At 33.5% G+C, this 144,179-nt stretch overlaps 8 protein-coding genes across 17 annotated transcripts; 5 read left to right on the forward strand and 3 right to left on the reverse strand.

Annotated features, from left to right (window-relative positions):
- Positions 1–445: 445 nt before the first annotated feature.
- On the reverse strand, positions 446–7,818 carry LOC148598029 (uncharacterized). Its single transcript, XM_088560763.1, has 4 exons — positions 7,678–7,818; positions 3,675–3,725; positions 3,172–3,247; positions 446–1,060 (listed from the first exon to the last, which is right to left on the reverse strand). The coding sequence occupies exons 1-4, from the start codon at positions 7,742–7,744 to the stop codon at positions 907–909; spliced, it is 348 nt and encodes a 115-aa protein (XP_088416889.1). The 5' UTR covers positions 7,745–7,818; the 3' UTR covers positions 446–906.
- A 4,512-nt stretch (positions 7,819–12,330) lies between these two features.
- LOC148598030 (uncharacterized) lies at positions 12,331–20,023 on the reverse strand. The gene is made up of 4 exons (XM_088560826.1): positions 19,813–20,023; positions 19,243–19,290; positions 18,602–18,677; positions 12,331–15,437 (listed from the first exon to the last, which is right to left on the reverse strand). The coding sequence occupies exons 1-4, from the start codon at positions 19,877–19,879 to the stop codon at positions 15,257–15,259; spliced, it is 372 nt and encodes a 123-aa protein (XP_088416952.1). The 5' UTR covers positions 19,880–20,023; the 3' UTR covers positions 12,331–15,256.
- Positions 20,024–22,487: 2,464 nt separating this feature from the next.
- Positions 22,488–34,437, reverse strand: LOC148598031 (uncharacterized). 6 transcript variants are annotated; one of them, XM_088560820.1, is made up of 4 exons: positions 34,300–34,376; positions 28,652–28,825; positions 24,926–25,178; positions 22,488–23,767 (listed from the first exon to the last, which is right to left on the reverse strand). In XM_088560820.1, exons 3-4 carry the CDS (start codon positions 25,145–25,147, stop codon positions 22,760–22,762), a joined length of 1,230 nt encoding a protein of 409 aa, XP_088416946.1. In that variant the 5' UTR covers positions 25,148–25,178; positions 28,652–28,825; positions 34,300–34,376; the 3' UTR covers positions 22,488–22,759. The 6 variants fall into 6 exon arrangements, with proteins under 6 accessions (XP_088416946.1, XP_088416949.1, XP_088416950.1 ...); XM_088560823.1 differs by lacking the exon at positions 28,652–28,825 and having other exon boundaries at positions 34,300–34,437; XM_088560824.1 differs by lacking the exons at positions 28,652–28,825; positions 34,300–34,376 and adding an exon at positions 31,453–31,562.
- On the forward strand, positions 26,746–32,676 carry LOC148598032 (uncharacterized). The gene is made up of 3 exons (XM_088560825.1): positions 26,746–27,040; positions 28,934–29,119; positions 31,559–32,676. The coding sequence occupies exons 1-3, from the start codon at positions 26,879–26,881 to the stop codon at positions 31,757–31,759; spliced, it is 549 nt and encodes a 182-aa protein (XP_088416951.1). The 5' UTR covers positions 26,746–26,878; the 3' UTR covers positions 31,760–32,676.
- Positions 34,438–35,688: 1,251 nt separating the features above from the next.
- Positions 35,689–46,212, forward strand: LOC148598033 (uncharacterized). The gene is made up of 5 exons (XM_088561139.1): positions 35,689–35,843; positions 36,321–36,858; positions 39,267–40,631; positions 41,844–42,061; positions 45,394–46,212. Exons 2-5 carry the CDS (start codon positions 36,340–36,342, stop codon positions 45,467–45,469), a joined length of 2,178 nt encoding a protein of 725 aa, XP_088417265.1. The 5' UTR covers positions 35,689–35,843; positions 36,321–36,339; the 3' UTR covers positions 45,470–46,212.
- Positions 46,213–54,780: 8,568 nt separating this feature from the next.
- On the forward strand, positions 54,781–67,250 carry LOC148598034 (uncharacterized). 2 transcript variants are annotated; one of them, XR_015918572.1, is made up of 5 exons: positions 54,781–54,926; positions 55,622–56,073; positions 58,764–60,551; positions 61,742–62,048; positions 63,670–67,250. XR_015918572.1 is itself a non-coding variant. In XM_088561493.1 (5 exons), exons 2-5 carry the CDS (start codon positions 55,624–55,626, stop codon positions 63,743–63,745), a joined length of 2,532 nt encoding a protein of 843 aa, XP_088417619.1. In that variant the 5' UTR covers positions 54,781–54,926; positions 55,622–55,623; the 3' UTR covers positions 63,746–67,249. The 2 variants fall into 2 exon arrangements, 1 of the variants encoding a protein (XP_088417619.1); XM_088561493.1 differs by having other exon boundaries at positions 61,742–61,959; positions 63,670–67,249.
- A 1,648-nt stretch (positions 67,251–68,898) lies between these two features.
- LOC148598035 (uncharacterized) lies at positions 68,899–109,150 on the forward strand. 4 transcript variants are annotated; one of them, XM_088560067.1, is made up of 10 exons: positions 68,899–68,981; positions 75,031–75,187; positions 78,676–78,761; positions 83,823–83,982; positions 86,193–86,256; positions 91,467–91,558; positions 94,712–96,003; positions 99,732–99,922; positions 100,560–100,656; positions 100,976–109,150. In XM_088560067.1, exons 4-10 carry the CDS (start codon positions 83,867–83,869, stop codon positions 101,440–101,442), a joined length of 2,319 nt encoding a protein of 772 aa, XP_088416193.1. In that variant the 5' UTR covers positions 68,899–68,981; positions 75,031–75,187; positions 78,676–78,761; positions 83,823–83,866; the 3' UTR covers positions 101,443–109,150. The 4 variants fall into 4 exon arrangements, with proteins under 4 accessions (XP_088416193.1, XP_088416196.1, XP_088416194.1 ...); XM_088560070.1 differs by having other exon boundaries at positions 86,193–86,235; XM_088560068.1 differs by lacking the exons at positions 68,899–68,981; positions 75,031–75,187 and adding an exon at positions 78,000–78,121.
- Positions 109,151–119,182: 10,032 nt separating this feature from the next.
- On the forward strand, positions 119,183–141,079 carry LOC148598036 (platelet-activating factor acetylhydrolase-like). Its single transcript, XM_088560777.1, has 9 exons — positions 119,183–119,848; positions 132,144–132,258; positions 134,023–134,188; positions 135,311–135,482; positions 137,239–137,352; positions 137,547–137,638; positions 138,168–138,338; positions 138,949–139,097; positions 139,852–141,079. The coding sequence occupies exons 1-9, from the start codon at positions 119,567–119,569 to the stop codon at positions 139,944–139,946; spliced, it is 1,356 nt and encodes a 451-aa protein (XP_088416903.1). The 5' UTR covers positions 119,183–119,566; the 3' UTR covers positions 139,947–141,079.
- The last annotated feature ends 3,100 nt before the right edge of the window (positions 141,080–144,179 follow it).

Here is a 144,179-nt window from a genome sequence, read left to right on the forward strand (position 1 = left end):
TTTGTTTTCAAAGGGTTTCATCTATTAAAGATCACATCTCCCATTTACTAAAAACGAATGTTGATATATAATTTACTAAAGTGGTTATAATGAAATAAAGTGCATAGAAAGCACTACAAAATTGAAAGTCAAGGAAAAAAATCTTTGATTTGTGCATCATTAACCATAATACTCGAACAACAACAAAAATGGTGGGACAAAATTTAATCTGTGTTGTCCATTACATGTGATTCGCCTGATTTCTACACAAACAGTCTCAGAAATTAATAACGTATACCGTTTCCAAAGTAGTATCGAGTACTCGAACAACAACAAAAAATGGTGGGACAAAATTTAATCTGTGTTGTCCATTACATATGATTCGCCTGATTTCTACACAAACAGTCTCAGAAATTAATAACGTATCTCATTTCCAAAGTAGTATCGAGTTGTATATGACAAAATATAGTTATGACTATTGTTTATTATTTAGATATTACGTAAGTCACAATTTTGCAATAATGAAAACATTAACATTATTTCTGAATATACACTACATATGAAGAATAGTGTAAATACCGAAATAAAAACTTAGTTCATTCAAAGTATTATAATAGGTTAAATATTTAATCATAAACTCAGATCTTTAAAACCAAAATACAAATGTAATTTAAGGAGGTAAACCTAGGGTAAGGGGCATAACTCATGAAATCAGTGGTATATTGTATTATAATTTCACCAAGCCTCTAAAGCTTTCGTTTGAAGCATGACAAAATTAATCCAAGTAAGTAATTAGATGCTTACATAAGATTGATGTAAAATGCTGAATACAAACCTTCCAATGATGTTTAAGAGTTGTGTCCCTTACCCTAGGTCTACCTCCTTAAATGAAAACGACGTGTACGCAAACACATGAAACACATATTGTTACATCCTTATACTGACATATGCCTTGTTTTCGAATGTATGTAATTTATCATAAGGCAATTCAGTTTTTCCATTAACTTCCGCATTATATTGCTCGTATGTCGTTGATATTTTTGTGTTAGTGGATGTCTCTTCCTTCTTGCAAATTAAATGTCTGCAAAAAAAAATTAATGTTATATATCGTCAATGTACATGATGTTTTTATACAATAAAAAAAAAGCAGGTTTTGCGATTTCTTTTTTTTTCTTATTAAACAAACTGAAACCACCAAATGAGGGAAGCATGTAAGCGTCCCATTGCTATGTACTTTATATGCCACTTTTGATATAATATTAATTCCATATATGGGCATGTCATGGGAGGTCTACCTAGGACCTCAATAAACAATAAATTCCAAGATAATTATTTATGGAATTATAATTTTGGTAATAAAACAATCAAACTTGCTTGCAAAAGAACTAAGTAGTGGTAAAAACAAGTCACCAAAATTTAAAGTCTAAATCAGATATCGAAGAAGGCGATGTAATGGTAGTTGAGCAACGGACCTGGGTCATTTTCCCCAGGATTCTGACCACAAGTAGGGCTAATTTCAAAAAGTGTCATTGACGTCTTTAGAAAAAAAATATTCTTATTGTTCCGGAAAAAGGCAAACTATACTCGGCGTCACATAAATAAGATACTGTTAAACTTTGAATAAAATATTTTCTACGACTTTATTGACACCTACCGTCGTTTAAATTGTCTTAAATGACTTGCTCATTCGTTTAGCCAAACGGCTTCTCCCAAAACATTGAATCGTTAAATTCCGGTCATATTTTAATTCTCGGTGCCAATATTTACATTGTAAAAAGTCGGCCATGTTTACAGTGATCGGGTTGCTAGGAGATGTTGTTTACGTTTAAATGATTTGTCCAAAAACCGAAGAACCCAGAATGCATTTCGGCGTTATTTCGGATATCTCGGATTTATTTTACGCGAAAAACGTACAATACCGAGAAGTTGATCAAGCAGACGATTGTCACCGGAGTTCGACGGGAACTTACGAACTTCGTTTGTAAACAAATCGTCCCGTAGAAATCAACATGGCGGATATTAGTATGGGATTTTCCCGTAAGGATTTGTTACGCATGATTTCAGCTAATAAGCGACTCGTTGGTACTAACACGTCATGCATATATGCTAACTATCTTCAGATTAAATAAAAGAGAGACAACTCTAGCGGTAAGTCCCGACGGTTTAAAAAGTAGAGCTTCAATTCGAAAATGTGTTGTATGTGACGTCGAGTATAGTGAAAATTTGGATAGATGAAAAGTACAAAAATGTGAGACAAAAATCGTTGAAATTGCATTTACGACATTTTGGGTTTAAATAGAACACTCTGGGTCGGGTATTTCCATAGAAGCACGTCTGCAACCATCAAAATGTATGATTTTTTGCGTAATGTGATTTAAGAAAAAAAACATTTTCTATAAGCACAAGATGGTTGGTAATATGATTTTAGATGAAAAATTAACTTTTGCGCTAACTATATAGAATATTGAAACAGTAAACTTTATGTAGCTTATTACGACCATGATTATCATGTCGTGTTCGTAGCCCAAATGAATTAACAGTGGTACTCTGCATTAGTTTAAATGCGAAGGTTTTTGGTTCGAGTTTGACTCTTGAATAATTTTTAGTTTGGTAAAAATATTATTATTAAAGTGCCATTTTTTACTTCCGATAATCGATTAATAATATTTTATCGTAGGATAGTTCATATTATTACACCTAATTTTTTAGGTGTTTCTCAATCAACCAAACATATCATCGATTCTTGACGTATTTAAATGCTTAATTATACAATTTACTTGTTAATACGTTTCAATGAGCAAGATACAAGGAAAGTGACCCGCGTCCTTTCGGTAAAGTGAAATTAGCCAAAGAATCAGATATCTTATTGCAAAGATCTGATGCTTAAATGTACTTATTTCTGTTTATGTTTGATACATGTTATTATAAGGCTATTCCTTCTACTCATATCATAAATTTGCAAAGCAAGGATCAACATCTGTTTTAACCCACTTTAAATCACAAGACGACAGCGATACATTATGCACAGTGAAATCTGCATGTCTAAACCGATTCTCTACTGTATTTAAAACTTTTAATTTTAAGTACAGTATCAAAGGTCAATATACATTTAAATTAATATGAAAGGACTTTACTTGTATGGTTTATACAGGTTTTTATATTATACAGCGTTCTCTTTTTTTCTGTATGTACCTCTTTCTGGCTATATCTACAATCCATCCAGCCATAATGTAACATCCGCTGCAGATCAAAATTCCTATGAACACACCTACATGACAAGAAAAAAAACTATTTTAAATGAGGTTTCAATGGAATTAACAATGGAGATTCGTCATTAACACATTAAAGGGTTCAATATTTAAAAGCAAAATATCTTGTTGAGTAAAAATACTGATAAAAAATAACAAATATCTAGTTCTCCAATTTTGAGAAAAGCATAAAATCGAAGGTTTTGCATTATGATGCAGCGTTTTGATTTCCCAGAAGTAAACAATAAAATGTATTTCAATGCGTTCTACATAGAAAAATCCGGAAGGGAAACTCAAACAAGAACGAGACTTACAAACCCCATAGTAAGGTTATCTAGGTTAAAAATTTATTCAAAGCTTCTTCTTTGAGAAGAGTATGTATTTTTTTTATTTATTCACGGATCGGTTTAGACAGATTTCACTGTCTGTTGAAGACTTCACACTTACCTATTGCTAAGCTATGGTTGATGCCGTCATCTCCACTAGTCGTGGCTGCTTCTGTAAAATTATACTACTATATTACGGGCAAGTTTTTTTGTAAGAATCCGGCAAAATGGGAAGATCAGACTCATGCATGTCAAAACCAGACCGATCTGGCAAAATGATTTTACTCAAGGGTCTTTCTCTATTTGAAAAGACCATAATTTGATCTTTGCGTCTCTGGGTTTGCTGTGAAAATTTTAAAACAGGATGTTAGAAAAATCAGGTTTTTTACATCATTTTCAGTGCATTTCAATGAAGCTATAACACAATTTCCTAATAGGATATGGAAAATCTTGTCTTTTTCCCTTGATTCTAATGCAATGGTGCAATTAATGAAATTAAATTTTCAAAATGGTGTTTTTTTATACCATATTTCACCCACTGCCTGATTCTTCCTGAGACTAAAACATAAATGTGGAAATGATTCTCGAAAGGTCTATCCCCCTGCAATTATCAATTAACAGTAAAACATTCTATTATAGGCCATACATCCAAACAAAAGGGTTGCGCATTCCTATTTCTGTTATTAAGTTGCTTTTTGGGTCTACACGATGAAACATATTCGTTCCAACCTGTCAGGAGATAATCCACATTGGAAATCCAACATTTGAATGTCATTTACAGAGATATTAACCTTAATTATGAATTCTAAGAGGACGCTTACCCTACCGGTGCACCTGGTCCATGCTTCCATTTTTTCAGTGAGAGTTGCTCATTTGCTTTTGTTACTTTGTATGTATGATTTTAGTTTCTTTATGTTCTTTGTTGTGTATGTCTGTTTTCCATGTCTGGTCTTTGTCCCTGGATTACATTCTTTTGATTACCGCTATAATCTTGGTTCCCTTGATTAGTCTTACTGTGCATTCTATGAAATTTGTATCTCTTGAGAACAAAGGTAATATGAAAAGCCGCATGTTAATTTCTATTTACTATAATATTTTAAACAAAATGTTTACAGTAAAAAATATAGGCTGTCCAACCATGAATCACAATTTGTATTATTCTTATCTGAAGTTCTACTTAAGATAATGTATGAAAGAAGTAGACACCCTAAGGTTATATGTTATCGTTCTATAGCGAGACTCTCTAGTCTCGCACAAGGATAGCTGCAAACTGTGTATGACTTTTGTTTCTTGCTTTATATTTCTTTACAAATTTTCTATTATGAAGGGACCGTCATTAAGAGCTGATTGTAAAGCATCAATATGACCAATGATACGTCCCTAACAGCTGCGTAATGTAGGTCATAACAAAACAGGCACTCGTTAAACTAATTGACCGGTTCTTCTTCACGTATGGCACAATGTGAGCGAAGCATCTACGTGTGTTGAAAAAGCGATCGAAGCTTCCACGTCTTTTTTTTTAAGAAACAAGCAGATTTCTTAATTTTCCCCATTTTTAATCGAAAGACATACCTAAAAAGATGAACTGTCAACATAATGTGTGGTATACTAGTATTTGTGTGCTTAATGTGATGTTTATGATGGTAACAATTTACTTCAGGCAGTCATAAATAGATGTACAGTGTTTCTGATAATAACTTTGTTGCTGGAACTCGTGTAATTTTGTAATTAAGTTGTTTTATGGGTTTATATGACGAAATGCATAACTATTCATTCTAATCAGTCTTCTCTTTGGAGATAATCCACATGGAAAAATCAATGGTTTCTACTGTATTTGAGTGTTATTTACAGAGATTTATCCCTTAAATTTGAAATCAACAATGCATTTACATAATATTTATCTTCTAAGGACACGGGTTAATGTGAAACCGATTCTTAATCTCTGTTTACTATGGCAATTCAAACAAAATATAAAAAATAAAAATATATAGGCTTTTCAGCCATGAATCACATTTTGCATGACTCTTAGCTTGAGTACTACTAAAATATAATCGCTATAGTATCATGAGTATGTCGAATAGTACTGTTTGAGTCTGCTACATGATTACGATACGGCACTACTTGCATGGGTTAACCTTCCCATTGAATGAAGTATTAGGCAATGGAGAACGAGACGTAGGAAACGTGAATTGGAGAATCGATTTAAATTTGGCATACATTGATGATAAGTGATTATTTACAATAATTAACAATGTAAATTGTTGTACCAAATTAATATCAATACCACGAAAATCAAGTGTGTAACATTATTTTCATTAAAATTATATGCCTCTACCGGTTTATTATTTGGAATTTAATTTAGCTGGGTTTTAGTGTTATTATGTACAAGCAATGCTTTGTCCATATTTATGTTTTATATATGTTCTATGCATGAGCCGCAGTTTTTAAGTGGAGCCCCCTCACCTCCTAAAACGTCAAAAACTAATGTTATTATATTTTTTCGACTACATCATATTTGTTTTTTTTACAAAACGTTGGAAGTGAAATTGACGATATTATTTAGTATCAAGAGAGTAGCAAACACCCAAGTGTACAAAAATTTTCAAGTGTAAAAGAAGTGATTAGTAATGACGACGTGACTGAAAATTTAATTTTGTCATCATTTAAAATGAAAACTTTTGCATTACAGATTATTGTGAAATCGATCAAGAAAATACAAAATAAATTGAAGTAAGAACAATGGAAAAAATATTGAGTTGCCAGATCTCCCTTTATTTGTTTTATTTGTATAAAATGTTACATAACACTGATTACGTGTACTATTAACGTCCTCCTTATATGACCTTTAGTGAACAAGATACGTTTAGTCAATGTTGTAAATTTTTAAACACGTTAAGTACCAGTCCACATAAAATTCATACATTACCAATGGTTAAGTGATTCATGGTCAAGAAAAGTCCACCAAACAAATGATGCCTTTTTAGTCTAGGCATGTTATATTTTCATATAACAGCAACCTTTTCGGCATTCAGATTTGCACTTTTTAGAAAATCATACATTTATCTCCCACTAAAATCAACCAAACAAGCCAAATCAAGAACGATAACTCTTGCAAAGTGCAAATTTCATGTACAATCTACATAACTTCTATGTCAAAAGCGCAACATTTAATTGAAAAACTTAGACTGGTGACTTCATCAGTTACTGTTTCTAAGCAAGAAATAAAACTGAATTTGGTGGGTTTTTGACATGCTGATTTTTATAAAGACTGCTACTTAATATCTGGTGATTGTTTGGTTTGCTGTTTTGCTGTTTTGATATTTTAGAATTTTTTTTCTACAAGTGTCCAGTGTAATAGACGTGCTTTGCAGCAATCGATCGGAATTCCAATGGAAACAAATTGTGATTTATTAATCGTGGACTTCTCCGTCATTGTTATGCAACTCTAAAAAATCTGGGGCATGAGATACATTATTAAAAGCGTAAACGACAGACATTTACATATGACAACTTTAGCATCATAGAAAAGGCTTGTATCGGCTTTCGGTTAAACGGTAAATACAAACTGTACTGCCTGCATTTCTTAACTTGGTCCTACCAATCCCTTGGCATAAACAAATTGATTGAGACTACTTACTTTTGCAACATAAAACATTTTAAAAATCATGCAAAATGTAATTCATGGTTGGAAAGCCTACATATTTTTATTTTTGATGTTTTGTTAATGAATTCTCATAGTAAACAGAAATTAACATATTGCTCTTCGTAAAAACCTTGTTTTAGGAGATAAAATTATAAAGAATGCACTGATGAATTCAAAATTAAGAGAGAAAACTCTGTACATGGCACTGAAATACAAAGTATGTGGATATTTTAAAAGATCAGAGAAACTTATACTTTGAATGGGCCTATGATGTTAGTTAAAAGTCCTTAAAACTAGAACGTTGTTCTTTGTGTTCCAATGAAAAAACAGTCATATCTGTTTTTTCATGTTTTGTTTCTTCACTTCTGACTTCATTTTTAATAATTAAATTATAAGCATTGACAACAGTGATTTCATATGGTAATTGATTTTACATATACCTGTTACATTTTTGTAACCAACACTTAAATAGTGAACTTACCGACAATGTCATAAACTGCAGACAGGAAATAAAAACAGACAGCTTTGGAACCTTTACATATATCCATCTGAGATTAAAAAGCTACCGGGTAAACTGATCGGATTGGGAAATATGTAAGATATCTAAAGCTTTGATAACAAATAAATATTGATTTTATTCGTATTTACTTTACATGTAGTCATTCGAGTTTATGAGGGCATTCTTTACCTGTTGAGTGGATCCCAAACGTTGATAAGGATGTTTTATTGTTCGTGTTTATTTACTACTGTTAACGGATCTGAATCCTGCTCAACTTATTTTAGCGTGTGATTAACTTATTTCCGCATTTTTAGGGAAAATAAAATCGAAATAAAAATCGCCATGAATGGGCCATTTTATTATGGAACAGATGTCAGTTTAATTTGGCAAAACCATAGATGCATTTGGTGAAAATAAGCACTTTTTAAAGAAATTACATTGTTATCTTAAAACGAACTTGTTTTCGCGAGCAAGAATAAATCGCGTAAAAATGGCCGATAATATGTCTTTGTATTATGGAATACTGTAGATATTAAACAGAAAGTACAAGTAACTCGCGTCAACAAACAACGGGGTAGTTGAATTGATATCCTTAAACGCGAAAACAAGTATTCCCGAAAATTAGTTTACAGTCTCATTTCGTCTAAGTTGCTGAGATAGAATATCTACAAAAATATATACAGTGAAACCCGTCTAATCTAAATCTCTTTATCGACTTGAAAACTTGTTCGGTTCAGGCAGGTATCCGGTTTACCAAGGTTCAAAAATTTATATGATCCAACGGGACTTTTAAAAATCTCTTGCTTAGACAGGTTTCGTTGTGCAAAACGAACTGACGATGAAGCAAAAAAAGTTCAATTTTAAACACATTGTCCCCATGTAGGAGGGGTAGTTCTTTTGTTTTATTATTATTATTATTATTATTATTGTCGGTGAAGCCGGTATTATTTTGTCCTTTGTCTCTGCTTTGGCACTGTACAAGAATAGCACTGTGGCTGTACTTACAAGTTTTCTTCATTCACTTCATTTAAATCGATGACATTGTACACACTTTGCCTAAACAAATGATTTTTAATATCAAATATTCAATTAATTTCAAAACCTTATCTTAAAAAATTAATTATCTAAAACCAGTCCAAAAGCTAAGGAATATTATCTTTCAATAAATACGCTCATTTTTTTTAAATATTTCATTTCATTAATATGATATATACATATAAAAAAATATTGCAATGTTTAAAAAAAAGCGATGACATACGCACAATATGATTTGACTGGTTATTTTGCGTTATTCTGTTTCCAGTTTTAAGTGGAGCTATCTTTTTTTGAAAGATATGACTTGTTTACAATTTGTTACTTGTAAACAGTACAAAAACCTAGTTTCAATTGATGTATTCATATCATTGTTTGTCATATTAATACATATACACATATTTACAATTAAAAACGCATGTTGAAAACTGTGTAACGTACTTGTTTTTATCTAAGTTTAGAATAGATAGTAAAAATGTTATTTACCAAAAGTTTTCAGTTTCTGTTTATTTAGAATATTTTGACAGCATTGCATTTAATAGGGATGGGATTTGCTAGTTATCTGATTTAGCCATTAAACAAATATATGGGGTCCATTAGTACTGAAAGATACAAGTTGTTTGCGGAATTGAATGACATGAACATACAGATCGTTTCTATCACAGTCTTGAATACCCTTTTTGCGTCTCTCAGGACTGCTCCATTTTATGACTATTAGTAACTCTATTTAGTAGAGGTGAACGAACCGTGGTCTTGGGTGAACTACTATATTGATGCTTTGGTCTGAATGTATGGTCATAATTAATTTTGAAACTAATTCGACAGCAAACATGGCAAATTTGCATGCTTTGACACAGAAACACAGGATTCAACAGTGGTTTAACTAAAGATTCTTCCTCCATGTATGTTAAGGGAGAACTTGGAGCTGTATGAATATTTGCTTCAATTCTATGATAAGTATAAGCAAAAGCTATGTGGTGAAGTGATATTAAAAAACAAAAAAAAAACAAAAAAAAACATGGAAGAGTGTACTAACATGTATATTTTTAAATGGGCATCGTCAATCAACTCATGAAGCCATGGCTGCTCAGCTAATAAACGGTCTTTGAAAAAAAATAAGAATGGTAAAAAAAATATTACTTTCCCAGGTTTAAAATATTACAATTGTTTTTTATGAAATGTGATTATGCAGTAAGAAACAGAGCAAACTATGAAGGCTTCATTGACTCAGTACTTAAGTACTTTGATTTAAAATCGTAATTGTTTATGAAATGGTTTAAACAGGATATGAACTCTTCTTGAAGAAATGGAAGATTAGTTTTGACCGCCATTTTAAAAGTTGGTGGCCATCTTTAAAAATGCAAAATCGAGGTGGTTCACAATTTTATTTCAACAAGCATATAATAAGGTATTACTGAGCAAAATTTGGTGCTTGTATCATAATTTGAAATATTGTGGAGTAATTTGGAGGTTATCCGCTTGTAGAAGTATTTAATAACGATGTTTTGGATAAAGATCATTGAAAACATTCATAGCATCGTTTTATACCTACCTATTGCAAATGTGATGTTAAAAACAACAATGACGTCAAGTGCTGCATCTGCAATGAAAATTACGATATGTACAGTTTTGGAATATGTTCATCTATACAAATTAGAAAATCTAAAGCAAGGCCATTAACACTAGCAAATTGATACTGACTTCGGATGTTATCTGTGTTTAACTTGAAAGAGTGTTATTATTGCACTTTAATTTTTTTTTAGACATTAGATTTCTTCTGGTAACAACCCCTCATCATTGTGAATTACACAGACAACAGACCCAAAAAATGCTTTAAGAATAACCGCCGAATAACTTAGAATCTGTAAAGGAAATAAATATAAAGTCATGATAAAGTGGATAGCCGCACGACAACGCCGCTGCTGAAACCGCGCAACCATGCGATTCATTTTTAATTTCCGCTACTTCTTGTCTTAATTGAGAATTAATATCACCTTGTTGTTTTACAGCTCATAAAACATCTCGAAGAGAAACGTCTTCGCTAGTATCACCTTCCCTTTCTTTATCCATGGGTACGTGGCAAAGCGAGATTTAACCGAACCGTTCAGTAGGACGTCGTCGTGCTGAATGAATAATATAAACGAAAGCCCGCCAAAAATCCAAAATATATTGAGCGGGAAAATATATGAACGGGTAAAACCGTAACAACCACCCAATACAAATGATGCAAATACCCTGGAGAAATTAATTCAATACTTCAACCGAATGAAATTATAATCTTATTATAGAATAGCACTGTCCATTCGTTGTATTGTTATACATTGTAATACCATTTATCACACATCTTTATCCCATGGCCGAACTTTTAATTATCGCACCCCTAGACATAGTTCTCTGCCATATTCGTTTCGGACTCTTTATATTCTGTTATATTCTCCTATTTAATTCTATGATGTAGTGTATATTACATGACAAAATCACATACCGTATCACCCTCGATCAATATCAGCCCTCCTACCTGAGGGTCCTTGTGTTGAATAAGATATTTCGGGACTGTACAGCATATGATACAGATTTGCCATGCTTCATTCCCTTTTGAAATTGAGCATTATTGAAGCATATTAAGGACAACCAAACTTTTTTCAAAACTTCGACTTTTGAAATCTTGAAATTTGAAGTTCAAACTCGAAATTTTAACTGACCTCAAATTTTCAACTTTCTAAAGGTAAAAGTTTTTACTTACCAAGTCTTAAAATTTCGGCTCTTTGAATCTTGAAATTTGCACTTTTTTTCAAATCAAAAATTTGACTTGAGAAAAGTCGAAATTTCGAGAGTTTCAAACTTAAAATGCTAAGTTCTTTTTTATGTCGAAATTTTAATTTTGGAAAAAAGGTTTGGATATCGCGAATAATTGTGCTGTTTTAGAGCTTTGTTGCTGTGCGGTTGAAAAAAAAAGCATTTTTCAAATTCTATTAAATTTCTGCGCGACTTTCCCGCCATTTTACGCTTTCTGAGTTTACTACATATTTCATGGACGAAACAGCTACTCCATCAGCCTATTCTTGATTTACATAATTTCTCCACTTGTTTAAGCTCGCATGTTGAAAATGTTGGTTTCACCATCTTGAGTGGCAAAATAATTGAAACAACCGTACTTGAGAATAATCTAAATATATTCATTTGTATACTTTGTGAAACAACAAAATTTCTTACGACACAAAATAACAAGGAACATATTTACAAACAATTGTGTTTTTTCTGTAACCCCATTATATATGTTTTTTTTTCAAGAATCCAGATACGTCTGTGTTGTGTATAAGTTACAATTTTGTACAAGTTACAACATGCACAAAATTAAATTACATGTTGCAACTTGTATGACACGAAAATATAAATTTGCAAATCTGTTAATCATAAAATTGATTGCAAATTGCAGACATTTTTTTTCTAGACATTTGTCTATCAAAATATATCAAATACAGAGTGCAAAAATGTAAAATTTATTTAACTAACGAACATACATGAAATATAAATTGATAAAAACCACAAATATTCACAAAATATTAATAATTATTGTATACTTATTACTACAAGTTGAAGATACATGGCACTTGGAATTAAAAAGTGCTACTCTTATGGCATTTACATCCCCTGTATTATAAATGCACCTAGCTCTTACAATGAAATTAGAAAAAAACCCTTGCCCACAACTCACTGACATTTTAAAGCCTCTATCAAAGTACACTCAGCATTAAAAACCTCAACTGCATTCAATTTCACACCTGTAACTTCGATCAGCGATCTGCTCATGTACGCCTACTCTCTTTCCTATTTTGTTTCTTCAGTGTTCTTTCATATTCATTACAAGACCTCCATTGTTTCTCTGCATCTTATCACCAGAACTTAGCACACTTAACTTTTTTTAATTATTTGGGTTAGTAAATCAGCTTGCCCTTGTTTTCCTTACAAGGCACGCCTCCGCGCCCGCGCAATGTTTGGGTTACTGACACTTGATATGAATATGTTTGTGACATCAAGAATACTGCCTGAGTGAGCTCGTTGTTTTTGTGAATCAAGAATACTGCCTGAGAGAGCTCGTTTTTTTTTTGTGAATCAAGAATACTGCCTGAGAGAGCTCGATTTTTTTTGTGACATCAAAAATACTGCCTGAGAGAGGTCGTTTTTTTGTCAATCAAGAATACTGCCTGAGAGAGCTCGTTTTTTTGTGAATCAAGAATACTGCCTGAGAGAGCTCTTTTTTTGTGACATCAAAAATACTTCCTGAGAGAGCTCGTTTTCGACCTTTAATGCCATCTTGAAGATGAAAAACTTCATTATAGGTTTCATAACTGTTGTGTCCGTGAATATCAGCTACTACTTCTAACGTGTTTGATTGTCACTCCCTCTACGAATCAGGCAGTAGGTGAAACATGGTGTGAAAAAAAACATGCATAATTTTGATAGTGTAATTTGACTATTTGCACAATCAGAATAAAAAAAGATTTTCCATATCATGCTGGCCAATTCAGTTACAATTTCATTGAAATGTACTGAAAATGTTTGAAACACTAAACACTAATATTCAAATGCTTCTGACCCTACACAATAGATGTGTAACAAAGTAGATAAATTTAGTCATGGTCCAACATATTGATCAGTGAATATCTAATCTGGCTGTTGTAAGATGAAAAGTGGTAAGAACTTGGTAAAAACTTAATAAAAAAAGTCTAAAAGGCAAAGAACACGATAGAGATATTAATCAACAAACCAAACCGAAATCAGACTGGCAGCAAAACTAAATATGGCATCCACTCAGGCTCCATTCACAGACTGGGGTCCGGTTTCATAAAAACACTCAAATTGAGATCCCCTCAAATTCTTGATTTTTTTCTTTGTCCCTGGATTATATTCTTTTTATTACCGCTATAACCTTGGCTCCCTTGATTATTCTTTCTTCAAATGATATAGTTTGATTCAAAATTCAACAAAAAAAAATAAAGAAAGAGGATTGAATGAAAATATAAATCTGAAATTGTTCCATTTAGAGTAAGTGTATATGGCAAAGGACGCTTATCTTAATATTTGGTGTTCATTTCATTGTATTTAAATATGTAGCCCATAATCATAAAATAATGATAATTGCAGATGCAGCTATTGTTACGTTAATGCACAAACCTGCCTTTTTCATCTTCACTAAAAGCAAACAAGCTCCAGTCGCTCCATGAAGACCCCTTTCTCGTGCATCTTTCAAAAAATGGCAGCAGTCCATTGTTATTTTTCATATTTCCTTGGAAAATTGTTCATGAGCTACATACTGAGGGTACTTTGTAGTTAATGCACTGTTTGCCTCCTACCTTCAATTATTTTCTATTTTGAAATTGTCGATAAACGACCATCAATCCTTAAACAATGCAATACCTTTCAACGTCGGGAAATTTATGAGAAACTTTGAAGCTATGATCATTGGTAATAGTCACGGTTTTGATTTTAATCGGCAAAATATTACATTACATAAACGAAATACAAGCAAATTAGAAGTTCGGTTATAAAAACTTGGTTTTCTATGCTTAAGTTAAGTATATTAAAAAAAACAAGTTTTCATAACAAAACTTCTAATTTACTTCGTGTATGCCATGTTTTGCCAATTAATAGTCTTGTTCTTTGCGGTAGAATATATTTATATGGATAATAATGTACGTGTGTGTCGATATATGTACAAATGTTGCTGATTATTCGATACAGAAATACTGAATTTCTTTGTAATATTTCACAAAATATTAAAACCTAATTGCGCCACAGTATTTAGATATATGCTGTATCATTATTTTTTTTTCCACACGTAAAGCATTAAAAATAGCTAAATCAGATTCGCGAATTTCAAATCAAGAAAATAATGTTTGAACGCATCCCAATCTCATGAATAATATTGACAGCTAGCTTTGATGTGGGCTGCATGGTATCGATGGCTTAAGCTACAAACTGATAAAGTTTGAAACTGTCAAAAAGTGTTTTATAGATGAAGATATATTCACTGTGATATATAAATGTAGGATTTTACAGCATCTTTTGTTTTAAGTAGCACTCCACATAAGAATCATGCAAAATGTGATTCATGGTTGGAAAGCCTACATATTTATTTTTGATATTTTGTTTAAAATGTCATAGTAAACTTAAAGTTACATGTGATTTTTCATATAGCCCAAGTTCATAGGAGGTAAATTCTGTAGAATGCACTGTAGATTTCAAAATTAAGGGAGATAATTCGGTAAATGACACTCAATACAATAGAATCAATTGTATTTTCAATGTTGATTATCTCCTAAGAGCAGGCAGACATGAATGAATAATTCTACATTTCACAAATATAGACCCATTAAACAACTTAATTACAAAAATAAAAATATGTAACCTTTTTTGGGGTGTATCACATTTTTCAGATTTTGCATGGTTCTTACAAAGACTGCTACTTAATACGTATATTTGTTTTAAGATATATAAAATATATAAAATATTTTCAGTAAATAGTGTTTTAAGACATAATGCTCGTCGGAGGGGCTGATGTCTCTACGTTTTCGTCATCAATAACTCCCTCGATGCCAACAGACGTTGTTGGTTCACTTTCCTCCGTAGAAGTTGATTTGAATGTCATAGGTGTGATGGTGTTTTCCTGTTTTAACTTATTTGTTTGGATGACCTTGTAGAATATTTGCCTGGAATCAAATACGAAAAATCATTTCTTCCATTAACATGGTAGCATAAAATTTCATTCCTTGCAATTATATCGATCAAGAAAATGTTACATACGGATTACATAGAAAGAGGGCACTTTAAACGATGACCGTTTTCTTCTTTTAGAATTTAAGGTTGAAGACGATGGACGACCATTGGTGTCATCAGACTATGTTATGGTTTCAGTGAAACTTGTCTCAATTGAGCCCCTTTTTTACTTTAAAGTCTGCTTAGTTTAGACAGGTGTTCGTTTTACCAATGTTCAAAATACATTTAAATGGACATGAAGGGACTCTGAAAAAAGTATCTGGATTCTTCAGAGTTCGGTTTAGACAGGTTTCACTGTAAAATTCATTGTTCGTAGGTTACCAATTTTCGTGGTTTTCGTCGGTCCGGTAAACCACGATATTCAAGTCCTAACGAAAAGGAAATTACCCATTCATTTACATGATGGAGTTGTCAAATTCACGATTTCAAGGATCTATAAACTGATGATTCTTTCCCTAAACCACGAAAATTGGTACCACGAATAAAAGTACTTTCACAGTATGTATATCTATTTACATTCTTACAATAATTCTATTTGAGAAGGACGGTTAGTCGTAGATGGAAATATAATGATGCATGCAACTTTACAATGCTGCAAACGTTTAAAACATACACATATGAATGGTGAAACATTAAGGTAATGACCATTTGATATTGAGAGTGGCATTAATAGATCTCTTCGGTAAACGCAAGTTAATTGTCAAAAACATTACCGTTCCTCACATGCATCGACTCAAATTATTTATTATATTCATACATGCACATATAAAGTCATAATGTTTGCATCACAGAGAGTGGAGAGCATCTAGCTATTGTTTCTCCCATCTTCAAGATAAAACTGATCAATAGTGTAAAAAGACCTAAGTGCCAAATTGATTAAAAGTCATATTGAATGATGTTGATTCTTGATTGTCCACAAGCATATAACATAGAGTCTGAAAATATCCTCCTCACAAAAGTACTGGCACCTAATTTATTGATCCGCAAGGAAATTTTAAAAAGGAAGTCTCGGAGACTTCAGTTTGACACTAAACCCAAGTTATTTTGTTTGCATATTTGTAGCATCGGAATTGTAAACGTATACAAGCATCGGAGTTTGTATTCCAAAGTTTTTTTCTCAAAAAAAAAAAAAAAAAAAAAACATTTAGATTAAAAAGTCTAAATACGAGGTGCACGCATGGATTGTCCATAAGCATATTACATTGTCTAAAAATGTCCTCTTCGCTGAATTGGTGTATCCAAATTTCATTAAAGCTAATGAAATTAGTAATCCGTGAAAGTTTCTTTAAGGTTCATCATCATCTTTCGACAAATATAGTCTCAATTTCACAACTTATTTGCCTCTGACTTCAGACAAACGTGTGTATCTAGAAAGTTTTTAAGGCATATAGCATCCCCTAAACATGAGAAATTTGCATCAAGTTTATGTAAATTTATATCAAAAACTGACCTGACTTTTGAATGGCTATTTGTTTTTCAATTCTAAATAGAGTGCATGCAAAAATAAACAACACCTATACAGTTTAAATCACCCATTGTGTACTATACAGTTATTAAATGGGTTGGATGCGATAGACCAGAATATTTGTCCTGAGGTACCGAGAATGATCAAGTGTTATTGGCCTCGTGCAATAGAGCACTTGATTATTCTCAGTACCAAAGGACAAATGTTCTGGTCTATTGCATCAAACCCATTTAATAACTGTTTTATTACCTAATTTGTCTATAAGATATAATAAAGAATGGAAATGGGGAATATGTCAAAGAGACAACCATTCAACCAGGAATAGGAAATTGACCGCTCCATGTTTCCGAATTGGCAGACGAGAGTCACATCTACGTTTTTACACACGAGTTTTTTGTGTGTAAATTCCAATTCAATGAAGCGCTTTAAAAACGTTCAACCAATCAAAAGGCTTAGATAAAGGTCATTATGGGGTCAGTGCAATAGACTCCTCAAGGAGACTATTGCAGGTACGAGGACACAATTAATTTAGTAGTGCATTTCAACAGACCCATCTTGATATATAAAAAAAATTCCACCGCTTCAAACTCATTCAAACTTCACCAATATGGAAACATGTGTAAAAGCAGATCTCTATAAGAGTGCCAGAAAAATTCACCATCATTTTTTATCTTTAGCAACTTTGCTTCGAAGACCTCGTAGACATGAAAAGTGACCACTGCCAAATGTCCTAAATTTGTATCTTCTTTCATAGGACCAAATCACAACTTTCACATACAATAACAGAATGAAAAAAAATCACTTGTAAATTTGATCCTTGCCCTACATTTCTGCAGTTAATACTAAGCAATAAAGTTTATGACAGCAAAGAAAAAAAATCAGGAAGAAACACACTAGAAAAAAGGAACTATATTCGTCAACAACAAAAAGTCAAGAGGAATTAATTGTGATCTCGTACCTATTACACCCTGCAATAGTACATCGACAGTGCAATAGATCGCCCTGTCCTTAATAAATTTTAAAAATAGAGAAAATAAAGTTGGCTATTGTCCTTCTATTGCCCAGCATGTTAATTTGAATAGAGTTAATCTTTAATGCATAGGAAACAACTCAAAACATTGTCAAAACTTAATTCAATTTCGCCCTTTCTGTAAAATTGCGAAAATTAAAGAAAAAAAAACAAAAATCAGGGCAGTTTTTTACACAATCTTACATAAAATGAATGCAAGCTTCTCATATCTAGGGGATGCTATGCCTTAAAATTCTTCTAGATGAACAGGTTTGTCGGTATTCAGAAGGACATTTGTGGTGATATTGAGGCCATATTTGTCGAAAAGTAATGATGAACTTTAAATTTTATTCACTGGTGTATGAGCGTTACGAATAAAAGATGGGTACCCTATATTCATTAAAAGCAAAACCAGTGTTTTACTATGGGAATCATCAATTAATAAAAAAATCAAAAATTTTCGAACTCCAAAATAAGGGGAGTACATCGATAGTCGGTAATTAATGAATAAGCTGTGAAAATTTCAATTAATTCTATACAGTGGTGAAGGAGGAGTAGGCTTATTCTATTCAGTGGTGAAGGAGGAGTAGGCTTTTGGCATCACTTTTGTACGTTTGTTTTACCTTTTCTTCACTATATCAACCACTACTCCTGCAACTATGTACACACCGCTGCATATCAGAAGGCCAACGAATACACCTACGACACAAAAACAAAAACTTCGCTTCTGTTACATTTATACAGTGACAACTTAAATACAGCAGGAATATAAAAATACCAATCATGTAACTATTGAAAATTTTAGTAGTGCTTGTCTTGTATTTCAAGGAATAATCTCTAATTAGCTTACTTAACCAGTTCAAGTTCTAAAAGTTAATCGTAGACAAGGAGTACTCAAAACCAAGTGTATGTGTATCAAAATGAGAAACTAATTCCAGTACCGTGAAGTTTTACACTGTACCATGTGTGATATAAGCAATAACCTGGGGATTTTGAACAACTACAAATTTCGGTGTATGATTCGGGTTAGACCTATATACATACAACTACTTGGCTGGTGAATACCCTCAAGGACCTATGGCCAACCAGCATTGGGATAGACATAGCGGTTTTAAAATCATATAGAATATGCAAATTAAATTTCAGTGTTCTGTACACATTATAATGTAATGTTGTGGCATCCATTTATTGGGTTCTCGGGTTATCTATAATCTGTACGTATATCAGAAAGAAAAAGTATTTTTCGAATTTTTACAGTACCTACCGATTGCAAACGTTGGGTTAACGCCTTTTTCTTCGTCAAATACTGCATCTACAGTATAATAAATGTAAAGAGTACAAAACTTTGTTTATGCAACTTTGACTTGCAATAAACATAAACAGAATGTTTACCAAAAGGGTTTGATAACAAACAAATACAAAAAAACGCTTTTTCGAAGTGTGTCACATTAAAGAAAAAAGTTTCAATTATATTTTTTTTACTCTAAAATAAAAAAAGTTTGCGTGTAAAATCAGATTATAAATCAACGGACACTAAAAAAGTACATCGCCCATCGAGGACGTTAAGGATCGAGAGCTTTAAAGTGCTTTTATGTTACTTTTTCGGCATGCAATTCCAGCAAATTATATATTTTTTCAAACAAAGCAAATGTGTCTGTCAAAATGATCACCATTTACAAAGGATACGGAGAAATGTTTCATTGATTATCTGAAAATGCAAAAGGCGACACTTCGCACTAGTACCCCCCCTCCCCCCAATGAACTTAGTAAATTTTCAGCATAATAGAAACCGAACAAACCATAACTGTGATTATAGCCATGATAATGTACATACCCGCAAAATTGATCAACTGATAAAGAAAACAAATCACATAAGCAGGTTTATATCGCAAAATCGCCATATCGAGAAAATGCAATCCGATGGTACAAAACGATACCAAGTTCTAGGTCAAGCTTCTAAACCAAATTAACATTTACGATGGTGTTTAATTTATGATATATATTGTGCTTCATTTTCTTATTGTTTAAGTATAAATGGTTCTCTAATTTATGATCGGATGTTTACAATGTCACACAATGCTGTAATATTTAATGTCACGATGTTGTGTACACTGCTGTCATCAATTTTAAAGTGGGATCCAAATCAAATAATCGAACTATGAAAGGCGTTTTTAGTATGAGATTGATGTACTCAATCCCTCGCTGCACCGACATGTATACTTTGGGCATAGTCTAGTATAATGATTTTGTAAAAGAGCCTTCCGTAGAATAAACCGCAACAAATGTGAGTTAAAGTCAACGTTTAAGATAATCTCTTTAGAGCTATTCAACGGACGGCTAAATTTACAACAGTTTGGCTAATAAGGACTTCTGTGAACGTTCAATGTGCTGTGGTCATATCATGCTGCTCTCTGGGAAGCTTTTCATTCAATCCAGAAATGTGTTCCAAGGATAGAAACCAACAAATAATATACAGAAAAAGCCAACAGAAAACATAAACGATCACAAAGGAATGGTTTTGGAAATTTTAACTGGCGTTACAGCAAAGAATCATGCAAAAGGTGATTCATGGCTGAAAAGCCTACATATTTTTATTTTCGATATTTTATTTGAATTGCCATAGTAAACAGAAATAAACATTCGGTTTTTCATATAACCCGTGTTGTTAAGAGATAAAATTATATAGAATGCACTGTAGATTTCAAAATCAAGGGAGATAACTCTGTAAATGACACTCAAATAAAACAGAATCAAATGGAATTTCAATATTGATTATCTCCTAAGAGCAGACAGATTGGAGTGAATAATTACACATTTCATGATATACACCCATAAAATAACTTAATTACAAAAATAAAAATATTTAGCCCTTTTTGGAGTGTATCATATTTTTCAGATTTTGCATGATTCGTACGAAGACAGCTACTTAAAAAGTAAGTCTCCGAGACTAAACCTAAGTTATTTAAATGGCACATGTTTAGCATCGGAGTTGTAAACGTCCAAGGATCAGAGCTTGTATTCCCAAGTTTTTTTTCTCACACAAAATTTACACACTTAATTCAACAACCTGCAGACACTAACACACTTGCTATACTATTGAATGATTAGAAATTGACCCGACTGGTGGTTTATACGGTCTTGACTATCCTTGCGGATCTTGCACTACCGCCCCTTGCGGGGATTGTGTTTGTAATTGTCTGTTAGTAGTTGGAGGTAGCGAAGCCCAGCCTTCGGGCTACCCGACCGAAGAACTCAGTCAAATGATGTCCTATACTAGCGGCTGGGCTGCTGTGTTGACGCTATGGCCTACTCCCAGACCCCACGAGGGTCCGAGAGCGTTTCCCCACTCTGTTTGGGAGAACTTGATTAGATATTGAGAGATTGTGATTTTTTTTACATACCTAATTATTGGTAGGTTGGTTCATGCCCTTAGAACGTGTGCATATCTTGACTAGTTGCTAGCAGAAATATTTTGCCCTCTCTCATTTTCTTGAAAGAACACACTTATATATCTGAACTACATGTATGAATTACTAGTGTAAACAATTAAAAACGTGAATATGTGAAAGCTGGTATTATACTGTTGATATCAGGAAAAACATCAAAATTCCGCATGTCAGGTGTAACAAACTGTAGGTCTAAAAAAATACCCTAAAATAGTGAATTGCGCTCCTGTAGAGGGTATGAAAATCGCAAAATTTTGCATGGAAGAAAAAGTCACACATGTATATTCTTTTTTAGATAACTATCGAAACTGCGCTTATTTTAGGTAATCAAATATTCAGAGCAAAAATGAAAGTGCTTGAAAATGGTCTGATTTCTAAAACTGTGCAGTAGTCAAATTTTATTATTAAATTAAATAATTATTACTTTTTCTTACTTTTAGGCCGTCGACCATCTTGGATTGGCTGCCATTTCTTTAATTTAAATATGGCCAATCGATGGCCAGATATAGTGATCTTTTTTTTTAACCATGTATGAACTTTATACCGTTTTTACAAAAAGTTTGAACGACGGCCATGTTTGAAATTCGAAAAAAAATTGGGCATTTTAATTAACTCTTTTAATTAATATTTCCACAGTATACCACATACTTGTTGAGTGTGGTTATCGATATTTAATCCTGTTTTATTGTATTTGGCTAAAATTAAAAGTACATTAATGGTATGGTGATGCTGTACATAAGGCCACTTATCATCCAGTTCCATAATATTCCACAAAAGTCAAGATCCTATGACCTTGCACACCATATTTATGTGTAGAAACATCCTGCAAAAAATATTTTAGATGTAGTTCAAAAAACTACAAGAGGAGATAGCAAGACAAGCCATATAGCCCAATTTCTGATGAAAATGACTAAGTCTTATCACCAATTTCCGTAATATTTCATGAAAATCAAAATCCTTTGATCCTGCACACCTTCATCACACTTCTGCACACTGACAGTTTGTTGTGGGGGCATAAAAATATTCTTGTTATACACCTTTCTACAATTAAGAGAACCATAAATATGTTAATATTTATACACATTTATTTCCTCTGCCAAAATGTAATGTTTATTTATTGAATGATGTTTGGAGGGAGAGACAATGGAACAACAACATACTTTTTACATACATGTATACACATGTACAATGTAAACATGCATGCATACAAAAATCATGCTGATGAAGCAAAAAATATAGTCTGCTATCATGACTGTCATCATGATCAAAAATAAATATTTTTTCTATAATTTATATATTATATAGTTAATTGTGAATTAATTTTGTAAAAAAAAATCATAATGTTTCATTGAGATTGATGCTATTGTCCATTTCTTTGTCAATTGCCCTGGCAGCTTCAACTTCAGCAGAAACATCAACCATCTCAGCCTCTTTCTCAAGCTCACACTGCTCAGCATCATATTTTTCAACAAGAGCCTGGACAAGAATGCAACGAGTTGCCCCACAGTTGCAAGGCACAGGATGGCTAGAAGCATCAGCAGGGTCTTCATCTGAGGTAGAATTTTCGTTGTCACTATTGCCTAGAATCTCAACAGAAATATTATAATGCCTTTTATTGCTTTCGTCCTGAGAGAGGTCAATATTGGCTGTAATCTGATCCCCCTCTTCTACAGAGAGAGAACTTGGTAGAAATATAACAGTTTGTTTCCAATGTGTTTCCCTAGTTGCTGGAGATGTGCTTAAAGTCACTATTTTAGTTGCTTCAGTTGAACTGGTTTGTACTGGTCCTTTAAATTCAATATCAAACCAGCTTACAAAGCCATGGAGTAGTCCCCCTTGATTAAATGTATAGGACAAAGTCTGATTTACATTTTGAATTTCATTCAAACTTACAGTTTTAAGGTCAAGTTCACAGAAAATCTCTGGTTCAGTTAAACACTGTGACATTCCAATAGTGGTGATAGTAGGTTCACACATTTTATTGCCAAGGACCGCATATTTTACTGCGGAGAAGTCATACCCATAAACATTGTCCCAAAATAGAATATTTTCAGACACATACTTTGACATATTTACTGGAGTCATGTATAGCACTGCATCTGAAGGAACCATAATACCATCTTCAGCCAAATATTTATCTCGAGCGAATATGACTGAATCAAGCATGGACTCGTGCAGGAGATAAAATCCCATCCATTCGGAAATAATTATATCCACTTTATCTACAGGTAAGTGGACATTTTCTATTTTCCCTTTGATGACCTTGACCTTGTCTTCCATTTTGTTATCCTCAATAATGGATTGACTCAAGTCAGCTATGGCACTGCCCTCTACAGCAAATACCTGAAAAGAGATTAAAAGCTTAAAGGTCATTTGGACAAGTAGAGTATATTGCACAAAGAATACTATAGCCCCTACCAGCTGCAAAATTCCAACATACTGTGGCAGGATTGCCTATCTGCCTTGTTGAAGATTAAATTACCTTTAATTAATATGGCTAATCAGGCAGCCTTCTTGAAGTATGTTAGCCTGATGGCTAAAACTGACAATATTGCTATCAGACTGAAAACAACTTGTTTTCTGGTGGTCCAGAAGTCTCACATTGTTCAGGAGCTTAATTGGTGAAAGGACTGTAACTTGCTCAAATATTTCTTAAATAATTTATAGATCAAATTTCCAATATTTTCCAAAGGAACTTAGTGAAGTCTGTTAAGACAATTTTTTTAGCTGTATCTTTTTGATAATTTCCTAACTAGTATTTAAATGATTCTGTACAAAACAATTTTGTTTACCTTAAAACATCTTTGTCAAACATGACAATTCATATTCAGTATTAAAAAGCCATATATTTAAACAAAGCTGGCTAGTGAAATTGAATTATTGCAAGTTGAGATGGACAGTTTTTTGCCAATGCAACAATAAAATAAACTGAAATGCTTCACAGGGTGCAGCATAATACAACCACAGAGACTGAATCCTTCACTGTTGGAGGCAAATCACAATTTTTTTGCAATCACACACTCTGCAGTACTATCAACACAATTTTTTATTTCTCCATTCTCCACTCTCCACAGTGGAGATTATGTGGGTCGAGTCAGTGTCTCCAACCAACACAGTCGAGTCACCTACGTGTACATGTACAAAATATATGTCTATAGTTTACTCCTTCTGCTTCCATGTCAAACTACATGTATATAAAAATAAGGGTGGAATCACAGTGTCTCCAGCCAACACAGTGGAGTCACATTCATGTACATGTATGTCTAGTTTAACCCACCTGCCTTCATGTCAAACTATATCAATGATTCCTAAAGTTTAATAACACTTCAGTTATGTCCAGAAAAAAAAGGATTAAAAAGTATTGAAATGATGCAGTTTTATCTTAGTTTTTATTTTGGTGGAGGCACAGTGCAGGTGAAAAATATTGACTCCACTGTGAAGAGTGGAGAAATTACTAATAAAGTTGATGGTAGTGTACATGTATTAGTTTTAAGAATCTACCTGTTTTGCTCCTGCTGAGGCAGCAAACAAGGACAGGATACCAGTTCCAGATCCCACGTCAAGTACTATCTTATCTTTAAACAGATGATTATTTTGTTGAATGAACTTCTGGTATGCAGCTGTCCTTGGTCGATCTCTTAACATCAGTTCATGAACAGATATATCTCCATAACTTTTATAATACTCATCTGTCTCAGGCTTCTCTCCACTCTGGTCATCCATTATCTAAGCTGTCCTGATTTCTCAATAAGGTCTGAAACACAAGCATACATTTGTATAAAGAAATGTAAAATTTATCATAATGGAGCAAACCTCACTCTTAAATGTATAGAAATTCATCTAAAAATTTATCATATTGACCACTTGCTAAACTTTTGTCAATGCAAAACACTCTATATCTATTGAAGCATTGAAAAGTCGAAACACCTGCTAAACAAAACATTTTAAAAACCAACGTTATTTGATCAGAACATTATCAAATTCTTCTTCCAGTTGTGGTGTAACAAGGCATTCTTTGCTGAACTTTGAACTGTTTTACCAATAAAATTACCAATATTTGGAATATCTTTTACCAGCTCACCCTGTATGAAATTACTATTTTGATTCAAATTTAGCAAAAATGGTTCATGACATGAAATCCATTATATTTCCAAGGTAACCTATAGAAAACTCATCTAAAATTCCTCACACTGACACCTGAAAAACTTTCTTCAAAGTAAAACACTACACCGCAATCTATTGAAGCTTCAGAAATAGTAAGAATGCCTGCCTCACAAAAGTTAAAAAGATGTTTTCAAAAAGAGCTACTTTCGATTGGAAGGATCTTGCTAAAACCTTGTAATCTAGCTGAACCTGAAACTGTTCTTCTGATAATTTCATAAATATTTAGAATATCCTTTCCAGCTTCGCAATAATAACTGATAAAAAAATTATCCTAAACTTGGCAAAATTAAAAATGGTATGAAGTCTTATTTGTTGGAAAGGGAACCTATACTTTATGCTTCAGACTTCTCTTGCAATGAAGGCCATTGTCTTTCTCAAACTAAATGCTTCATTTGTACTTAAGAGAACTACACTGCATCATTTGATTTTAATGGGGAGGCTAGGGTCAAATTCGAAATACATAGGCAAGATTGAAATTTTTAATAAATTAAATACCAGGACATGCCTTCAAAAATATTACCAGACAGGATCAATTATTACACTAACATTTGTTTTTACATTCAAAAAACAATCTTTTCAGCACTTTGCACCAGAGAAAAAATGCAGGACCCACATTTTCTTAAAATAAAGAGGACGAAGAGAAAATTAGATCCTACCCCACTTATAAAAATTAAATGGTTACTCCCTGAAGCAAACGCCTTCCTCATATTATTTTCTTAACCAATTTGGCGAGGGTCCCTTCACTTAACAGTGTTTATGCTATGTTGAAAATATATAATTGATTTGAACACTAGGTACATGCTGCTTTGAGTGTCTCCTGCCAGTAAAGCTATGACATGTCTGAATTTTTTATAGTTTAAAAAGATCAACATATGACTCCTTGGTGTAAATGCATAAAGCTTCTTAGCTTTCCCTCTTTCCATATCTTTAAGTAAAATGTGGTAGAAAACAAACATTTGTCACGACTACCGGCGATTACCAAATCAAAACATACACATGTGCTTCCTGTTTAAAATTAAAATCCTGATAATAGTACGGGCTTCTACTATTTTCCGGACATATGTAATTGTAAAATCGTCGTAAAGATTGTCATATCTAAAATTTTAGTAATAGATTTAATCTAATTACATTCATTTTATTTCTTTTTTTAACGGAGTCTATAAGTGTCTTATAATGAAGACAGTACTTACTGTTTGTATTTCATTCCGTATCATTACAATCATGTCTTTGTCCAACATTGGCTAAGTTTAGAAACATTTACTGTACTTCCGGTTGTTACAAAACAAAAAAATGGATAGAAATCTTTTTCGAGTTTCTAGGTTACTTCGACAATTCAGATGCCACAGATATTCTTATGAGACAAAATTGAACCAAGTAAAACATAGTTATGAAAATGACGTGTTCCAGAAATCATCTATTTCAACTTCTGTAACGAGACTGGAGAAATTGAAGGTGCGTTAATTGGCTCGGGTCAGCTTTAAATAAAAAGAATAGGAACCCTACGGGAGCAGTGCTCAATCAAGAATTTTTTCACAAGGCTTCATCAAAGCCCCAGCAACCACAAAATATTCATTTTTACGGTATGTTTCCTTACTAGAAATGAATCGGAACTTACTTCTCCACATCTCATTCTCTTGCAATTTTCAGTTCTTAACATACCGTAAGAATGAATATTTTAGCAAAACATTATTTGAGTATGGGGCAAAGCTGTGACTGGTACAGGCACAGGTTACACATGTTAGACCATACCAAGTGCCATTACTTAATTACTTCCAGTCACAGTAGTTGTCCTTGTCCGGTATCTGGTGAAAAAAAACTTGGTAAAATTAATGTTTAAAGAGGAGTTTAGATTGCAGGGGAGGTTTAGTACAGAGATATAATGTATCAACTCAATTTTGGCATAGAAAAAATTGTCAAAGATCAATCTCAGGTGAGAAAAAATCCAATTTAAATAAAGGTGGTAAGCAACTCATAAATTGGTTACCATTTCCTTTGTGCCACAATGACAAAAATCATTAGAATAGCAATGCTGCTTTCTAGATTGAACATTAGGGGATGGGGAGTAACTCTAATTTTTTTTTCCATACATAAGCTACTGGTCATAATATAAATACCCCAAAATGAATACTTTTTTATTTCAGTACACTACAAGAAAAATGCCACAACATGTGAAGACCAAAAAATTATCAGGTTTAAAATATACGATATGTATGAAAATACCAGAACTGAAAAAAATGCACAAAAAGTGGCACCTTGCTTGTCCAATTGGGCAAGTGAAAATAGTGCTATGTGTAATGTATTGAATTTCAGAACACAAGTGACAAACATTCAATAGATTTGTTTACCCATTGTCAACTTACATGTACATGTACAATGTACATGTAAACATTGTTTCCTTTCTTTGCAAATGACAGTCTACTGTAAATATAAAATATCCATATCCCAAAAATAGATCGTGTTATTATATCTTTAACATCCATCATGATTGTGAGGCTGCATTTGGTTGTACATGTACGTTCGCCAACTGGTTATTTTGTCGGCCAATGAAGGAAATGTGTATTGCTTTCAAGATCAAATTATTGTAACAGTGACAAAATACTGAAATTAAATTTCTAACATAAATATTTTTGAAATATCTATTCCCAGTAAAATCATACTTTTTATAGAAAATTCTTGTGAAATAATAGGTCTGTCATCAGGGCCTGGCAGTAAATTTTTAGTGGATGATTATGTACAATGTATGTACAATACTTACACATTACTGTCAACGAAAAATTTAATTTCTCCACTCTCCACAGTGGAGATATATTTAGTGGAGTTACGGTGTCTCTACTCTCCACAGTGGAGTCACCATTTTAAAAATTTCTCCTGTCTTTATACCAAGATATATTTTATGGATCTGGCAGTTTGATAATACATTTGTATTTTAAAAAAGAACAAAAAATAATACTGAAACTTTTGAACTGGGGTAATTTTATCCCGGTATTTACTTTGGTGGAGTCAAGTGGAGGACACGAGTGACTTACGGACAAGTAAAATTTAAATTAAAAACATGTGACTTGCCTGAGTGGATATGTTGGTGCAAAAGTTGGAGTTAATTCAGTTTACGCTGCCCCTTAAACTCAAATCCTGGATCCGCCTCTGGTGTCTGAACCTGTATTCTGGTCTGGCCATCATGCAATGTAGCTCAAGACACAAAATCAAAAAGTACACAGTTCCTTGGTACAAGTAGGCTAACTGTACATGTACAATGTAAAAAGTACATAGTTCATTGGTACAAGTAGGCTAATTGTACATGTACAATGTAATAAGTATAACTCTGATTTTCTTGGGTTTTTTTTCCAGGTTTTGTATGATGGTCAGTGTCCCATTTGTGTTACAGAAATAAATCTGATGAAAGCTCTTGATAGAAATAATAAAACTGTAAAGTTTATTGATATCACAGTGGGAGAATATAAGCCAGAAGAACATTCAGGGATTAGCTATCAACAAGCCATGGGGAAGATGCATGTGATTAGTTCAGATGGCCAGGTAGGTATTGTTATATATGTATTAACTACATATAGGAAGTGTGTACATGTGAAATGTTACCAAAATGTCTAATCCAAGAATGGCTAATGAAATTGTGTTCAAAATGTCTAATGAAAAAAATAGCTTTATTCCCAAAATGTCTAAAAAGGAAAAATTAGTAATAAAAGAAACAAAATGTAAAATTTATGGAAAATATGAGTTTTTATTTATATTTTTATCATTTTAGCCAAACACCATTAGAATTTGTTTGTTTTTATAAGATTTTCAAGTTGGTCTTCTGAATTGAAACTTTTTTGTTTTTTTAATAATTGAATATGTCTGACAACATGGACAAGGAGATATTGGTGTAGAATTGAACAAAAGAATAAAACACATGGGGACAAGATTGTTATAAAAACATAATTTTTCAGAATTAAAGTAATAAATTTTATACAGTTAGAATATTGTTTGACATTCTGGGAAAAAAAAACTTTGATTTATATTAATTCATGTTAAAAATTTACCTTTAGACATTTTTGGAATTACCCTCAATTTGTGATTAGACATTTTGGGTATTACCCTCAATTTGTGATTAGACATTTTGGGTATTACCCTCAATTTGTGATTAGACATTCTGGGAATTAAAGGTCCAAGGTAAAATTTACCTTTGGACATTCTGGGATTCAACATTTTGGGCTATAACTGTACATGTATCTGTATGTACATTTTTTTTTTTTGTATATATTGTAATAATTTAATTTGATGGTTTATTTCTCATCTGGGCAAGATCATTTATTTTCTATAAATTTATACTTGGTGTTATTGATCAGTCTGCGGTTCAAATAATTTTAGACTAAAAAAAACTATGATGAAGGGACAAGTCTTAATTTTGACTTTAATCAGTTAAAAATTAAATTATAAGGATTGCTTTTGATTTTTGACCAAGTTAAGCCTGCAAACCAAACTTTTGGGCAGTTTACGCTTGTTCATAAATGGATTCACAGTTCATGAAGAATAGACTACACCTTTGTTGGTTAATTTCCAAAAATTAAAAACAAACTTCATTAAATGTAAAATGTTCATGTACATGTATATTTTACATAACTTACAGTGTACATGTACTTGTAGTTTTGACAAAAACCCAAAATGCATTTATTTAATATGCAAATTTTCTCCCATTAAGGTCCAGGGAACACAAAACAACTTAACACACAAGACCATACATGCAGCTACAATGTACATGTATAGATTATAAAAATTACCACATCAAGACACATTTCTTTTAAATACAAATACATGTACACATAAGTTTATTGGGTCCAACACAATAACAATAATTGGTTCAGGCCCATATACAGTGGCAGATCCAGAGTTTTAGATTAGATAAGGGGAGGGGGGGGTGCCAAAAATAATTTCTTGACAGGATCACTGGTGAGGATCACGAAGTGAGTGTTTTTTATGATTTAACACACACAATTTTTCACTATTATTTTTCTAAAGGGGGGAGGGGGGGCCTGGATCTGCCACTGATATATATACAGATAATATATGTTCTTCTAATTCCTTGCTATGAAGGTGTTTTAAAGATTATTCAGAGGATCCCACTTAATCACATACTTTTTGATTGCATAGCAATTCACAGAACAAAAACATTTCCCATCTTAAAAATGTAAAATTTTTTAAAAAATTCCTTATTACAAACATGTAAGACCAAAAATTAGAAAGTTCCTCTTAAATATTTTTTTTTCAAAATTTACTCAAAATGTACCAAAATAGGAAAACAGCAATACGTCGTTAGTGAAATATCTCAGTTTTCTATAAAAACATAGTTTTGTTTTTACAACAGTATTTGCACATTCTTATGACTAAATACTATGGCAGCAATCTAATTAGACATGATAAAAGAATATGTCCCACTTAAACATTGAACATATTAGGTATTTTCCCTTGAAATAATAATTTCTGTTAATTGCATTTTTTTTCCCGACAAACAGGCAATTAAGTATCTGTCTTTGTAAGAATCATGCAAATATTATGAAATGTGTATGAAATATGTTAAACCATATAAATTCATCATTTTGTTTTGGCAGATAAGTGACAGTATGGTTGCTAAGATATCTACATTGCAGACAATCTAGAAGAATATTTCAAAAATTTAACATAAAAAAATTTTAATTGTGTGCCCACCCCCCCTCTCCAATCTAAAATCCTGGATCTGCTCCTGTATTAAAAATATCTTAGCCATTTGTTAATTTCACTTTTTTGCCTTCAAAGGAGGGAGTGGGACATAATTTTGTTGATATACATGTATATATAAATACGATTGAATCATTTTACTAATTTTAAATTGTTACTTCTTGTGATCATGAAGGGATGAACTTATCCCAATATCTTTAATGTAAAGAAAACCCTGCTACTTCCTCTGTTAAACCATATAAATTCATCATTTTGTTTTGGCAGATAAGTGACAGTATGGTTGCTATGAAGAAAATGTACAGTGCAGTTGGACTTGACTGGTTGTCAAAACTTTTATCACTTCCTGGTATAAAACAAGCTTCAGATAGATTCTATATTTGGTTCGCTATAAACAGATACTGGCTGACAGGAAGGAATAGAGAAGATTGTGAATCAGGGAGGTGTAAAATTCCTGAGAAGAAATAATTCATTATGGCTTGATATAAAAAATTTCAAATAGATGGTTATTTGGATGGATTTATACACAGTGCATGAACTTATTCATGCACAATCAGCGATCCATTCATTGATACGTCGAACTGATCGGTAAAACCACTGACCACTTGCTTTTTACAACACATGGTTCTTGAATGTTTCGTATATTAAAAAAAACATCATTTGGACAAGGAACGGATCAAGTACTATACCTTTCTCATTCTTACTCATTACACGGAAGACACTTTATATTAGGTTCATTCTAATAAAAAATCAAAAGTTTGTATCAATTGATCTGAACACCCGTTATTTTACTTGCATGTGCAGAGCTTACAAAACTGTGATCAGATCAGTTACCGTTCACCTGTGATCGTCAGCAGCAAGCAGTCAGTTACCAGTAATGGATCTGTGGAATAGTGGCACGGATCACAGGCGCTTAGGGACAATTTGTGGTTTCTCGGTATTTTCCATCGAAACCCGCGTATTTTAAAGTGTTCCCTCATATTTGGCCATTACAGGCATGTCTGGCCTGTCTTTAGCTTGTTTTACCATCTCTGATATTAGAAATAGAGGGAAAATGTCAAGAAATGGTAAAACGGTCATGCTAAAAACAGATCAGACATGCGTATAATGGCCAAATATGAGGGAACACTATAAAATACGCGGGTTTCGAGGAAAAATACCGAGAAACCACAAATTGTCCCCAAGCCTCTGTGACACGGATCGGATTAAATGACTGTACTCAGTCTTTGCGAACCATAGTCTTTCAAAATACTATACCTGTGATATTATTTCATGTCTGTAAATGTATTTTTTGCGACACTTTTAAACTTGCTCAGGGTTCAGGTTATCAATATTTATGTTCGTATATTAGTTACATGAATATAATATTAAACATTTACAACTTTTTTTATTGTAATAATTCTGGATCTCGATGCACCATTGTGTACTTTAGAGTCTATCTTTAATACGTCCTTCTTTCTAGACCTATATGGGGCGTAATCAAACTGGTCTCCTTTCATGTTTGCTAATAGTAACGATAAACTGATCAATTATTCGATAATATCAGCAAATCAAAAACCTAAATTGACCATCGCCCGTTACTACCGAGCGAAGTTTTGTAGAAAAGAATTAACCACTATAGGGACGTATTATGGCTTACCGGTGTCAAAATATTAAAACTTTATTGATCTGATCATGAGCTACCTTCCGGTTTGTATAAAATTTCATTTTTTCGTATTTTTAGTCCAACAAAAAATGGGAAAATTTCTCAAGTTTCTGACTGTTGTAATTCAAAATCGTTCTCATAAAACATGCTGAAATGTTGTATATTGATAAATAAATTTAAAGGTTCCTTCCAAAATTTTTATGAATTTTCGGTTTTAATATTTAGTGTGGGACTTTACTTGTTCATAAAAAGGGGAGATTTTGTCATTTTTGGACTACTACTCAAAGGTGCGTGCGCACATTACATGGAAGTTAAGAAAATAATTTATTTCTACTATTGCAAGCTATTTTTTCATTTGTTATGAAATAAAATACCGTCGATTTTTGCACCATAACTTCAAAAGGACTTCAGCAGTTATCTTGAAACTACAATGTATAATTATTTATAGTTCACCTGTATGTTTTTGATTTTTAAACAAGTAGGATTATTATACATGTACCTTACATAAAAAAGGATTAATTCTATTGGATGAAATATAATCACGTGACATAGATTAATTTTGGATATTTTTTGTTTTAATCACAAGAAAGGTTGAATAACCCCCAAAATTCATGCCATCATTGAATTACCCTATTAGTCACCGGTGAATAACCCATCAAACAATATAAGAGCAAGTGAATAACCCATCCTTGCAAATTACGACTGTGCACGGTCATTTTTTTCCCCGCTTCAGAATTGTTTAAGTATGGCCTAGCACATTTGAAACCATGCATTTTTTGTTAGTCCTTTGTTTGTTCGGTTTAACCCATTCCTGGTCAAATTATCATACATGTACATGTATGTCAAACATTCAAAACTAAATATCACATTTGAATAATGTGTCAATATTTGCTAGTTAACTGTTCGAAGTTTGACTTCTGCGGGCGTACCTAGCTGCATATGACAGAGCATTTTATCTTATTTTTTACTAACAGTTACAATACAAGGATAATAAATGCATGTATAATAACGAATATGACAAACAGCGAAGTCTTGACAGTCTGAATCCAGATATCGATCCAGAAATTTTTAAAAGAAAGGGTTTCAGAAATGTTAGTTATTTTTTGCCCCAAACATTCCCAATATTTACGAAACTTTTAAGCTATACGGGAAGGGGATTCTACCGCTAGAATCACTTGGATCCACCAATTTTATCCGATGTCATTTATCAATTTGATAAAACTCAAGGAGTGGATTTTATCTGAAAAACTACCGATTATAACTCGCGTAAGACGACATACATACATGTAATGTAAGTGAGCCTTCGATACAATATTTATCATACTAGAAAATCTCGCTGCTCGTACCAAAGTAATAAACTTACCTCACCCCTTGTTAACAAGCATGCATATCTTCTGATCCAAAAATATAAGAAACAAAAATGTCAATAGCGTGACGCATTTTTTTTAAATTACAAGAATCATCAGTTACATCTGCATTTTAAATTGAGACTTTAAATGTCCATTACACAAACACTGTAAACAAAAGGGTCTGTGTCTTATTGTATCATGTTTGAAGATTTTAAATACGGAATTAGCCATATAGACAAAGCTTTATTACTTTATTAGAATATTCATATGTGAGATAAATACTTGCACAGTTAACGGTAAACAAAGTTGCTTTACAATGGCATTCCTTACGTATAAATCCATGTAAGTTTCAGGTATGCAGGTCGTATAGGAACAGTGATATTCAGCTACATACTTTACGGTGAACACAGTTATACTTTATGTATTACATATAAGTAAAAAATTCTAATATTCTATTGGTTTAACGTTGATCAGTTGATGTTAAGAAATCCAGAGTATTGAAAGTAACCAGTCCGTCGATCAATAACAAAAATTCGGACCGCAACCTATATATTGGTGACTTTGACAAACAGAACAATAAATAGTGTTGGAGGTATATCACACAAAAACGAATGTCTGTTGGTTGCAATATGGACCAGAGAACAGATATTGCACCTCGTTTACGGCTCGGACAATATCAGTTTTCACGGTCCATATCACTATGTCATTCTTGAAGAATTTCAGGTATGCAAGTCCTATGGGACCAGTAATATTACGGTAAACAAGGTATATTTCCACGTAAAATTCGGGCATGCAGGTCCTATGGAAACAGTATTTTTCAGTTACAAAGTTTTCGGTACAAAAGTATCACTAAGAACATATCCACGTACTAATCAGGCATGCTGGTCTTGTGGTAAAAGTGATAAATCTATGGAAATAAATTAAACATTCAATACACTCAGTATGGATAGATCTGTAACTAACAGTACAAGTATACCTCGTTTACCGTATTATTACTGGTTCCTTAGGACCTGCATGCCTGAATTAAAATGTACATTATAAAGTACAACTGTACTACGTTTTTTAGTTTTTGTTTCAATCGTCCATGCTTTGCCATTTTAGAGGGGCGCATTAACACGCCCCACACAAATCCGTCCATAATAGCTGCACATCGCGCCCACCTACCATTATACATTTTATACTTTAATTCAAATTAAGGAAAGAATCCTTGCTTCTCCCGGGGTATACGCCCATATGCCAACAAATTTAAAGTTTCGCCAATACCAAGCCTCTGCCTTTGTGCAGCAACTTCAAATTCTACTAATAAAGTTATTATGGTACGAATATCCTATAAGATTTGTCTTCCTTTATTAACTAGAATATCTACAGCATTGCGAAAACGAAACTATCGTATCGTATAACTCGTACTACGAGGTTGATATGGTTCAAAACACAGATATAGTGTTATAAATATAACGGGACGGGAAGTTTAAAACTTATAAAGTGTCAATCCTAGGATTTTTATGTTTTATGTACAGTATTCTAAAACAGGAATCAAACGTGGAATTTATACATTAAGGTAGGATTAACGTGATTTTAGCTGAAGACATTCGACAGTTTCTGAATCGTCGGTTGATATTTGTCATTTGCCCTTTTCTTTCACATGACAGAAGTCCGTCATATTTTTCATGGTTGATTTGTTCTCATTGTAACTTAATGTACAAATTGTGTATTGTCGAAATAAGCTTTGAACATCTTTGTTAACTCTTTATTTGAGCCGATATACATTTAAAGGTTTACCGTTCAGTGTGACTAGGAATAATTAAGATTTGTACGATTGTTACACGTATATGGTGGTTATCTCGTGGACATTTTCTCCCATCTTTGCTTGTGCCGAACGTTAGGTACATGTATCAGTATTGAGCGATATTTTTTTTATTACAACCTTGTCACAACCTAACTTAGTTCCATCTATAATATAAACAATGTGGTGTTAAAAAAAACAACATTCACGAGTTGAACCATACAGGTAAATAAAACACGAGTTTTCTTACAGGTTAATGATTTAACATAATATGGCAGACAAAAAAGGCAAAGGCAAAATAAATCAAAAGTACAACCAGCAAGATGCGATATTTGGAGGAAAGGTAAATGGATCGACAGAAAAAATTAATGGTGGGAAACAAACGTTTAATGTTTCAGTCAGCAATGCAAGTTTTGGTGTCGGTATCAAAACTGAAGGGAGGAAGAACACCACCCAAGATCCACCAGGTGGTACCAACGCAAAGAATAAAACAATGAATGGAGAAAATTTTGACCATAAAAAGATAAAGGCTGTCAAAGCGGAAAAAACCACCGATGCTGTTAGAAATGGCCAATTATCAGATCGGCCACACGACCAACGGTTAATCAAATCTCTGAAGGCACCTACCAAACATAAAAAGCCAAGTCGGGACAAAGGCCATAGCGTTTGTGAAACTGAACCTAGAGCAGAAATACTGGAACCTATAAATGGTGCAGTTGGTGGGTCATCGACAAAGGATCAAACAATAAAGACCCAAACATTCCTTTTAGATACACACCAAAGCAATCAGGTAATTAGTAATTTGAATTTTAAGGACACAATACTGCAGTCTTCCTTCAAGATGTTGTTTTGAATTACAGAAAAAAAAGGCTCCAAATTATTGACTAAATAACTTACCGTTGTTTACACTTGAGATATATACTAGTACTCGATTTTTTTCAATTTCTCCTGCACCGGTACCCATTTCTATTTGAAGCAATCTTGAATTCGACGCAATATAAAATAAACGGTGTATACGTGTAACCCACTCAAATTACGCTTTTTTTCTCGTTCCATGTTCATGTATGTGGCTTGAGAGCCTGGTGTGTTGGTTTGTTGTTTCAGTTAGTTTTTTACCTCACATTAAACTGGTGATTTTGATAAGGCCTTATAAAATTAGGGTTAAACCCACCGCAGACACGCGCCCCTCCATAATCTGAAGTCTCATTCATTCTTTAAACTTATTCAAGGTCAATCTAAATTAAAGTCATACTCACAAGATACTAATATCAAGTGAAAAAAAATGACCCCCCCCTTTCCAGAAATTAGAAGACACCCCTTGTCGGTCATACGCTGGTGCATTTGTTACCCTTCACTATATCCGTTATTTTTTTTTTTTTTTTTTTGTCGATATGGGATGATAGAAAAAAATGTAAGTACACGTATACAACGTACAATTTACATGTATCAGAATATATAAAAACCGGTAAAACAAAAAACAAAAAAACAAAAAAACAAAAAAAAAACAGGGAAACTCAACTTTGGCTTTCGTGTGTTACGGATAACCTTCAAAATTTATTTCTTGGATTCCTCGTTAGGTCATTTCCTATGATTATTAGTCAGATTGTGTTTTTTTTTTTGTTTTCAGGGACGATTTTGTCAAGTTTTTCTAATCGCATACGAATGTCAACTTCTGATATCATTAATTTTCCGCTTTTTTTATTTGCTTCGTTGATTCATGTCTGTTTTATACGAGGCATGTATAACCTGTAAGAGGAGGAAGTTGGTGTGTTGATTTTTTTAGATATATTAATGTTTTTATTTATTTTATTTTACATCACCTTGGATTTGTATCTTTATACTAAATTTAACAAAAAAATAAGACTTGATAAATAGTTTGTGTTTGTTACAGATACGAAACTTGTAAAATCCTTACTCGGTATTTACAGATTTACAGGTTCCTGTTAAGACTGAAATCATGCAGACTTCCAGTGCTAGTACTTCTAAGGTCAAAAGTCAAATTCGTTTTGATTACATTGTCCTGTAAATTGTTTCTACTCTTGAATTGGAAAATAGTTTAAGGATAATCTAATGCAATGTCATCCTGGTACATGTACTACTTGATACACGTTTTTCCTCTTTACACACAAATACCGGGTGTTGCGATGTACTCTTATCGATGATTCATTCATGTCTGTACTATAGAAATCCTTTTGTGTTAAGTGCGGGGTAGTCGATCACCATGCTTAATATGTGTGGCCGCGTGATTTTGCTTTGTGCTACAATGTACATTTAAGTGTAAGTGTAAAAATCAGGCAAAATGGGAAAACAGAAACACGCACGTCGAAACCCCATATTTCGATAAAACTGACAATTCTTAATGTGTAAAGAAACACTGCTATGTTGAAATCAAAGAAAAGGAAAAGAGCAGCGATGATGTTACAAGTTTGATAAGATAATCGGCTCTTGGATATTCTGTCAGAAAACATCTTGCAGACAAGTTACAGTTGTTCATTACAATTATATAGATTATAACATTGTAATCCCCCATATCAGCCCGTTCATATCAATCCGGAGAGTTCAGCTCGAGGGTTGATGCAAGGGGTGATACCGGTATATAGAACAAGACAGTGTCATTACCTTTTTATCACATACTAAGTACATGTATTTGAATCATTACAAAGAAAATCAAGATGACTATTTTAAGTTATATTTTAATGTAATCATTGACGACGGACTGTTATCGATGACATTGCAGGTGATGAAGGTTCAAAAACGTCCATATCACTTCCAAATACATGTACATGTATGTGATAGAGTAACCAATATAATAGCAGAAATCAAAAGAACGTACTCCAGGGACCAAGACCAGACTTGGAAAACAGACAAACACAAAAAAGAACATAAAGTGATTAAAATAATACATACAAAGTAACAAAAGTAAATGAGGAACTCGGACTCCACTAAAACTGGAAGCATGGACCAGGTGTACTGGTAGGGTAAGCGTCCTCTGCTTTTCTAGAACCACCCGCCGAGTTGCTCATGAAAGGTCAAGTTCGGGGTAGACGAAAGAGGAAAGGAAAATTTTGACACGTTAAATTAATGTTTTCATGATGCAGAAGGATATACCGAAAAGTAATTACTTTGGACAAACTTTGGTGTTAATCGTGTTAATTAGCTGTATTGAATTTATTTTCATATAATATTTTATGCTTTTAGGAAAATAAAGCTTCTCCTGGAGGCAAGGAGACCACTTTGAACAGTACTTCACCAAATCTGCAATCGAACGTTTCTGCTAGCAATGAAAATTATAACGTAACGTCAAACTCTGAAAGAACGCTGAATTTAAAATTATCTACTAACACCAAACAGGAGAAGACGAAAAGGCAGGATTCGGTAAGCAGTGACGATTTATTCCGATCTGATATCCGCGCTGATGGTCGACGTTCCGCGTATGATTGTAATGGTGATCCAATGGCGTCTGGGAAAGCTAATTTGCAAATGTCAGGAGCACGACAAGCAGATATTATTGACAAACCTGGCAGACAGAACTCTCATGATACCCATTTTCCAATACATAAAAGGGATTACAACTTTTCTTGTCTGGAACACGAGACAAGCAATTCTCTAATTAATACACCAAAAGGAAATTCCTTACCATCTCACTCTATGAAAGTTGGTATAGCATTGAGCTTAATAAAAGTGAAAGCATCAAGAAAAAGTATCGCTGAATGGCAGGTGGATGTTATAGTAAGCAGTGACAGCTCCAAGTTACAAGGCGGTGGGATGGTTTCGAAAGCTATCACCGAAAGAGGGGGTAGACAACTACAAACATTTAAGGATAGTGTTATTTTTATGTGTCAGACTATTAACGATTGGACGTTTCAACCCACCCCTGCTTCCGGTGCACTCCAATGTAAACACGTGTTCCATGTTGTTGTGCCACATTTTACCCAACAGTCTCAGTCTCAATGGATTGACGGGATGGATAGTTTGATAAAGGATATTTTACACAGAACAGAGCAGTTCGGGTACAAGTCTATAGCCATCCCAGTCATTGGATCTGGAAGAAATAGTGCTCCAACTGAATTCATCATTGAGCTCATATGCGGCGCTATCAAGGAGTACGCGGCGTGTCGATCGGGTATCTGTTGTCTTGAAACGATTCTCTTAGTGCATCCGGACAGACAAGTTGAAAAGTACATCGAAAAGAAAATTATTGAGTTTAATTTTACAACTAGCAATAAGCGTCCAAAATCCCCCAAAAAGAAAGATACTGAGATTCATCTCCTGGATGTTCGTGACAGGAAATATGAAAAGTGTCCAATTTGCATGGAGGAAACCAAAGAGTCAAAACTAAAGCAATTGTCAAAGTGCAGCCATATATTTTGCAAGAAATGTATAGATGAGTGTTTCAAGCGAGCACCTGTTTGCCCTATCTGTAATATGGTTTACGGGACAATGACTGGAAATCAGCCGAATGGGACCATGGTAGAGGTCTTCATAAAGGACGCCCATCTACCGGGATACACAGAATGTGGGATAATCAAAATATTCTATCATTTTCCCGATGGAACACAAGGGGTGAGTTGTATATTATATATTATATATTGTATTATTATATAGTAATAAATATTTTCCTATTCAAATCAACAGAAAACAAAGCATGCAATATATCCCGGTATTTGCATGCTAACTTTCATTCCTATTTGGAAAAATTCTGAGACGTCCCGAATACGTTTTTAAATTTATTGCACTGTTGTCTGCATATTTCCGTGTTTGGTGACAGTTATCGTGATTCCCGTGCAGGTTCGGGTGTTAAAAGAATAGGCCTGCAACAGCACTAAGCTTGTCGTATAAGGCGACTAAATAGTGCTCAGAAACCTAGCCGGGGGCTAGGCGCTCTGCCCACAGAGCAACTGGGATGTGTGCCCCAGGTGGTGGAATGGGGTACTCCTGGCGTGTTACATGCTGGGGTTGTCAGGCTATAATACGGAAAACCTGACCGCAAACCATAGTGGTGCACCGTGTTGGGAAAGATGCCACGTTCCTTGCACGTTAAAGAACCCTGCTGTGGTATTCGATAGGAGTAGGAACCTTTGCGCTCCGCCACAGGAGGCTAAATTGCCCGACCTTACCCATCCCCCATTCCAGTGGCAATCAAAGTTTGTCGACCCTATTGTCCTTGTGTCCCATCCTTTTTTTTTTCATTTCATGTTCATTGTCTGAATATAGCTGAAATATTGCTGCTCGGACGTTAAACCCCAACAAACAAACAAACAAACCATTTTTTTCTCAAATAATACAACAAAAAAAAAAAAATGCATCCCTTTCAATTTTACTACAATTTATCAAACATTCATAAATTCATATAGCACTAAATTAGTATAATGTTAACTGAAATATTTATTACTGTATGATAAAGGGTTATTGCATGAATACTGGTGAATATTGTCCCTCGCAGAATATTATATTGCACTCGCAAGCTCGTGCAATATATTCTGCTCGGGACAATACTCACCAGTATTCATGCAATAACCCTATATTATTTCTATTGAAGAAAACGATGTGTATTTCTCAAGAATATTTTAGGATCTAGTTAAAGCTTTACAAACAGTAACGTAAATCAGAGTAGATGTGCTTCACTAAAACATTATATTATTGTCCAAGCTAAACTAAAAACATTGTTAAATACAAGAGCCTGCCTTCACCAATATTTGTATCTTAGATCTTATTGTGTTTTTTCTTCATAAACATGATAAAGCAGGGTTACAATTTCAATATTCATGTTTCCAGAAAGAGCATCCTAACACTGGTCTTCCATACAAAGGAACTAAGCGTTCTGCATATCTACCTGACAACGAAGATGGTCAGAAAGTCCATCGTCTGTTAAGGCGAGCTTTCAATCAACGTTTGGTTTTCACAATTGGAAACTCTCGGACGACTGGGAGAGAGGATGTAGTCACGTGGAATGATATTCATCATAAAACACACGTCAATGGCGGTCCAGAAAAGTAAGATTCTAATCACGTCGGTAGAAGGCAAAAAAAAATACCAATCTTGTTTCATGTTACCATTAAGGAAAAATAGGGTAGGTAGGTAGGGAAATTCTTTTATTTTTCAAAATGATTTTACATTAATGGGGAAACAATCTAAATTTAGCGGTGCTTTCAAGAGCCTAAATGGTTAAAATGTTTAGGGTAGGCACAAATCTAGGGAAGATAAGGTAGCAGGAGACATATTATTTTGATTTTGCCTTACTTTTACCTAAAACTGTTATTTTATCTATAATTTTGAATAATTCAAATCTAATATGCATATGCCTTTTCGTGTTATGATTGGTTGTTCACCTTTTACGACCTCAGCGATGACAGTTTTTTACAACAGCGTAAATTCCAAGTACATATCGTAAACAAGATGGCTACCATCGCTCATCTGCTTTATTCCATCCATTTTCGACATTGTGTATTCAAGACAACAATTTTGAAAGGATGTAATAATCAGTAGCCCGTAAATACGTTGAATAATGAAATTGACATCCAAGTCATGTTGTCAGTTGAATGCCGCCATTTGCAATGTCAGTTTTGAGTTTACACACAAAAAAATATATTAATATACTTTAGATAGTAAGGGATTGGAATTATAAGGATTAAACACTGTTTTTCCTGAAAATATCATGTGTAAAATCGGACCATTCAATCACAAACCTGACATAGAAGTCCTTCGCACTTCTATGTCGGGTTTGTGAGTGAATGGTCCGATTTTACTCATCCATAAATTCTGGAAAACAATGTTTAATCCTACATTGATAACAAACTACTAAATGTCGTTTTTAAGCATTTAAGTAGTAGTCTTTGTAAGAATCATGCAAAATCTGAAAAATGTGATACACCCCAAAAAAGGCTACATCTTTTTATTTTTGTAATTAAATCGTTTTGTGGGTCTATACTATGAAATGTGTAATTATTCATTCACAACTGCCTGCTCTTGGAAGATAATCGACATTGAAAATCCAATTGATTCTATTGTATTTGAGTGTCATTTACAGAGTTACCTCCCTTAATTTTGAAATTTACAGTGCACTCTATATAACTTTTATCTCCTAAGAACACGGGTTATAATAAGAACTGAATGTTAATTTCTGTTTACTATGGCTATTCAAACAAAATATCCAAAATAAAAGTATGTAGGCTTTTTACTAATGAATCACATTTTGCATGATTCTTAGCTGGAGTGCTAATTAAAATGCAATCTTCAACCATTTGCACATTACAAATGACATGTTACATAGGAAACCATGTAAAACCACAGCCACGTATACTAATATAAGTTTTTGATACTTTAAAGTACATGTATGTATTATTATCTTAAGTACCATTCCATATAAAATTCAGACACTGCCAATGGTGAAGAAAAACCTACCAAACAAACGATGCTTTTTCAGTCTACAGATGCTATATTTTCAAATAACAACAAATTTTCTGCATTTAGATCTGCACTTTTAAGAGAATCACACGGTCATTTCCCACTAAAACCAACCAAATGAAACCAAATCAAGAACGATACGTGCAACTCTTGCAAAGTGCTAATTTCATGTACAATTTATATAAATTTTATTTCAAAAGCGCAACCCTCAAATGAAAAACTACGACTGGTTATGTGATCTATAACGGTTTCAGAACAAGAAATAAAACTGCGTTCGGTGGGTTTTTGATATGCATGAATCACGTTCTGTCAGATTTTTAGAAATACTGGTCGATACTTAAAAGGTTACAAATGTGCTGTCTAGGTTATTAACATGTAACCTAAAAGTCGATTTACATTTACATTTTTCTAGCAAAGTCGTAGTGGATCATGTACTTTGAGCATCCGTTCACAATGACTATATAAACGATTGGTAATTTGTACATTGACCTGCTCAGATAATGCCAGTTTAATATATTGATAAAAAAAAATGCTTTCAAGGCAATTCCAAGTACGTTTGAAACACCAATGAAACGAGAAAAATATAGAAGAATTCAAGTGAGAATTAAAAAAAAGACTCGGACACCACGAACTGACACAAACGTTACTGTCTTGTTAGTTTGTATTCGAAGAGGAAAACTATGAAAATATTGTACAGAACTTTAGAAAAACCTGTCTAAACGGAACCTCTTTTGGAATTTAAGATTGCTTGGTTTAAACATATATATATATATATATATATATATATATATATATATATATATATATATATATATATATATATATATCTGGTTTACCAAGGTGCAAACACATTTAATCTAATATTAAAGGGCTATAAGGAGTGTCTGGTTTAGAAGGTTTTCGGATTATCCAGGGTACGGTAAAGAAAGGTTTTAGGATTATTCATGGTTCAGTTAAGAAAGGTTTTAGGATTATTCAGGTTTTGGTTAGGTAGTACAATACAGTTAGGTCATTTCTGAAAATTTGGTCTCATTTTGTTGAAATAAAGCTGTTTTGAGGCCGTCCACACAGAAATTTCTATTGTTTTGTCATAAAAAAGTGCATATTTTCTAAATCGTTGGTGTGTGGAGGTTCAAGTCATTTATAACATGTATAAGTAATTTAGTGATTATTCTTATAAAATCCAGTAGCCATGGTAACGTACTGAAAACAATATTACTGAGTTTTAGTACAAATCAGGGGTGCCTTTCTAAAACTAACAGCCAAATACTATGTTTTATAAAATATCAGGCACTTAGACACTACCACAGGATGAAAGCATGCATGGAGTAGGTGGAAAAAGGTAAAAATAATGACCCTTTTCGATAGATACATTCTCTCACAATTTTAGTCCCAAAAGTTCGTGCGAAATAAGGTATTTTGAAAATCAGCCATCTGGTGCTGAGGGGAGAACATAATACGGCAGGGGACTGAAACGTTCCGGATACCATTTTTCATTTAAATTACACCTGTTTACCATAACATATATTACATCTGTCTATGTATAAATGTTTATCTACATTTAATCAATATATCCACCAAATTTCAACTTTTAATTTTAATTTTTACAAAATTTGACCGGGGTAACTTGGTGTGCGAAACAGTGCGCCTTAATGTAACTGTATAGTGCACCCTTAAGAAAGGTTTTAGGATTATTAAGGGTTCGGTTAAGAAAGGTTTACGGATTATTCAGGGTTTGGTTAAGAAAAATTACAGGATTATTCAGGATTCGGTTTAGACAGGTTTAACTGCATTCGCTATTGGGAAATGAATGATTGATTTGGAGTGAAGTTAATGAATATAATTACATTTCGTAAAATTTGTTACAATCATTCCAAAATGTTTAATGCATGTTTATGTATAATATATGCTTTCTTTGTAGATATGGTTACCCGGATCCTTCCTATCTTTCGAGAGTTCTGGAGGAGCTTGCAGCAAAGGGCATCACTGAAGATTAAATTATAGCCGACCTTAAACTGATACCAATAAGATTAGGATAATCTGATATCACTAAAGCTTTATTGATGTTGCAGAGAAAAAAATGGACAAATTAAGACAATTTAACAAATTTCCTGGTTTCAACCAAGTCTATGCTGTGATTTGTTTTCGTTGTAAACTGTGCAAATACGCGCCTAAATGCCATTTAATTAATTGATCATCTGCTTATCTGCTTATTGTTTGTGGGATTCGACTTGCATAATTGTTTGTTATAAAATGTGAAACATTAAAAGGACTATATGTTGCAACCTGGTAGATAGAAAGGATGGCACAACCGATAGGCAGTGGGATTAGGGGTGGGTATTTGAAGCAAAAACTGTTAAAAACAAGATAAATTTGATAATGCTTTATCAAAGTCAGGAAAATAGTTTTCTACCTACAGGTTTGTAGTGTTAATTTCATCCAACTTTTTGCATAATAATGTATTACATGACTACTCTATATTATGCTGCTTATCAGTGCCGGGTTTACCGTCATAGCTTTGTAGTTCTAGCTTCATACGAGATCAAATTGTACCTCTTAAATATCATACACGTGTTATATGTGTGTTTTTTGCTTGTATGAGAATAGGAAATTTACATTATAAGGTGAAATGATCGGTTAATATTGAACATTAACCAGTATCCGATGCAGTCCTTGATTTGTTTTTCCAATGCAATAATGAACTTATTGTGATGTTAAATAAACTAGATTTCTACATTGATTTTATTTTTTTATACCTTTTAAGTGAACTACAAACCAACTTTATTTTGTTATCTCTCATGGATTTACTTTTAGGATAAAATTCAATTGATCGTAAATAATGACGTTACAATGTTATTTTAGGTTGTGACGTCATTACTTACGATCAACTTTACACTTACGACTTTTTGAGAAATCGACGCCTGAATGTACCGCTCACTGCCTCGATCTTCTAAAACCTCCACCTGTATAGCGATTTATTGTGATTCTTGATCATTCAAATTTTGACCTTGATATTTATTATATGTAATTTGATAAATACTGGACACATTTATCGTTCAATTTCTTATACTTTAAAAAATTGCAGGACCGACCTTTAAATAGGAGTACAGATAGTATAGAGGTCGAGTGCTTTTAAAGGCAAAAAACTATTTTCATTTACAAAACAACAAATGCTATGTATATTGTTTTCTTCGTGTTTAATACATATTTGTAAAGCAAATGTTTTGTAGTTTAGTTGTAAAGAATGCACATATGTTACAAGGAAAGTGTGTATATGTTGCACGAAATAGCTACTATTGTGGATAAAAATGCTACTATGGCGTCGGTAAAGTTGGGTAAAACGTCTCTATGGCGTAGGTCATCTATGTTTACCATCGTTTTCCATGGCTTCAGCCTAAAGAATTTTGAAAGGCGTCAGTATTAGAATCAAATGACATACCGCATATGATTCTCATGTTTCGGTTTTCAGTTAAAGAACAACGAGCATTCTGAGAGTGTTGCAAAACAGTACATATTCCCCTACCGGTTGTTTATATCACTGACCTACCTTGGGTCATCAATTCTAAATGACAAACTGAGGAAATGGACTAGGTGTTGAATACAAGAAGGGAAATGGATAAAGACAAGAAAGATGTTCTAATCCATTTAACAGATGCAGATTTGCAAAGTGTTATGCACGAAATTTGGTCAGATTAGGTTTTAATTAACGATTGACTTATTTGTAAAAAAAAACACAAAAAACAAAAAAAAACAAAAAAAAAACTCAATATCTTAAGTCTTGAAAAAACGCGTAAAAATGAAATTTTGATACAGCAGGTAAAAACTGAAAGTTGGTAACTTTGAAAAAAAATCAGCATAGTGGAACGAAATGTAAATTTGATCTGTAACTCATCAAGGTAGATTCACGAACCAAAAATCACCTCAGGTAGTACAATACGGTTAGGTAATTTCTGGAAATGTGGCCACATTTTGTTGAAATAGTATACCTGTTTTGAGGCCGTCCGAACAGAAATTTCAAGTGTTTTGTCATAAAAATGTGTATAGTTTTGAAATCCTTGGTGTGTGGAGGTTCAAGTCATTTATAAGTAATTTATTGATTATTGTTATAAAATCCAGTAACCATGGTTACATACTGAAAAAAATAATATTACTGTTAGTACAAATCTGGAGTGCTTTTCCAAAACTAACAGCTAAATACTATGTGGTATAAAATATCAGGCACTTAGACACTACCACAGGATGAAAGCATGCATGGAGTAGGTGGAAAAAGGTAAAAATAATGACCCTTTTCGATAGATACATTCTCTCACAATTTTAGTCCCAAAAGTTCGTGCGAAATAAGGTATTTTGAAAATCAGCCATCTGGTGCTGAGGGGAGAACATAATACGGCAGGGGACTGAAACGTTCCGGATACCATTTTTCATTTAAATTACACCTGTTTACCATAACATATATTACATCTGTCTATGTATAAATGTTTATCTACATTTAATCAATATATCCACCAAATTTCAACTTTTAATTTTAATTTTTACAAAATTTGACCGGGGTAACTTGGTGTGCGAAACAGTGCGCCTTAATGTAACTGTATAGTGCACCCTCAATATCTTCAAGCGTTTAGAAAACAAGTGCAGAAAACTTAAATTTCGAAAAATTCAAGGGCCATAACTCGAGAAAAAAATCAGCAAAGGGGAACGAAACGTAAACTAGATCTTTAACTCATTAGGGTAGATTATATACCAAAAACCCAGCTCAATATCTACAAGCATTTAGAAAAGTCCGGAAAACCTAAATTTCGGTAAAGTTCAGAGGCCATAACTCGGACAAAAATCAGCGGAGCACAAACAAAAGGAAACCTGATCTGTAACTCATAAGGGTAGACTCACATACCAAAACATCAGCTCAACATCTTCAAGAGTTAAAAAAAAAAGTCCGGACTGACGGATGGATGGAGTGCAAATCTAAAGTCCCCTTCGGCTTAAGTCGACAAAAAAAAGAACTGAGCAAATGAACTTTGTGACAGATTGCACGTGAAATTCACATGAAATTCACACGAACTTTACAATGAAATTAACATGATTTTAACATGAAATTCACTCACAATGAATTGCGTGTGAACTATTCACGTGAATTTCACGTAAAGGCTCGATTCACCCGAATTTCACGTGAAGTCTGTCACAATGTTTATTTGCTGAGTTCGGATGAAAATCATTTGAAAAAAAAATTGCCTGTGTAGTCTAGAATAATATCTGCTCAAGGGTTGTTTCCCTTTGTATACAGCTATCGTCATTGCTTTAATATTATTTTATATCGATGCATATTCAACATTAATAAATAATTTTGGCAAGTTATAAGAACATGTATAATATATATATATATATATATATATATATATATATATAAAGTTCTGAAAAATTCCCAACGAAGTTAGAACTGTCAAATTTGCGAAGCAAATGTTTGGTCGTTCCCTCGGCGGGACTCGAACTCGTACCACTGTGACATCTATGGCAACACCGCCTGCACTAATTCCAGCGTCCTAGACCACTCGGCCAGCTAGGCTATATAAAAATATACCTTTCGCTGGCCGGGTCATTCCTCCTCGTAGGATTAATCTAGGGCTGTAACTTAGTACACGATACTAAGTTACAGCCCTATCCTACATAATAACACCTTGATGAACTGTCCCGTACTACCATACATCGTGTACTAAGTTACAGCCCTAGATTAATCCTACGAGGAGGAATGACCCGGCCAGCGAAAGGCTATATTTTTATATTGCCTAGCAGGCCGAGTGGTCTATGGCGCTTGATTTAGTGCAGGCGGTGTTGCCACAGATCTAACATCGTTGGGAATTTTTCAGACCTTTCTTTACGTTTACGTTGTCTTCCCTGTATCAATTTGATCCGATGGAGCAGTGTAGTGAATAGAGTCGTCACATCCTGAGACGTTGTATAATATTGATTTGTTGTGACATGCATCATTAATTTGATCATCTATCCTACATAATAACACCTAGATGAACTGTCCCGTACTACCATACATCGTGTACTAAGTTACAGCCCTCCCTAGATTAATCCTACGAGGAGGAATCACCCGGCCAGCGAAAGCTATATTTTATATAGCCTAGCTGGCCGAGTGGTCTAGGGCGCTGTTGATAAGACTGTACTTGGATTAAGAATTTGTGAAAAATGTATTCAAGTTCTTGGCGTTTATGTTGGTGTAGACATTGATGTATGTAATGACATGAATTGGAAGGATAAGATCAGAAAAATAAGAAGTATTGTTAATATGTGGAAACAAAGACAATTGACTCTATCTGGTAGAAATATTGTAATTTCTTCTTTATTGCTATCAAGAATTTGGTATTTATTAGCTGTTTCGCCAATACCTGAAAATGTACTGACAGATTTAAAGCAAATATGTATTGAGTTTTTGTGGGATTCTAAATCTCATTTAATACAATATGCAACTATTACTGGTATGAAACAGGATGGTGGCTTGAATTTTCAAGATATTTATTTAAAATTGTGTTAATTTAGATTGAAATTTTTAGGAAGATTTTTAAACCCTGAGTGCAATTGTATTTGGAAAAGTACTTTCAGCTATTTTTTGAGAAGAGTACATTGTATGAATCTTTCTAGGCCTGTTTTATTTTTGCGTTTAAACAAAAATGATTTATTATGTTTACCGCATGTGTACAGAGAAATGTTGGAAGCATGGCAGTGCATTAGAAAAGATGTAACTTTTAATATAGGAAACTGTGATGTTTATAATCAACCACTGTTTTATAATAGCTTGATGTTCGTATCTGGTAAAGAATAGGAATGTTTTATAAAAGCTGGTATTGTACTAGTTAAAGATATATCATATGAAGCTGTACCTGGATTTTTGCCAGTTCAGGCAATTTTTGATATGATGAGAGAAAAAGAAATAGATGTTAATTTTAACATTGTCAGGAAATTGTATATGTTATTATTGAATCATATTTCTGCTGAGTGGAAAGAAGTCGTTTTGACAAATTGTCATTTGAAAAATGAAGAACTCTCCCAATTTTATGTTCAATTCGGCAGTAAAGTGTGTGACATGACGCTATGTACAACAAAAAGGTTTTATTCATTACTATTACAAAAGTGTTTTATTAAACCTAAATGTTATGAATTTTGGTATGAACAATATGGTATTCATGAAAGTGATTTCCGTTTTGTGTGGAAACAAGTACATAATTTTTGGAAACCATCTGAATGTATTGATCTAGACTACAAATTGTGTCACAACAGGATTTTTACCAATGTTAAACTTTGTAAGATTGGAGTAATAGACAGTAGCACCTGTCAAAATTGTGACTGTGAGAAGGAAACTTTATTTCATATTTTTTTGACATGTGAGTTACTTGTTAAATTTCATGATTTTATGTTTGATATTTTAGAGACACTATTTGTAAAATCAGAGGAAAATTTGATACATAACTATACTTACATGAGGATATTTATGCTGGGTTTATCATCTAATGTGAAAGGTGTTAATATTCATTATGTTAATTTTTTGTTGTCTATTGGAAGACTCTGTATAATGAAGCAAAGACAAATGTTCAAAAATGGCACAAGAGGTATTAACCTAATAACATATTTCAAATACACACTGAAACATTATATTAGTTATTTTTATTTCTATTGTAAATTTACAAACAGACTAACAGTCTTTGAAAAGAAGTTTTTGAAAGATAATCCAACTGTGATGTTAGAGGAAGATGTGCTGTTATTCAAACTGTGATAAATTGTATATTCTTAAGTTCTGTAACATGATGATTTTATAGATATTCTGATTTGTATTGTTATTTCGTATAGTTTTATTCAATAAAGATAAAAAAAAGGGCGCTGGACTTCGTGCAGGCGGTGTTGCCATAGATGTCACAGCAGTACGAGTTCAAGTCCCGCTGAGGGAACGACAAAAATTTGCTTCGCAAATTTGACAGTTCTAACATCGTTGGGAATTTTTCAGACCCATATATATATATATATATATGCAAATTTGTCTGTCAACTCTTTTGTTAAACCTTTAAGAAAGTTTTAAACTTTAATTGTCAATGACAATTGGCCAATGAATATAAATATGACCAGACATACGCAAAAAAGAACATAACGTAACCAAAATAATATGCTTTTGTTACTTTGTATGTATGATTTTAGTTACTTTATGTTCTTTGTTGTGTATGTCTGTTTTCCATGTCTGGTCTTTGTCCCTGGATTACATTCTTTTGATTACCGCTATAACCTTGGTTCCCTTGATTACTCTTTTATAAAGATTGTTAGTTAAGGCAAAGATAGTCATCGCTCGCGCTTCAAGGATTATTTCATAGTACGAATCTTTAACTAACCTACTAGGCCGATTATAATATCATTTTGCATGAGTAGATTTCTTTTTTAATAATTGTACTAGATGCGAAAAATTTGTCCAACAGAATTGTTAATTTCTTCACCAAAGTGAAAAACATCATTTGTCAATCAAAATGATTTATATCATATTAAATTCATCCAGTTTGATTTAGAATTATTTGAAAGATTAATCAAGGGAACCAAGATTCTAGCGAAAGTCAAAGGAATGTAATCCAGGGACAAGACATGGAAAACAGACACACTCAACAAAAACAACCAAAATAATACACACAAACTAAGAAAAGTAAATGAGCAACGCGGATTCCACGAAAAACTGAACGAATGGATAATTCATATGATTTTTTTACTATGCCCGCTATACTAGACAAGATAATGATTTGTTTTGTAATATTGATCCCCCCCCAAAAAAAAAATAAAATAAATAAATAAATAAATAAAATAAAATAAAAAAAAAAAACTTCATCAAAATTCGTATCTTCTATAAACCCTTAAAACAACAAAGCTACAGTTCTCAGTTTGGATTTGGCTTCTGTTTCGACATTATTTGACTAGATTATTGGATCTCGATCGTCCTGTGTATATGTGCTTCTAATGTTGCCAATGTAATGTCATTATTTATCTCTAGGAGTGGGCCGGCAAATTGAAAAATGGAAAAAATAACTGACCCCCTTTTCCAAACCCAGAAAAATTTTCACCCCCTCTATCAAGAACCAAGAAACAAGTCATCCCCCCCTCTGTATTTTTAAAAATGAAATTTCAATGTATGTATTGATTTATTCAGAACAGAATAGGAAACATATAGTACAATCACAAGTTATTTAAAGAATGTTTCCAATATTTGAACTATGTTTTAACGTAAACTGTCCAAAACCAGGTTTTTTTGTAAAACATGTTGAAATATTGGAAACATTTCTCATAATTTAATTTGTAATCATGAAATACATAACGATTTAATCTTTGCATAATTGTAATAATCGAAACAATTAAAAAAACGGCGCAGGAAAATATCACATCAAGCAAACAAGCTCCACCCACACGAGTACATATATTTGAAATAAAAGGTAAAAGAAGCGTGACTTCAAAGTTGACTAAATTATCCTAAATGGACAATGTTCCTTCGAGTGGTTAGACCAATCAAAAAGCTTGTTTTAAACTCGATTAAATTATACACGTTTGTTCATTTCTATCCACAAAAAATCATAGGCACAATTTGTAACCAAATAAAATGCATCAAAAAGGTGAAAACCTTTTAGCACACAGTATCTCAAAGCAGATCAAAATGTTATAATACATTGTACTGCAAATATAAATCATACAAAAAATTTGCAAAATTGATCTCAAGTATCAAAATCTATCATGTGCAATAAGGACAGAAGTAGTCAAAATGAATTTAGGAAATCTTAAAGCAATGTATAATAGAAAACCTTCTGTTTGACCTGCGATGTATGTGATGTATGCACGTGATGTGTATAGCAATATTTATACGAGATGATAGATTTAACTTATTTAATTTTATAATTCTGATTTGACAACAAAAATCATGGAGAAATGGTTTTAGGGTGGGAGTAATTTAACACAAAAGCACTATTTATTCATTTAAAAAGACATAGTATTTTTTGTGTGTTGCTATGTGCACATACAGTTTATGTAATTGAAAAAGAACAGATATGGTATAATGCAAAAAATGAAAACCACCATTACAACCAGCGGTAAATTTGATACCTTCAGCGGTCACAACAAGAGGAGAACCTCATCCAGTAGTGAGCTCTGAAAGGCCTCAAGTAAAAAATTAAGTAGTGTCATTTTCTATGCATAGATAAAAATGAAACAGACAATTAGAGACAATGACTGAACCAAACATAAAAAAGTTTTCTTACACAGGACATTATGTATAAAATTTTAGATATTACACAAGTACATGTGTAAATAATTTTTCTTTAAAAAAAATAATCACCCCATCCCCCCCTCATCAATTAGTAAAAACATACATAAATCCCCCCTTCAAGTACTGCTATTTTTTCTTTAAACCCCCTACTTTTTTGCCGGCCCTCTCCTGGAGGTAAATAATGACCGGTCCCTTATTAGTACACGTGTACAGCATACCAAAATTCGCAATATCTGCAGTAAGTTAAGAAAAACATATTGAGAGAAAGGTGGAAAACTCCTCATGAAATTTTGAAAATATGGATGATAAAGAAAACAAGTACTATCTTTAAAAAAAAGATAGCTGACGCAGTAACTTTTTGTTTTTTTTAACAAATAATTTTTCTACATTTCATTCAAGAAAATAACACATGTCATGCAATTTCATTTTTCGATACAGTTTTTTGGACGCCTCTGAGTTATCATTATTTGCCCAATCGAGAAAAAGAATAGCGATCAGGTGACTTGTGTTTCCATAGAGGATCGTCTTTAAGGTCAGAGCGTAAAAGCAAAACTATACAGACTGCATCGGAAAAGTTAAACCTTATTGACTCCATCATCTCTTCAACAGGTGAAAAAAGTCGTTCTTAAAAGAGTAATTATCACTAAGGACAGGGGACCATTAAACAAATATGAATTGAATATCCATATCCATATGATTTAATATTTATTTGTTTATACTTTTCATAACTTATTTTTTTTGTAGGTTTATAAATTTATCCAATATATATGTGCGTTGTGTACTCCTGTGGTTACCCTTTTTGATAACGTTCTTATTTGTGAGAGTTCATAGGGTTTTAGTTTATTTGTATCATGTCTTGTTTTGTGTTTTGTTTCTGTTTTCATGTCATATTTTTTCTAGGGATTATATAACCATACAGTTGATTTGATTTGAGCATTATTTTTTTTCACTTCGCCTGTCTCTTCTGAGAACTACACTTTATTGATAACACATCGCTAAAGTAAAACCACACGTCGAATCATTATTCTATCTACAACTAAAGTGTCTATCGATACAACGGGAAGTTAAAACATTGAGTTTCACTTCTTAATTGTAAAGATTATTTGTATTTGTTGTCAATCTGTTTGCCAAACAAGACTTATTGCAATTGTTGAATTCAGAAGTTGCTAATTTAGGTAAGATCTTAGTATATTTTCTTTAATACTGGGAAGCCTGGCTTTATCAAATCTCATTTGGACTTTAGATTTTAAGTAGCTGTCTTTGTACGAATCATGCAAAATCTGAAAAAATTGATACACCCCAAAAAAAGGCTACATATTTTTATTTTTGTAATTAAGTTGTTTTATGGGTCTATACTATGAAGTGTGTAATTATTCATTCAAATCTGCCTGCTCTTAGGAGATAATAAACACTGAAAATACAGCAGATTCTATTGTATTTGATCGTCATTTACAGATTTAACTTCCATAATTTTGAAATCTACAGTGCATTCTATTTCTGACTATGACATTTCAAACAAAATATCAAAAATAAAAATATGCAGGCTTTTTACCCATGAATCACATTTTGCATGATCCTTAGCTGGAGTGCTACTTAAAAGGTTTTGATTATTCAATCTCAATGGCACATTCTTCAGACGAATTATCATTAATACAATGTATTTTTTATGAGTATCACTTCACATCTGATTCCCATATGTTTCCATATGATCAATATGTGTTCTTGAATAAAATAAATAATAAATATATGTTTGTATATAATAATTATATGCATAATATACGACCATCATATGTACTTTATCATCGAGCAATTGTGTTTGATAGATTTTGTACATCTTTAGTTTTGTTACAATTTGTCTTCGTTAAATTAGGTATGGCAAGCAAACAAGACGATGCAATACAGAAAAAGAGCTTGCAAGATGTGACACTAAGCGGAAACATAAACAGTACCAACAATAACAGCAGAGGAGACCGTAATGCCAAAATATCAGACTGCAAAACCACAACTGCATCTGTTATTGCTGAAGGAGGACTCGACGATTGTCGTAAAAGCGCTTGTAAACAAATACGTTTTAAAACTTATTTGGGCTCTCCTGGTCCTAATGTAAAAGCTTCATACAACTTGACACCTTCAGATGTCACTGACAAGAAAAGATCGCGCCAACATCACTCCTGTTCACTGCAAATAACAAGACCTCACATTCGACGAAACATAAAGAAAGCATACAGCGTTGGTTCAATATTACCTAGGGCAAGTGTACAGAAGTCTCACTCTAGTTCTTATAAAGGGTCTTCAGCAAAAGGAGATAGGACAAAATTGCAGGTAGCATCGTTTAATTCAGATATACATATATATCGAAAAAAAAATTCTGAAGCTTGAACAAAGGGACAATTCAAATAAGACAAAATCCAAATACATAACAGGAAACAAAGACGATCTACATACACAATGAGAATAAAACAAATTAAGGAAAACAAAACTAAAACACTAACAATATGAACTTCCACGAAAAACCTGTCTAAACCAGACAGTAATCAATCCAATGTTTAATGAACTTTGAAAACCGAACACATGTCTTAACCAAACCAATTCAAAAGGGTTCGGTTCAGAGGGTATCGCTGTACATGATTTGTAAAATAAAAATAATGACTAAATTACTTGTTTTTCTGTTCCTTGCAGAAAATGATACGTTTCCTAGACTTTGCAATCAGATTATGTTCGTCGTTTCCGCGGTTTAAGAAGGAAATAAACTGTAACGATGGCGAACCTTATTTTAGGCCAACCAAAAGTAACTGTTTGTTCTTCAGACTTAATTGTAAAACAGTTTGAAGTTGTGGTTTTCCTTTGTTGGTCTATCTACAACCAATGCCCCTGGTCCCAGTACATGTCCTTTCACTGGAGACTTTATGTCTGGACCAGTGACTGATAATAAGTGGCTTGCCCTGTCACATATCCTGTCAAAGCGTAAAATCACCGTAGGTCACAAAGATAGGGAATTCAACAAAGATAATTTGGGTAAATTGTAAAGTTTATCTAATTGATGCATACCACATACTTACAATTATGCGGTTCGAGAAAACTATTAACATGATAACATAAGAGGTATAGAAGATTAGCAATAGGGGGATTTATCAACAGTAAATATAAAAGAACCCACTCATTTAAACATTAGGCGTCAGTCTCTGTAAGAATCAGGCCGTGTGTGAAACATAATAATTTTGATTGTCTAATTTGACTATTTTCACCATCAGAATCAAAGAAAAAAGACAATACTTTCCATGTCATGCTGGATCATTGAGTTACAATTTCACTGAAATGCACTGAAATGAATATTTCAAGGGCAGATTACGCTGTCAAAAACCTCATTTTCCTAACATTCTATTGAACAATTTATGTTCAATGCCAGTGATGTAGAGATCAAATAATGGTCTTTTCAAATAGAGAAGGTATCCTTGAGTGATATTACATTATCAGATCGGTAGATTTTTGACAAGCATGTTTCTGATTTTACACTTAAGTAAGCAATGGTTGTATAATGAAATATGTCTAAACCGAACCCTACTCGGTTAAGGCATACAAGTTAACATGACTTTAAAACGTGGCTTGTTTACACGGGTTACTAGTTTATTCATGGTTCGGTCTAGACATATGGTACTGTATTCATCTCTTACACAGTTCAAGGAGGTAGACCTAGTATAAAGGACATATATGTTACAAATTATTGGAACGTTGATGTAAAGCCTTTTTTCATCAATCTCATCTAAGTGCCAAAGTAACTTTGATTTATTTCATTCCATTTCAAATGAAACCTTGATGAAATTGAAATTGATGCAAACATACCACTGATTTCAAAATTTATGTCCCTCACCTTAGATTTACATTCTTAAGCGATGAAACCAGCAGCCACATATCATACCGCGTTGGTCCCTATTACTTTCATATTTAGAATTATTTATTGATGAGAAATCAAGAGATACTAGTAACAACTCAAACTACAAAAGAGATACAAAGGTAAAGACAAGAACCCCCCTCAGCAAAAAAAATTGAAAAAAATGTAAAGTGTTTTTTCTACATTACAATGACAGCATTGAGCAATGGTAGGCTCTGTGTTCTGTTATAAATATCCAACAAGTCCATTGTGTTTTATCTAAAGTCAATGGAAAGAACAGCAGATTGGAATCAATATTCTAACATGACGTTCATCAAAGGTCTTTCTTCATATTTGTATAAGACGCACAAAAGGCTAAGTTTGATATATAACGGTAGTTATTTGTGCGTCGTATACAAATATAAAGAAACTAGTTGTATTAAAATGAAAAGAAAGCACGTAAACTCCATTTTATCATTATTTTAACACGGGCTGATCATTTGGGTTGATATGAACAAGGGCATGGTAAACAATGATTTATAACTAATGTACAGTTAATGAAATTTTGTATGGCGCCATCAGACAAATTATTAAGTAGTAGTCTTTGTAAGAACCATGCAAATTCGGTAAAATGTGATACATCCCAAAAAAGGCTACATATTTTTGTTTTTCTATATTGTGTTGATTTATGGGTCTATACTATGAAATGTGTAATTATTCAAGCAAATCTGCCTGCTCTTAGAAGATAATCAACATTAAAAATCTAATAGATTCTATTGTATTTGAGTGTCATTCACAGAGTTGTCTCCTTTAATTTTGAAATCTACAGTGCATTCTATATAATTTGTACCTCCTAAGAAGACGGGTTATCTAACAAATGGAATGTTAATTTCTGTTTACTATGGCAATTCAAACAAAATATCAAAAATAAAAATATGTAGGCTTTTCACCCATGAATCACATTGTGCATGATTCTAAGCTGGAGTGCTACTTATTTGTATAGGGCGTTTAAACAAGTTACTAACATACATAATAAGTTAAGAGTATAAACCGAAATGAACATATACCATTTTAAATACATTGTATTTGCATATTTTTATCCATAGTTATTTCGAATAGTAATTGTAATTATTTCATTTGTTAGAAATGGAATGTATCATCCCAAACTGGAAATTCTACTTCAAAGAAGACAAAAGACAAATATTTTGACGCGAAACAAGCAACACAACTCGTATCTAGTTCAAATAATGATTCATCGACACAAGGTCCACAAATATCGGTTCTGAGTTCAAGTGATGCCGTTGAAAAGGTGGCAACAAAGAGGCAAGATTCAGTAGACAGAAATGACTCATTTCAATCCCATATTCAAGATGAGATATTCAATGATGGTTATAACAGTGAACCAGTATCCCCAAGAGATACACCACCTTTTACATCGACATTACAGCCGTCTACATCAGATCCACAACCATCTATGTCTGAACCACCTACGTCAAAATCACAATCGCTCATGTTAGAAACAAATTTAACTAGTAGTCCGTCAGAACCAAAACATTCTACGTCAGCGTTTCAGCAGCCTACTTCACAACCACAAAATACTACGTCAGAATCACGGCACTCTACGTCAGAACCAAAACACCCTACGTCAGAACCAAAACACCCTACGTCAGAATCACAAAATTCTACGTCAGAATCACAGCAGCTTACGTCAGAATCAAGAAAGCTTACGTCAGAACTAAGGCAACCTACATCAGTATCACAACAGCCTCTGGTAAAACAACGCCTTTCTTTGTCAGAAATACAGACGTCGAAGACCGAACAATTGTCATCTATTCCAGAACCACAACCATTCACTAGTACCTCATGTACACGTCCAAAGGACAGATCTAACAACAACTTTAGCAAAGAGTCTTCACAAGATTCAGAAGGAAAAACATGCTTTTGGCAACGTAGCTCTAAAGATTTAAATGATAACACAGAAAACACGCCGGAAGACATACAACGTGTGTCACAATCAAGAAAATCTTCAGACGTATCAAGTTTCATTAAAGTGTGTTCATCAAGAAGAAGTATCATCGACCTAGACGTTGACGTCATCGTCAGCAGCGACAATTCAAAATTACAAAGTGGTGGCATGGTTGCTAGACTAATAAGCGAACGAGGTGGTCGATCATTTCATATATGTAAGCAGAGTGTCCTGTCAATGTGTCAAAACATTAAAAGCTGGTCGTTTCAACCCACCCCTGCCACCGGTGATCTTAAATGTAAACATGTTTTTCATGTTGTTGTACCACAGTTTTCAGATCAACACCAGTCTCATTGGGTTGATAAACTGAAGTCTTTGACTAAGGACATTTTACGTAGAACAGAAATACTAGGTTACAAGTCTATAGCTCTTCCCATAATTGGGTCTGGAAGGAATAGTGCTCCACAGGCGTTTATCATTGATCTAATATGCGACGCTATAAAGGAGTACATGTCGTGTCGACCAGGATATTCTTGTCTTGAAACCATTATTATGGTTCACCCTGAAAAACAAGTCGAAAAATATATCGAAAAGCAAATCCGAGAACTCGATTTTACACCAAGCGTCAAGCGACAAACGCCACCGAAAGAGAAAGGTATTAAGACTCATTTCTTGGATGTTAGAGACAGAAAAAATGATACATGTCCAATCTGCATGGAGGAAACCAAGAAGTCGAAACTTAAACAATTATCAAAATGCAACCACATATTTTGCAAAAACTGTTTAGATGAGTGTTTTAAGAGGACACCAGCTTGTCCCATCTGCAGCATGGTTTACGGTGCAATGAAAGGAAATCAGCCATATGGAATTATGGTGGAGATTTTCATAAAGGACAGTCATCTACCCGGGTATAAAGAATGTGGGATAATCCAAGTTTTCTACTATTTTCCAGATGGAATCCAAGGGGTTAGTTCCATTTAAGCTCAAGTGTCAGTCTCTGTAAGGATCAGGCAGTGGGTGAAACATGGTATTAAAAGTGTAATGTTGCTATTTGCACAATCGGAATTAAGACTTTCCATATCATTTTTTGCAAACTGGGTTATAATTTCATTGAAATGCACTGAAAATTAACATTTCAAGGGAAGCAACTCTGTGAAAAACCTAAAATTGCACATAGAAAGAAACAAAAGTAAATGAGCAACCTCGACTCCACTAAAACCTCGGACCATGTACCAGGTGCACCGGTAGAGTAAGGAACCTCTGCCTATCTAGAAACATCCCCCGAGTTCCAAACGGAATATCACGTCCGGACTAGTGGAAAGAGAAAGGAATGTGTTGCGGCTATACCGCTTTTTTACTTTTCAGAAGCAGAATTTATTAATAACCGACATTGGTGATTCAAGCATGAAAAAAACACGTGACAAGTTCAGAACTATTTAGAAATAACAATAAATGAGACAACCCGTTTTCGTCTGTCATTTGGTCGCTGCTCTATTTATATAAAAATGTCAATATTATACATGCAATTGGCATATTACAGTATGAATCATTCTTGATGAATGTGTTTTTTTCAAAATACAAATGAGTGTGCAGAAAGGACTGTAGTTACATTAAAATATATAGTTTGAAAAAACATATTTTATTCGATTTTTTTTTCTTTACTATGAACCATCTCTACCAGTCATGGAATTTTATATGGATGGTACCTAAAAGTTTGCTATGTTTTTAATGTCTCATGGAAAACTAGTTGATATAAAATAAACATGTTTGGCTTTTATCATCAGATTTTAACTACTTTTGTAAATTGGGAGTGTGTGTGTGTGTGTGTTGTCTTTTTTGTTTATTTGCAATTTTTTTCCAAGTTAAGTAATGTCTCTGTACCATTGTATTTATGGTTTGTGAGAAAAAAAGTATCTGACTGTCCTCGTCTTACCGTCATGCTTGACTTCAGCTTGTATGAAACATGGTGTGTGAATAATTTTGAATTAACAGAAGACGCGAAATAATGCAGTTGGATATGGAGCGGACTATATATTTCGTCATATTTCGTCCACACAAAATCCAAAAATGTCGAAAAAATTTTACACAAATCGTCATCTATCATTAGAACTAGATATTGTTTTTGAAACCTAATTTTGTAATACTTAAATTCCTAGAAAGAACATCCGAAGCCTGGATTAGCTTACAGTGGAACAAAACGTGCTGCATTTCTTCCTGACAACGAAGAGGGCCAGAAGGTTCATCGTCTGTTTAGACGGGCTTTTAATCAACGGGTGATGTTTACCATCGGTACTTCTCGGACGACTGGGAAGGAGGATGTGATCACGTGGAACGATATTCACCATAAAACAAACGTTAAGGGAGGACCTGAAAAGTAAGAATGTAAACGGTTCGAAAATCAAGTTTATGCAAGATTTTGCTTGACAGTTCTATATTAACGCTTCACCAAATTTCATGAAAATGGTAATAATCTATAACACGGTCACATTTCGTTGGCAACTTATATACCTTTAGTAGTAATAACAGCAGTTTTTTTTAATATCTGATTAAGTCTGAAATATTTAACCCGTATCAAACATTGTATCGCATGTTTAACCTTTACCACATCCTTTTTTCGCACTTTCTCGAAATTATCCATCATTTTCGTTGCGGGTCTCTTGAACAGTTTTATTTCTGGAATACTACCCAATTTAAATGTATTATAAAATGCATAGTGTATATATTGCATGCCGTATCACCCTATCACATATATCAGTTGTCGGGTCAGATGCCCTCGTGCTGATACAGCATTGGATACAGATTTTGACATTTAATGTATTGTTCTCAATTAATATTCATTCGTTCCACTCCCTACTGATATCTGACATCCAAAAATATTGTTTATTGTTAGCGGAAGGGTTAAACAATAATAGTTAACGCCGTGCCTGTAGTCTGAGGTTTGTAAATTATCAATTCTAGTATGACGTGCTTTAAAGCTCTTTACACCACAGACAAGGTGAAAAAGTAATAAGCACATGACCAACATTTCGTGCAACACACAGGCTGGGTCTATTCAATAATATGAAGAAACTGGTTGTATTAGAATTGAAATAAATCATGGAAAATGTATTTTATCATTTTGTACCACGGACTGGCCATTAATGTCGTTGTTTAACGCCTTGTCATCGCTCGGGGTAAGACAATGCGACGTAAATGGCCAGCCGTGGTAAAACAATTATAAAATGTTTTTTTTTTTTTTTTTTTTTTTGTTGATCAGCTGATTGGCATGTCAATAGTCCTATTTGGTTGATTACGAATTACTATTGAAAATGAAACAACATTACAAGAAAATAGTTCCACAAATTCAAATGATGCAGGATTTTGTATCCTATTTGGAAAAATTATCTGCAATATATCCACTGTCCATACATGTTTAAATTGTCTATTGCAAAGTTATTAGGACTTTATATCATTTAACTTTTACTGGTCATTTGGACCATTTTATTGATAAAAGTTAATAAGATAGCATACTCCGTACACATAGAGGGTTATTGCATGAATATTGTGGAATATTGCATCGAATACAAAAATACCAATAATGCATATATTGCACATTGCACATTTCAATATGCCGTACACGTACATGTTTCGTACACGTACATGTTTCAATGAGTAACCTCTCCTTCTAGTCGTTATAGCTTGGATTATATTCTTTTAGTTTCCGTTCGAATCCTGGTCGCTTTGATTACTCTCTCAACAGCAGCAAATCAAAATATATAGGAAGATCTAACTCCAAAAATCAGTTATAACAGGAAATACTCAAAACCAGAACTCTCGAAAAAGGAAGCCAAATCCATCAAAAGTATTGAAATATTGCACAATTCAAATAGTTTCCCCAATATTTATGTAATTGTAATGCAAAGCATAACATTTTGTTTAAAATATGTAATATGCATTTTTTTTTTGTTATCCATGACGTTACGGACATATGGTGATGTATTTGCACTTGTGTAACATGGAAATTAGTTGCACTTTATCCTGTTTTTGTGGTAATATTAAAGTCCTATATATAGTACTAGTATATGTTAAATTTGTATTTCTGTAGGTTTGGTTACCCAGATCCCACATACCTTTCACGTGTTCTGGAAGAACTTGCAGCAAAAGGGATCACTGAAGATTGAAACTTGCAGTAATTCTGGTACCTGATTGACAAAAAAAAAAATACTCGCAGACAATTCTGATGTTTCTTTTCAGTGACTCGTACACGGGAAAATATTTTTCACGTAAAATTCATTTTAATCGAGCTTCACATGAAATTCACGTAAGCTTCACATGAAATTAACGTGATTTTCACTGAACAATTCACGTGAATTTCACATGAAAGCTCGATTCACCCGAATTTCACGTGAACTCTGTCACAAAGTTTATTTGCTCAGTTCGGGTGCAAATCAAGTAATAATCGTGTGAAAATCACGTGAAATAATTTTGCCTGTGTAGATTTAAGAAGTCATTGTTTATTTTAAGAATGCAACAATATTTTGTTATTTATCTTATTATTGTTCCTTGTTTTTATTTGTTTTCTTTCTTTTTCGCTTGTGTTAATCATGCCAAGATGCTTTTTATCATATTAGTGATCATTTTTGCATGTAATGCTGTAATAAGAGCTGATATTTGAACTTATGCATATTTCGTTTATGTAGATAGACTATCTGAGTTAATGACATATTGTGATATCTTGTTTAGTGGATAAGTATCATGTTGATAATACAATGTAGGTTTACTTTACAATTAGAAAATCGTCCGTTTAATGATTTATAGAAAATCGTCCGTTTAATGATTTATTATAAAGAAAATTCATTTTCATCGTTGGAAACTCATTATTGGGCGATTTATCACATTGTGTCGTTTGTCTCGTTCAAAGAGCTAGACGAATATACGAAAGACCGGCAGGGCCATGACTTCTTCCATATTTTCCGATTAATGCGAGACATATCTTACTTCCAAGTTGACATTACTCACTTCCAAGCACAAGGACTTGAGGTCATGAGTTAGAGCCATTTTAAAAATTGGCAAAAATGTCACTAAAATTCTGTTTTTAACTTTTTTTACATTTTTACTATCCATGGCAATACACTAAGAAACCATGCGGTTTTTATTGTATGGCCATATATAGTAAAATGTAAAAAAATAGTGCTTCCAAGTTAACCTTTCTCACTTCCAAGTTCACATTTCGCAGTTCCAGCTTTGAAGTGAGAAATGTCAACTTGGAAGCAAAAAATATCTTGCATCAATCGGGAAATGTGAAAAAAAGTCATGGCACTACCCGTCTGTCGTACGAACACCCCTAGAATACGGTCTGCATACTATTTCATGATTTATTATACTAGTACTTGTGTATTTCAGAATTCAATCGCATTGCGATCTGCTTTGAGATTTTTTTTCTATTATTGTTATGGCATGTCTGTTCTGTATTTAGCAAACTTTAAATTTCATTAAAAGCGGGTAGTTTAAGAATCATAACATTGTTACCTTGGATGATTACTATGATAACTTTATATGCTGTGACAATATATCGTTGAAAATTCTATCATAAAATTGTAGAGTTAAACTTGTAAAACAGTAAATAACATTTAGTTTGGAAAAGCATATAACTTAAATCTATATTTATATGTGCATATTTTGTAACATTTACAGTATGTATATGTATATAATGTAACAATGAATTGATTCTTGGAAAATAATATATTTATATATATATATATATATAAAAGCGAGTAGTTTCTGTTCAATTTTTTTTCACTTAAAAAAGGAGTGGGGTATTTTATGTCTATATATCCCAGCTCACAATAACGCTTGAAGAGCCGATCGATACGTCCGTTTGTGAACATGACAACCGTTTAATTGTTTTTTAACTCAATTTTGTAGAAAAGTTAAAGGACATAAGGCATAATGATTATGTTCACATACTTGCAAAGATATATAATCCAACTATATGAAATAATTGGTTAGGTATCTGTGGTGGATCCAGAAAAAAATGAGATGGTCCCAAGTGAACGTTAACGTCAATTGACCTGATTTGTTTTCATCCCCCATTCAATGCAAACTTATCGTGTGTTTTTTGTCAACATGCTGAATGAGAGCCACCTCTTAACACCTCGAAAAGGAAAGTTTTGAATATAAAACCACGCGTTTTACAATAAAAGACGGGATTGCACTATTTGCTTTCTTACAACTTTTGTTTTGTTTGTAATGTTGATGGCATCACTCAAAGACAATTGAGTGCCTTTTTCCGACAAATTTATGTTTTCTTTTGGTTTGTTGTTGTTTTCTCCACATTTCCAGAAATGTTTTGTGAGCTAGTTACGCAAATCATCAGTGACTGTGGCTTTTATAATGACAAACACCGACACTGTCTGATCAGATTTAGAAACAGTAACTTCAAAAGCAGCAATTTTATGGGGATTAGTATATGAGTTCAACATATCTTTCTGACTATGAACACTGGGACGTTCACTTCCGGGTCCGACACCTGGGGACAGAAATCAAAATCTATTTGACGGAATGAAAATTTCATTCCATTTAAGAATGTTTCTGCCTAAAAAGTAGGCGGGGGGTGATTCATCATAATTGTTTTAAGATAACCATTGAAACTGTATAAATATATTTGTTAGGTCCAAAAAACAACTCTACCTAATGAGTATGATCATGTCTTTGGGTCTGCTACTCATCGTATTGTTTGACTGGTTATAGCGTAAACATTCTGACGGGAAATTTTCTCGCACTTCTTTCTATAGTAGAACATAACCAAATTCTAAGTGTTAGTATCTCCTGGAGACTCAAGTTTGCAACATTCATTTGCACTTTTATTTTTGAATACAGTTTCCACAAGGCATACTGAAGGATTTTTAGGCAGAGCTGTACTTAATGATTGTTTAGAAGCAATGATTTTATAGTAGGTATGAGTTGGTATTTCTGTTCATCACTGGGTAGCTGTGATAGCACCATATTTAGCAGGAATTTTGTATTCTTTTTTTTTGAACAGATGAGCATTCTCGACTATTACAAACTTCTACGAAGTTCGAAAATTGAGAAATATTTTCGGCTACAGATAATATCGTCCGGATCCTTGAAGATCTAAAAGTTTGGGTCTGGTAAGCTACTGGTACTGATAAGTTTTCTATGACTAGTGTTTTGATAATTAAATACTTCTCCGTCTAAGAATCAGGCAAAATGTGTATAAGGTGTTGCACATGAAGGAAAAATGCACAGACATTTTATTGCATAACCCAGGTAATTGTACCTCATAGCGTCAAGAAATTACTGTCAAAGTGTTTGAAAAGTTTGCCTTTTTAAGATATTGATAGGTCAAATTTAGAAGAAATGCACAATGGAAAAATGGCGGGAAAATCTTCCCGAAATATTTCCTTATATAAGCAGTCAAAAAATGTCAACGTCACCAATGCTTAATGATAAATTCAAATACCTGTAAATTGTTTTATAGATGTATTGAATGTATCTGAGGCAAAAAGACCAACATGAGAAATATGATGTACATGTACCACCCATTGCCTGATTCTTACACAGAATGGTACTTAAATACCAGATAAAATACATTGACTGTCCGACTCGTTTTGACACTTGAGGGTATTGCAATTTAATCAATTATTACGATGATTGCTCCGTTGACACACGCCCCCCCCCCCCCGGATCCACCACTGCATGGGTATCGTGTACGTGTACAAGGTCATATAGAAAAAGAAAGAAGAATGCGTTATTTGCTATTTACAGCCCTATGGAGCTATGTACGAATTGTGTATGAAATAACATGAGAATGGCTGCATCTAACATGTCCTCAACGATTACTGTATTACTTTGGGTTTTAATAAACCGTACTGCACAATTACAAGTATTGAATGTATAAACATGCTACAGCAAACAAACACTGATATAAAATTACTAAAATAGACGAACACTGAAAAATAATAATATTTATAAAAAAAAAAAAGAAAAAGAAAAAAACAGAAAATAGAACTAATAAAAATACAAAAAAAAATTAAAACCATAAAACGAGAACAGGAATGGTGAATATGTCATGCAAAGAGACAACAACTCCACCTGGATGAAAATATCAGCCCAAGGCCACTCATTGGTCTTCAATGAACGACGAGGACACGAATATTATTCTGCAAAAATATGCACATTTTTGTTAAAATATCTATAATATATTTATCAAAGATCTAATACGGCAGTATTTGAAACCTGAACTGGCTTGCATATATATGAAGAAAAAAAACCACCATAATTATGTTTGAAATCGCAGAGCTGGGAATGCACGATCAAATCTATAAATGATCAAAGTCAGGATATAATTTTTGTTTAAAGATATTTATTCGCTAAACGGAAAGCAAAGGATTTGGACAAGAGTGATTAGACGTACATTTGATGTTGAAGGGAAGTCTTGGAAAATTTAATCTGATCAAATCAGTGGCGGATACAGAGAATCACCTAGGGTTTACCGGGGGAGGGGACTCCAAATCGTGAATGTGCACCTGATAAACACAGTTTACACAAAAAAGACGCAAATTTCATTTTAGTAAATTGATTGGGGGACCCATGCCCCATCCCCTTGGACCGCGTATGCAAATTATTAAGTTTCAACTTTGTTTACGGTTACTCAGCCGATTTATTTTTCGCATACACAAATTTGGTACAATTACTATATGTCTTTCCTTAGTTATAGTGTTAAAGAATATTTTCGTATCAGAGTGATTTGTCATTTATGATTTGTGATTTGAAAGGATCAAAATATTTTTTCTATCATTTTAAGATCAAAACATTTATTTAAAAAGTCCAAGTTAAAGTATTCATTATAAGAGTCTAAAATCTCTGTTCTTTTCAAAATTTTACAGAACATTCAATGAAGATGAAAATCGGAAGTCACGTACCTTAATTGAAGTGTAAGTATTAGCGCTATAAACCATCTTTCAGCGGCAGATCTATGGGGATGCAGGAGTACGGGTGGCATCTCTCCTTTTTATTGGAAAATTTAATATGTCCATGTGTAAAATTGACCAAAAATGGTAAATAATGTTCTAGCACACCCTTTTTCTGAGGAACCCCCGGATCGCAATCTTCCTTTTTAACAGATCTGGATCTGCCCCTGCATTGGTAACTTTTATTCTTTCCATTCCCTTGATTAACTTATTTTATAGGCAAGAAAATGGAACCCTTTAAGTAGATAAGACACAGCGTCTTATCGGAATGATTTCCGGAAACGTTTCATGTTTATATTCGATATTGACTTTCTCATTCCTCAGTTGTAATTTATGGTGCCCGTGAATAATAAAGTTAACTTCCTGTTTTGATTTTTTTATCGAGGGTTTGTTTACTTGCCGAAATTCTTTCATTACGATGCAGGTACGTACAGTGCATTCAATTATTCAGCTTGCTTTATCTAGGGATACATTTCTCCTTCATGCGTCATATTTTATCTGACCATCTTTTGTCTTTGGACGGTAATGTAACGCCCGGTATGTTTAACAGAAAGTGGGTTTTGTGAAATCAAACTGACTCATAATACAGGTGTGGGTACAGGTAGAAGAATAGCATCTGCCCTTTTAGAGTCCAAATAATTAAACGGTCTTGGAATCCTGTGAACAATTAACTTGGAATGAAAATTTGGAACATAGGGAAATCGTAGAATAGTCCATGGCATTGGCAGGGAGGGTCCAACCACCCACCCCTTCATCAACTTCATGATAATTTCCATTTGCCTTTATACCTCCCATTACCGAATCAATTTGTTGCCAATTAATATTCTTGAATTAGTTTTCAATATAAACCTATATTTGCATCCCACTGACACCAAAAGTCAAGATTTTTGTGACCCAATTGTTCAAGCATCTTAAGTCTTCCTAGGAAGGTGAAGAAGTTAAAATATGTAGGTATCATCATGTAGCTCAATGTCTCAGCTTTTCAATGGTACCATGAAAGTTGTAATAACACTTGGGATTTAGGAGTAAAATGATAATTACAACATGTACATTTTGTACATGTATGTACCCCACCCCACAAAAAATCGTTTCAATTGACATTTTTTTCAGTAAAAGAATGACTTAATTATATATATATTGATGCTACATATGTGTACATGTATCTATTTTCAGTTGTTGGGAATGGAAGGGGCCAGAAAATGACCCTTTCGTTTAAAAGAAATTTACTTGTATATGATTTGTTAACAAATGGTCCTTTCAAAATGATAATTTTTTATAAAACCTGCCCATTTTTGCAAATTTTACTTTTTTTGCATATCATTTTGAAAATGAAAGCAGATTGATGATTAATGCAAATTGATCAAATGTTCAGTATTTCTATATCTACATGTACTTTTGTTGCAAATTTCATTAAAATCTGTTGACCCATTCTTGGAGTTATGGCCCTTGAAAGTGTCATTTTTAGCTCACCTGGCCAAAGTGAGCTTATGCTATCACTTGGCATCCGTCGTTGTTGTCCTCATTGTGGACAAATTTTTAAAAAATTCTTCTCTGAAACTACTAGACCAACTGGATATAAACAATGGCATGATTGTGCACAAAATGACCATTGGGATTTATGATCTGTGAAAAAAAAAACATGGCCGCCATAACTAAAAAAAGAACATAGGGGTCAGGAGGCAGTTTTTGCAAATATTTCAAAAACTTACCTTAAGCAGAATTTTTGTGGTGTGATATTGTTCAGTATTAATGATTCATGGGACCGAACAGATTATGCCTAAATTTTCAAAACGATTTGTCAACAGATGTAGGAGTGATGGCTCCAGAAACAATTTTTTTTTTCTCATGTACAAATTTGAAAATCTTCTTCTCTTCAACCATTTAAGTCATTTAATGAAAATAAGCATATTGGTTCTTTAGTGTATTGTGCTCGAAATGACTTGTGATTTTAAATCTGTGAATAGATATGGTTGCCTATACTAAAAATGGAGCATAGGGATCGGAAGAAAGTTTTTTGAAAATAATTCAAAAACTTGCCTTTAGCAAAATTCTGATTCAGGTCATAAAGTGCTGTGTAAAGGATTTCCTCCATTTGACAATTCAGTAATTTTAATTTATCCTGTCTCATTCCTCAAGTTTTTAAAATAAGGAAATGGAAAACCAGGTGAGCGATTCAGGCTCTCTTGAGCCGCTAGTTATCAGTTTTTGTCTATTATTTAGAAAAAGAAACCAGATTGATGATTATTGCAAATTGATAAAATGTTCAGTATTTCAAAATCTATTTTTTGGTTCAAATTTCAGAAAAATCTATTGACCATTCTTGGAGTAATAAGGTCCTTGAAAGTCAAGTGTTTTATTACATTTTTATCAGTTTTTGCCTGTTTTTTAGAAAAGGAAAGCAGATTGATGATTAATGTAAATTTGAACAATATGTACATGTATGTTAAAGTATGTAAAGATCTGATGATTGGTGCAAATTTGGGGAAATGTGTTGATTTTTTACACTTTTAGCATGTTATTCAGTTCATCATTAAAATTTAAATAATTAAATATACATATGTAATGATGATTCATTTTTGAATGTTCATTATCATGACAAATGTCATCTGTGCAAATTTAGTCAAAGGTGTTTGACCATTTTTTAGGTTTTGCATTTATTCAAATTTTCAAAGCTATTAAATCAGGTCAGGAATTCAGGCTTTTAAGAGCTTCTTGTTACTAATTGGTAACCATCTCTGTGAATCTTATATAGGTTGCTTTTTATTCTGTAGAATTGCCAATTGATACATTTTAATTTTCTGAGTTTAATTTTATCTCTTATGTCACTTTGTGGTGTTAGTTTGAGATATGAAATGTCTGCCATACATTGTAGGATGTCCAATTACAATCTATTAATCTTGGGAGCTCTGCCATACATTGTAGGATGTCCAATTACAATCTATTAATCTTGGGAGCTCTGCCATACATTGTAGGATGTCCACAATTACAATCTATTAATCTTGGGAGCTCTGCCATACATTGTAGGATGTCCAATTACAATCTATTAATCTTGGGAGCTCTGCCATACATTGTAGGATGTCCACAATTACAATCTATTAATCTTGGGAGCTCTGCCATACATTGTAGGATGTCCAATTACAATCTATTAATCTTGGGAGCTCTGCCGTACATTGTAGGATGTCCAATTACAATCAATCTGTTAATCTGGGGAGCTCTGCTACATTGTAGGATGTCCAATTACAATCTATTAATCCTGGGAGCTGTGCCATACATTGTAGGATGTCCAATTACAATCTATTAATCTTGGGAGCTCTGCCATACATTGTAGGATGTCCAATTACAATCTATTAATCTTGGGAGCTCTGCCATACATTGTAGGATGTCCACAATTACAATCTATTAATCTTGGGAGCTCTGCCATACATTGTAGGATGTCCAATTACAATCTATTAATCTTGGGAGCTCTGCCATACATTGTAGGATGTCCAATTACAATCTGTTAATCTTGGGAGCTCTGCCATACATTGTAGAATGTTCAATTACAATCTATTAATCCTGGGAGCTGTGCCATACATTGTAGGATGTTCAATTACAATCAATCTGTTAATCTGGGGAGCTCTGCTACATTGTAGGATGTCCAATTACAATCTGTTAATCTTGGGAGCTCTGCCATACATTGTAGGATGTCCAATTACAATCTATTAATCCTGGGAGCTCTGCCATACATTGTAGGATGTCCAATTACAATCTATTAACCTTGGGAGCTCTGCCATACATTGTAGGATGTCCAATTACAATCTATTAATCCTGGGAGCACTGCCATACATTGTAGGATGTCCAATTACAATCTATTAATCTTGGGAGCTCTGCCATACATTGTAGGATGTCCACAATTACAATCTATTAATCTTGGGAGCTCTGCCATACATTGTAGGATGTCCAATTACAATCTATTAATCTTGGGAGCTCTGCCATACATTGTAGGATGTCCACAATTACAATCTATTAATCTTGGGAGCTCTGCCATACATTGTAGGATGTCCAATTACAATCTATTAATCTTGGGAGCTCTGCCGTACATTGTAGGATGTCCAATTACAATCAATCTGTTAATCTGGGGAGCTCTGCTACATTGTAGGATGTCCAATTACAATCTATTAATCCTGGGAGCTGTGCCATACATTGTAGGATGTCCAATTACAATCTATTAATCTTGGGAGCTCTGCCATACATTGTAGAATGTTCAATTACAATCTATTAATCTTGGGAGCTCTGCCATACATTGTAGGATGTCCAATTACAATCTGTTAATCTTGGGAGCTCTGCCATACATTGTAGAATGTTCAATTACAATCTATTAATCCTGGGAGCTGTGCCATACATTGTAGGATGTTCAATTACAATCAATCTGTTAATCTGGGGAGCTCTGCTACATTGTAGGATGTCCAATTACAATCTGTTAATCTTGGGAGCTCTGCCATACATTGTAGGATGTCCAATTACAATCTATTAATCCTGGGAGCTCTGCCATACATTGTAGAATGTTCAATTACAATCTATTAATCTTGGGATCTGTGCCATACATTGTAGGATGTCCAATTACAATCTATTAATCTTGGGAGCTCTGCCATACATTGTAGAATGTTCAATTACAATCTATTAATCTTGGGAGCTGTGCCATACATTGTAGGATGTCCAATTACAATCTATTAATCTTGGGAGCTCTGCCATACATTGTAGGATGTCCAATTACAATCTATTAATCCTGGGAGCACTGCCATACATTGTAGGATGTCCAATTACAATCAATCTGTTAATCTGGGGAGCTCTGCCATACATTGTAGGATGTTCAATTACAATCTATTAATCTTGGGAGCTCTGCCATACATTGTAGGATGTCCAATTACAATCAATCTGTTAATCTGGGGAGCTCTGCCATACATTGTAGGATGTCCAATTACAATCTATTAATCTTGGGAGCTCTGCCATACATTGTAGGATGTTCAATTACAATCAATCTGTTAATCTGGGGAGCTCTGCCATACATTGTAGGATGTCCAATTACAATCTATTAATCTTGGGAGCTCTGCCATACATTGTAGGATGTCCAATTACAATCAATCTGTTAATCTGGGGAGCTCTGCCATACATTGTAGGATGTCCAATTACAATCTATTAATTCTGGGAGCGCTGCCATACATTGTGGGATGTCCAATTACAATCTATTAATCTTGGGAGCTCTGCCATACATTGTAGGATGTTCAATTACAATCTATTAATCCTGGGAGCACTGCCATACATTGTAGGATGTCCAATTACAATCTATTAATCTTGGGAGCTCTGCCATACATTGTAGGATGTCCAATTACAATCTATTAATCTGGGGAGCTCTGCCATACATTGTAGGATGTCCAATTACAATCTATTAATCTTGGGAGCTGTGCCATACATTGTAGGATGTCCAATTACAATCTATTAATCTTGGGAGCACTGCCATACATTGTAGGATGTCCAATTACAATCCATTAATCCTGGGAGCTTTGACATTATGTGGATGTGTAGTACATATACATGTATATTGCACACAGTATGTACATGTAGGTACAATTAGAAATCTGACTGTACATACATTGTACATGTACATTTGTATATGTGCATGTAGCCTGCTGAAACACATACATGTACAATGTAGAAATACACATGTAAAAAAAAAACAACAAAAACTTCTCCATACATATACGTTGCAAGTTTTTTTTTAAAAAAAGATACGACTCCATTAGTTTTTATACTTTGCCACACCACACTTAGTTGAGAGGTATTATGTGATATCCTCAAAAAAGTTGTTGTCTGTTTGTCCACTAAGATTTCTAGGGGATAACTTGAGAACAGATCAATTAGTAATTTTGAAACTGCAGTTTTTAAGATCTATAAAATATAGGTTAAATATATTTTTTGTAAGTTCAATTTTCAACAAAATCCAATATGTAGTTTTTGAGTTAAACATTTTGGACATTTTTGCCATCCCCCTTTTTTCACCATGGTGGAATATCTCATAATGTTCTATTGATACCCCTTTTTTTTTTTACATTTGGCCCTCTAGGGAAATCAAGAGAAACAGGATTTGAACATGAAACAAAAAGAAAGAGTAATCAAGGGAACCAAGATTCTAGTTGAGATCAAAAGAATGTAATCCAGGGATGAAGACCAGACATGGAACATAGACAAACACAACAAAGAACATAACTAAATTTACGAAAAAATGTAAGCAAATGTCATGTCTGGGGTAAGTAGATCTCTACATTTCCAAAATCTAGATCCTTAGATCTACAAAAATAATTTACGTGTAACCATATTCAATTTATATTAACAAGGGGAACAGTTTGGCCAGAGGGTGTAATTTTCATCACTGGACATTTTTTTACAGGTGAAATATTTGTAGACTGATTTTGTACTATAATTTATATCTATTACAGGATGTTTGTGAATGGACATTATTGGAAGGCTGGAGGCAATAAAATGTATTAAATCACCAATGATGAACTGCAGGATAGCTAAATTATAGGATTTACAATATAATTAACCTGTTTCAGTGTTGGTAGTCAAAGTACAGTTGTTGTACATATTGTAAATGTAAGTATGATGTACACATATCATATAATATTTTATTTATTGAACTTATAACATGTACACAATGTACATTGTACATGTACATGTATATAATTGTTCTTGTACATGTACACATACTGGTATGTACAGTTGTACCTAAAATCATATTCATGTATGTACATGTATAAATATATTGATGTTAATGTACTAATGATAAAAAATAGATGTTTCATTTAAACATATACTTTGTTCCCACTGTGTCGCAGGTCCCACTGTGCCACGGTATGACTTAATTAAGAATATGGAACGATGCACATTTTCAGTATTTGTTTTGCTTGACCTAGGGACTACATGTGTAAACTTTGAAATCACATATTTGTCAAGTTTTCTCTAGGACAGGGAAATAAGCTCGAAATGTTTGTGTGATTTTCAGCCATTTTCAGAATTTTCAATGGACATGTTCGGAAAACTGCTGTCAAACTGAATGAAGATGAAATCAGTATTTAAATGTTATCAGAAAACAGTTAACTACCATGATGCAGTGAGACCCCAGTATATACATGTAAGGTACTGGGGGAGGCACTTTTTTCCAGACGACTCACTTATGGAGACCATTCATTCAATTTGTCAGGAGTTTTGACAAACCCTGTGTATAAATTTAAAAATGCACCTGCCATTGTTCACCCCTTGTTACCTGTACCTCATGTTTTAATGGTACAGTCCTTATTACTTTTTTGTATATCTAAGGAGTTAACCATTTGATTTGAGTGGGGCTAGGAAGAATTTTGAATTAAGTAATTTGGAGCGTTGAGTTATAGATCCAGAAACATGTGAAATGGATATTTTTTTCCAATTTTTACATTTTCAATTTTGAAAATCTTGCAATCTGAGACTACTGGATGGATTGTAACCAAACATGGTATGAATGTTTGTTAGGATATCCTTATCGATCTGTGTGTGGAGATTTTTGATCTATCGAAATGCATTGCCACCATTACTAAAAATTGAGGATTTGTGGAAATAACCTCGAAAACCAATGGGTTTAGCCAAATTTTCATGGTGAGATGGACCTACATGTATGCCGAAATTGTCACCAAATCTGTTGATTGATGTTGGGGTTATTGCACTTGAAGAGTAAAAAAAATACTATGATATAATTATTATATTTACGAATGTATGTATCAAATGAAAAGAGGGTAAACAACTAAGATGCTCTCTGTTGATTTAATGATTCTTGTGACAATAGTACAGTAGAGTCAAGAGTCTAGCTTTAGAAAGCAAAAAGACTTCATTAGTATTTTTGACTAGGTGAGGGATTAACGCTCTCTAGACCCTCCAGTTGTTCTTCCTTGAGGTGTCCATTGTAGTGCTGACTAAAAATGACTTTAAGTGCAGGGTAGGAAACTCAATCAAATTCTAGCCAGTCCTGCATACAATTTTTCAATATATTTACTATATATGGCTATATAGATTTTTGCTAAAACTAGCCAGTCCTGCCAAAAAATAGCCAGTCTCGTTCTGGCGGGCAGGCTACTATTTCTAACTCTGTTAAGTGATGCTACTTTTGCCTTTATGAAGTGTGAATCTATTTCAATTTCCTTTTTGTTATTTGCTCTTTCCCAAAAGTGTTCATTTGTAATACATGTATATCTGAAAGATGTTTCTCAGACATCTGTTCATGAAGGTTTGGAGTTTTTCATATTGGCAACTGTCAAACTTCATGTTTCTTCTCCACAAAGCAATACAGATTTTACATTGATATTGTCCTTGTTTTAATCTGCCTTGATTAGCATACCAAAACAAATCTAAGTCACCCAGATGTTTAACAATACTCCCCAGGTAGATAACTAGATGTGAGATTTTGAAATTATGTATTACACTGCACCTATTTCTGTATTGTTGATCTTGTTGATTCAAAACCTGCTTAGCTTTTTATCAGTGTACATTGTACATGTGAATGTATGTTGAAATTTATACTGTCAATGTAATACATGCATGTACATGTAAAAGGCATGTACACTTTTCTGTAACAGATTTTGCAGAACTCTGTTGGAGGGAACACTTCTGCTAAAACAATATGTTTATAGCATCTTATAAATGTATGACCGGCATATCTGCCCCTCATGTAACAGGGCGGATTCAGGCGAGGGCTAGGCGGGCATGCGCCCCCCTCTAAAAGTTGCAAAGCATGGGTTGTCATTGGTAGATTTAGGCAGTTTTAGGTTGAAACTTTAATTTCTCGCTAATTGTACCACAAGATATCTACATTGCAGACAATCTAGAAGAATATTTCAAAAATTTAACATAAAAAAATTTTAATTGTGTGCCCACCCCCCCTCTCCAATCTAAAATCCTGGATCTGCTCCTGTATTAAAAATATCTTAGCCATTTGTTAATTTCACTTTTTTGCCTTCAAAGGAGGGAGTGGGACATAATTTTGTTGATATACATGTATATATAAATACTATTGAATCATTTTACTAATTTTGAATTGTTACTTCTTGTGATCATGAAGGGATGAACTTATCCCAATGTCTTTAATGTAAAGAAAACCCTGCTACTTCCTCTGTACAGACCAGATGTAATAAGGAATTCTTTAATTATAAATCTTGAATTCAGATTTTTAAACCATATACATGTACATGTAGCTTAAAAGGCTATAAATAACTGCAAATGCAAAAATATGAAATACATGTACATGTATTAAATGGATGAATTGAATTTATTGATATGAACCTTATACTGATATGGAAGGTGTGATAAACATAAATTGCATGCATCCTTTATCAAGTTGCCTTTTAATAATTTGAAAAGCAGGAAGTAAATTAATAATATACAATATTTGTAAAAATAGACAATGAATGCTCTTAACAATTTTCTGTTGTTAGCAATCATGGGATGGGGAAGTTATCTTTTAACATCCCTTAAAAGGATGCAAGTGATTACTTGACCATATTGGTAAGCCCAGACTAAAAACAAATTTTTATTTGCCAATTATTTGCCTGAGTAGTTAAAAAAAAGTTGGGTTGGTAGGTATATATGTATACATGTATATAAAATTGTACATGTACATGTAGGTAAATATGTTTCTCTCCGATATCTAAAGTTAAATTTTTCAAAAGATTGATTTTAAGATGTGTATTACAGTTGTACTGTGATTACTAATATTTTTTTAAAATTTATGATGTAACACCTACTAATGAGATCAACTTAGCTGCTAAAGTATTACTTCTCTAGAAAATGTGGGGGAGAGAGAGTATTGATGGGTTAGTCTGACTATGGCTGTCAAACTGTTTTTTAATGCTTGCCTAATGTTTCTTTTTTAAACTAAGGGTAAAGTTACACATAAAGAGAAGAAAATTACCATAAAGTAGAGGATGTGTATAGATGTATAGGGGAATGTTTACGTTTTAATCACAGGTCAATATAGCATGTAGTAGAACAGTTTCCATGTTATAAGAGATTGTTTTTTGGTGTTGTTTTATAGTGGAAATTATTTCTTATATTTGTAGGTGAAAAGGTCAACGCATTGTGTAAAGAAAAAACTGCAGCATTAAATATACTGAAATGATTGGAATTTATCTGCATTTACAGCAAGGTATGTAACATATGCTTAATTATGTCCCCCATTTTTGTGGGGAGGCAAATTGTCTTTGCCTTGTTTGTCTCTCTGTCTGTCTGTCACACCTTTGTAGCCACAACTCCTCAGAAACTATCGCACCATTAAATTTCATGAGACGTTATACATGTACATGTAGGTATATGTAGATGGATATAATATTTTAGTTAATTGTGCATATTGCCAGGATATTATGATCCAGCTTCACAATATTTTTTTTTTTTTTTTTTTTTTTTTTTTGAGAAATCTAATTTTATGTAGATTCTGTGGGGAATAATAAAAATGGGTCTCATTTTTGGCTGGGTGCTGTATTTGGTCTGTACAGTCAAACTATGTTAAGTTGAAGTCAAACCGACCAGGCAAAAATGTTCGAATTATCCAAGGTTCGAGTCATCGGAGGTACAGTATAACCTGGAAATAGTTTGGTTGATGAATGTTTCTGGATTTACATCATTTGTTATGCTTGTACATGAACATGTACTTCACTTTACTGGTTATTTCATGATGTTTTGTGTTATGTATTGGAATATATTTTTTTGTGTGTTGTACATGTATATCCTTTTTTTAAATACTGTTTTGTAATAAAGCAATCAGTTTTCCAACCAATTACATCAGGGTTAATTAACCATGGAGTCCAATTGATGGGACTGATTGAAAACCTAGAATTATCAAAGGTTTCAATTCATCAGAGTTCAATTCATCCAAGATAAAATTGTATTGGAGTAAGGGGAGTTTTGCTTGGATTTTGAAATTAGTTCTAGATATCAGTGATTTGGACTCTTCAGAGTTCGACAAATCGAGGTTCAGGTGTACAACATTTTTTTTACTGCCCGTTACACTACTGTATGGGGAAAGCTCCCCATTCTATGGTACATGGCGGGAAGGGGGTATGGGTATTTTGAAAGGGGAGGAAGGGGGAATTAGTTTTAGAATATTTGAAGATGTGAAGAAAAGTATTAAATATAATTAAAAATAACTGCTAAAGTGTTGAAGAATTTAAAAATGGGAAATTTTATCTGATGATGCAAGTATTTTGACATAGAGTTGGATGGGGATTTTCCTATGGGGAATTATTAATAGGGAACAATAGGGAATGGAGGGATGATACATGTATGTTCTACGTGTGTTTCTTGTTTTTATGAAAACAGGAAATTTACATGAAATCATAGATTAGCATTGTACATTACTCAGTTTCTGATTCAAGAGCAGGGTCTCGTTACAAGACTATGCAGGTCATATACATTAGCAGGGCCCAAAATTTATACATATTAATTGCCAGTTGTTTAATCTGGTTCCTAATCTGGTACCCTGGTCAATATCATAAGCAGCGCAAAGGTAGCTAAAATGTACCTCTTTTAAATATCATTATACACATGTCTATTTGTGTTTTTGCTTGTATTAGAACAGGAAGTTTACATTAAAAGATGAAATGATCAGTTGGCTTTGAAAATAAAGAATCCATAGTTAAACATGTTTAAAGTTCAAAGTTCAAGGGGAAATGTTTCAAATATTAAAACAATTTATTTCATGAGGGGAAGTCCCTTTCCCATGAATACTGTAAATGTATTAATTTTCACTATTTTCGTGGTGGACTGGAAAGCATGAAAAAATATTATCCGCAAAATTGATTTTATCACTATGTAACGCTTGTGTTTGTTTTTTTAACTGGGAATATGTTCACTTGACTGAATCCTCGAAAATAAATATAAAATTATAAGTACATTTGATTGGAATCCATTTACATGTGCAAATATTGGATAACAATTTATTCAGTCTAGATTAGTGTTTGGATACTCTGGTTCAAAATACATTTAAACTAGTATGAAGTGAATTGAAAAAAAGTACCTGAATTACGTAGGGTTAGATTGAGACATATTTCGTTGTATACTGTAAATTGTGAAATTTCACGGCAGTTTTATTTTCATTAATTTCATAGTAAGATGCTTTATACTATTACTAAAATGTGGTGAATATTTCCTATAAAGAATATTATGATACACTTAGAGATATGATCGAGAATTTAAAATTGTGCTTAATCAGATTGATAGCAAAAACTGGTGTCATATGATATTTTGACCCTTGCTTTTCAGAACCAAATACATAAACATGTACATTGTACATGTATGTCTATGATTGAATTCTGGCAAAAAGATGTATATTTTTACAATATATTTATAAATCTCTTGTATTACAAACTATGGTAACGGTCCAATGTGTTTTTTGTTCAGTGTAATTGATGATTGTGTAAAATTTAAAAGGAAATCCTGTTTAGTTAATGATGTAGCTGCTTGTTTTGGTGACAGTGAAATTAACATTCAGATAGAATTTAATTTTTTTGTAACGGGCTTTCTGATTGGTTGTTTTTTTTTAGACAAACCAAGTTACTATGAAAGTATTATTGTTCGTGAGGTAACATATTGCCAGGTTTCATGAGTTTGTTAAACCATGAAATTTGGTTCAGTATGAAAAGGATATTTCACATTCATTTGTATATTAGATTAGTCAAATCCAGGAATTTAAGAATCAGTGAACTTATGTTATTTCCCTAAACCACGAAAATTGGGATGCATAAATAAAATTACATGTACTTCAACAGTATTTTGTGTGTCTACATGCAGCTTTGTACATATTTACATGTACATTTGTACTTCATTTTAACAGTCTAATTTGTATGATATGTAATAGTTATCATGCCTGTGTTTGATTTATCATATAGGCCAAAAATAGAAATATCTTTGTTTCCTGTTCATGATCAGTTCACTTTTTATCGGGTCATTTTGCTTTTAAATTATTTAAAATGAAAAAAATGTTAGTTAGACACAAAAATTTGATACAGTTTTTTTGAAGAAAAATGTTTACAAATCAGTTAAAGAGATGTAGGGGTTGGTCTGGGGAAAATTTTTTTTTTTTTTTTACAGCTGGCCATATCTAAGTAGTTTTTTTTAGTAGAAAGTAAAGAACAGATTTAATCTGTAGTACTACATACATTCATTTGTATATGAGGGCATGATATTTTGGTTGGCCAGGGAATGAGACTTTGATTCCAATGAAAAACACTTCCCAAGGGAAATACAGTTACTGCACATGTTAGTTTTATCTTTGGTATGAAACAAGATTATCACTGCCTATCAAGCAATTGGCTCTAAATATAAAAACGATAACGAACTGTGATCATGTTTATACATTAAGCAATAAAGCAAAAGGAAGAAATTGTATTGAAGGGAATTTTTGCCTTATTTTTACATTAGTCTGTTTGTGCATGGTGCTACTTGTAACATTTTAAGTAGCTGTCTTTGTAAGAATCATGCAAAATCTGAAAAATGTGATTCACCCCAAAAAAGGCTACATATTTTTTTTTTTGTAATTAAGTTGATTATTTGGTCTATACTATGAAATGTGTGTAATTATTCATTCAAATCGGCCTGCTCTTAGGAGATAATCAACATTGAAAATCCAATAGATTCTATTGTATTTGAGTGTCATTTACAGAGTTATCTCCCTTAACTTTGAAATCTACAGTGTATTCTATATAATTGTTATCTCCTAAGAGCACGGATTATATGAAAAACCGAATGATAATTTCTGTTTACCATGTTTCAAACAAAATATGAAAAATAAAAAAAATGTAGGCTTTTCACCCATGAATCACATTTTGCATGATTCTTAGCTGGAGTACTTCTTAACTGGAAACCTGATTCTGAAAAAAAAAAAAAAAAAAAAAAAAACTGAATAATTGCATTAATTTGTTATTAGTTAATATATCTGCTTAAGGAGGTAGACTTAGCGTAAGGGACATAACACTACAAATCAGTGATATGTTTGTATCATATGCAATTTCATCAAAGTCTTTTAAGGTTCCCTTTGAAACAGAATGATATCTGTCCAGGTTACTTTGATGCTTACATGATGTTGGTATAAAATGGTGAATACAAAGGTTCCAATGATTTGTAAGAGTTGCGTCCCTTACCCTAAGTCTACATACTACCTTAAGTTAAACATGTTAGACTTTACACAGTATTTATATACACATTGAAGATATGCACCTCCTTTTGTGGACATATTTGATTCACATTGATAACAGTGATACAGATCCATACATGTACATGATATCCATGATTTTACTATCAATAAACACTAAAAATAGAGAGAGAAAAAAAAACAAGTATTGAATTGACTTCTTTTCTCAGGTTTTTATTTTTCTTCAATTTTTCAAAACGATTGTTGTACATATGTACATGTACATGTTGTACATATATACATGTAATATATGATGTATATGTTATAGAATGTATGAAATTAAAAATCCATTTTTCTCCCTGTCTAAGAGGGTTATTAAATATGCATATGGTTGTAGTCTATCAATCAACAGCTTCTCAATATTTCTTTTTATCAAGATTTCTTCACAAGTCTTGAATTAATATATTTTTTCACTTTTGATGGGAAAATTAATATTTTAAAATGTACTTTGAAGCTTGATTAATGAAATTCCAATTTTTTCCATATTGATTCAGGAATTGAATTTGAGAAATACTTTCACTGGCTAAATTTGGCAAGAACCGAAAAACTCCATTCGTTAAATCTTACATGTAGTTCAATCAGTTATTTTTAAACTAACAGTATCCAACAAGCAAAGTTAAGCAAGGAAATAATTTCTATTTAAAACAAGTACTGTCTTTAAAAAAACAGATAGCTGAGGCAGTAAAATTTGTTCTTTTTACTTAAAATTCTCTACATTACATTCAGGAAATAACACATGGCATGCAATTTTAATTTTCAATGCAGTTTTTTCAAATATCACTAAGTTATCAATATTTGGCTAAGCGGGAAGCAGAGTTGTGATCAGGTGACTTGTGTTTCCATGGAAGAATGTCTTTAAGGTCAAAGGGTAAAAAACAAAACTATACCGACTGTGTCTGAAAATGGTAAAAAAATTTAACTGGATTTAGCAAGTATTTCCTCTTAAGTTCAATCATTGTTGATTGGAGAAAAATGTATGTACAGGTACATTTTATTCTATACTCATTTTCCCATCAATTTCAGATTTCTAAACATTGATCAGAGAATGTAATCCAGGAACTAGGAAGATGACTGTTGCCCTGACAACCACTTTGTTGTCTCAGTCTACTGCAGCAGCTGTTGGTGGACTGGTTACCTGTGTTGTTCTCTTTGTACTGGTACTCCTTTGTGTCTGTGGAGACAGGTATTTAAATTGCCAATTACCAAAATGTCACTTTAAATAAGGAATATGGTAAAATATTTAAGTCAAACAAGTATTAATTTAGAAACGAAAAATTGTGGCTTATTTGATTTGTTTTATATCCACTTTGAAGCAGAATTCTGCTTTCCCAAATCTTAATTTTACTGATTGGTAATTTTGAACATGAGAAAATAGTTAAATTTACAATAATTTTATTTGTTAATCTTTACAAAATGGGTTAGACACAAGTTTTACCAACTTATGAAGTATTCTTTCATTAGTAATATACAATAAATAAACTAGAATATTATAGGTATATAATGGAATCAGGTCCAGAGAGGTCATATTGTTCATTTTTTTTTTAAATAATGATTTGTAAATTATGAATAAGCTAAGAGAGAAAATTTTGATGGGTACATGAAGGTCATACATTCAAAAACGGGTCTAGAGAAGTCATGTTAATTTCTGAAACTGATAATTTATAAATTTTGACTCAAGGAAAGATTTTGATCCATACCTGAAGTTCATTTATTCCAGTACAGGTCCTAGAGAAGTCATATTATGTTCAATTTCTTAAACTGATAATTTATCAATTTTGTCTAAAGAGAAAGTTTTGATCCCTACATGAAGCTTCTATATAATCGAGAGCAGGTTCTAGAGAAGTAAAATTATGTTCAATTTCTTCAACTAATAATTTATAAATTACAACTTAAGAAAAGTTTTGATAGGTATATGAAGGTCATCGATTCAAAAGTAGGGCCATGAGAAGTCCCGTTGTGTTCATTTTCACAACCGAATGATAAATAAGGACATGAGAAAAAGAAGTTTTCCGAAAGCTACATGTACATGTACATGAAGAGTAGGTCCTATAGAACATGTAGAAGTCAACCTTTCTTCAATTTTTTCAAACTTATAACTTTTTTTCTCAGTTAGGACTTGAGAAAAAGACTTGATGATATGTAAGATAGTCTTAAAGAGTAATCAAGGGAACCAAGGTTATAGCGGTAATCAAAAGAATGCAATCCAGGGACAAAGACCAGACATAGAAAACAGACATACACAACAAAGAACTTAAAGTAACTAAAATCATACATACAAAGTAACAAAAGCAAATGAGCAACTCAGACTCCACTTAAAACTGGGAGCATGGACCAGGTTCACCAGTAGGGAAAGCGTCCTCTGCTTTTCTAGAAACACCTCCCGAGCGCTCATAAAAAGTCAAGTCCGGGGTAGACAAACAAGGAAAGGGAAACTATGACTATAAATTATTGAATAGAAGTACTTAGTTCCTGACAATAATTTGATTGTGAAGTATACTAAGTGTCCATATTTTATAAACAGGAATATTTCATTTGACATTAGATCGATCTGCACTTTACCAACTGAGTGAAGTTCATACATGTACTTTTTTCTGTTTCTGTATAAGTATCATACATATACACATACTTCGTACTTTTTTTGTTCCACTCATATCCTCTTTCTAGTTACTTGTGTTTAAATTCACTGATTTTTTAATTCATTTTTGTCCGGGTTGCAATTGTGCAAATCAGTGTATAAAATGGTGAATGTCAATTGGGTATGCGGGTGGGTGGGTAAAATATTTTCATAACATTTTTTTCTCAACAACTATGAATTATATCAGCTAGATATTTGGTTTGCAACTTCAATATAGGGTCCAATATCATGGGGTTTAATGTGAGGTTAATACCGTGTGTGACATGCAAGTACTTGTATGTTAACATATGAATTCTTACAATAGAGATTAGGCTAAAGGAGAGTCGGTTTCGCTGATTTCTTTGTCGAAAACTAAGAAAATGTAAAATGGTAGAAAATCTCATGCATAAATTTAATCACCTCCTGGTGGAGTTAATAACCATTGGCTTAAATGTGCATGTAGAATGAGAAAAGGCAGCTTAATATTTGTTAAAATCTACTAAAATCGAGACAAATTTTTCAAAATAATCTCCCCTTCTCTAAACTCCCTTAAAATTTTCTGACTACAGCTTGGTAATCATGATCTGTTTATTATATATAAATGCTGTGATTATGTTTATAACTGATCAAAGTTTGTATGTGATTTGGTTAGTAGTACCATACTATATCACTGTTAGTGATAAGACCCATGTTACATGTATATCTCTTTCTGTACTGGAGCATGACCAGGTGTGCGACTTCATGTTTTAGAAAGAAAAATTTAACCATTTTTATTTTAGCAAGAAGACCAAGCAGGGTGAAGTAGCTGATTCTGGCATAAGTGTAGGTGGTACTTATAAAAGAGTAAGAACACTTCATTCTTGGTTCAGCATCGCTTGCTGCACATGTACTGGCTTATACAGGGGATTATATTGGTGACCAGAGCCTAACCTAGAGGGAGAAATGGGCATTAACTTCTCCTCCTTGTTTGTGCTCACTTCTCCTATTTGTCTTTGACAGGGAGAAGTTTTTGTAAAAGGTTACATAGATAAAAATTTCAGTTTTGTTACTTTGTAACCCCTCCTTGTCATTGATGTCTAGGTTAGGTACTATTGGAGGGCAATCTTATCAAAATTGAGTTTTCAATGATGCTTTCCCAGTGTCGTTTGCTTGTAAAAGATCTGAGATTATATTGGTGTAGGTTGTTTCAGGAGTTTGATAAAATAATAGATAATTAAATGTAAGTATTTGTAAGAATCAGGCAAAATTGGAAAAATCAGAAACATGCATTACAAAACCCCACTGATATGACAATGTAATATTACTTAAGGATACTTTTTATCTATCTGAAAAGACCATTGTTTGATCTCTGCATCACTGGCTTTGCACAGAAGTTTTTTCAATGGAATGTTAGAAGAATGAGGTTTTTGACAGAGTTATCTGCCCTTGAAATGTTCATTTTAGTACATTTCAATAAAATTATAACTCAATGGTCCAACATGATATTGAAAATCTTGTCTGATTTACTTGATTCTGATGGTGCAAATAGTCAAATTACACTATCAAAATGATGGTTTTTTTCATACCATGTTTCACATACTGCCTGATTCTTACAGGAACCGACACTTAATTTGAGATATTGAAGAAACTAAATGTTACTGTAGCCATGATAAGTGCTGTCATCCAGGCCTGGGTTTCATAAAAAATATCTCAGGTTGAGAATTTCTTCCAAGTCCTGAGTTTTTCCTCAAATCTTCAATTTCAAGTGATCTCATTGGTAGTAATTTGAGTTGAGGGAAGGTTTGAGCTTTTTTTATGAAACCAGAACAGATTTAACAAGGATATGGAACTCCTTCTATGCACAAGTTAAATCTTTAAGCAATCTCAGCACAAGTTAGTATTTTTGGTTATTTACAGTATCCAATTGATTATCCTATTTATTATACAGATTTTCTCAATAATTTAACGCTATCTTCATGTCAATTTTAAGTTCTGTGATCAATAGATTGCTTTTCAAAATTATCAGTAACATCAAATGAACTAAATGTCACAGTAGAAAAGTGTTAAGTTGGGAGAAAGAGAGTGAAATTATATAATTATTGCCAAGGGAAGATTTGACATTTCAATGTTATAGATGTATGTCTGTATGTCTGTGATGAAACCATAGGGATTTGTGAATTGATTTAAAGAGCAGGTGCAGTGATTGGGATTAGAGGGAGGCCATAGGCCATTTATCACACTCCAGCTGAAAATGTCCTATTAAAATCAAATGTGTTTGTAAAGAATGTGAAAGAAAGACCCATTGAAATCCTGAAGATCATTGAAAATGGCCAATTATCAAATTCTTGACCCAAACACTGCTGATGGTTAAACAGTTAAATTATCTTTAAGGAAACTCCTAATGCAACTTTAAGTATCTGTCTTTGTAAGAATCATGCAAAATCTTAAAAATGTAAAACACCCCAAAAAGGCTACGTATTTTTACTTTTTTAATTAAGTTGTTTTATGGGTCTATACTATGAAATGTGTAATTATTCATTCAAATCTGTCTGCTCTTAGGAGATAATCAACATAGAAAATCCAATAGATTCTATTGTATTTGAGTGTCATTTACAGAGTTATCTCCCTTAATTTTTAAATCTACAGTGCATTCTATATAATTGTTATCTCCTAAGAGCACAGGTTATATGAAAAACCACATGTTAATTTCTGTTTACAATGGCAATGCAAACAAAATATCAAAAATAAAAATGTGTAAGCTTTTTACCCATGAATCACATTTTGCATGATTCTTAGCTGGAGTGCTATTTAAGCAGAATGTTTTTAGGGAAAGCATCTTGAAATTCAAATTTTGATCAGATTGTATGGAATGCATGAGGTATCATATCAAAACTGACATTTTTACATGGATTATTTACTTCTGTAGTTCACATTTAATATCTTTGCTAGTGATGTAGTACATGTATTTGTCTGTTTTCTTTCAATACTGTATATAGATATATATATATATATATATATATATATATATATATATATATATATATATGTGGAAGTCTTTACATGGGTTTCATGTTTTGCTCGTTTCACAGTCTTGAAACTATTCTCTATAGTGGAGATTAACCAATTTATTTTTTAGGATGCTGTAAACATACTAAATTTTTCACTACTTGTACTGTTGTGGTGGATAGAAAATCACACAAAAATAGTTGATTTTTAACACCATATAATGGTAATCATTTTTGAAAACCATGAAAATTGATACCAGATAAAATGTTCACTTGTGAGATTCGGGAAAAATTAGCAGATGCAAAATTAATATGTTTACAGTAATCATTTTCATGTTTAAGTGTGTCGATTCAATTTTCCTTCCTATTTTATAATGCAACACTCTCAAATCAAACAGGTTTTCTAAAATAAAAGGTCTTAATCACTGCAATAAGTTTTAACCATTTTTTTTTTTGCACAACAAGAATTGTCACAAAAAAATAAGTTGGTTTGCGATAGATTTTGTCAATTAGATAAAAATAAACAAACAGAAACTTAGAAAAGACAATCACTGAAATTCAACCTCACCGATAGGTTTGACCACTAAAGCACTAAATTTAAAAGCAGTGAAAATAACCAACTTTAAAGGAGAATATCCAAGGAAGACGATAATGAAGTTAGGGAAGTGGGGGAAATGCCCATGAGCCAACAGCTGGCAATAACATTGTACTTACTAAATTTCTGATATTTAGATACTACTAGTTCCTATATAATACTGTAGGACCTAGGGTAAGGGACACAACCCTTAAAAATCATTGGAATGTTTGTATTCAGCATTTTACATTAATCTTAAGTAAGCATCTAATTAACTTGGATTGATTTTATTCTGCTTCAAACGCAAGCTTGAGAGGCTTCGGTGAAATTGAATATGATACAAACATATCACTGATTTCATGAGTTATGTCCCTTACCCTGGGTCTACTCTTAATGAATTCAGATTAAGATTGTTGGATTGGTTGAAATTTGAGAGCTAGATGAGGAAGGATTTGTGGAAAATCTAAATTTCAGGTCTTTTATGAAACTGATGTTACATGTATGACCAAAACATCAATGCAAAGCAAAGCATTGTTTGAGTTTTTTGTTATTTTTACCTGCACCACCCAACAGGGAATTTTGGTATACTACCCCTTCTGTACATCCTCCATCACATTTAGGAGGTAACTTGTTTGTGCAATCTGTAACGAAAATAGTAACAATCCACTATTAACCAACTCAGCACAGTGTTAACACACATTTAGAAGATGTGCACGTCCTACTTTGGACAAATTTAAAAAATAATATTCAATATGAATTTTTGACCTATTTAACTTAGCCATTTATTTTTTCAGCAGTATATGCTATCTTTTGTACTTTACATTAGGTAACTTGTAACCTACACTGTAGTTTTTTTTTACTTTCAGAGTGTTTATATTTGAACATACTTTACTGCTGACAAATATATGATGGTGACATAGGTTCAGGTCTTCTTAGGCTTTTTCAATTGTTTGATATACCTCAAGTCCAATGCAAGTAATTCCTATGGAAGAAATATAAATGACACATCTCTTAAGGAGGTAGACCAAGGGTAAGGGACATAACTCTTGAAATCAGTGAAATGTTTGTATCATATTCAACTTCACCCAAAGCCTATCAAGCTTTCATTTGAAACAGAATGAAATAAATCCAATTACTTTGATGCTAACATGAGATTGATATAAAATGTTTTAAACAAACGTTCCAATGATTTGTAAGAGTTATGCCCCTTAGCCTAGGTCTGCCTCTTTAAATATGACACTGATGCACACATTATTACACAAGGTGAATAGGACTATTATGGCATAGTGCATATTGATGGTTAGAAGCATAAATGTATAAGGCCATGAAAAAATGTATCTCTGTTTCTTGTTACTTGACCAACCTTAGTTTTTGCCATGACCCTAGCTAAGTAATTTAAGGAGGTAGACCTAAGGTAAGGGACACCCTTACCCTGGGTCTACTTCCTTAATCAGCAAACTGAAAGTAAAAAAAATAACTAAAACTCGGTAAATTTTATGGCACATGACCATAAAAATTTTAGACCAAGACTTATGATTACGGAAGACTAAAATTGGTAGTCATTGCTACTCCAATGAACTTCTCTTGTCAGAATATCATTTATGTTCAAATGAGAATTAGAATTGTAACTGATATTTATTTCATATAATCATTGTTGTGGGGGAGGGTGGCTAATAAGTTCTATTAATAACACAGTGAGGGGGGTAATAAGTTCTATCAATAGCACATACTTTTGTATTTCTTTCATTTTTTTTTTAATTTTTAGTTTATTGTCAATTTTTTTTGGGGGGGATGTTGTTGTGTTAAGGAGTTTGACAGTAGGCTTTTTATTGACTATTGACATAATTTTTTTTTTTTTTTTTCGCTATTAAGTAATAATTTTCTTTTTTGTAACATGCTTTCTGATTAGTTGGTTCTTTATGAGCATACCAAGTTATACATGTTATTTTTAACTCGCTTTGGTACTGTGATGGTAATCGATTGGTCGACACTTTGCTATTTGAATAATCCCAAAGTAACATTTTGATAACGAACAAATTCTTAATACTTGGATTTGAATTAAAAATTTTTTGAAATCAAATTGTAAGTGATGTATCCAATTTTTGAACAAGTTATATGAAATAACACAGTTTGCACAAATTAATTCATTTTAAAACGGCCTTGCTGTTTATAAGTTTAAACTGCTGCAAACCATGTTATTTTGTATAATCTGTTGAAATCGTAGAAACATTTCTTAATTAATCTATATTAAAAAAAAAACAATTTAATTTTTTCTTGGCTACAAGGTATGAATGACAGAAAAAATTTTGTAATTCAATTTTGTTTTAATTATTTTATTTTATACAATCATTTCACAATTATTTTATATGTAGTTGAAAATTTTGAGACATTTTATATCCATGTAATATGACCATTCATCTTGTTTGGTTGATTAAAAAAAAGTAGAGAATGACCTTCCGTTCTCAACAACTATTTTTTCTCTTAATTTTTTGCAGGAATCTGTGGAACCCAACCAGGTACAAATACGAGTTGATCCAACCACCCCTTCAATAGAAAATGGTCAAATCCCTGCTGAATCTGGGTCAAGGTAAATTGATACCCTTCCTATAGGGAGTGGTCATAAAATTTAGTGTATATAATTTTTTTAAGACATTTTTTAGAAACTTAAACTTTAAAAGTAAGGGGCCATAAACATGCATTTTCCCGATGTCCAGACAATAATTTTATTGTTATTTATTATTTGGTCCTATATCATAATTTTTTTATTGGATGCGTTATGAAAAATATGTGCCTGCTTTTTTTTAATAAGATTTCAGGTACCTTTTACAGTTTCTGAGTTAAAGGGGTAAAGGGGCCACTCCCCAAAAAATCTTAACTTTTTTATTTTGATCCAATTTTGAATTTATTTCTGTTGGATTCCTTATGTGTCAAAAACTAATATTGTGTCCACACTTGCCCCAACTGTTCAGGGTTTGACTACTGCGATTGTATCATGCTGCAATCTATGAAGCTTTTTTTAAATTCAATAAGTACATGTCCATATAAAATTCAGACACTGCAAATAGAAGAAGTGATACAAATTGCAAAAAAAATACACCATACGAACTATTTTTTTTCTATCTCCATATGCTGTGCTCTTGCATAACTATAATTATATCTATATTCAGATCTGTAGTGTATAGAAAACAATGCATTCATTTCCAATTCATCAAACTAAATGAAAAATGATTATTCTCACTGAGTCCCAATTTACAACATTTTATACAACTTTCATCAAAATGAAACTGCAGAATGATTAAGGAAGACTGGTGTTGTGGTGAATGCAGTACCTGAACCGGTCCGTGCAACAAAAATTGCGATTGATCATCAATCACAGATCAGTTTCTGGACAGTTATCGATCCGTCAAACCGATCCATTTAACTGGTGATCGCATCACGTGACCACAGAGCATTCACTGTATTTTACGGTTTTTATTGTTTTCTTTGACAATTTTACGCATATTTACGTAATGTAATAGATTTAAACATCAATTTATACTTTTATTTTACATCTATTTTATTTCAAACACGTCCTACGTCATTTTACATAACAAAACTGCGATCAGATCGGTCACCAGTCATCGATCTGTCAGCAATCAATCAGTCAACGGTCATCGATCCGTCAAATTGTTGCGCGGATCAGTTCATAGACTGTAAGAAATACATGTGAAAGTTGAATTGGTGCATTTATGACATTCGTGACTCTTCCCTTTTTTGATTGTTTTTAAAGACTGCCATCTGAAAAATAAGAGTAATGCATTTGTGAACAATAGCCACATTTAAAAGGTAAAAAGGAACTAAATACAAATAAAATATTAATAAAATGTAAAAATGTTGAAAAATACGCCCTTTTTACGTTTTATTCACATTTTATTTGTATTGATTTCCTTTTTACCTTTTAAATGTGGCTATTGTTCACTAATTCATTATTCTTATTTACATTTAATCTGAGCCACCTCACAACATATATTATTTTTACCTAGACAAAGTTGATAAAAAATGTATCGACTTAATACACTGCACAGGTTTCAGAACAATACCCCTCTACTTTATTTTAACAAATTAAAAAAAATCATGTATTATTAAGTCTCTTTGAAATTATTTTAAAATAAAAGAAAAAAATTGAGAAACCATATTGTTAAAAAGCATTACTGTGAAAGTACTATTTGTTCGTGGGGTACCAATTTTTGTTGTTTTCGTGAATTAGCCAAACAACGAAATTTGGTTCCCAACGCAAAGGAGATTTCCATTGATGTGTATACCTAAAACCTCAAAATCACGAATTAAAGAATCCACAAATTTGTGTTTCTTACCTAATTCTCGAAAATTGGTATTGATGATTGAAAGAGCTTTCACAATATTCATTTTATTTATGTCATTGTATATAGATTTATTTGAAGGGGAGGATTGCAGTCAGATAGTCAATGCAAAAATATTTATAAAGGTTGTAAATCTATCATAGAAGTGTGTTTTACTTCCCTTTTATGAAACTGAAAATAATTGTTTTCCTCATCTCTGTATTTATCTCTTCGTAGATATAGTAATTATTCATGACATCACAAGGACTGTCCCTTCCGGGGAGAACAATCTGTCATGAAGAGAAGGCCAGTGACCATGGGATTGAATATTTGTTCAATTCTATTTCTAATTCAGTTCTATATTTTGCCATTCAATTTTTTTTCACAGCACTTTAAACAATGGTGGGGGCTAGGGTCAAAATTTAGAACATTTTCAAATTGTATATAGAGAAGCCATGGAATGGCCAAAAAAATGCTGCATGACCTATGTTTTGAAAGCTGCAAAAGACAACTTGGTCCATGAACCTTAAAAAGTAATTCATAAAACTGCTTGATTACTAAAGGTTTATTCACAAGGGGCATCACTTAAAATATGGATTTGCATTGGAAGCAATGGGAGTTTTTTTACTGAATTTATTCCTAATACTGTGAAAGTATTGTTGTTCGTGAGGTACCAATTTTCATGGTTTTTGTGGGTTGAGTAAACCTCGAAATATGGTTCCCAACAAAAAGGAAATTGCCCATTCAATTGTATGAAAGAATTGTCAAATCCACGAATTCTAGAATCTACAAACTGATAATTTTTCCCTAAACCACGAAAATTGGTACCCACGAGCAAATATGCTTTCACAGAAACAGGCTTTATTCATGTTTTACAAGACCTAAGAGAAGTAAGTTATTATTTTCCATTTCCTGTTAAAAAAATTAATGTTTTCTAAGAACATTGAAACAATTCAAAGGCTTTTATACCTCCTATATTTTGATGTATATGTACTAGTGTTTGATCTGATTTAAAAAAAAAATATCATATTTTTAAAGAGTAATCAAGACAATTAAGGTTATAGCAGTAATCAAAACAATGTAATCCAGGGACAAAGATCGGACATGAAAAACAGACAAACACAACAAAGAACATAAAGTAACTAAAATCATACATACAAAGTAACAAACGCAAATGAGCGACTCGGACTCCACTAAAAACTGGGAGTATGGACCAAGTGCACTGGTAGGGTATGACTGTCAATATACAATGTATTTGTTCTGTCTATTTGAAACAACCTCAAAGCTTGTGATGCACATTTGGATACAAACATATCACTGATTTCAAGAATTGTGTCCCTTACCCTTGGTCTACCTCCTTAATCTATTTGCATCCAATAAAGAAGTGTCAATTTATTTTTTAGAAGTTCTCATAGAAGTTCAGGCTCATCCCCACAGCCTGGTGGACAACGTGAGCTTCCTGCACCACCTACGGTTCCACTTAACTCCTCAATTCATACTCCAGAAGAGGATGATCAGGATTATGACCATTTGACAACATCAAACAATAAAATAATCAAGAAAAGGGCTTCCAATTATGATCATATTAAAGTGTCCCCAGAGGGCAAGGTCGAAGTTGAAGAACACAAAGACAAGGTCACTGAACATTTTTACAGTGAAGTGAAATCCAAAAAAAAATCTAATGAAGAAATAAAAACTGATTTGCCCTCTGCTGATGCAGATAAATATGTAGAGGAAGATGAAGGAGATTATGACACTTTAAATGAAGGAAGTGATGGTTCAGTAGAGGTCAAAAAGTCATCAACTAAAAAGGTCAAAAGTGTTGAAGACCCTTATTCAAAATTGAAAGATGAAGATTCCGGGGGCAGCTTTAGTGACATTGACCCTTATTCTAAGGTCAAGGATGATCCCTATTCAAGGTTAAAAGATGACCAAGAGTCTGAGTCAGGGCACAGTTTTAATCCATATTCTAAAGTAAAGGATGATCCATATTCCAAAGTTAAAGATGATCCTTATTCTAAAGTAAAGGATGATCCACCATATTCAAGAATGAAGGATGACCCTTACTCAAAGGTTAAAGATGATCCATATTCAAGGGTCAAAGATGATGACCCTTACAACAGGGTTGATGATGAAGGTGATTCAAGTAGTCAAATTGATGACCCATACAATAGAGTGAACGAAAACAACATGGAAGATAGTGCTTCTGGAACTTCTAAAGTGATCGATGCTTATGCATCAGTTGAACCAAAGTCTGTTGGGACTGGTCAGGTGACGCGCATCAATGTCACAAACAATACACAAGTTTCTAGAAAAGGTGAAGAATTTTCAGTGGTGGAAAGTTCATCAAATGAATATGCAGTAGTTATGAAATCAAGGTCGGAATCTACTCCAACACCAACTCTACAAAATCAATTCAATTTTCGATCGCAAGAGACTGATCCATACACACTACCGCCAGAACCACCTCGGAGGTATAATGACTATGCAGAACCAGACGATGCTATTCTTGGTGGGTCAAGTTCACAAAGGTCATCACTTGTGCAAACAAGTTCACAAAGGTCATCTTTAGTTCAAAGTAGTTCACAAAGGTCATCAGTAATTCAAGTCAGTTCACAGAGGTCATCAGGAGTACAAAATGGTGTAGATTTAGTGTCACCTGATCAAACAGGGCCTTCTGTTATAGGAGCAGCAGGTTAGTTTATTAACATAAGGCAACAAAATAATGATTACCAAAAAATTAATACAGCAAGCCTGTAACTTGAAAACTTTAAAAACTAATTAAGTCTGAGAAAATTCTTAATTTGTAACATGATTAATTTCCAAGACTTTGATTGGAGTTAAATTCGTACCATGAAAGTTAAGAATATTATCAGACTTAAGTATTTATCATGTTTTGTGGCACTAGGGCCGGTATTTTGTAATTTTGTATACAATTTTTTATATTAATCATGTTAATGTCACATTAAACACTTTTTTCCCATACATGTACATATACTTGGTTAAGCTACATGTATGTTCTTTAAAAGGTTATCATTAAATTCTTATAACTATAACTGGACCGTCATACTACTGCCTAATTGAAGCAGCCATTTTGCTGTTGACTAACCCAAATCTGAAACTAGACATATGTACAAGATATTTCTTGAATTCATGAACAGACACCATGTGAAAAGAATTATTTTCCAGAATAACAATCAGAATATTTCTTGGTTAACAGGGAACATTTTTTTGTGGTGCCTTTGTATGGTTTGTCACCATAGATATACCTCTCTTATAATTTCTTCTCTTACCGGTTATCAGGGTAGGAAACTCACTCAAATTCTAGCCAGTCTTGAATATAATTTTTCAGTATATTTACTATATGGCTATATAAATTTTTGCTAAAATTAGTCAGCCCTTCCAAAAAATAGCCAGTCATGGACTGGTGGGCAGGCTACTCTGCCGGTTACACCTTTCAAGTATTATGATCATGTTTAATAAGCACAAAAAAATAAAACTAAAGCTTTTGTTCTTGCTTCCAGTAAGAAAGTAGGTACATGTACATGTAGGTTTGAAAATGCTTTATTTTTCAAAAATATTTTACACTGACGTGATTGAGTTGATGAGGAAAAAATCTAGACTTTGCTTGATCCAAAATGGCCATAAATGTTTAGAATAGGCACAAAAAATATGGTAGGTAGCTGGTGTTACATGTATAAACACCATAAAGTTTCAGGATTTACGTTTTTGTATCATTAAGTGAAAGTGTTTGTAAGAATCAGGCAAAATGGGAAAAAATCAGAAATATGGATGTCAAAAACCCACCAATCTGACAATGTAATATCATTCAAGGAAAATTTCTCTCTTTGAAAAGACCATTATTTGATCTCTGCATCACTGGCTTTGCTCAGAAATTTTTCGATAGGATGTTGGAAAAATGAGGTTTTTGACAAGAGTTTTCTGCCCTTGAAATGTTCATTTTAATTAATGAAATTATAACTCAATTCACCAACATGACATGGAAAATGTTGCCTTTTTTATTTAATTCTAATGGCTTTGAAACAGTAGTAGACACCATGTAGACAATAATGTTGGGTATTTTTCATATCTTGTTTCACCCACTGCCTGATCCTTACAGATGCAGACACTTAAATCAGTACTTAGTGGTTTTATTGTTTAATTGGAAGTTGCTTTAGACATGTTAGAGGGCCAGTTCATTTCCTGCCCTGGTAATGCATGAAATAACTGCTGGTGCAGTGGTGGATCATGGGTGGGGGGATCGCCGTATGTGAAAAATTTGTTTTAATAATGTGAACAAATTTTAGCATAAATGAGCAATTTAAACCCTGGAACCCCCTTTTTTAACAAATATCTGGATCCCTCCCAGTAGAGGACAATTATATGTAATCAATCAATCAATCAAAAGATTGGTTAAATTGTTTTGTAAATGAATGCATGTGCATAGATTATAAACAACAGGTCTGTTATTATAAAACAAATGGCCAAACAGCATTTTGTATAGTTGTTCAATAATAATCTTTAAAAAATAATTTATAGGTAAAAATAAACCTTCGTATTTACATAGTATAAATTGTACTATCAGTATTGTTGGTATAAATTCAAAATATCCCAATAATATATTGCAAATCTCGATATGCTGTACACAGTGGTCTATTGTTCAAAGATTTTAAAGATACATTTTTGTAGTTTTAACATACATTGTATGTGACAGACCACATGTTGCTAATACATGTATTGATGAAAAATTCTGATTGACATGAATGTTACTTAAAGTTAACATATAAAATGATATTCTGCATCCAACAAAATTCTGCATGATGATTTTGATAACCTTAGTTCCCTTGATTACTCTTGCAGTAAAGCATGTATACAGAACTTAAATAAATGTCATTTTGACGAGATATTGACCCTGACTTTTGGTGTTGGCAATTTTTCCTTTTTCGTTGAAGGTTCACTTTTTTTATGGTGGAGTTGTTGTCTCTTTTACATGTTGCATGTTGTCAATAGGGCCCTGCAAATTTCAGGGTTGGAAACTCAATCAAATGTTTGCTAAAATTAGCCAGCCCTGCCAAAAAATAGCCAGTCTTGGGCTGGCCGGCAGGCTACTATTTCTAACTCTGCTAATTTCAAACCCTGTATACAAAATGTACATGGAGGGCATGCCAAATTTAATTTAAATCATTTGTTCATTACCTGTACATTATTTTAGTGATTGCAGTGAAACCTGTCTCAACAGAACCCTGAATAATCTGAAAACTCGTCTAAACAAGAAAGTCCTTCGGGCTACCTAGCTAGAAAAGTTAGTGTCACGCCCTGAATGGTCATTCAATGAATAGAGGACCGACTTAACTATACAGTGAAATCTACCTAAACTAAATTAATTTAACCTGTCTAAACCAAATCCTGAGTAATTGAAAACCTGCCCATACCAAAATCCCAAATTAATTGAAATCTATCTAATCAAAATATGATTAAATTTAAAAACCTGTCTAAACCAACCATTTCTAAATTTCTCGTGTTACTGTTAGTTTTAGTGTATTTTGGACTTTGTAAACAAAACACCTGTCATAAGTGAACACCTGTCTAAACCAAACACCTGTCTAAACCAAACATCAGTCTAAACTGATCACCTGTTTAAAACCAAACACATGTCTAAACTAAACCCATGTTTAAACCAAACACCGGTCTGAAACCAAACACCTATCTAAACCGAACACCTGCCTAAATCAAACACCTGTCTAAACTGAACGCCTGTCTAAAACCAAACACATGTCTGAAGTGAACACCTGTCTAAACTAAACACATGTCTAAACCAAACATGTCTAAACTGATCACCTGTTTAAAACCAAACACCTGTCTAAACCAAACATATGTTTATACCAATCGTCTGTCTAAACCAAACATGTCTAAACCAAATACCTGTCTGAAACCAAACACCTGTCTAAACTGAACCCCTGTCTAAATCAAACATGTCTAAACCAAACATATATCTAAACCAAACACCTGTCTAAACCAAATACCTGTCTGAAACCAAACACCTGTCTAAACCAAACATGTCTAAACTAAACATATGTCTAAACCAATCACCTGTCTAAACCAAAGATATTTGATTTAGACAAGTTTCACTGTATTACAAAGGCATTTTTTTTCACATGAAATTATCATGACATAATTTTGCCTGTGGATTTCAACTTGATAAACAGTTTTAAGTACAAATTTTCTTCCCGTGAAATTTGCATGACATAAATTTGCCTGTGGGCTTCAACTTGATAAACAACTTAAAATATTCAGTAAGTGCAAAAGATTCTGGTACATGAACATGTGCACAACATAGCAATGGCAAAATTAAGTTGCATAAGTGTTTCTAATAAACCTATGAAAAAATTGATGAAAGCATTGTTTTCTCTAAAATACTTATAGGTTCATCGAATGGAAATACACAACAGAAGAGAGAACCACCATATCATAAAATCACTGCCAGAGAATCATTAGCGAGCATCAACCAGAGATTAGCACGGAATACTTACGAGACAGTAGCTGAAACTGAGGCTGACATTCAGCCAGATGGTGCTGCTTTCATTCCTCCAGAGTTTGAAAATTTCTACGCAACAGTTAGTTTCATTCTAACATATAATAATGTATTATCTATAAATACATTATACAAAATGTATAAACATGATAAAGTTTCAGGATTTATATTTTTGTATCATTAAGTGAAAGTGAAAGGCAAAATGGGAAAAAATCAGAAACATGGATTTCAAAACCCTACTGATCTGACAATGTAATATCACTCAATAAACACCCAACAGAGACATAGTACTTTAATGTCCAAAGGAAAACATGGAGGAAAAGCTCATATTGTTTTTGCCCGGTCTGTCTGTCTGTCTGTCTGTCTGTCACTTTTTGTATGTTCAAGTCCTCTGAAACTACTGCACTATTTTTTTTTTTTTATTAAACTGTGTGGGTACTTGTAGTTAGGACTTGGTGTGTAGTTGTCAGAAAAAAAATTACCCCTATACATGTACCTTATACAAATGTTGTAAGATATAGGGATCAATTTTTTTCTGAGACAATTAAGGGCCTGTGATAGTTGTGCATATTACCAGGAATTAATGATCTACTGAATTATTAGGGAATTAATATCTCATTGAACTTTTGAATGGGGAGACATACATATTTGTAAGCAAATAAATAGAATTTTGAAATATGAAGACCCTTTCATAACAAGATTTTGTTTTCTTTATCTAGGTTGACGGAGGGTCAGGTGATGGTGTGGTTACCAATCGAGCTAACAGAGATAGACAATCACCAGCCGGGGACCATTACGCTGAAATAGGAGCCACAGGTAAGATAATAATAGCATGGAACAGTTATCTAAATTAAGGGGCAAAGGTAAAACAACCCACGGGGGACCATTACACTGAAAAAAGAGCCACAGGTAAAACAAAAAAGGACTCTTCTTTATTTAAACCCATTCAAGTTTGAAAACCTTTTATTGTACCCAGATTCCCTGTAAGTTAGGTAAGCTTTCATTGACTGACATAAGGATGTAAGCTTAAATCTAATGAAAACTGTCATTGCAATACAAAATGTAACCAAATACCAATTTCCATAGTAGACTAGTTGTGATCAGTGCAATATTAGCTGTTTCCTTGTTTTTGTAGGAGGCAGATCCAGTACTGTTCCAGCTCCACCTTCTTTAGACAGTTTACACATAATGACCAAATCAGCTGAAGGGAGACTACCCAATGGGTCTGTCTCACCAAAGGAAGATAACTCTGTTCATAGGAGAACTTTATCAGATCAAGGGAAGGTAACTCTTGATCCAAATTACCAAACTGTTAGAGATTGCATAGCCGATATGGCTCCAACTTCTGATCCCAATTATGAAAGCGTGCAGGAAGTGCAATCAAAAGCAACATTTGACGTCGTAACAAATCAGAACGGTACTCGTTTGATCAGGGACCATTTCTATGAGGAAGTCAAGCCTGCCACTGAAGCAGAGACTGTCAAGAAGAGAGTTCTGAGGAGCCACCAGTACGAGGATATCGATGATGTCAAAGAACAGCGAAGACAGTTAAATGATAAAAATGATGATGTTTGGAAAAGACGATCAGGTGCTGAGAAATGACCAGATATTTATATGTTGTGTTTATAATGTTAATTGTACCTATTATGATGTGGCTTGTATGAATCCATTGAAGGAGGTAGACCTAAGGTAAGGGACATAATTCTTGAAATCAGTGATATGTTTGTATTATATTTAAGGTCACCAAAGTCTATCAAGCTTTCATTTGAAACAGAATGAAAATAGTCTATGTTACTTTGCTGCTTACACGAGAGTGATGTAAAATGCTGAATGATTTTGAAGAGTTGTGTCCCTTACCCTAGGTCTACCACCTTAAAGTCCATATAAAATTTAGACACTTCTACTTGTAAAGCCAACTCATGGTGCTGAAAAAACCACCAAACAAACGCTGTTTTTTTGGTCTACATATGTTATATTTTGACATAACAGTAGTCCTTGCAGTATTAAAACTAATCTGCATTGTTGAGGAAACCAAACATTCATCTTAGACTTAGAAATACCAAATCAAGGAGGATAACTCTTTCAAATAAGAAATTACATACACAATCCATGTAATCTGTATCTAAAAAATTCAAAAACCTAATGACAAACTAAGACTAGTTTTATGGTTTGTAGCTAAGAGTTTGTGAAAAAGATACAGAAGTAAATTTGATGGGTTTATGGCATGCATGAATCCCCTCCTGTTTGATTTTTTTTTAAAACTGCTACATAATGAGGTAGACCTAGGATAAGGGACATAACTCATGAAGTCAGTGATATGTTTGTATTTTATTCAATTTCACCAAAGTATATCAAGCTTTCATTTGACACAGAATGAAATCAATCCAAGTTACTTTGATGCTTACATGACATTGATGTAAAATGCTGAATTCAAACGTTCTAAAAATTTGTAAGGGTTGTGTTCCTTACCCTAGGTCTACTTCCTTAAAAGGTTGAAAACTTCATCATCATAATTAATTTTTGTATGTTGTAAACTGACATGTTTTTGTGGGTGATCTAAATTTCACTATAAAAGAACAACCATGAAAAATGAAATACTACTAACAAGTCTCTTGTTATGTAGGATACTTTTAGATGTGAAAATGAATTTTACACCCAAATAAATCTTAAAAAGGTATTCACAAAAGTAGACTGGTTTATGCCATAGTAAAAAATTCCTAGATTCTCTTCCATCTTTTCTGAAAAATTTTGGTGGGGAAAAAATTTTGTTTTTATTTTTTCTACAGTATCTTGACTAATGCCAAAAGCCTAATGTTGTTGTTATCATCATCTTCCTGTGCTTGGCGATTGATTTAACCAGCACAAACATACAGGAACAGCTCTACCAAAGTATTAGTGTCTCTGCTGCTACACCTGTACCAGTTTTCATCAATTAGAACCATTTTCTATGCAAGAAATAACAGTGAAAACTAAGTGAAGTTACAAAGTAAAGATTATTAAAATGTGAGTCCAGACAAGACACAGAATATTTCTGGAAATTTAAAAATGAAAAAAAAAAATGGGGCGGGCGTGAAAATTCAGGGTGGGACCGATGAGAATCTAGGAATTTTTTGGGGGTCTTTATGGTATTTTTGGTTACAAGAGAATGTAGGTTATCATTGTATTAGGTCTCTCATTGAAGAATAGTTTCTTTTGGCAAAATTTTCAATAGGGTCAGTGCAATTTTTTTCCACAAATGTAACATTAAAGGAAGCAGCACTACTTAGTAATGATTTTATAATTGTTTTCTTTTTCTCTGAAAAATTAATACTTTCATGTATATTTTTGAATGTAGATTCCATCAAAATGCTTTTTTTAATTTGTTAGCAAAGGAGTAATTCCATTAGATTTAGGCAGGGACGAAGGTTTTATGAATTCATCTTCATTATCAATTAATATACTTAAAAAATACTAGTTATCCAATTTTATTTGTTACATGTAAGTTTCATATTATTTTGTTTTGAATATATCTTTAACACACAGTATTATAATCTGTATTACTGAAGCCTTTACATTTCTGATTATAGTTTTTTTATTGACACCGGTTTATGAATCAATTTTTTTATTTGTATTTGTATATAATGCATAATAACAGAATAGTTTTTAGTCAAGTCAAATTTTATGAAAGAAAGTCGGACTGGCTAAAAATGAGGATGTTCCTCATACATAGTATTGTTCTTAATCCTTGCTTTCTACAAATATATACAAATTTGAAAAGTACAAATGATATTCCCAAAGTTAGTGTTCATTCTTATATTTTTATTTGCCATCTTGGGCGGGGATTCAGGGATATGCATGCTGGGCATATCCCCAGAATGTGTTCAAAAGATGGGTTATGTTATTCTACTGTCTGTATGTGTGTACACCGACATTAATTCATAACTGTCCAATTAAAGAATACATTTGTCAATATTTAAGTACCAGTCCTTATAAAATTCAGACATCGCCTATGGTAAAGTGAATTATGGTGTAGAAAAACCCAAGGAACAAATGGTGCTTTTTTACTCTGACATTAGTCCTTTCTGTATTTAGATCTGTACTTTTTAGAAAACTACACTTTAATCTCCCACTGAAATCAACCAAATCAAACCAAATCAAGAAAGATAACTCTTGCAAAATGTAAATTTCATGTACAAACCATATAAATTTTATCTCAAAAGCACAACACCCAAATAAAAAACTAAGACTGCTTATGTGGTCTATAGCTGTTTCTAAACATGAAATAAAAGTTAATTTGGTGGGTTTTTGACATGCATGAATCACCTCCTGTCAGATTTTTTTATAAAGACTGCTACTTAAGGAATTATTTTATGTAAAAGGCCAAAAATAAATATTTTATAGTATTTAGATGATTGGTCCATCGACAACTGTCCTTTCTGAAATGAATTTCTTAGTTACAGACTTTGTAAGACAAAAAAGGAGGGGGGTGGCTGTATAATTTGCTTTAGCACATCTATTCATTCAATATTAGAGCTTTTTTTATACAGTTAGTTTTGTTCTTGACATTGTTGTACATGTATATATATACAGATGATTTCAATCTTTAGTCCATCACCTTCATTGCTTTATATGCCATTGGTAGTGGAAGATCTAGAGATTTTGAAAAGGGGAAGGTTCAAGAGGGATTCTAGAAAAAAAGAGGGTTTCAGGCTATGATTTATTCAGTTTGCCCATATTTTGCATCTAATAAACAATATTTTCCTACCAAAAAAAAAAAAGTTGGAACTCCCTTTTTGTATGAAAAAGTGAGTAAATAGAACTAAGCATCGCATGCGAGGCTAACGATAGACATTCAGTCAAATCAAAATATGCACCAGACAGGCCCACAGAAAAGGGTCAGGGAAGTGAATTCAGAGTGAAAGTACCCTTTAAATTAGTTCAAATTTAAAATATGCAATTCAATAACATAGAAAAAATATATAAGAATTATTTACAGTATCTAGATCAGGTACACTGAATGATTTCTTAAAAAATGGACAACTGTTTACCTATCCTGTCTTGCCCCTTTCAGCTATCATCCCTTTTTTCTATTACAAACGTAAGAAAAATGTATAAGTGTGATGCCTGATTTGTAGGCTTTTTCCTAACTCATATTATCCATGAACCCAATTTTTTTAAACCTCTAGATCTGCTGCTGCTACAAAGGTACAGCCTTTTTCATTAGCATTGACCAATGAAAATGAGTGTAACAAATCATTTCTCATCTTATATTAGAATTGACCAATGAAAGATGGTGAAATGAATCCTTTTCATTAGATAATTTGTTTGTATCAATATTTGTACAATGTACATACATGTATCTGAATAGGTGCTGTCATATATTAATTTATTGGTTTTAGTTATGTTTTTGTTGAAGTAATTTGTGAGTACAACTAGATGTAAAAACCAGGCAAGAACTCGTATAGAATTAAATTAATATTTGAATGATTTTTAAATTTTCTACAAAGATATAGAATGAAATATTTTCAGATATGTTTACTTAATGGCACAGTGGATATTTTGTAGTTTGATGAAGCCTGAATCACATGTTTAAGTGCTATTCTCTGTAAGAATCAGGCAGTGTGTGAATCATGGTAGAAAAAAAACACACACAAGTCTTTCCATTAATTCAATCTAATTAAAAGCAGAAATGATTCATTTCTTTTTTTAAGTGTCAGTAATTTGAGATGTAAACTATATGAAATGCATTGAAATTTCATCATCGAAGGGAGAAAACTTACTTTCCCCGTATCATTCAATTCTAGTATTTCTGCATTCTCTGACACTTCTAAGAAGAATAAAATGTCCGTTCATCTTCAATAGACCAAAATTTGTGTGTCCACATTGTCAAATTTGTGTGTTTTTTCTAAGCATGATTCATTATTTTTCAATTTTGCCTGTTTCTTAGAAATGATTCCAGCACTTATTTACGTTGACTCAAGAATATAACAGTGATATCAGGGAAATTTTTGTTTTTGTTAAATATCTCAATAGAAATTGCCCTCAATTGAGTGCATGGGCAAATTAAACTCCCCCTTTTTCTTGATCTTGCCTGTATGATCTTGCCCAGTTTTTATAATCTGTTGTATATAGCTGTTGTTCATTTGGTTGTGTTACTGTTGTGCCATGCCTTTGTGATGCTGTGTAGACAGATTTTTAATGGGAATGTAATAATATTATTAAGCAGGTAATTTTCGTAGGGTTGCTTATTATGGTGTATTTTTCTAAAAACATCAAAATAAATTACTCTGAGCTTATGTATTTAGTGCACCACTTAAGGAGGTAGACCTAGGGTAAGGGGCATAACTCTTAAAATCAGTGATTGTATCATATTCAATTTCATCTAAGCCTTTCAAGCTTTCATTTGAAACAGAATGAAATCAATCCAAGTTACTTTGATGCTTACATGAGATTGATATAAAAAGCCTGAATACATACGTTCCAATGATCTAAAGAGTTGTGTCCCTTACCCTAGGTTTACCTCCTTAATAGCATCTGCCAAAATTAGAATTGGAAAAAATTTTTTGCATACACTTTTGCCTCATAATCGATAAATTGTACACCCACTATACCCTATACTTATTTTATTAAGATAATCAACAACTTAAAATATGAGTTAAAAATTATTTTTGGTAACATTGAGAGACACAATATTTTTCTGTTTTTTTTTTTGTTTTTTTTTTTGTTTTTGTTTTTTTTTTTATCCAGATTTTTAACATTTGTTTTTTTTTTTACTGTATATTCACTTTTAATTTTGTCGAATTTTTTGGTTGGTTGAGTTAAATCATGTCTGTAGTTTTCTTAAGATCCTGTGACGAAATTTCTGGAATTTTTCCCATATCATATGTGATAAAATATTACAACTTGTTTAATTTAGAAAAAAAATGCTTATTTTGAAATGAGTCATTTCAGAGCAGTTGTATTTTTGTTCTTTTTTTTTTTGTGTTTAACCTTTAATTTGAAAATGAAACTGTCGTTAAAATTTTCTACATAAAGTTTGTAGTGCAATATTTCATATTTTAAGACTCTGTAAACTTAGATTAATTTGAAAAAAACTACATGTATGGAAAGGAAGTGGGAAATAAATTTTCCAGTTTATATTCTATACATTATATATGAATAATGACAAGGCTAAAACTTAGTTCTTCATAAAACTATGGGCTGGTATTGGTCTGTTTTCCATGCATAATGATATTGTTTTGAATCTAGACACAAACTTGGTTGGTTTATTTGTCTTTTTTTATTTTATAGACAGCAGTGATTTATCAAATGTTTCTTGCGTAATTAAAAATTTTCATTATTCAAAATGTGATATCAGTCACAACTTGAAAATCAAAATACTGATCACAAAACTTTAAATTTATTTTGAAAATATCAATAAATTATGGAGAAATTGTATGTAATAATGAGTATAATTAACTGGTAATAATAATAATAATAATAGTATAATTACACCTACTAAACATGCTTGAAGGTTTAACTACGGTTCTGCCTTAAAACCAGCTATGGGGTGAATCAACGAAAATGTTCAAATACATTTGTTAGGTACTAAAAACAACTCTTAATAAGTTCATGTCCCTTACTCTCGGTCTACCTCCTTAAGTGTCAGTGTTTTAAAAATCAGGCAGTAGGTGAAACATGGTATGAGAAAAAAAAACCATCATTTTGATAGTGTAATTTGACTACTTGCACCATCAGAATCAAGGAAAAGAGACAAGATTCGCCATATCATTGAAATGCATTGAAAATTTTCTGAGCAAAGCCAGTGATGCAGAGATAAAAAAATGGTCTTTTCAAATAGAGAAAGTATCCTTGAGTGATATTATATTGTCAGATCGGTGGGTTTTGACATGCATGTTTCTGAATTTTCACATTTTGCCTGATTCTTACAAACGCTTATACTTAAAACATTGAAAATGACTCAAAAAACAATAAAGTTCAATTAACAACCAAGCAATATATAGGCTTAACAAATATTTCAGTGAAATCTGAATTCAAATTTATCTAACATTCAAAGTTCACTGTATAGCTGTTAAATGCAAAGCTGTATTTTTCTGTATTAAAAATTCATACATTAGTTTTTCTAAATATTTATAATGCATTTTTTTTTCTTTTAATACAGCATTAGAATTGCTACAAGTCCCTCTTAATTATAGTATGACACAGAAATCTATGTAATGAACTCCTCTGTTCATATGCTGTGAAAGAGCCTCTCTCCTGCCACAATTAATAGATCAGTGAGATACATGCAATCAATTTTTTTCCCATTTATTGGTAAATTTACAGTGAGAGACATGTACAAGATGTACTTTAGTAAAAACTACTTTTCATGTTGTCTGAATAAATTAAGTACAAGAAAGTCTATGTCACATTCTCCTCCAAAGAGTGGGATATGATATTAAGGAATATTTCGTGGTAAAAATATTTGTTTTGGTTTAAATAAGAATTTTTTTTTAATAATTTTGCATTTTTGCAACTTTAATGAGGAATGGGGCTGATCCAGAAATATGACAACAGGTTTGGTTCAAGGCAATCCTTTTCTCAAATTTTGCCCAAACTTTGAGAGCAAAATTTACAAAATTTTCCATCATAAGTGGGGGTTCTTACCTTTGAAATCCTCCTCTGAATCAATCATGGATAATGTATTTATGGTACGTTGAGTCCTATCTAAAAATAAATCTGGATAGACCAGGAAGTTGTCTTAACCAGAGACGAATTTGTTGTTTTCTCCAGGGTTAGCAGGGCCGTAGCCATGTTTTCTGAATGGAGGGTATGAACTGATCACTGATAAGTAATGAACTTGTTTATCTGGTATGATTACAGGCTAAGATGTAAACCAAAGTTTTTTTTTCAAGGGAAAAAGGGGGGGGCAGTCGCACCCGTCGCTCCCCCTGGCTGCAGCCTTGGTCAGGTTTTAAAGTCCCTCTGTATTGTTGTATTTTATCATCTAACATATTTAGTTCTTGTTTCATGGGCATTTTATATCTGGTCTTTGTTTGCTATGCATGTATTAAAATTTAAACATGAAACCCTCCATTTGAGAATTTCTTCACTCTTTTTCTAGCCTTGTTCACACGAAATATTTGTGGAGTGTAATTATGATGTCTGCAATTGATTAGAAATGTCAAATCATTTTGTCACATTATAAAAAAAGACCATTAATTCTGTTTTTGTTGTGTACCTGTGTTACATTTGTGTATTATTTTCTACAAATATTATTTATACAGTAAATGTAATCCATTAGGTCTTACTATACAAACAGTGAAACAAAAATAAAAGATAAAAAAATAAATTGTTTCTTTTTTTTTTAAGAAAAGAGTAAATCAATGCTATAGTAAATGTAATACTAGAAGTCCATATATGCAAGGCAAGATCATCACGATGTCCTGTAATGGTTCACGATCCTTTAAGTCCAGTGAATTCATTCCACCACTAACATTCTTTCCGGTATACAGAAGTACCCTAGAATACTTTCCCCATGACCTAAGTACCCTAGAACACTTTACCCATGATGTAAGTACCCAAGAACACTTTCTGCATTACCTAAATACCCTAGAGTACTTCCACAATGACCTAAATACCCTAGATCACTTTCTCCATGACGCAAGTACCCTAGAACACTTTCCCATGACCTAAATACCGCTGAAAACTTTCGCCATGACCTAATTAAAATACCTTAGAACACTTTCTCCACGACCTAATTACCCTAGAACATTTTCTCCATGACCTAAATACCCTAGAGTATTTTCTCAATCACCTAAATACCCTAGAACACTTTCTCTATGACGTAAATACCCTAGGGTATCATTCCCTGCGGAATAAAGCACACTAGCGTATTTGTTCCATGTGAGTAGAAATCAATATAATCCGGATGATCTTCACCAGGAATGAATTTACGCTTACACGTTCACGATCTAGCTGTAATACTTATATTATACATCTGTTCACGTTCATTTCTCTCGCTTGACACAGTGTGACGGGGTGATGTTTTCAACTCATTAGTATGAATAAAATTAAATATGAAGATATGCACATGTCAATTTTAACCCTCCGTGCAAGCATGAATATTTGTGATGATGACTTTGATGGCTTTTCGCTTGAGCTATGGCATACACAGGCAAAATTGTTTCACATGATATACACAAATTTCACATTATTTTCACCCGAACTGAGCAAATAAACTTGGTGACAGAGTTAACGTGAAATTCGAGTGAATCGAGCCTTCACGTGAAATTAACATAAATTGTTCGCATGCAATAAATGTTCAGTGAATTTCACATGAAAAGCACGTTAATTTCATGTGAAGTTCACCTGAATTTCATGTAAAGCTCGATTAACATGAATTTCACGTGAAAAATATCTGCCTGTGTAGCATAAAACAATGTGGTGTATATTGAAGATTGACAATTATAAAGAATTAGCATGCAAGAAAAGATATGGATACTTGAGGAACCCCGGCTGACACTCTCCTTTTCAAATTGTCTGTATCCTCCCCCCGCCCTGACACTCTGATTTTATTAAAAAAGTAAGAGGAAGAATCTTATGTAATCCATTTGAATTAGAAAGGAAGTAATATATTTTAATAAGGAATAATAAATAAATAGAATATAACATAAAGACATGATATTGATTGTAAATCATGTAGATATGTTGTAAATATCTTTTTTTAACAATGCCATGAAGAATTCGTTATATAAGACTGAAACTCTAGATTTTAAATCACAAGTTTATCAAATAGGGAATTATGCCCCTTTTAATACTGGTATAAAATGTTTGTACTTTTTATTCTTTTTGTTGTTTTTTAAATAAAAAAAGAACCTAGTTCAACCATTCCGAAGTTCGATCACCGGACCGAGGCCATAAACCAGTAAAAATTGTTTCGATCTTATACAGCTTTATGTATTACTAGACCATGTGTCCGGTTTAAAACGATTTGCCTTGAAAAATTTATATCGAATGAAATGGATCTGTTGTCCAGAAATCAGAAGGAAAGTGTTTCTTCAAATTTTCAAAGGATAACGGTATGTTTTCCTATTTTTTCTCCAGTTAATAATTCACATGCATCGGTGATACTTTTATAAAGTACAGTACTGCCTAAAAACCATGCAAATGTTTATAATGGGTGATTCATGCATTTCTTTAACCCAACTATTTTTCATTGAAAATCCGCCAGAAAGCCCATAGAAACAATTTAGGTTATATAAGTGCAAATAAAAGTAGTCCACTGGAGATATTAAAACTTAAAATTTGGTTATGTTCTACTACAGAAAAAGTACGAGAGAATGTCCCGCCAGAATTTTTACACTATAACCATTCAAAAAATATTTCAGGATGTATATGTTGGAGATTCCAAATATTTTTTGATAGAAAATGCTTCAGTAGGCCTCATTATGGAAACTGTTTTAAAAATAAAAGGGCAAATGGAAGTTGCTCACTGGAGACATTAAAAATCAGATTTTGGTTATGTTCTACTACAGCAAAAGTACCGGAAAACTTCCCTCCAGAATTTTTACACCATAACCAGTCAAAAATTATTTAACAATATTTTAAATTAGCAGATCTGCATGAACACAGGTAGAGTTATTTTTAGGACCTTATAATAGTATTTATAGTGTTTCATTGAATATCCTAGGATAGGATGAATCATCCCCTGCCTGGTTTTTAAGCAGAATCATATTTAAAAAAAACGACTAACAGTGCAAGGACATGCCACAGTTAAACAATTGTTTTGAAATAAGATACATGTACATACATGTACCTGCAAATTACATCCCCTAACTACCTCCGCATATCTGTGATCACTATAGTTTGTCCCTAAAAACTTCTGATATGCTGATGCTGATTAAATATGTCAACACTTTGTTTTTTTTGTTTTTTTTTTTTTGTTGTTTTGTTTTGTTTTGTTTTGTTTTTGTTTTTTTCTTACAAAATATCAAGTTGCACTGGATCCTGTTGTTACCAATGAAAAAAAATCACTTAAAGATAATTATATAATATATCTGTATAAAGGTATTGAAACATGAACATTTTTTGTAATATCAAAAAATCTGACTGATTTTCTGACAAATTTGTAATATTAGAAAACTTAAAACACATACAGGTTGATTGATTGATTAATTAATTGTTGGGGTTTAACGTCCGAGCAGCAATATTTCAGTTATATTCAGGCGATGAACATTATTGATTGGTTGTTGGGGTTTAACGTCCGAGCAGCAATATTTCAGCTATATTCAGGCGATGAACATGATTGATTGATTAATTGTTGGGGTTTAACGTCCGAGCAGCAATATTTCAGCTATATTCAGACGATGAACATGAAATGAATGATAAAATGAACATGAAATGATGATGAAATAAAAAAGGGATGGGACACAAGGGCAACAGGGTCGAAACATTTGGATTGCCACTAGAAAAAGGGAGCGATGGGTAGGGTTGGGCAATTTAGCCTCCTGTGGCGGAGCGCAAAGGTTCCTACTCCTACGGAATACCACAGCAGAGTTCTTTAACGTGCGAGGAACGTGGCATCTTTCCCAACACGGTGCACCACTATGGTTTGCGGTCAGGTTTTCTGTATTATAGCCTGACAACCCCAGCATGTAACACGCCAAGGGTACCACATTCCACCACCTGGGGCACACATCCCAGTTGCCCTATGGGCAGAGCGCCTAGCTCCCGGCTCTGAGCACTATGTAGTCGCCTTTTACGACACGCTTAGCGCTGCTGCAGGCCTATTCTTTTGACACCCGGACCTGCACGGGGCTACAGGAATAGGTAAAATATTACTACTGGGCGATGGATGTATTTCTTTATGTGTGAGTTATGCTGAATTTGTGATTTAACAGATTTTAGAAATTTACTACAGTGTAAACGTATTAATTTCCGTAGTGTTCTAATTTTCGCTATTTTCGCAGTGGGCTTCAAAAGCGCTAAAAGTAGTACCCACGAAGTCAACAATAAACACTTTATAACTGTAATCATTTTTGTGAAACCGCGAAAATTGATACGTGCGAATATACTCACTTGAAAGAATTTGTGAAAATAAATACGTTTACAGTATGCATTTATTGATGTTTCGAAGCACAGGACAAGTCGAACTTCTCTGTAAAGGCCACTCATTTGAGATGCCACCCCTGTGTTATGGCCAATCTTAGTTTGCATCAAATTCTATTTATGCATGCTTGTATTTTCTGTTCTCTCTCGAGATGCCACCCCTGTGTTATGGCCAATCTTAGATTGCATCAAATTCTATTTATGCATACATGTATTATTATGTCCTTTCTTGAGAACCCACTTCTCCAAAGACCAGATTAACACCTCATAAAAAGACACATTTAATAGCACTTTCACACCCTTGAGCCTCTGATTCAGAAAGTCCTTTAATGAAGTGTTACAAGTGCAGGCTTCTAATAATTATAATAAATGACTATAACTAATGAGTTCTTTGTATCTGTATTTGGGTATATCGGTAGTACAGGTATTTTTAGGTTCTTGACAATGTGTAAAAGCTGGTGTTTTGACCCTTAAGATTTTAAATACAGTTTGTTATATCTATAATAAAGATCCCTGGGTCTTATCAGAAAGGTCAGGAAGCAGGAAGTCAATATTGGCAAGATACTGGTACATGTAGCTGTCAAAATGCGAGGAACTTACATAGAATGTCAATGAGTAAGTAAACTGCGTAAATTTTCGTCGGAAAGTTTGTACGTGCACTTAGGAGATCATCAGTCTATAAAAAATGATATAAAATATCCATTGCACTTAAAAATTCAAAATTGAGGGAGATAACTCTGTAAATGACATTAAAATACAATAGAAACTGTTGGATTTTCAATGTGGATTATCTACTAAGAGCTAACAAATTGAAATGAATAATTATACATTTCATCATAAATATATACCTATAAAGCAACTTCGTAACAAAAATAAAAAAAAGTGTAGCCTTTTGTGGGGTGCATCACATATTACAGAAATTGCTTGATTCTTACAAAGACTACTACTTAAAAGTTAAGCATGAAACCCTCCATTTCGGAGTTTCTTCACTCTTTTTAATCCTTGTTTACATGAAACACTTGTGGAGTGTAATTTTGATGTCTGCAATTTACATGAAATGTCAAATAATTAATATCAAATCATTGTGTCACTTCATAAAAAACATTCTGTTTTTGTTGTGTAACTTACATTTTTGTATTATTTTCTACAAACATTACTTATACAATAAATGTAATCCATTAGGTCTTGCTACACAATCAGTGATACAGATGAGAGATAGAAAAATAAACTGTTTCTTTTTTAAGAAAAAAAAGAGTAGACCAATACTCGCTTTCTGATTTATCATGCACTTATCATAGATGTGAAAAAAATTCTCAAGGCATGACATTTATTCATTCCTCAAACAATCAAGGAACTGGAACAAGGCGTTAACAATTTATTTGACTAATTTGCATGTGGAGGTGGTGTTTACTAAGGAATGTGGCAGGTGTTAACAGTGCATTGTTCTTATTTGCATAAAGAGGCGGGTTTACAACTAAATTTGAAGAAGTTTACGTTGTATTTTAGTGATTTGCATAAAGAGGTGGGGTTTACTACCGAAAGAGACCGAGAACTACTTTTAGCCTATATCTGAATTCAATCTAACCTGATATACATTTTGTAAAAGTACATGTACATGAAAAAAAAGAAGCTGTATAACTGTTGGATACTTGTAAATGGAGATAGCCCAATGTATGCATTTTTCATGTTGCAAGCAAGGGTAATATCACTGTGTCAGCTCACACAGTTCAAGTTTCAGAAACTGAATTCTGGGGATTTTGTTCTGTGCTGAACCACTATGTATTGTTACCACCTGTTGTCTAGTTAGTCCAATAGATCCAAAAACGAAGCTTTCTTTCGTCGTAACAAAAAGTGAACCCATGGATTATTTGACATTTGGAACCTAACCTTTGAATTTAAATTCTTGATATTGAATCTTCATATTTTTAGCTCACCTAACCTAAAGGCCGTGTGAGCCTTTGTCGTACCTTTGCGTCCGTCGTCGTTTGTCGTCGTTAGCTTTTTTCAAACATCTTCTCTGAAACTGCTCGACCAATTTGTATGAAAGTTGACATGGATGTTTCTTAGAATATCCTCCACAAACTATAATTATTTTTTTAAACTTTGAAAAATATGGCTGCTGTTACTAAAAATAGAATATAAGGATTAAGATAGATTTTTTTTGCACATAGCTCAAAAACCGTTGAATTTAGCAAAATTCTGACAGAAAGTAGCATTGTTCACTTTTAAAAGACGGACCGATGTCGAATTTCTTTCAAATAATTGGTCAACCGATAGGAATTATGATCCTTGAAACAGATTTTTTTTTACCATTTTTCAGGTGTACAATTTTGAAAATCTTCTCTGAAACAGCGTGATAAAATTTAATGAAAGTTGGCAAAATTATTTCTAAAGGTTTTTCTATGTTTGTCCTCAACTATAGAAGAATGATGAAGACGGAAGCTTCTCATTAGATAAACAGGATATTCTGAGTTTACTCGCAGTGTTAAAATTTTATTTGAAGCGGCCATTTCAAAATTTCTGCCATTTTTGGCCATTCTCACCAGTTCCTCGGATTCCAACGATTTTTGGTTCATCCAGAAAACATTGTATTCTAGGATGAATGGCGTTGACGAAATTTTGTTCTGGATGGCCATTTTTAAAATGGCTGCCATTTTCCTTCTAATTTTTATACTTAGATTAATCTTGGGTTTCAACGATATTTGGTTTAAATAATATGGTCTCCCGAGGTGAATGATTATGATGAAAATGTTTGTTGTATAACCATGATTTAACCTCATTTGATTTTCTCTCTCAGCAAATGTATAGTGGGCTAATCCCCCCCCCCAAATCAAGTTCAGACTGGATGACAGGGCATAGGGCAACCACTGCCCAATTTTTCCCAGAGGTTGTAAAAACACTGAAGACATTTCCAACATTGTACAGTACTTTAGGTTCTCAGGTGAACTATACAGAATTTATAGATATATACTCTTTCTCGGCAATTGTTTTGTCAAACATGGTAACAAAGCATGATGCCTTTAATAAGGCATGGTTTGCCATGTGAGGGATTCAGGCTCTTCAAGAGTCTCTTGTTTTAAAGTTATTAAACCACTTTCATTTAGTCAGAATCTAATTCAGTATAAAACATAGAATACAATCCAAATTCAGAGCTGTATCCATTAAGTATGAAAACTCCAACTGTCAGGCCTTTACCTATTTGGTCAAAACATGATGCATTAAACAGTTATAATTCTTACATTATTTCTTCGCATTTTTTGTTTTTAAATAGTGTTTCTGGTCGGATGATAGATGCATTTCAGCAAGTGATACAGATTTCCTCCTGCCTGGCTCTGAAATAGACGTGTACTCATTCAGAGTACAGCCAAACAGTTAACACATCACAAGATAGTAGCCAAGTGACCCTTAGTTTTTGATACAACGACTTGTTGTCCTTAACAGCTTTGTTTACTGTGGCTTATTTAGAATCCATCTGTGGCAGCATCCCTTCAGCACCTCTGTATTGAGTTTTCATATCACACCTCATACGTTATGCCAGAGCTTGCCATAACTACGCAGACTTTTTGTATCACGCTATAGACTTCTCACAATTAAGATTCTGGATCAAGGTTATGTTGCTACAAGATTAAAGTCATCACAACAGAACGTTTATGGTCGTCATCATGAACTGGTGGATCCTTACAAGAGTATCCACTTGCACCATGAACACAGATTTGTTCAATGTGTCACAGTTTTCCTTTCCTCCTTTGTCTACCCTGAACTTGACTTTTTATGAGCAACTCGGTGGATGTTTCTAAAAAAGCAGAGGACGCTTACCCAAACGGTACACCTGGTCCATGCTCCCATTTTTCAGTGGAGTCCGAGTTGTTGATTTACTTTTGTTACTTTGTATGTATAATTTTGCTTATAATTTTGCTTATTTTATATTGTGTGTGTCTTTTTCCCATTTTTGGTTTTTGTCCCTGGATTACATTATTTTGATTTCCGCTAATATCTTGGTTCCCTTGCTTACTCTTAGACCTCTATCCAGAAAATGTACTTGGTGATGGCATAATTTTGAATGGAGTAATTTTGGAAAAATGTGCTTAACCAATTTTAAACTCTTTTCACAATTTTTAAAACGTTTTAATTCTATGAGGGGGCCGTTGGTCGACTTAACCCAACTTATTCTGAACTTAAAAACATTGCGAATAATCGCAATAAGTTTTGCATTTAAACGCAATTTTTTTGCGTTTATTTGCAATTATAATTATCGCGTTTATTCGTTAAAGATTGTGAATAAATGCAAAACTTATTGCGATTATTCGCAATGTTTTGCGTTTATTCGCAATAAGTTTAAACGCAATCATATTTTGCATTTTTTTTCAATGAGTTTTGCGTTTATTCGCAATACGTTTTGTGTTTATTCGCAATAATTATTGCGATTATTCGCAATGTTTTGCGTTTATTTGCAATAAGTTTAAACGCAATTAATATTTTGCATTTTTTAGCAATGAGTTTTTCGTTTATTCGCTATGTGTATAGACGAAATATTGTTTTAAAGAAAGTAGTCCGAATAAGCTTCCGTAAATCCCAGCTAACCATACCGTTTTATTATATCAAAATTAACTACGTTCGTGAACAGTTTTGATGTTTTATTGTTAAGTTAAAGAAAAAAAATTACTTTGTAGAAAAAGCCCCATACCAAATGTTACATGAAGTTCAACATAAAAAAGCTATAATTTACACAAGCAGTTCTTTCTTCCCCTCTCATCTTTAATTTACATAAGCAGTTGTTTTTATCCCCACATCTTCAATTTTACACAAGTGCAAATGTTTCTTCCCCTCTCATCTAAAATTTACTAATGTAGTTGTTTCCTCACTCTCTCGCCTTCAATTTACACAAGCAATTGTTTCTTCCCCTCTCATCTTCAATTTAGTCAGTTGTTTCTTCCACCAACTCCATACTCCTCGTTTCTGTTTCCTCTCGATCTCTATCGTAACCCCCATGGACAGAGTATCATGATGATATAGAATAGAATTAGAATTCATTATATAAATTATGATAGATGACTCCAGTGGAAAGCCTGTAGCCCGTCTCCTTTCGAAATTCTACTTTCATTGAAAATACACAAAAGTATTAGTTCAATGAATAATTAAGTACCAGTCCACATAAAATTCAGGCACTACCAATGGTAAAGTTATTTATGATGTAGAAAAACCCACCAAACTAACAATGCTTTTTTAATCTACATTTGCTATACATTCACATAACGAAAATCATTTGTGCATTCAGATCTGCACTTTTTAGAAAATCATACATTTATCTCCCACTTAAATCAACCAAATCACACCTAATCAAGAACGATAACTCTTGCAAAATGCCAATTCCATGTACAATCTACATAACTTTTTTCTCAAAAGCGCAACAACCAAATGGAAAACTAAGACCGGTTAAGTATATGATCAGTAATTGTTTCTGAACAAGAAATAAAACTGAATTTGGTGGTTTTTGACATGCATGAATCACTTTCTGTCTGATTTTTATTATGACTGCTACTTAAGCAAATTTTATAATAAACACGTCAAGTCATTACATGTAAGACACATATTTGCTCACATTTTTCTTGAGGAATAATTAGGGGCCCAGGTACAATTTATAAGCCTTCCTTCCGTAAGCTCTGATCCGGGACAGATCCAGGATGATGCAAATAATATTAAAGGCGGAGCGAAGTGAGGCAAGATCATTTTTGAAAGTAGAATTTGTAAAGTTAAGTTTCATAAAAAAAAATTATGTTCAGGGGTGTTCGTCGGGCCCAGCCCCAAGAGTCCGCGCCTGCAGGATTCACCGCCACAGCTTTTTCTCTAATCTAGTTATATTAGCTAATTTAACATACCGGTAATTTAATCGTATTATACATGTATTATTTTTCCTATATCCATATATATCGACAATACAATTATGATATTTGTAACAGCTACGATGCTTTGAAATGAAACTAAACAAGCCACGCCCAACCCATTTACTATAAATGTGTCTGTTTCATCACAATTAGTTCGTGTTTTTGTTATTATACTAATCATTGGATTTTAAAGTTATCTAAGTACGTCTTTTTCAATCTTAGTTTTATTCTGCTAACTGTCTTATCACGGATCCGCACAACATGGCTCAGTGCCTTGTGTGATAAAGTGCTTGAAAGATAATTAACTTCCGCTATTAAGACATCAGGTGCATTTTGGCACTCGTACAATTATGCATCGTGAAAACCGATACAAGTTGTTAAAACTATACGATGTCCTGCGTTTTGAACAACTCTAGTCGGTTCTTGTATTGGCTTTAGAATTAGGCACTGCTGTAAATTAATCAACTTGATCAATGGATTAATTCCTGTAGCAATCACTTGCACTGTCATGTCACCTAGTTCGACCCTAATTACAGGTAAATACCACACAGGTAAAACAGCTGACTTAAGGACTGTCAACATTTAAACCGGAGGAATTCAATCATGCATGGTTACCATGTTGTGTGTAGAACATGAAACAAATATTTTTAAAAACCACATAGTGATAGTGTTGTGTTTTGCTTGTGCAATCTCGGCAATTTCAACATGGTTAAGTGAAGCGAGACGTGATACAAGTTCGGAGTGACTGAAGAGTTGGGATTTGCTAAAATAGGGAAATGAATTCCGATTCGATATTTCATCAATGTTTCACACAAAAAGGATTATTGAAATCACAAAGTGATTGTTCACTGGAATTAAAAGCACAATACAATCGAAGTTTAGAAAGAAATGGAAGTTTTACAGCTTCATTCAAATCCCGGGAGAAAGAAAAAGTACGCCGCCACCTCCCCGTGGGTACAGGAGACTACTCTGTCGGATGTATAGACCTCATGTGTGAAAGATGTGAAAATGGCTCTTTTTTTCGGTTGTACTACCCGATTGAGAAAACGGATATTTATGTAAGTATTATTGACTTATATTGCTGAAGTGATGGGCTTGGTGTGTGTAGTGGTAGCAGGGGTGGGGAGGGGGAGGGGGCAGCGCTGAAAACTCGAAAAAAAAACAAGAAAATAGGAATGACATTCATTCTCTCCTGTGTTAATGGTACTGATCTAAATATCAAATTTATATTTATGTTAGAATACGTACTTGTGTTTTCGTGGGCTAATATACATGTACATCTACAAGATTATAAAAAAAAACATAAAATGCTATTTCGCATAAGTGGACTGGCCACCAGCTCGACCCCTGTTCTGTTGGGTCAACCTGTTTTTCCTAACTGAACCTAAAGTACACCAAACATGGCAAATGTATTCTCATATTTGTTAAACGTTATTGCAGTGTTCACAATTTTTGGACTAGTACTGTATCCGCAGGTGTACGAATAGGGGTACGAGCATGCGTACGAATGCACCCCATTTTAAAGTTTTTTTATACAGTTTATTAAGAAAAAAATATATTTTTCATTCTGGTCTTTGATTGGCAAAGACATCCCAGAATTAGATGCGACTTTTCCGTTCATACGTGTGTTGAAATCTGTGTATTTTAACTCGGTTACATAACATTTAAACCGCCTCTGCAACTGAATAAAATATTAGACCGTTAGACTTTAGTGTGCATTATAGATATTAAACACAGTCAAGTTGTTTTACGAATCAAGCAAAATGTAAAAAAAAATCTGAATTCATTGTCAAATACCTGTTGACTAGATAACATAACTTACATTGTAACTCTTCTGTAAAAATATCGTGTGCGTTTTTTATCTTTTAATTGTCCAACTGAGATGTTTGAAAATGATTAAAATTAATGTTCATTTGCTAAAATCATTATCATGATAACTCATTTTACCAAATATTTTGGAAAATTATCCTCATTCCTTGATTTAGATTGTAAAGAGAGTCAAGAGAGTGAAGTTATAGTGTCAAAATAGTGGTACTATGTTCATTTATATTTCACACCATGTGTCATCACTATGTACGATTTTTATAAAGACTGATACATGTACTTAATAGGCTAAAGACTTAATTATAGGAGGACGATCATAACAACGTATACTGTACTACAAAAAAATAAAAGAACGACTCGAGAAGTTTGTTATTGAGGTTATAATGAATATTAAAGTCGACAGGTCTAAAATAACCAGTGCTCAAAACAAAAAACATTGTTGTAATGTGCTTTGAATTTCGAGTCGAAAGCTTTTGACTCACCCGTGGCTTTGTATTCTTAATAATGAACCACAAGCATCAATCATGATTTAAGTATGGCTCATCTTATCACAAGGAAAATTATAGAGAGCAGAAAAAGTCAATAAATGAAATCATAAAATCGCTATTATCCAGTATATACCCAGACACTAGATGTTATCATACGCTGTTCAATATTCACGGAAGATATAAGTACGTTTGTTTGTTTGTTGGGGTCTAACGCCCGAGCAGCAATATTTCAGCTGTATTCAGGCGATGAACATGAAATGAATGATAAAATGAACATGAAATGATGATGATGATGATTGAATGAAAAGAGGGATGGGACACAAGGATAAAAGGATCGACAAATTTTGATTGCCACTAGAAAAAAGGAGGGATGGGTAGGGTCGGGCAATTTAGCCTCCTGTGGTGAAGCGCAAGGGTTCCTACTCCTATCGAATACCACAGCAGAGTTCTTTAACGTGCGAGGAACGTGGTATCTTTCCCAACACGGCGCACCACTATGGTTTGCGGACAGGTTTTCCGTATTATAGCCTGACAACCCCAGCGTGTAACACCAGGGATACCCCATTCCACCACCTGGGGCACACATCCCAGTTGCTTTGTGGGCAGAGCGCCTGGCCCCCGGCTAGGTTTCTGAGCACTATTTAGTCGCCTTTTACGACAAGCTTAGCGCTGCAACAGGCTTATTCTTTTGACACCCGGAACTGCACGGGGCGATATAAGTACGTACATGTATATGTATTGGTAATGATTTCATTTTTTTATCTGAAGTGATGTTTACGCCCAAACAATACGTATTAAAACGCTCATATTGTCAAGTTCTGGTGGTATTGTTCTAAATCTGTTTGTACGTTGTCATGAGAACTATTTCAGATATAGCAAGAATTCTTCAGTATGTCAGTTTGACGTACTTACTGCTTCACTTACAGGGTTTGTTTTGTTGATATGAGAACTGTGTAAAAAGCAAATAATGTACGTGTAAAATTGTTATTGTGTCAGAGATAATGTCATTAATCAATATACTGAGAGTGCGCTACCATAAAGCGGCTGAGCTGTTTTTTTTCGTATCGTAAAAAAATCGTCCGGACGATGTGTCTTTCCAGCTTATCCGATTAACTATAGTACATTAAAGCTACAAAAGTGATCACTCGAGCTTCCAATATTTGTGAATACATGTATATCCTGATTGATTGTCTATCATACACACTACGACGATCAGGTACGACCAAACCAATTTACGGCAGCGCACTCTCGGTACACTGATTAAACATGAAAGCATACGATGTATTCTAGAAACAGAACAAGAGATTGACATTTTGCAAGCAATATTCTTGCTATGAATTAAGAGGAACATAGAAGGAGAGCAATAAATAGCGCTTGACGTACATGTATACTGCATGTCCTAAGATTAAAAAAATGATTAAAACCTCTAGTACTTATAGTGTACACTGTACATTTGTGAATGGCATTTAAGGGAGGTAGACCTAGGGTAAGGGACACCTCTTAGAAATCATTGGAACGTTTGTATTTACCATTTTACATCAATCTCATGTAAGCATCAAAGTAACGTGGACTGATTTCATTCTGTTTCAAATGGAAGCTTGGTAGGCTTTGGTGAAATTGAATATGATACAAATATATCACTGATTTCAAGAGTAATGTCCCTTACCCCAGGTCTACCTCCTTAAAGGAAGAGGAAATTATATTTAATGTTTATTTCATATTTCCATGAGGATCATATGAGGGTAAATTCACAGACCGTGCACTAAACCTTTTATGGGTTCTTTATCGAAATTCAGCTGGGTTCAAAGATGTGCGAGCTCGAATCTTTCCAAACCCCTGTGCGCGGTTCTCGTAATTTGGTAAACTCATGAAGACGCCTACTCTAAATATTATTTAGCATTAAATTGCAATATCAAATTGAAATACGAAGTACATCAAAAGTTTCAACAGTGTCGGGTTCAGGGGAAGGTTCCGGGGTTGGATGCCTTCTTTTTAGTAGTTTTGTTTCTTTTTCTGTAACATTTTGGAAGGAATAAACAAATGAACACCTGTAACTCGTTATTTTATCATTTCTGGACAAAAACTCCCATTTTATAAATGTCTGGATTTATAGCTAGTTTCATGTTTATTATTACAAAGAGATGAAATTTGCATGTAATTATGGACGAATTTTCTATACGTACATGTATAAAAAAAAACACAGGAAGAGCACATTACAATACAATTACTAGTAAATGCTGCCATCAGCGGAAACTGATTACCCAAATAATTCTATTCGCTTCATTCCCTAGTCTAACTGTTCTCTTTTGTTTGACCCTGACCTGGCCATGGATTTCATTTACCCCGCCTTTACCACGGCACGGACGCAATCGCATTAATTTGTCAACCCCTTGGTAAATTACATCTAAGGTTATTATAGGTATTAAATAATCGAGTTTGATTATTTCATTTATTTCAATACCAGGATAATTCCTTTTCTTAAATGGGTTAATGACCTTTTAAACTCTTTCATTTTTGTACTGATAAACTAAGGGTCAACGCAACGGTCTATACCACGTCCATTTTATTTTGTGGTACATCTACATGATATTTTAGGATTTGTTTTTAATTTCAATTGTCATAGGGTTTTCATTTATTTGGCATGCAAATATACCGATTACGGGCATTGTAGTTGGCCCAAACCAACGAGAGAGCGAGTTAGATAGTAAGGGTCACTATTTAGCTGTTAGTGCCATAAGGATAGAATAAGAGCACAATTCGAGCCTTCTTCAGAAATAATAATTACGAGTTCGATTTGTCGTATCTTCAAGAAATTTCGGACACAGCTTCGCCATCCGAAGAGAGAGAGAGAGAGAGAGAGAGAGAGAGAGAGAGAGAGAGAGAGTAAAGTGTAAATGAATGGGATAAACTGGAAAGAAAACGATTTTTAATCAGATTAAATAATCAGAAAGCAATATAGAAAAAAGATGGTCGTGGCCATCCAGACCCCACCTCCTGCATGGCCCCAGCTGGCTTATTGCCACATGTTATTATTAGATTAAGGTCAAGTGATCTGCCGAAAGGGGTGGGAGTAAATCTCAAACTAAAAACGTGAAAGATTTAAAACATTTCAGAGAAAAAAGAGCACAAATTGATATTCTGATAAAAAGTGCAAGTTCAGTGTGGGAGGTAGCGTAATCAAAGATTTGATTCTAATTAGGTTGAAATTAATCTTTGACAGCTTCATCTTTAAAGTATCTAAAACCAGTTTTGTAAGTAGACTTTCATACATGTCAAATATCACCAAGCTCTTGATCGGTATCTGAAACTAATCTTGTATTAGTAGAACTCCATACATGTAAGCAATTATATGTGATTAACATTGTTTTCTCAAGGTAGCAGGCTATCAACCCTATTCGCAATCTCTTGTCAATCTCGACACCCACACAATTAATTCATTGAAAACTATCTAGAGCGCCCCACCCAATTTACGAGAATGAGTACGATATTACTTGCTTCGTAAGCAAGGCGTTTTACATCCTTGTGAAGATAATTTATTTACTTTTTTTAAAACATTATCAGTTTTATTGTTACAAACCAAACTTATAACCAAATACCACAAAATCCTTAGTTTAATCGCTTACACTGATGCGGAATCGTGGCGAATGCAGTAAGTGACTAACTTGTGAAGTATACAGTTACTTAGATTTGATGAAGATAACATTTTTTGATTGATGTGACTGTTTAAGATACCTGTAATATTTGTCCAACAAGTTACAACCCTTAGGGGACGACAATATGGTTTTGAGGGAGGGTGCGTGGAAGAATTAACACTTGACTCAGTCCACTTTGAAAAAAAATTTGACCTTGAAGATGGGAGAAAAATGTTTTGATCGACCCTTTTAAGTGTCAGTCTCTGTTAGAATCAGGCAGTGGGTAACACATAGTATAAAAAAAACACCATTTTGAATGTTAATTTGACTATTTGTACCATCAGAATCAAGAAAAAAAGACAACTTTTACTTATCATTTTGGTAAATTGAGTTATGATTTCACTAAAATGCACTGCAAATGAACTTTTCTGTGGCAGATAACTCTGTCCAAAACTTCATTTTTCTAACATTCTATAGAAGAATTTCTGAGCAAATCCGGTGATGCAGAGATCAAATAATGGGCTCTTCACACAGAGAAAGTATCCTTGGGTGAAATTATTTTGTCAGATCGGTGGCTTTTTGACAAGCATGTTTCTGATTTTTCCTATTTTGCCTGATTCTTACAAAAACTTACTCTTAAATTACTATGATCCGAATATTAATTATGATTTTACTTGTTATATGAAAATGAGCAATTGGAATCAATGTACGTGACAAACATTAGCTGTATAAAAATAAATATATTGATCCGACGAAGTCGTCCATATCCATCGAAATTAATGGTCGACCCCTCATACTTAGACTGTGAATAGTTTTAAAAGGGGGTTGTTTTTGAAAATGGAATAATTATAAGAATAAAGAAAAGTGCACGGAGGGTAAACGATAGAACCCTTCAAAATGGATAGGTTATAGTAACACTTGTTGTTATATTTCCGTTTCGTTGACATTGCTAGACACAGAGTTCTCACGTGTGTTGCCTCGAGCATTCAGTACATTAAGTTGAAATTTCAGCATGGTTAATTCCTTTAAGCTCTTAATTCTTAAGTATTGAATTCCGAATTTCAAATTTCAAAAAGACCCCAGAATATGTGTAGGTGTGTCACTAGGGAAATTCACTAGTGTCAGCGAATCTGATTAAGTACCCAACACACCAATAACCGAATACCTTTAACTTCGCTCTTTAAGGGAAATGATTTAGTCAATTTACAAAGTATTTGGACTTTGTTCAGTTTCCTACGTCATTAGGTATTCGTTGAATTTAAAGAAATTATTTACATATTTATCAATACATTTGTAAACAGTACTAAACCTAATAAAATTCATATAAATCAATATTTAAAAGTATTTAATGGCCTTGCTTTTTAATCCTTGGTTTGAATGGTTTGTTTTGAGAGAATATCAACATTGGCATAGATAGGTCTTTTCGCCCTTAGAAACTGTCATAATAATATACATGAAGTTAGTTGCTGTAGGAGGCTAACATTTGAGTTTTAAAGCGTAGACTTGAAACTAGGCTTTTATTAATTGTTTCGATGAATTTTCTGCTCCGTTTTTTTTTCACTTTATGCCTCCTTTTTATAATTGTGGTAAAATGTTATTCTTTCTTTTGTTCACAATTTATTCAAGTTTTGATATTTTTTCTTCATGATTTCTTAAGTTCATACAAACCTCCCCCCTCACCGTTACATAACACAACAATTGAAGATCCATACTTTTTTCGAAAAGGACGGGATGGATGGAGGGTGCCTCAGTAATTTTTTGTTTTTCTTTATAATCGACCGTACCTTTTGAGTATAACTGAGCCCCGCCCCATTTTCGATCCATCCACGCTCATCTGGTGCATGCTTCCAAAATGGACACGTGTATAAAATGGGCTAATTTTTACTGCATAAACTTCATTTATACCGAATGCTTTTTTAGCGGGACTGAAAAATCACAACAATTAAACAACATTTTTTATAAAATAACATTCACCTTGAAGATGATAGTAAATAAAACATGCAAATGTCAAAAAACCGCCAAAGGGTAAAAGAATACTGTATGCAATTATAGGTAAACAATTACGTTTGATGGGTTACTGAAATACACGAAGTATTACTTCATATTGTTAGCAAAAATGTTAATATTTTACATGTATCTTATGTAGATATTTCCGGATGTATAAATTCCTTTGCACCTACAATGTTATGTTACAAAAACCATGTATAACATTCCTAAAATCTTGGAATTTAAGTTGGCAAATGACGTATACAAATGTATTGGATAAGACGATTTCATTGTGTACTGGGAAAGTCGAAGTCAGAGTATTATGTTTGTCTTACTGGTTACTTTTTTTTGTAAATTCGTCGGTAATAAAACAGCTGCAGGCATCGTTCGACCTTAGATTCTGGCTATCAGTTATCCAGTTATCGAACATTGGCATTGCTAATTTTATGGAGTGGAGTCGTAGAATGGAGTCGTGGAGTGACGTTGTGGAGTTGACATCTTTGGTTAGAATTTTGGAGCGATACTTGGTGATGTGGAATTTGACTCACAGAGTGAAAACATCTAGTTTTGTTTCAGAACCTAACAAAAAACACAGTATTTTTATTTTTTATCATGAACTTCCACTAAACAGTATTGTAAATCAGTAATATAACAATATAAATTATCACAAATCAGACATTTGAATTTAAAAATACAAGCCCAATTATCAAATCCATGTTTCGCTCCAAAATTCTACTTTAAAATAAGACTCCGCTCCACAACTCCGTTCCATATAATAAACTACGCCTAAAAATTTCACTTGTTTTCTTCGAATGGCTAAGTTTGTTATCTACATGACATTTCTAGTGAAAACTTTTTATAAACCCAAAGACGTAGCACCCAAATCTCGATTGGTACCACGGAAAAGATGCCTCACTTAATTTGACTTTGTTTTAGTAAGTTTCGAGTAAAAAAACATTTTTTTATTCTTTGCAATAATGTTAGGTATGACATTCTGTACGATAAAAAAAATATTGGTACGGCTCTACATGTAGCTGTTACGGTATCTACCGTACCTGCCGCTACGTCCCTAAAAACGAATCCTTTTTGGACTTGAAAATATTAAGTGTCAGTCCCTGTAAGATTCAGGCAGTCGATGAAACAGGGTATGAAAAAAAAGTTATTTTGATAGTGTAATTTGACTACATGTACTTGCACCATTAGAATCAAGGAAAACAAATTTACGTGCTTGACCATTGAGTTACAATTTCATTGAAATGCACAGAAAATGAACATTTCATGAACAGATAACTCTGTCAAAAACTTCACTTTTCTATGATTCTATTGAAAAAATTCTGAGCGAATCCAGTGATGTAGAGATCAAGTAATTATAGCCTTTTCAAATGAAGTAAGCATCCCTGAATGAAATCATATTGTCAGATCGATGGGGTTTTGCCATGCATGTTCCAGATTCTCTTTCAGATTTTGCCTGATTCTTACAAAAACTTACACTCAATTGATTTAAACAGTTCTTCGGTTTACAGTTTCAAAATATACTTTGATTGACAAAGGATCTGGTTTAAACTGGTTTTTGGATTATTCAGAGTTCGGTTTATACTGGTTTTACTGTAATCAGTCAATAAAGATGTTGAAATAGAAGGACGGAAGAACAACTATGAAAGTGCAACTAGGTGCATCTTGAAAAGTTTTCAGTGATAAATACGGAAAACGTGGTCGTATCTTGATATAATTTTGCTATCTTTCATTCCTCATATAAGGGTTTTTCTTACAAACCTATCATGATGCATCTTATGTTTTCGCTTAACAGTGCACCGTATATAGAAAATGTGATTACGGGGATACGATGACAGGTTTGCTGATTAAGGAGGTAGACCGAGGGTTATAGACACAACCCTTACCAATCATTGGAACGTCTGTATTCAGCATTCAGTCTCATGTAAGCATCAAAGTAACTTGGACTGATTTCATTTTGTTTCAAAGGAAAGCTTGAAAGGGTTTGGTGAAATTGAATATGATACAACATATCACTGATTTCAAGAGAAAAAAAATCAACGGCTAAATATGAGTTATGGTACATGTACGATATGTGGTACGGGCAGCGTTATACAATGTCAGGACGAACAGACGGACAAACAGCAATATACCGTGATATGCCCTTTAATGAGGACAGACGGATAAACGGCAAAATACCACGATACGCCCTTCAATAGATAAGCATATAAAAATCTCAATACATGTAGCGTGACAATCTAAATTAGTAGAACAAATACGAATTTTGTTCGTTTGATCAAATGCAATCAAGTTACGCCCTGAAATTCATCGTAATTCGTTACGCTATGATTTAGCATTTTTCACGTTCTCATTCACTTTTCTACGCATAATCAGCTTTTAAGGTAAATGAACGAAAATTATTATTTCTTTTAATCCTTTTACTGTTATAGAAAGACAAACAACTTTTGTAATTAATATCCTAATGGAAACCTTCAGGGGAATTTAATACGTGCTACTAGGTTCACTTTATTTTTTTTTTCAACAATGGAATATATTCGGTGGCTTAGTGGTCGAGTACAGTGCGGATTTACATGTATAAGAGAGCGATCCCGGCGCACACCCCCTCCCCATAAAATTGAATAGATTTTGTTTTGCACGAAATCTTGATTTTACACAAGTTTTACTCCAGGATTGTGTTTTGTTGTTTCGCTGCTCTTCCTTTACTTTTATTTACGCACCCTCACCTGAAATTCTAGATCCAACCTTGAAGTGGTTATTAGGTTATTGGTTACAAAAAAAAAATGGAGTCTGAAGCCTGTCACGCTATGGGTTTCGAGCCCTTCACACCTAATATTTCCATGGGCCTAGCGAAGCATAGTTCTTTAAATAACCATCAGGTTTTCATCCTAAACATATGTGGACGTCCGTCCGATTCTTGAGTGTGAATTTGAATATATCATCTTTCAAGAGTTTCCAAATATTACTTATTCCTTATACACTGGAACAGTGGGCGCCGTTCTGAATTCACAGAGGAAATTACAACTGTAAGCTTATCTCATTTGATCTTTATTGCCCGCGTCTTGCAGCTTCGGATCCAAAAAATAGGACGGAGGGGGAACCACACTTTCATTAGAAAATGTTATTAATTTCAAGCATAACGTGGACAAAATGAGGGAATGTCAGCCTTGACCCCTGTCTTGTGTATTGCTGGAACCGCCAATGGTCTCAAATAAATAGTAACCAGGTTATATTGACAATTAAAACGGTTGTACTTTGGATTTTTGTAAACAAGAAAAAACAAACAAACAAACATTGGTGTCAAAGTAAGATTTGTGTTTATCGGTTTCCAATATATCAACTCAACTTTGATTCAATGGTTCCAGTTTGATGATGGCATCCATGTTAAATTATTAAAGATCAACTATTCTTTGAAGGTTCAGGAAAAATAAAGAAAAACGCGATCGCACGCTTGAAGTAATTAATACTTTGTTTGCTGTCAAGATGATAAAAATATTAAAACACAATCACTCATGAATAACATCGTTACGAAATCACTTCGAACTAAGTATAAATGGACCGAGTTAAGCTCAGTTTTATGATCTGGTGATAAATTCACTTTCTAGTTCAAACAGATATTTTTGTTGACGGTTGATTGAATTTATAATTCTGACATCCTGGATCTGTTTAACGATGACATGTCTAAGGGTATATCTTAGAACATTGATTTTGAAAGTCTTACGACCATCACATGACAAAGACAAAGCTATTTTAAGAGACAAATAAATGAAACCATCTTGTTTAGCAAGCTATCGAAGACTACCCTAAAATATTGGAAGAATTTGCATTAAAATTCTTATTCACCATCTGTTTCTTCTACACAGGCAAATATTTTTCACATGAAATTCATGTTAATCGAGCTTCACGTGAAATTCATGTGAAATTCACATGAAATTAACATGATTTTCATGTGAAATTCACTTAACACGAATTTCATGTGAACATTTCGTGTGAATTTCACGTGAAGGCTCCATTCACCCGAATTTCACGTGAACTCTGTCATTAGTTTATTTGCTCCATCATGTGAAATAATTTTGCCTGTGTAATATTTTGCCTACGACGTCTCATGTGAAATATAAGGCACCAGCCATGTTTGTTTGCACCAATTATAACCAAAAAAAGACACTCGACGCACGAATAACGTTATTCACTGACCATAGCTTTTCTTTTGCTCTTATTTGACTGACTTTATAGTTTATCTGATCCAAAAAGAAGGAACATCGTTTAGTTTAGCCAGGTCCTTAGATCTTAGTTTCCGCTAATAGAAGACGTATTATCTTTAAACAGTCCTAGTTTTTAGGGTTTTTGATCTCATCTACTCTCATAGAATTTAAGATAAAGGACTCTACGGATACTATGAAGTCAGCCTTACATTTGTATATCTTGACCTACATTTACAGATCGATGGGAAAGGAAATGTGATGACAAAACTATTCGACAAACGCAATGAATTTTCATTCCGTATTGTCAATTTTCCTTCCATCTGTGGCAACATCCTTCTACACCTGCGTATGGAGTTTCATATCACAACTTATACTTTATGCCAGAGCTTGCCGTAACTAAGCAAACTGTTTGAATCGTGCTCAACTTCTTACAACTACTTCTGGAACAGGGTTATGTTGTCACAAGACAGAAGTCATTACTACTGACGTTTTATGGTCGTCACCACGAACTCGTGGATCGTTACGGTGTATCCAACTTCACATTGAGAACTGATTTATTCACCGTGTAATAGTTTTCCTTTCCATTTCCGTCTACCCCATACTTGTCATTTTATGAGAAACTTGGCGGGTGGATGACGCTTACCCTACCGATGCACCTGGTCCACGCTCCCAGTTTTTGGTGGAGTCCGAGTGGCTCATTTGCTTTTTCTTTGTACGTGTTAATTTGGGTATTTCATGTCCTTTGTTGTGTGCCTGTTTTCCCTGTCTGGTCTTTAGATTATATTCTTATGAAATCTGCTCAAATCTTGGATTCCTTCATTACATTCAAGAAGAAAAATGTGAAAATTTTAGCTTTTCCTAATGAAATACAACGGTCAGGCACATTTTGCCATGACATTGCCTTCGGCCAGGCACTTTTTGCCATGAATTTTCCATTGGTCAGGCACATTTTGCCATGACAGTTCTTTGAGGAAAACACATAACGTGAAAAGGGTACGAATAGATACTCTATTAAAAAATGTATGCTTTTGGAAATTAATTTTTTGGAAAGACATTTCTAAAATATTTAGGGGAATGTAAATTTGTGGTTACTTCTGCATTTTTCTGTTGTAATGTTGAAGATTATTTTTTTGTTACATGTAACATCTTTAAAAACAAGGACAAAAAACCAGAAATGAATACTAATGAACCGCACTTTGATTTTTTTTTCAGAAACGAGACAAACAATGGCCGCTTTGGTTACCAAGGAAACAATATGGAGTCGGCTACGCATCGTTTATTGGTCGAAACAAGACGTTGTTTGGTAAAATGTTTAACTGGATGGGAGGTAAGTCTACGTACACTACAAGTGGTAGATCCATATAGCGGGGGGGGGAGGGTTGCTCGGTGGGGTTTGACATCCCCTTATGTTGAAAGAAATGGAGAAAAATGAGTAACGATAGACTGAAGCCCAGGTTTTTTTCTGAAAAATTAAGGCTGAACCCCAATTTTAAAATCTCTTAATTGAACTTTGATCACAATCTTATTTGAATACAATGTCGTGTTCATTACATCCTTCAACCTGCAAGTTTTTCCTCCGATAAATACGACAATTAGATATTTTCCACGTACGTTTTTTTATTTTTATTTATGTTAAGCAAACCACATTTCAAAAAGTATATGCGAAACTCGTTGTGAGCTTTTACTTCTTGAAAATTTTGAATTTTGAATACTATTTTCAATAACAGTACGAATAAGAGAAATATTTATTGAAATCTTAAGAAAAAATCTCCTTACAAACTAAAAGCAAATATATGAAAGAAGTAGCAGCAAAAATCGATCATAATTCGTCAATACGAAAACATTTTTGCCTGTCATGTGAAGAAATTATTGTTTTATTCTCATATTTCAATCCGAGGACTCGCTATCGCATGGATTTAAGTTTTAAGTACCATTCTCTGTAAGAATCAGGCACTGGGTGAAACATGGTATGAAAAAAACCAAAAAACACCATTTTGAATGTTTAATTCGACTTTTTGCACCATTGGAATTAAGGAAAAGAGACAAGATTTCTTTATATCATTTTGGTAAATTGGGTTATAATTTCATTGAAATGTACTGAAACATGGAAAATGGACACTTCAAAGGCAGGTAACACTGTCGAAAACATTCTGTTGAAAAGTTTCCAAGCAAATCCAGTGATGCAAAGAGCAAATAATGGTCTTTTCAAATATAGGAAGCATCTTTGAATTGCATTATATTGCGTTTTGCCTTATTCTTACATAGACTTACACTTAATGAATAAAGGCTCAATTCGTGTGAAATGAACACAACTTTATGACTGTCAGGAGTTATTTGTCAAATGATGAAAATTGATTGACACGTAGGTTGGTGTATTGCCATGAACTTTGGTATGTTCATATGATAATTAAAGTACAGCTCCTATTTTAAAGTCATGCAAAAACAGAGAATATACGAGACTGTAGTTTACTGCAAATATATTTATATTTTCAACTTCGTGACTACATGTGCATAAAGTAATAGTAGTGTGGCTTGGTGATTCAAATATTTCACCTTTAAGAGTTGTGATTGACCACTTCTTGCATAATTTTTAGACAGAGCAATGAATAAACAATAACAGACATATGACCCATTACCTGTAATTGAATTAATAACTCCTAAACTTATCTCAATTACGGCAATTTATACAACGCATGAACTATTATTATCCTGATATATTTTATACTTTCACACAGTGCTACATATACTTAACAATGATTTGATAAATTTTCGTTCCAATTTTATAAAGGTCGATCAGTATCCAAATATCGTTTCCCTAGTGAACGAGTGGTTGGTACATGTATATTGAATTCACTTAAGGCCGCCCATCTGTCATTCCGTCCGTCCATCCGTATTTTGTCGAAATTTTTTCGGCCCCCAATGGACAGATCGGTTTCAAATTGGGGGTTTGGCTTTATTTAGTTGGGTCAAACTTTGTAAGCGATTTTTGTTTCTGTCCGATATCAATTTCCTGTTTCATGGGATGTAGGAAAGTCCACATTTAAAATAATTGCATTGAAGTATTATAGTATGTATAATTGTACTCTTGCAGGCGATGTCTACGTTCCGGCTATTTGGCAACACTTTCCACTTAATACAGGTACCAAATATCCTGTTGTAATATTCTCCCACGGTATTGGGGGTAACAGAACATGTAACACCACCGTCTGCTGTGAACTCGCTTCTCAGGGTTATATAGTGGCTTCCGTAGAACACAGGTATGCGTAGTATACAGTACTGCAACGATTGACTTGCTTCTTTTCACTATACACTACAAAGAGGAACACGTGATTATCGGAACAAAACACATTATTAAAGATTGATTTATTGTTGGGGTTTAACGTCCGAGCAGCAATATTTCAGCTATATTCAGACGATGAACATGAAATGGATGGTAAAATGAACATGAGATGATGTTGAAATGAGAAAAAATGGGATGGGAAACAAGGATGATAGGGTCGAAACATTCTGAAAAGGGAGGGATGGGTAAGGTCGGGCAATTTAGCCTCCTGTGGCGGAGCGCAAAGGTTCCTACTCCTATCGAATACCACAGCAAGGTTCTTTAACGTGCGAGGGACGTAACATCTTTCCCAACACGGTGCACCACTATGGTTTGCAGTCAGGTTTTTCGTATTGTAGCCTGACAACCTCAGCATATACCACGCCAGGGGTACCCCATTTCACCACCTGGGGCACACATCCCAGTTGCTCTGTGGGCAGAGCGCCTAGCCCCCGGCTAGGTTTCTGAGCACTATTTAGTCGCCTTTTACGACAAGCTTAACGCTGCTGCAGGCCTTTTGTTTTTAACACCCGGACCTGCACGGGGCCATTCTTAAAGAAAAAACGACACTAGCACTTATGTATGTCGGAAATACAGTAAAACGTTGCCTTTGTTCCAAACAAGGTAAATATGTATAACGGAAATGTTAGGAGCATTAACACGAACCGGACCCTCTCCAGGACCGTACCCAGACACTTTGAAAAGGAGGGGTGCCAGCCATGGTTCGTCAGAAAAATGGGGTGTTAGGACATTATTTGCCATTTTGTTTGTCAATTTTACACGTGAAATGACAAATTTTCAAATAAAATGGGGGGTGACAACACCCCTGCACCACCCATTGATCCGCTACTGACAACAGAACAGTAAAAAGAATGAAAACTGTAACTGACTTAGGCCTTCATTGTATGGTCAACAACAAGTAAGTATTTAAAGATATTCATTGAGTTGGTCTTAGAAAATGTAACAGACGGACGAACATTAGGAACTCTTTATATCCTGGCTTCTTAATTGAAAGGGCGTGTAAACGACTCTTGCGATCATAGATGTTTTATCGTTGTAGAGATGGATCGGCTTCCATGACTTTTCAACTCAAAGAAAATAATCAGCGAACAGTCAAAGTTTCACACAGTAACAACCATCACATGCACAGAACGCATAGTTACTCTGAGGAATGGATGCCATTCGACCGATCACCACCACGTTGGGACGATTACGAAAGTCGAAACAAACAGGTACATGTACAAAAATGTATGCAACTAATTTCCAACCAGCGTTCTTGGCATGCGTCCTCCCGTTTGATATAATATCATCATTTATCGAATTTCAGTTATGGAAAATGTTTCAATTGGTTAACTAAATACTTTCTCGAAATTTTAAGTATACTTAAAAAGTATACCTGACAAAGCATCCACGCATGTCCACTGAAAGTCATATTTTAAACAGAACTCAGTTTACATGTAGCAGTTTAATTACCTTCATGTAGTATTGTAAAAGATTTCGGGCGTGGAAGTAGTCTTGGGGGAAGGGGCTAGCGTGCGCCCCACGATTATTTTTTTCTCTCACAAATTCGACCTCTCTTTTACTGCCACGCTTCGTTTTATTTACACCCCTTAACATGAAATCCTGGAGATTTTTTTTCTATCATAGGTTTCACTACTTTTTTAACGTACACTGTACATGTAAGTCCCTATTCTAATTAATTTTTAGAAGTGTTAAGAAATATACAGTAAGAAACTGCTATTTACTGTGTGTCAGGAATGAGCAAATAATTTATGCCTGATGATGGTAGTTAATGACACAGGTATCACAATGAATGAATATGCACTTTCGCGTCATCCTAAACAACATGTAATTTTGAAGACCTTTGGATCAAATCTAATGAACTTGCTTTACTTTTGTACAAGAAACAATACATGTATGTAATAGAAGACAAGTTCGTGATTTCAAAGCTTAAAGTAATACACTTCTGCAACACTCAAAACGTTAGCCCCGCCCCTTTATTCAAATGAATATAGTAACAACAGAAAGGTTTGTATTTCATTTTCCGAAGTAGAACGTATTGAACTCTAAAGACAAATCTGCATTCTGTTGTTTACTCCCAGGATCTGTAAACGCTGCATTACAATGCAATATCTTTTATTCGTTGCTTTTCTTAACATTTTTATGATGCAGAAATCCAAATTGGTCATTTTTTGTCAGTATTTTACGTAGAAAGATGTTTGAATTTTATTACCTAACTCAAGCTCTCAAGTTTCCATGCAATTGGGAGGTAGAGTAGGACCCATTGTCGTGATACCACGGGGTCGTGTGGCGAAACTTACGTACCCTATAAAAATGAGTAATGCTCGTGCGTTGTGATTTTGTTCACATCCTGTATAATAGCAGAGTGATATGTAGTAATTCCGGAAGCGGTTATGTATGCACTAAGTCTGCAGAGGAAATTGTTGTAATACGCTATAATTGTCAGCAGTTCATGCTACGATGGGTAATACCGCAATACATGTATATAGTAGAGAGATACCCCGACAATTTACATCAGAGCATTTGGAATGCATACTAGTTTATATGTCAAATTACGGAATCAGAATAATTATATGCGATGGACCAAAATGAAATGCGGGGGTGTATGCAGTTAATGAATAAAAGAATAATTCAAAAAGAAAACAAAATTTAAACTCACAAACAAGGTTTAACATGATCTGTTAATACTTATGGTGGACAACTATGACCCTTCAAACTGACGTCATCAATCGCGCTATAAAATCGTGTTTGACCCACCATTTTCATCAAGTAGGACCAATGTGCGGTTTTCCCAACCATCCAGTTTTTGATTGGTATAGTCATTTGTTTTATGGACTCTCCTTTATTTGGCTATTTTTTACTATTGCTTGGAGGATTTGCCTGTCATTTCGGTAATTTTGTTACCACCAATTAATTGCTATAATTATGGCTTGTGATCACATATGTATGTAAGATAATTTTTTTCAGGTGCACAAACGGGCAGATGAATGTATTTTAGCTCTAGATGTTTTAGCAGATCTCAATAAGGGGGAGACAATCTTTAACCAACTTGGTGGAAATTTCAACCTGAAATTATTTACAGTAAGTTATTCTTAACCAAGAAATAAAGAAATAAAGAATGTTCGGTTTACCAAGGTTTGAAATAAATAAAGATTGATATAAAAGGACTTAAAAAGTATCTGGTTTGGGCATGTTTTCGGGTTATTCAGGGTTTGTTTTTGACAGATTTCACAGTGGAAGACTTCCATATTTAACTGAAAGCTTTTTTATTACAGGGTTTACTAGATATGACAAACGTGGCCATTGTTGGACATTCCTTTGGAGGATCTACAACTGTCTGTACTCTGTCTAAAGACAAACGCTTTAAGTAAGTAGTGATTAGTGAATCTGATTTAATCCACCACTTCTACCGAAAAAAAAGCAATGTACCTGTACAGAATCAGAAGCATTGCGGCTGATACAAACTTTCCGGTTTTTAACGATTGAGAAGGTTTTTAATGTCCTTGACTACCCTTTTGGGTCTAACAATCGGAACTACTCAGTCATTTTCTCTACACTAAAATTTGTTTCTCTTGTGTAGTTCCGATTGTTGGATCTGCACAGACTCAGTTTATCTTAAGCTTGGTATTGGTATTGTCATTTGTTATAAAGACTTGCTGAATTTGGTTAGATGATTTTTCTAGGTACAGGCTCACCTATGAATCGTGCAAAAAAGGCTATAATTCATTATTTTGCTTAGTTTATAAACAGCCTAAATTCTTCTGATTTCAAGTGAGTAAATATATAGTCAACAAAAACTTTTGAGAGGAAATGGGTTGGTGTACCCCCGGGTCCCCATTACACCCCCATAGCTTGTTCATTACAAATGTAATATATATAACTTTTGACATTTACAGAGTTGGTGTTATGTTGGATGGTTGGATGCATCCATTAGAGGATGAAGTCTATGAGAAAATCAGTCAGCCATTACTCATGATTAACATGGAGACTTTCCAATGGCAAGAAAATGTAGATCAGATGCAAAGGTTACAGGGTCAAGGAATAGATAGACCAATGATAACGATTAGGTAAGTTCAGTAAATGTACTCTTTATTTTTTATTATGTCTCCCCCTCTGTGATGGGTAAGACATACGTTTTTGAAGACATCATATACTACATGAATTTTTAGCTTAATATATACATATATTCAGGTTCTTCTCTGAAAGGTTACAAGGTTAAGTGGAAATCAACAAATGATTTGGAATGGTGAATTCAGATTTCGAGAAAGTCTGTGGAGATTAAAAAAATTAGAAAAAAAAACAAAACAAAAGAGCAAAACTAATTAGTATTGAAGTGTATATAATTGCCAACGGGTTTTGACCAATAAGAAGTCTAAAGTCATTTAAAAAAAAGAAATAAAAAAAAAACAAACGAATATCATCAAAGAAGGTCAGGTTAAACCAAGCGTTAAATATGTGCATAAGAGTTCAGAAAGTTAAGTTTTATCCACAGATCACTCCCCCAACAAAAAAAAGAGACCAAACAAATCAACGAAATTAGTCTTTAATTCTGTGGCAAACTTTGGTTTTATCAAAGGGTTTTAAAAATAACTTACAAAGGCAACTGCAATAAATCAATCAATCATTTCAACAGGTGTAGCTGTCATTAGTCTTTAATCAATAATTAATCAATTCCAGGGGTACTTGCCACCAAAGTGTAACAGACTTCCAGTTCCTTGTGAAAAAGCCTGTTGGGATTATAATGGATGTCCGCCATACTCTGTCTCCAAAAATTGCCATTGATGTCTCAAACAAAGCCACATTAGGCTTTATAAGGAAGCATTTAGGTATGTACTTTTGTATTACAGAACTATCGCGATGGTCTCACTGTAGCATGCTCGCATCGAGTGCGCAAGGTCGTGGTTTTGATCCTTAGTCGAGTCACATCAAAGAGTTTTGAGTTGGTAGTCACTGCTTCTCCGCCGAACACGCGGTATCTAACGATATACAGGAACAGGTAGTAGCAATACGATCAACCGGATCTGGTAATAGCAATACGATGAATCGACAACATCAATATGATGTTTCCATTTTCCTTTACAATTTTAGAATCACTTAATATTGTTATTTAATATATAATAAAAATTATGATCTAATACAGTGAAACCCGATTCAAACCGAAACTGTATGTGTATGTCGGATACCTGTTGCCCCTCCTTTGTTTTGAATTATCGATGAGAACCTGGATAAAGTCAAATATCCCCCTCCCAAAAAATGACGAAATCTATAATTCTCTATAGAAATAGGGTTTCTTAGCACTTCGACTGCTTTTTAATAACTTTTTGGGAACATAAGATTCTCCAGAACATGATCATGAGATAGATCATCACAATAAACGAATTTAAGCTGTAACATACCCATGCCTGATGCACAAAAAAAAAACAAGCACAATTGTTTAAGGTTGAAAATTACACAAGAACTTTCAAAAGAATATGATGTATATAGCAAATTCGTGTGCGATTTCGATTGCATGTCTGTTTGTAGCTAATATTAGAACTTGATTTAGTTGATGAATTTCAATAACTTTCAATTCATTTTTAGGTCAAATAGGCAAAGAAACGTATGATGAAATAATATCTGGTAAATATGAGCACGTTGTAGAAGGTCCAATCATAACAAGAGAAAGACCTGTTTGAGACGACCCCTTAGTTTAAAAATCACACATTAAACACTAGGAGAAATCCCGTTTCTTCACCGGAAATACAAAATAGCCTCTATCAGGTCTTCCGCCACAACTTCGTGGATTTGTCCTTGCCTTTCGTTTTGATAGACTCAGCACATGAGTGGCCTTATTTTCACATGTCATCCTGTTGCATTAACGAAACAAAACACAGATGGACATCAAGAGTTACACTTCCCAATGGTCCAGAGTTTCTATTTTTTCATCATTACAAGATGTACAGAAATTATTCATGGAATATAGCCATGGTTTATTCTAATGGAACTGGTTCTATAATGGATCTAGGCGTGCCTAAACCCGGACACACCCAGTTATAAAGTTAATGTGATTAGAACTATTGTGTTAGTTTTTCTGACCTTTTTCCAATATTGACCTACCATTTGGTGCTGTTTCAATTTTTATCCTTTTTTTATTCTCTATAATGTAATTTAGTTATGTGGTATTCAACAATTGTTAACACATTTGTATTTAAGGAATGTATTCAAATTTTGATTTAAAAAATTTAGTCAGTAAAATAAGTATCCAGTCACACATGCGGACACAATAGGCATTCATTTCTAAAATTCAGGTCTAATCTAAATTTTTTCAATACTCTTCTAGAGTGGGTGCAATATAGATAGCTTTTGTGGTGAAATTAGCGAGAAATTAAAGTTTCAACCTAAAACCGCCTAAATCTACCCCTGACAACCCATACTTTGCAGATTTTAGGGGGGGGAGCGCACGCCCGCTACGCCTCGCCTGAATCCGCCCCTGATCATTATATGGCAAACGTCGGAAATCCATTTTATCATTACCTCAAGAATGTCCAGAATGACTCTACCCCTGACTTACCATTTTGACATTAGTTTTTTTCTGTCTCGTGATGAGAACCAAGAGTGCAATTGATGAAATTTGTTCAATTTGTGTTTTTTTATTATTGTCTTTTCTCATCTAAATTTTCTGTGCAATATTTCTGAGCTATTGGAAAACAAATTTATTATTTTAGTTGGAACAAATAATGAACAAGTCTGTTACACATGTATTTTGGGACATTTTAGAAGCATCAGCAGTAATTGATGGTACAGTTGGTCTGATTCGCAAAAAAAAAAATCACGAGAGTTAAATTTGTTGTAAGTAATGATCTCCAGTGCTGTTTTGTCTATCATGACGTCATAACTACGACTGATTTTAAGCCTGTGACTCTTTGTTAATTTGACTACTGGTTACCGCCGTCAAGACTTTAAGTATTTTATCAGTTAAGCTTTTTACCACAGATGCATCTCATAAATGGGCTTTTACTGTTCATGTTTGTTAATTACTGTATATACCATAATTCTGGTAAACATTTTACTGTATATGACTTTTTATGATTTAAATATGCCATGAATCTGGTAAACTCGAAAACTGTGAATGACTGATATCAAATGTAAAAGTCATGCTTGTAGTAAACATTATACAGTACATGACTGTTCTTGACTGTATAAGCCCTGCTTCTGATTGGCAAATTACTGTTAAGACTAGAGTGTTGTTGACTTGGTACATGTATTAAGTTATTGTACACCTCTTATAGTATTTTTATCAACATCTGAATGGTTAATTTTACACTGTAAGAAAATGACTGTTTACTAAATCTATCAATCATATTGGTATTATGGTATTTGTCAGTTCTTTCAAGTAAGCATAATACACGAGATTATATCTTATTGTACAATAATTATGTTCTTACACGTAACCACGATGTGTAGATTGTACCAAAATTTACAATTTTCTATTTTACATGTTACCACAATGTGTGGATTATATCGTATTGTACAATAATTCTGTTTACACGTAACCATGATGTGTGGCGTGTACGACTGAAATTTATGCATGTTACCATTATGTCTGGACTGCACATAAGTGTACCCCTGGTCGTTATACATGTTACCACAATTTATGGACTGTACATCAGTGCACCCCTGATCGTTATACATGTTACCACAATATATGGACTGGTCTTCAGTGTACCCCTGATCGTTATACATGTTATTACAATGTATGGACTGGTCATCAGTGTACCCCTGATCGTTATACATGTTACCGCAATGTATGGACTGGTCATCAGTGTACCCCTGATCGTTATACATGTTACCACAATGTAAGAACTGGTCATGGCTGTACGACTGATCGTTATACATGTTACCGCAATGTTTGGATTGGTCAACAGTGTACGACTGATCGTTATACATGTTACCGCAATGTTTGGACTTCACATCAATGTACGACCTATCGTTATATATGGTACCACAATGTATAGATTGTACCGTTATTACTGTTACATGCTTGTGATTTTTATGCACTTTGCTCAATCTGTTTTAATATTTCATATAGAAAAACCAGTCTTCTTGTTACCATGTCAACCTAATTTTAAATGAGTAGTTCTTCGTTTTGATAGATGTTCAAAACCGGTTCCACCCAAAAATGGTAACAGTGGATTTGTTCTGTAAATGTCTTGATTTTTTTTAAAATCTACACTATACGCTTTTCAAGTATTTACAAATAAAAGAGCGATTTATTCGTTCTTCTTTATAAAGATGTGAAAGACTAAGAGAGTGTACTAAAAATGTATTAACTTTATCATGTGGATCCAGACACTTCGAAAAGTTTAGGTGCCAGTCGGGGTTCTAGGACATTATTTGCCATTGTGTGTCAATTTTACTACATCAAAATGTCAAATTTCCCAATAAAAGGGAGGGTTGCCAACACCCCATTTTGACGGTCACTGTTACATTATACCCAACCTTGCCCAGTAGCAATTTTGTGCTTTCTGTCTGTTTAACAATATACATGTATCATAAAAACATTAACCGAAATGGGAGCGGGATTTTTTTTTTTTTTGAATTTGGGATGGGGGCTTTAAAACCTGGTTTAACTCACTATTTCTATCGGAAATGCCTGTTTCAAGTAAGGACCATTAAGGCTGGTTCCAACTAATCTTTTTAATCTGCATTTATATTACAGTTTTCAGTATTTATGAAAATTGTTACTATTCCTTTTTACTATTGCTTGTATGTTTTATCTGTTAGTTCTGTAATTCGGTTACTTCCCTTTATTCAGTTGTGTGTATGTGTGTGTGTGTGTTTTTTTTTTTGTTTTTTTTTTTTTTTGGGGGGGGGGGGTGGATGGGTAGTCACTCATATCTGACGGTTTCGTGTTCACATGGAGACAAAAATACTGGTTTTTATGTTCGAGCCATTTGAGTACAAACCGAAGTTGCCAAAGTCTTTCGACAATATTCTGTGATATTTTCTATTGTGTTTGCTAAATTATATAATGATATGTTTATTACATGTTTTGTACGTGAATATTTTGCTTTATAATGTAACGAAGTGCCTATTTTACATGATATTGTGAGTTAATTCAAATATTTACTTATACTCGTATGCTTATATGTAAGACATATTTAATTTAATCAATATTCCATTTAAGAAATTTATGAAAGATTCGTCTTTTTATGGCTCAATAACAATACAGACAGATATTCTTTTACCTGTTACCCGAAATGAATTATATGTACATTTTAGCGGATGTGGCATAAACAAACATTCTTTTTAACTCATGTATCCTCTCTCTGTTTCACATATACACAGCCAAATGTGCCACATATGATAATTATGATTCATATGATAGTCATAAGGTAAGTGAATGATAATTCACATATGCTAAGTCGTATGATTATCATATGATTCCAATGTGTACATTTAGGTCAAGACACATATGATAATCATGTTATATGTAAACTGAAACATTTGATTATCATATTCTTGATTTGTATGATTTTCATATGTTGTGAACCCTGTGATTCTAACGTTTGAAACATTTGCCTGCGTACATAACGATTTCTTTTATTATTTTTTTTCGAAAAATAACATCATGTGTCGTTCCATACTTTTCAGAGGACAAATATAATTTTGATTAGAAATGCAAAATGATTTAGTAATTGCAATTCAAGTTTGTTCCAATTGAAATTTGACCTGGCAGTCTAATAACTGCAGGTAGGATCTAATAGCACTCTATGCTATGGTCTGTTTCAGATAACTTTTCAATTCAGCCGCGATTAGATTTTTCTTAATTGCAAAAGAAATTGATAAGAAAAACCCCGAGGATTCTCAAAAGGTCATTCGAACAGGAAGTTGAAAAGGATTGTGTTAGATTCTACATGAACAATAAG

This window comes from Perna viridis, chromosome 14 (genome assembly GCF_037379345.1).
Source record: "Perna viridis isolate PV_CMFRI_1.1 ecotype Kerala chromosome 14, ASM3737934v1, whole genome shotgun sequence".
NCBI classification, from domain to species: Eukaryota; Metazoa; Mollusca; class Bivalvia; order Mytilida; family Mytilidae; genus Perna; species Perna viridis.

Coding starts and splice junctions, on each gene's coding strand:
- LOC148598032 (XM_088560825.1), top strand. CDS start 26,879: ATGGATAGAAATCTTTTTCGAGTTTCTAGGTTACTTCGACAATTCAGA. Junction 27,041..28,933: donor CGAGACTGGAGAAATTGAAG/GTGCGTTAATTG, acceptor TTTTTTTTCCAG/GTTTTGTATGATGGTCAGTG. Junction 29,120..31,558: donor TGATTAGTTCAGATGGCCAG/GTAGGTATTGTT, acceptor TTGTTTTGGCAG/ATAAGTGACAGTATGGTTGC.
- LOC148598036 (XM_088560777.1), top strand. CDS start 119,567: ATGAATTCCGATTCGATATTTCATCAATGTTTCACACAAAAAGGATTA. Junction 132,259..134,022: donor AATGTTTAACTGGATGGGAG/GTAAGTCTACGT, acceptor GTACTCTTGCAG/GCGATGTCTACGTTCCGGCT. Junction 134,189..135,310: donor GTGGCTTCCGTAGAACACAG/GTATGCGTAGTA, acceptor TTATCGTTGTAG/AGATGGATCGGCTTCCATGA.
- LOC148598033 (XM_088561139.1), top strand. CDS start 36,340: ATGGCAGACAAAAAAGGCAAAGGCAAAATAAATCAAAAGTACAACCAG. Junction 40,632..41,843: donor TTCCCGATGGAACACAAGGG/GTGAGTTGTATA, acceptor TCATGTTTCCAG/AAAGAGCATCCTAACACTGG. Junction 42,062..45,393: donor GTCAATGGCGGTCCAGAAAA/GTAAGATTCTAA, acceptor CTTTCTTTGTAG/ATATGGTTACCCGGATCCTT.
- LOC148598029 (XM_088560763.1), bottom strand. CDS start 7,744: ATGGATATATGTAAAGGTTCCAAAGCTGTCTGTTTTTATTTCCTGTCT. Junction 3,248..3,674: donor CAACCATAGCTTAGCAATAG/GTAAGTGTGAAG, acceptor CTTGTCATGTAG/GTGTGTTCATAGGAATTTTG. Junction 1,061..3,171: donor GTAGATATAGCCAGAAAGAG/GTACATACAGAA, acceptor TTTTTTTTGCAG/ACATTTAATTTGCAAGAAGG.
- LOC148598035 (XM_088560067.1), top strand. CDS start 83,867: ATGACTGTTGCCCTGACAACCACTTTGTTGTCTCAGTCTACTGCAGCA. Junction 83,983..86,192: donor CTTTGTGTCTGTGGAGACAG/GTATTTAAATTG, acceptor TTTTTATTTTAG/CAAGAAGACCAAGCAGGGTG. Junction 99,923..100,559: donor TTGAAAATTTCTACGCAACA/GTTAGTTTCATT, acceptor TTCTTTATCTAG/GTTGACGGAGGGTCAGGTGA.
- LOC148598031 (XM_088560823.1), bottom strand. CDS start 25,147: ATGGATGACCAGAGTGGAGAGAAGCCTGAGACAGATGAGTATTATAAA. Junction 23,768..24,925: donor CCTCAGCAGGAGCAAAACAG/GTAGATTCTTAA, acceptor ATCTCTTTTCAG/GTATTTGCTGTAGAGGGCAG.
- LOC148598034 (XM_088561493.1), top strand. CDS start 55,624: ATGGCAAGCAAACAAGACGATGCAATACAGAAAAAGAGCTTGCAAGAT. Junction 56,074..58,763: donor GAGATAGGACAAAATTGCAG/GTAGCATCGTTT, acceptor TTCATTTGTTAG/AAATGGAATGTATCATCCCA. Junction 61,960..63,669: donor GTTAAGGGAGGACCTGAAAA/GTAAGAATGTAA, acceptor GTATTTCTGTAG/GTTTGGTTACCCAGATCCCA.
- LOC148598030 (XM_088560826.1), bottom strand. CDS start 19,879: ATGGCGATTTTGCGATATAAACCTGCTTATGTGATTTGTTTTCTTTAT. Junction 18,678..19,242: donor TAACCCAACGTTTGCAATCG/GTAGGTACTGTA, acceptor TTTGTGTCGTAG/GTGTATTCGTTGGCCTTCTG. Junction 15,438..18,601: donor GTTGATATAGTGAAGAAAAG/GTAAAACAAACG, acceptor ATTTGATTCCAG/GCAAATATTCTACAAGGTCA.